At 35.4% G+C, this 144,179-nt stretch overlaps 9 protein-coding genes and 1 long non-coding RNA gene across 15 annotated transcripts in view; 7 read left to right on the top strand and 3 right to left on the bottom strand.

Moving 5' to 3' along the window:
- The window catches only part of LOC111405497 (UDP-glucuronic acid decarboxylase 6-like), a 5,638-nt gene extending 1,009 nt beyond the window's left edge, over window positions 1-4,629 (top strand). For all 4 annotated transcript variants that reach the window (XM_023034406.1, XM_023034408.1, XM_023034409.1 and 1 more), the window contains exons 2-13: window positions 1-50; window positions 1,210-1,296; window positions 1,405-1,492; window positions 1,726-1,817; window positions 1,995-2,059; window positions 2,147-2,235; window positions 3,165-3,242; window positions 3,373-3,466; window positions 3,641-3,707; window positions 3,778-3,841; window positions 3,967-4,007; window positions 4,103-4,629. The exon at window positions 1-50 is cut by the window's left edge and continues 63 nt beyond it. In XM_023034406.1, the coding sequence (XP_022890174.1) occupies window positions 1-50; window positions 1,210-1,296; window positions 1,405-1,492; window positions 1,726-1,817; window positions 1,995-2,059; window positions 2,147-2,235; window positions 3,165-3,242; window positions 3,373-3,466; window positions 3,641-3,707; window positions 3,778-3,841; window positions 3,967-4,007; window positions 4,103-4,285 (998 nt within the window). In that variant the 3' untranslated portion in view covers window positions 4,286-4,629. The remainder of the gene's footprint in view (window positions 51-1,209; window positions 1,297-1,404; window positions 1,493-1,725; window positions 1,818-1,994; window positions 2,060-2,146; window positions 2,236-3,164; window positions 3,243-3,372; window positions 3,467-3,640; window positions 3,708-3,777; window positions 3,842-3,966; window positions 4,008-4,102) is intronic.
- Window positions 4,630-6,663: 2,034 nt separating this feature from the next.
- LOC111405498 lies at window positions 6,664-7,120 on the top strand. The gene is made up of 2 exons (XM_023034410.1): window positions 6,664-6,784; window positions 7,074-7,120. Exons 1-2 carry the CDS (start codon window positions 6,664-6,666, stop codon window positions 7,118-7,120), a joined length of 168 nt encoding a protein of 55 aa, XP_022890178.1.
- A 23,244-nt stretch (window positions 7,121-30,364) lies between these two features.
- On the top strand, window positions 30,365-41,242 carry LOC111405496 (ABC transporter B family member 20-like). Its single transcript, XM_023034405.1, is given in 12 exon segments — window positions 30,365-31,111; window positions 34,358-34,412; window positions 34,545-34,720; window positions 34,822-35,022; window positions 36,702-36,961; window positions 37,041-37,351; window positions 37,446-37,666; window positions 37,759-38,099; window positions 38,295-39,088; window positions 39,258-39,499; window positions 39,693-40,215; window positions 40,218-41,242. Coding segments are annotated over 12 exon segments (3,900 nt in total). The 5' UTR covers window positions 30,365-30,733; the 3' UTR covers window positions 40,616-41,242.
- Window positions 41,243-41,945: 703 nt separating this feature from the next.
- On the top strand, window positions 41,946-44,480 carry LOC111406526 (phospholipase A1-IIgamma-like). Its single transcript, XM_023035937.1, has 4 exons — window positions 41,946-42,008; window positions 42,891-42,961; window positions 43,438-43,552; window positions 44,001-44,480. The coding sequence occupies exons 1-4, from the start codon at window positions 41,946-41,948 to the stop codon at window positions 44,478-44,480; spliced, it is 729 nt and encodes a 242-aa protein (XP_022891705.1).
- Window positions 44,481-46,739: 2,259 nt separating this feature from the next.
- Window positions 46,740-47,851, top strand: LOC111406949 (mavicyanin-like). The gene is made up of 2 exons (XM_023036302.1): window positions 46,740-46,974; window positions 47,349-47,851. The coding sequence occupies exons 1-2, from the start codon at window positions 46,797-46,799 to the stop codon at window positions 47,669-47,671; spliced, it is 501 nt and encodes a 166-aa protein (XP_022892070.1). The 5' UTR covers window positions 46,740-46,796; the 3' UTR covers window positions 47,672-47,851.
- A 28,975-nt stretch (window positions 47,852-76,826) lies between these two features.
- On the top strand, window positions 76,827-89,743 carry LOC111405495 (clathrin heavy chain 1). Its single transcript, XM_023034404.1, has 30 exons — window positions 76,827-77,141; window positions 77,467-77,671; window positions 78,460-78,548; window positions 78,679-78,757; window positions 78,859-78,986; window positions 80,302-80,400; window positions 80,532-80,640; window positions 80,791-80,870; window positions 80,979-81,206; window positions 81,290-81,355; window positions 81,987-82,103; window positions 82,301-82,498; window positions 82,613-82,729; window positions 82,886-82,945; window positions 83,093-83,179; window positions 83,357-83,440; window positions 83,528-83,662; window positions 83,774-83,836; window positions 83,920-84,024; window positions 84,223-84,335; window positions 84,438-84,690; window positions 84,771-84,907; window positions 84,990-85,268; window positions 85,350-86,352; window positions 86,554-87,039; window positions 87,143-87,313; window positions 87,398-87,583; window positions 88,305-88,427; window positions 88,687-88,797; window positions 89,189-89,743. Exons 1-30 carry the CDS (start codon window positions 77,097-77,099, stop codon window positions 89,351-89,353), a joined length of 5,121 nt encoding a protein of 1,706 aa, XP_022890172.1. The 5' UTR covers window positions 76,827-77,096; the 3' UTR covers window positions 89,354-89,743.
- Window positions 89,744-90,957: 1,214 nt separating this feature from the next.
- On the top strand, window positions 90,958-95,952 carry LOC111405493 (ABC transporter G family member 11-like). 3 transcript variants are annotated; one of them, XM_023034401.1, is made up of 10 exons: window positions 90,958-91,795; window positions 92,054-92,343; window positions 92,638-92,809; window positions 92,901-93,023; window positions 93,928-94,056; window positions 94,139-94,333; window positions 94,566-94,652; window positions 94,740-95,012; window positions 95,092-95,199; window positions 95,290-95,952. In XM_023034401.1, exons 1-10 carry the CDS (start codon window positions 91,469-91,471, stop codon window positions 95,380-95,382), a joined length of 1,797 nt encoding a protein of 598 aa, XP_022890169.1. In that variant the 5' UTR covers window positions 90,958-91,468; the 3' UTR covers window positions 95,383-95,952. The 3 variants fall into 3 exon arrangements, with proteins under 3 accessions (XP_022890169.1, XP_022890168.1, XP_022890167.1); XM_023034400.1 differs by having other exon boundaries at window positions 90,967-91,795; window positions 92,913-93,023; window positions 95,298-95,952; XM_023034399.1 differs by having other exon boundaries at window positions 90,967-91,795; window positions 95,298-95,952.
- A 506-nt stretch (window positions 95,953-96,458) lies between these two features.
- On the bottom strand, window positions 96,459-97,090 carry LOC111405494 (LOB domain-containing protein 21-like). Its single transcript, XM_023034402.1, has one exon. It carries the CDS (start codon window positions 97,073-97,075, stop codon window positions 96,605-96,607), a length of 471 nt encoding a protein of 156 aa, XP_022890170.1. The 5' UTR covers window positions 97,076-97,090; the 3' UTR covers window positions 96,459-96,604.
- Window positions 97,091-122,230: 25,140 nt separating this feature from the next.
- LOC111406948 lies at window positions 122,231-122,705 on the bottom strand. Its single transcript, XR_002705006.1, has 2 exons — window positions 122,402-122,705; window positions 122,231-122,294 (listed from the first exon to the last, which is right to left on the bottom strand). It is a non-coding gene; the product is annotated as an uncharacterized LOC111406948 (long non-coding RNA).
- Window positions 122,706-139,977: 17,272 nt separating this feature from the next.
- LOC111405491 (sorting and assembly machinery component 50 homolog) lies at window positions 139,978-143,681 on the bottom strand. Its single transcript, XM_023034398.1, has 4 exons — window positions 143,029-143,681; window positions 141,902-142,387; window positions 140,966-141,481; window positions 139,978-140,340 (listed from the first exon to the last, which is right to left on the bottom strand). Exons 1-4 carry the CDS (start codon window positions 143,551-143,553, stop codon window positions 140,260-140,262), a joined length of 1,608 nt encoding a protein of 535 aa, XP_022890166.1. The 5' UTR covers window positions 143,554-143,681; the 3' UTR covers window positions 139,978-140,259.
- Between the last annotated feature and the right edge of the window lie 498 nt (window positions 143,682-144,179).

The following is a 144,179-nucleotide window of genomic DNA, read 5'->3' as shown; positions in this document are numbered from 1 at the left end:
CAAAACCACCTCCAGAGCCATCGCCATTGCGAAAAGCAAAATTTTTTCAGGTATTTATTGATGGTGCTAAATAACATAAAAGAATCCCTTTTTTCCAATCTATCTTATTAACTTTGCATTGTAAACTTTTACGTTTCTATGCAATTCAACTTTTTCGTTTTGGCATGGGTACTTCAACTTGCGCTAAGTGGATCTCAAAAAAAAAAAAATTAAAAATTAAAAAGATGGCTGCACTTATAAATCTTGTGGGTGGGAGTATACATAGAAGCTGAAATTGTTTTGTGTAATTCCAACTGTGTTGCTGATGTTTTGGATGCTCATAATGTTTGCAAATCAATAGATGATTAGTTTTCGAGAATTCTTTGAAGGGTTTGGTTTCATTTTGTCATTTGAGATTCATTTCCTGTGGTTAAGTGAGGATGGAGTTGGTTTGAAGCTTGTAATTCATGAATGATTGTGTGCTGGGAGATGGAGAGAGATTCTCCTGTGGTACTCTGAGATTTATTTGAAGATCGGTACTTTTCAGGTTTATGGAAGGGATATTTTTTTTCTGTTCTTTTCTTAATTGCACTCTTTATCTTTAGGTATCTTAAATACATTTTCCTTTCCATTTTCATTTATACTTTAGGAGGCTTCAATTTATTACCAGGACTGGGGAAGTTGAACTTTCTTCATCTCTGGGCATATAATAATTTCACAAAATGGTTTTATTTGATTCGTTATTCTCTGCAAATCAATAGATGATTAGTTTTCGAGAATTCTTTGAAGGGTTTGGTTTCATTTTGTCATTTGAGATTCATTTCCTGTGGTTAAGTGAGGATGGAGTTGGTTTGAAGCTTGTAATTCATGAATGATTGTGTGCTGGGAGATGGAGAGAGATTCTCCTGTGGTACTCTGAGATTTATTTGAAGATCGGTACTTTTCAGGTTTATGGAAGGGATATTTTTTTTCTGTTCTTTTCTTAATTGCACTCTTTATCTTTAGGTATCTTAAATACATTTTCCTTTCCATTTTCATTTATACTTTAGGAGGCTTCAATTTATTACCAGGACTGGGGAAGTTGAACTTTCTTCATCTCTGGGCATATAATAATTTCACAAAATGGTTCCATTTGATTCGTTATTCTCTTCTTATCCAGGCTTATGAATGTTTTCCCGTTATATTTGTTTTTGTCACTACAATACATTAAATGGTACACCTTAACGACAGGCTAACATGAGAATCCTGGTTACTGGTGGCGCTGGATTCATTGGCTCTCACTTAGTGGATAAACTGATGCAAAATGAGAAGAATGAGGTGAGTACTACTTGTTCTTCTATTCAGTTTTTACATGCAACGGTGAACATTTAGTGTAGGACACACTTCAATATGCATATGTTCACGAGTTTGTTCTATATCACTCAGGTGATTGTTGTTGATAACTATTTTACCGGCTCAAAGGACAATTTGTCTCAGTGGATTGGTCATCCGAGATTTGAGCTTAGACGTCATGGTAATTACTCTTTGAAGTTTGTCTAATTACCTATATGTAGGTTGATATTTCAAAGTTGAGACAAAATAAAGTGTCCATGATAAGGATGTTTACTGACTTCTCTTGATGCAACACACTTCCATTGCAGTGTCCAAGTAGATATTGTCTTGACTTTCCTCAATACCATTCTCTCCCTCTGTTGCTTGAATCACTTTCTTTTCCACTTTGTATATTTCCAATTTTTTCTTGTGCAGATATCACAGAGCCATTGTTGATTGAAGTTGATAAGATATACCATCTTGCATGTCCTGCTTCCCCCATCTTTTACAAATACAACCCTGTGAAGGTCAGACATGTGAAAGATATCTATGCATACATCTCTTTCATCCTCATTCACTAGTTTAGTTGCTTGCTCGTTTCCGTTGTTATGCTGTAAATACTCTTAGAATATTACAATTTCTAGTGAATTATAACAATGGAAGTTATGAATTTATTTTTTATTATTTTTTCTTTCTATCAACAGACAATAAAGACAAATGTGATTGGTACTCTCAACATGTTGGGCCTTGCCAAGCGAGTGGGAGCGAGGTTTGGATCAACTTGCTCTTACTTCTTATTATTATTTATTATATTTCTTAAAAATATGGCGTTTGACTTTCTGTACTTTCTTAACAGGATTTTGCTGACATCGACATCTGAGGTTTATGGAGATCCTCTTGTGCATCCTCAGGACGAAACCTATTGGGGCAATGTCAACCCTATAGGTAGCTGAATATTCTATGTGATAAAAGGAAAACCCAACCAATTAGGAAATAGGTCTAACTGAGCTCAGTAATAAATTGGTTGGGTGCACCCTTTTCCAAGTTATCTCACAAATTCACCTTGATCTTTTTTGTGTTTCACTGAAATCTATTTTTCATGTATAACTCTTGCTAAATTTTAAAACTCCATAAAACTTTGTTTTGAGTTTTTTAATATTAAAAAAAGAAAAGGAAAAATTCATCTGCATCAATCCCTCAACCACAACTCATCTCGACTGAAAATCCTCTAACTAAAAGAATAAAATGGAAATCTAGAGTTGCTTAAATAGTTGGAAAATGTGTACTCTACCTCCCTTCAAAGTCAAACATTTATCAGTGGTTCAAAATTATGAGCCATATTATTTTATCAAAATTTTGCAGTTTTTGTTTCTTTGTTTTCAATTTTCAACTTTGGGATGGCTTGAGCATGGAATGATGATAAGTTGGGGATTAATGGGTTTGGATAATATTTCCACTTCGATCTCGTATCATGTGGAGAAAGTAATAAACTGGCATTCTATCAATACTTGTCAATTGTCTTTTTTATATATACTCTGATTACAAGTTGAGTTAAGTAATGTTTTTGACTCCCTTAGCTCCCTGTATGTGGATTCCTAATACTCCACATTGGTTACATCTCAATTGAAACTCTTTAAAGCCAGCATTACTACTATTATTACCACCAGAATTGATACCCTTGAATTTTATGTTCATTTCCTTGGTTTAAATGTTGGCAATGGTTTGTTAACCTTGTTAACTTCACCATACTTAAAATTATCTGTTTTATGCAAATCAAATGCATCATTTTGTTACTAAATGTGTGATGTGTTGTTTGAAGCAACAGATCAGAAGCATACTAATGAAGTAATGATAGCATTTTCTTTGCATTGCAGGAGTACGGAGTTGTTATGATGAGGGAAAAAGAGTCGCTGAAACTTTGATGTTTGATTATCATAGGCAGCATGGAATTGGTAACATTCCCTTTCTTTTGCTACAAATCATATGTTTGTTATTGGTTTTTGACATCCAATTCTGCAATTCTGTCAAGAATAGTGAAATCATATGATGCACTTCTTACAATTTGAAATGACACCACAACAGAAATACGTATTGCAAGGATCTTCAACACTTACGGACCCCGCATGAATATTGACGATGGTCGAGTTGTCAGCAATTTTATAGCCCAAGCAATTCGGTAATATTTTATTGTCATGCTATTATTTTCTGCATACCTTTGATCTCAATTGCTAGCCCTTTATTATCTCCAGCGTCAAAGCCCACTTCTGAGTACATTGCAATTTGTGACCAAGTAAAACGAGATTTCACCTGCTCAATTCTCACGCTATAGCCTTTTTCCAAATGTATGCAGTGACGAGCCTTTGACTGTCCAGTTGCCTGGAACACAAACAAGAAGCTTTTGTTACGTCTCTGACATGGTACAATAGATCATCATATTATTTTGGTCTGTCTTTGGTGGCCTTGCTCTAATTTCTTTTGCATGTGAAGGTTGATGGTCTAATTCGACTAATGGAAGGAGATCATACTGGGCCAATTAACATTGGGAATCCAGGTTATTATTAATAAATATGGTTCTAAAAGGCTAAAATCAAATTCATTCTCTCTCCCTAAGAATAAAGCTTAGGTTTGGAAACAAATAATGTTGTTAGGATAACTGGCTCATGGTTTTACTAACAGGTGAATTTACAATGCTTGAGCTTGCTGAGACTGTGAAGGAGGTAATTTCCAAACATGTGCACAGTTAGAAAAATTTATTTTCCTATCTCTGGTTCTTTGTTAAGTATCATATGGAACAAAATGGTTGTCCATGCAGATGATCAACCCAAAAGTGAAAATCATTACTGTGGAGAATACTCCAGACGATCCTCGCCAGAGAAAACCTGATATAACCAAGGCAAAGGAGTTACTTGGCTGGGAACCAAAGGTCAAGTTGCGCGATGGCCTTCCCCTCATGGAGGATGATTTCCGCAAGAGGATTGGAGTCCCGAGGAAGTGAAGTATACTGGTTTAGCATGGAAATTTTCATTCATCCTGGACTTCTAAGAGATGCTTTTATTTGGCACTATACCTTCCTTTTTGCCCTTTCGTTTACTAAAAATATATTTTTTTGGTGTTTCCATCATTTGTGGTTATTATTTTCGTGTATAGACGGGCAAACATGTCCTCTTTTTGAAACTTGAATTTTTGATGTTTATGATACATCTGAGTTCTTTTTTGGTTAATATTTTGCAATCTGGAATTGCCACCAATAAGGTTTCATATGGGTAAATTCAATTTCAGTTACAGAGGAATAGGAACTGAGTTATAGAGGGAATAAACTTATCCTCTGGTTTGTTCTCATTTTCTACCAAATATTTTATGGAATTCATTACTTTTTATCAATTTGTATTTTTCATCAAAATCTGATTTTAATGTAAACCGAACAGGGCTTAACTTCAACGGAACATGAGGTATGGGGTTGATTATTGCATTACTTGGTATAAATTGGCAAATATATCGTTTATTATATTTCTGACTTCATCGCCTTAAATCAACTATGATTGAATAGCTTTCTCGCATACAACTACTTGAATATAGTAGTCATTCAAAACTTTATCAGGTCCAGTTTCGATCTCAAACTAACTTATAACATAGGCCGGAAGAGAGATATTTGGAGAAGAAAAATCTCTTTTATCTTTTTTAACTGGTTATCCTTGATCTTGAATGACATTCTTACGAAATCGAATAATTTGAATGAATGTTGGAGTTGTGAATATTTACCAAACAATGAATTAATTAATCAATATTTTGCCTTTATAAAATATCAGTCTCTACCTCTCGTTCTCAAGTTTATGCAAAGCTTTAGTGGCATTATTTTTTCTCCATACTTGGACACAAAGATTTGATAAATGAGGATAATTAAATGACTGGTTTAAATATTGCTAACAAAGGCTTGTTTGACACGATTTTTGAACTTCTGAAATTAAGAAACTATTTTTAAACTTGTTTGAATAATTTTTGAAACATGTTTTGCCAAATGAGGAGCTTTTTAAAGAAGTTGATTTAAGGTAGTTTCCTCAAAAAGATCTTTCTACAAAAAGTTGTAGAAAAGCTTTCTAAAGAAGGTGTTTAAAAATTAATTTTCAAAATAATTCTAACTTTTAGAGAAAACCGCCTTATTCAGTAGAGTTGGGCAAATCTCCCAAATTCAAACCGAACCCGACGGTTCTTCTCAATTTAAATACCCGAACGAGTATTTGAATTAAAAATCGACGGGGACGGATCAGTTCTCGATTCTAGACCAAGAATCGAATAATCGAATAAGAATCGAATATTCCTAATTTTTATTTTTTTCTATTAAATAAATCAAATTATTTTAATTTTTTCTAAACAAATTAACAAATTAGGTAATTAATTGGTACTTTATCTGCTAGGCATAACCCAACCAATTTCTAAATCCAATTTTTTGGCCCAATTATTTGTTTCATTTCTAATTTTTAGCCCAAGTGCCATTTTTAGTTTTTATTCTTCCATTTTTTAGCCCATCATCGAAGTGATCCAACCCGCTAATGACTAACCCTAAATAAATTACACACATTATCACCTACACATAACATATCTGATATTCCAAAACTCAAATAGATGTATAGAACCTCCGACTCCGAGTCCGAAGCTATGACCTCCGGGCTCCGATGGCGACCTTCGACCGTTGATCATTTGAATAAAGTAGTATGTAAGCGTTTCTACATGTGATTGGTAAATTAATCTTGTTGGACAACTTGTTATATACATGTTAAATTGGATTACGTTAATTTATAAAATTACGATTGAATGTTTTATTAGTTGTATCTATGTAGTGTTGTTACAAATATTAAAAAATTTAATTATAGTATAGAACCGAACGGAATCGAACCGATCTGAACCAAACGGAACCGAATGGAACCGAACCCGAACGATTTCATAATTACATTTGGACCCGATAGTTTTATTTACTAAATACCCAAAATTTTTGGTTCGGTTCGGTTCGATTCTCTTTAAAATTGAATCGAATCGACTCACGCCCACGCCTATTATTCAGCTTAATTTAAAAGATCTTCTAACTAAAAAGTTACTTTTATAAAATTAATCAAATAAATTCAAAAATTAACTTTTGAATCTCAAAAGTCTGTTTTGATTTCTCAAAGTCGTGTTAAAATGATTTGAAAATTAGGACGAATTATGTTACGGACACGAAGAAGTAGGGGCCTGTAAGTGTAAGCCCACTTTTTTGGGCCATGAGCGCATTTAAATTGGCTCCGACATATTTGAAGAAGAAGAATTCACTCTTGCCCGTTTCTACTATTTCCCTGCATTGATTCACTGGAGTGGGGGCAGATCGGAAAACGAACGCCGAAAATGAGAAAATTCGATCCATGGCCAGTGTTCTTCAGGAGAGAGTACAACCGCAACTGGCCATTCCTTGTTGGCTTCGCTATTACTGGAACCATCATAACCAAGTTCTCCCGCAGCCTCACTGGCCCGTACCCTAATTTTTCTTTTTTATTTGGAGCTCATTTGGTAGTCATTTTCTTCAAAATACATTTTTCACAATCTTCTTTTTAATCACACATTCTTTATTAAAATAATATTACATGTAAATTAAAAACTTTTTCTTATTTTTCAACCGTACATTTCACATCAATTTACTATTCTAAAATGCATTTTTACATAAAAATGTTAATCAAACACCCCCTTAATGAATTTTTGTAATTATTTTCTTCTATTTTTCTATTTTGATTCATTTTTGTGATGAATTTTGTTCTCAGAGGAGGATGCAAAGAACTCGCCCTTTGTGCAAAGGCACGGGAAGTAAGTCTTGCTCGAATTACAAACCTAGATGTAAAATAATAATCTACTTCCCTAAAAATAAAATAAATAAAATAAATAAATAAATGAAATTCTTTATTTTCAAGAAAAATATAGTGACGTGACCAACAACATTAAAAAAAATTTCATGGGAAAATATCAATTAAACAATACAAAAACAAGAATTTGGGTGAAAATGATATTTTTCATGAAAATATTGACAATTAAACTCACTCGTAGAACTTGTTTAAGCCCCTTTTGATTCAAAATATATTTTGGAATAATATTTTGGTCGAAATTATGTAATTAAAAAATAAGAAAAATTTTTAAATTTGTATGTAATTTTTTTTATTAAAAAATGTATGATTAAAAATAAAAGAGTAGAATATGTTTTGGAAATAATAAAAACAAGAGAAAATGCTTATTTTCTTTCCATACAAAGTCAATGCTTACAACCGAATAGATCCTTGCTTTTTTTAACCATTTGTTGGGGAAACTGGAATGAACACTTAAATATGACGTCATTTCTAAAATTACTCGACAAATCTTGTATCCCCGTTCTTTCTTCCAACTCCACCAAACCACCTCCTCATATTTGCTGCCAACTCTAATCAGGGAACAGGAATCACATACTACACACTCTACAATACCCAAAATAAATGGGAAATATATGGAAATAACCTTTTCAAAAAGGTTACTTTTCAAAATAACCCTTAGGCAATTTACATACCAAAAATGCCCTCCATTTAGATATTGCATAACAAGGCATCATAATATAGAAATTTTTTATTTTAGTCCTCAAAAATAAATGTTGGTTGAAATTTGATAATATTTATTTGGTTTTTTTTTATTAATATTTTTATTTGATTTAATTGATTTTTGTTTGCTCTAAGTAGCCGCCTAATTGGTATCAGAGTCAGAGAGATCATGGAAATTAAAATAAGAAAAATAATTATTGGTGTTTAGAAAAAGAAAAATGTAGTTATATATTTTTAAAATCTATTCATAATAAATTACAAACAATGACTTTGATAATAATTAAAGAACTTCCTAAAGAAATAAAGGAACAAATATTAAAAAAATTAATAATAGAAAAAATAAAAAATATTTATACATATGAAAAAATTATTAATATATATAAAGATAAAAAAAAATAATTTATATTATAAAGAAAAATATGAGTATAATTGATAATACACATCAAAAATAGAATAAATTACTTTTAAAAATGGATAAAATACAAGAAGAAATAAGAAATATAATGTTAGTACCAGAAGGAATGAGAATATCAAAAAATAGAAAACTAACAAAATTAAAATGTGAAAGACTGAGACTTGAGAGCCAATATTTCACTATAGTAACAGAAGAATTAATAGATCCAAAAACAGCTGAGTGAAGATTTAGAAAAATAATAGATAAAAAAGAAAATAAATTATGCAAATTAACTTATGAGTTAGAAATAAGAAAATATTAAGATATCAATAAGTGAATATATGGAAGAATTAAAATCATTAATAAAAATATTAATAAATGATGTACAAGATTTGAGAAATGAAGTAAAAGAAACAAGAATTATATAAATATATTAAAAATTGAGATTAGAGAATTAAAAGAAAATAATAAGAATAAAGATAAGAAAATAGATTAAAAAAAAACTTGTAGAAAAAGAAATGACTCGAATAGGAAAGAAATATATAGAAAAAGAAAATATATTAGTAAAAACAGGAAGCATGGATGATGAATTTAGAAAAAATAAATTACCAAAAATATTAGAAGAAGAAGAATTTAGAGAAAAATCATTTGAAAAATAAAAAATAGAAGAAAAAGAAAATAAAAATGAATGAAGAATTAGATTTATTAATAGAAAATTTTGATCAATTAAGCTTAACTAATATAAGTAAATACCAAGTTTTAATGAATATTGGAGGAGTACATAATCCAGCAGGAACCTCTAAACAAGAATTACATGATACAGATGAAAGTTATGCACCTATATATAATAAATCATATAGACAATTCTATAGTAAAGTGAGAGCTAGACAACCACCTAAAGGAAATAAATATAAAGATAGGTTTGGATTAAATGATAATTATGATAAACCAATTAATCATGGAGGAACAAAATTAGATTTAAATTGTAAAAAAGATACTAAAAAAACCTTATTAACTTGGACAGAGTCGATGATATTATTCTTTTTATATAATAAAGATGACATATGGAAAAGTACTGAAAGAAGAATAGAATTCTTAATAGCATTCTTTGAAGGAGATGTTAGAAATTGGTGTGAATGAATAAGTAATGATACAAAAATATTAATAAAAAGAAATGTACAGATAGAAATAATAAAATCAGATAGACAATGTATAAAAAAATTAGTAGAATATATTTCTAATGAATTTTTAGGAAAAAATTGAATAAAAAATGCTGAAAGAGAGGAGATAAGAGAAAAAGATAGTGCTAGGATTAAATTAATAAATTTTAACAATATGTGATATGTGTAAAATTAAAGAATATACTTGTGAATTTAGAAACTATTATTATGTTCAATTCTACGGTAATGAAAATCAAAAAGTATACCAAGATATGTACTGTAATAAATTACCAGATTCTTGTGGAATATATTTTAAAATAGAATTTGAAAAAATATGTTGGAGATAATATTGGAATACCTAGAACTTTAGATTCAAGAATAAAATTTTTATTTGTAAAACTTGCATATATATGTCAACAAAGACAATTAATGAAAAAATAAGAAAAATTACCTAGAATATGTTGTGAAGATATGAAAATCCCTGTGCAATGGGGATGTAATTCTGAAAAAAGAATTAATAAAATAAAATATAAAAATAAAAAGTTTAAAAAATTTAGAAATTTTAATTAAAAAAATATATAAAACCTAGAAGAAGATATTATAAAAAAAAACCATATAACCAAAAGAAAAATAAGAATTATAAGAAAAATAAAAGTCAATGTAAATGTTGGAATTGTGGATAAATATGTTATATAAGTTCTGATTGTGATAAAAAGAAAGTTAGAATATTACAAAACGAATATTTAGAAATAAAAATGAATTAAGTGAAATATCGGATATTGAATAATATTATAATCAAGAAGTATATATAAGTGAAACAGAAGATGATGGATCAGGATCTGAATAGAGAAATTGAAGAAATAGAAAGTAATAACATAAATATACAAGAATATGAAGGAATAAAAGGATATGGATTAAAAGTTACTTTTGATAATAACAAGTTTAGAAAATTGCAAAAATTATCATTAGATTTAAAAATAGGAAAATGGGAAGTCTTTGATAGAATTTGGAAAAGAGAAAGAATAGCAATAAATGAATATCACAAAATAAAAAAAATCATAGATGTAAGAACAGCTTATGGACAACATAAATTAAATCTTTTAATAAAAAATACAGTTGATGAACCATTGAAGAAGATTAGTAAAAAAACAAAGTGAAAAAATCCAATATGTTTATTTAGCAGGAATATAAATAATGTTTAAATCACTATTTAGAGAAGGGATAAATTCACCATTAACTATAACTTTACATGATGGAAGAATAATAGACTTAAAAGATAGTCATTTAGGAACAAGAGAAGGAAATTTAGTATATCAAAAATCATGTTTACATGTTATCCAAAATATTGTGTATCATTGAAAGATAGAAACTTTAATGAAGTTTTAGTACTTCATTTCAAACTTTATGGAGATGATATTATGCAACCAAGTGATCAAATTATGATTATAGAATATAGAGTTTTATACACATTTACCAATTCTAATTATGGAAATATTTATTCCAATAAACCATACATTGAAGTTCATAAAGAATGTAAAGATATTAGTAAAATAATAGAACCAAACAAACAGATAAGTTTAATCTCAGAAGAGTATGAATTTAGTATAGCAAAAAATAAACCTGAAATAACAAAATTAAATGAAGGAGAATGTTCTAATAACATAACATTTAAAGATGAAAAATTAATTAAAAGATCAAAAAGTTTTAAAATACATAATAAAAACCAATTAGAAGAAATCAACAAAATAAAAGAAGTAAAATTATATAGGAATGCGGGAAACATGAAAATAGAAGGAGAATATTATAATGGAAAAGAAAATATAAATTGGCCAAATATATTAATAGATACAGAAGTTGATGAATGTCATATAATTTTGATTAGAAATAAAGGCCTAATAACTCATAAAACAGAGCCATATAAGTATGTATATTTTGATGGACAAGTAAATATAACAAATTTAGAAGTTAAAGTACCAATAAAAATAGGAGAAATAGACCTTTTATTATCATGTTACATAGACAAAAGTATGAATATAAATCCCTATATACTTTTAGGAATGAGTTTTCTAAATGAATTAGAAGATTATAGTATAAAAAGAGAAGGATTATATATTGTTCATAATGGACAAACTAAATTATGTAAAAAGAATTAGATAAATATCAGATAAGTTTTTCATTAGCTGTGTATATACAAATTAATATTGTAAAAACAAATAAAACAATTTGTGCTTTAATAGATACGGTAAGTGATATAACAATATTTAAAAGTTTTTTAATAAAATCATGAAATAATGATAGTAATATAAAAATAACTGGTGTTACAGGAGAAAGTACTCAAATAATTAATTGTGCTGATAAAGTTAATATAATTCTTGGAAGTAAACAAATAACAATAAATAAAATTTATAAATATGATAAATTAGAATGTGATATATTATTAGGAAATAATTTCATACAACAATTTCAATATTATAAACAAAATAATTATATGATAATGTTACAAACACTTTGTGGACATTTATTAAAAATTTCTAGAGAATTTAAACCTTATAGAGTTCAACCAGCCCAGCGTAGTGATAAATGGGAGAAAAAACTAATTCTTAATAATGAAATAAAAAATAAAAGAATATTATATAAAAAGGTTCTAAAAATAGGAATAGAAATGAATATAGAGAAAATCATTGAACAGTCAAAAAAAGTTTATGGAGAAAATCTATTATTATCTTGGAAATCACATCGCCCAAAAGCCAAAATAGAATTAACAGAAAATATTTTAATAAGAGTAAGACCAATGATGTATACAATAGAAAATACACAAGAATTTAAAAATTAGATAAAAAAAATTGTTAGAACAAAAACTTATTAGACCTAGTAATGGACCTCATAGTAGTCCAGTCTTTATGGTTATGAAACACTCAGAAAAAGTTAGAATGGTTATAAATTATAAAGAATTAAATAAATACACTAAATTTGATGATTACTTTCTACCAAATAAAGAAGTACTTATAAATCTTGCAAGAGGAAAACAATATTATTCTAAATTTGATTATAAATCAGGATTTTGGCAAGTAAAAATGAAAGAAGATAGTATACAATTTAGTGTATTTAGTACACCTCAAGGAAAATATGAGTAGTTAGTTATGTCATTTGATTTGAAAAATGCACCACAAATATATCAAAAAAAGATTGATAATATATTTAAAAAGTTTAATGAATTTTTAATAGTTTATATTGATAATATATTAATATGTTCTAATAGTAAAGAAAAGTATAGAAATCATTTAATCCAATTTATTAATGAATGTAAAAAAGAAGGAATTGTATTATCTAAAAAGAAATCTATAATAGAAAAATAAGAGATAGACTTTCTTGAATTATCAATAGATAAAAGATGGATAAAATTACAGACTCATATATCCAAAAAAATAGAAAGTTTTCCAGATAAATTAGAATCCAAGGAACAAATTCAAAAAAATTTAGGATGTTTAAATTATTCAGAAGGATTTATCGAAAATCTTTCTAAGAAAAGACATAAAATCCAAGTTTTACTTAGAAAAACAAATACTAAGGGATGTAATGAAAAACATACAGAAATAGTTAAATCATTAAAAGAAGAATGCAAAAATTTACCAAAATTAAGACTACCAGATGAAAAAGATAATTTGATTATTAATACTATGCCTTAGATAAATATTGGGCAGCAATATTAAAAACAGATCTTAATGAAATTTGTAGATACTTTAACCAAATAGAAATAAATTATACTACTCATGAAAAAGAATTACTAGCAATTATTAGAGAAATAAAAAAGTTCTCATTGTTTTCATTATCCAAGAAATTTATTGTTGAAACTGATAATTCTCAAATTACAGAATTAGTCAGGAATAAGTTACCTCAGAACCACAATACAGAAGGTTTCATAGGTGGCAAGCTTATTTAGTATTTTATAGTTTTGATATTGTCCATATTAAAGGAGTTAATAATTTTCTTGCAGATTTTCTCAGCAGAAACATAGAATTTGCTGATGGATAAAGCCAAGGTCATGGAATTATACCAATTTATTCTACATATATAAGAAAGGACAATTTTTCTTAAAAAAGAATCTGAAGATATAAATTCTGCAGCAACCCAGATCTCAGAGATGTTCAACTCAAATATGAAAATATTGTTGAATATTACTACTGAGCATAATAAATATGCCATAAAACTCAAAAATCAAGTTGATGCTATTGCAGCACAACTAAAAAATATACTGTTTAAAACAGATATGCCAAAGAGCTCAGAAATGAGTTTTCCAAATCAATACCAAACAGGAACAGTTGGAAGCAGCAGTGGACTCAGACGTGATAACATACCAACTGATAATAAAGGAGATTCCATTTCTATATCATCAACAAATAACGTTATGATACATGGAGATAAAAGAGAAACCAAAACAATCAGCATCATAGACCAAGAAGATAAAATTCCTTTAGATCCAAACGAAGAAAAATATGCTGAAATAGTCAAAATCGCTTATGAAATAAAAATAAGTGATTTATATTTTATTTCTCCAGGAAATAATGTTTACCTCAAAATAACAGCCATGGAAGGAGGTGACCCTTCATTTATAAAAATCATGACAGACTATGGATTCATGGATCTGATTTATCCAGGAAAAGATTTTATTGAAATTTCAAAGTTTGATGACATATTCATTAAGGAAGTATTCAGATTTGCAAAGGGAATGAAGATATTTTTAAAATTCTATTCAATTAGTCCAGAATATGATGAAGTTGTGACGCGAACCTCGTAGCAATGGAAACTACGAAACCCACAACGAGATTGATGCGAAACCCAAGAACGCCAATACTAACCCGATTTTGAATCTTGAACCCCAAGAATTGAATTAAGAAATCCTAAATTAGCGAAGAACCTAAAACCCCTTGATTACAATTAAAAGAACCCACAATCCGATTGATAGAACGCCACAAGAAGTTGAATCTTGATAAGTTCCAAGATTGTTCAAGAAGAACAATAAATTGAAAGAAGAAATTTCTCTCTCTATAATATTAATTCCAAAGTCAAAAGTTCAAAAGTTGTTACAATGAAAAGTAATCTCCTATTTATACTAATGAATAAAAAAAGTCCAACACCATCAAATTATGGTAAATAATTTGATTTCATAAGAATTCAATCGACAGTAGGAAATTCGGCCAAAAATAGAAAATTCGCCAATTTTTTTGGCTTGTGCGGCCGCATGGTGTAAATCCATGCGGTCGCATGGTTCATCAAGAAAGTCAATTTTTATTTTCGGTATGCATGTGTGCGGCCGTATGGAGTTTTGCCTGTGCGGCCGCATGGTGTTATTTTCTGCCTCCGCTTTCGTCGCTTGATAACAAATTAATCCAAATCAATTCGGCCTTCGACCCGAATATGAAGGTTGCTCCATTTTGAGTCCCGAACATGGTTCCATCAATGGTTTCTTGAACAAGCAATCCCATCGCTTGTTTCACTTGCTTTGCCCTTGATCGCGTCATTGGTCCGCGATCGACTATCAACGGGTCTCGTCTCGCACTTGCCTTCGTCGGGCTCGACTCCTGGATCATATCATCCCCTCCCTCTTCAAAAGGATTCGTCCTCGAATCTGAATCTGCATCAAACAGAGAGAGATCAGATACATTAAAAGTAGCTAAAACATCATACTCACCAGGTAAATCCACTTTGTATGCATTGTCATTGATCCTCTCAATGATTTGAAATGGTCCATTGCCTCGTGATTGCAATTTTGATTACCTCTGTTCTGGAAAACGCTCTTTTCTGAAATGCACCCAGACCCAATCTCCAGGCTCAAATGTAACGCGTCTTCTTCCTTTATTTGCTTTTGATGCAATCAGCTTTCCTTTCTCTTCGATCTGCATCCTGACCTTTTTGTGGAGTGTTTTCACCATCTTGGCTTTTCGTTTCCCATCCAAGCTACCTCATTCATGCACAGGCAAAGGCATTAAATCCATAGGTGTTAATGGATTAAAACCATAAACAATTTCAAAAGGAGAAAATGAAGTAGTAGAATGTGTAGCTCGATTATATGTAAATTCTATAAACGGTAAACACTCTTCCCATGATTTTAGATTTTTATTGATCACTGTTCTAAGTAGTTAAGTCATAGTTCGATTAACTACCTCAGTTTGTCCATCTATTTGTGGGTGACAAGTTGTAGAAAATAATAACTTAGTTCCTAACTTACTCCATAGAACACGCCAAAAATGACTCAAAAACTTCACATCCCTATCAGACACTATACTTTTAGGTACTCCATGTAGACGTACTATTTCCCTAAAGAATAAGTCTGCAATATTAGTAGTATCGTCAGTTTTATGACATGGTATGAAGTGCTCCATCTTACTAAGCCTATCGACCACTACAAATATTGAATCCCGACCCCTTTTTGTCCTAAGCAAACCTAACACAAAGTTCATAGATATGTCTACCCAAGGTTCACTAGGTACAGGCAAAAGAGTATACAAACCATGGGGTTGAACCTTAGACTTAGCATTTTTACAAGTTATGCACTTTTCACATATTTGTTCTATGGCATGTCGCATTTTAGGCCAATAAAAATGTTCCCGTAACATGTCTAAAGTCTTTTGAACCCCCGAAGTGTCCCATTAAACCACCTCCATGTGCTTCCCTTACCAATAATTCATGCAAAGAACAATTAAGAATGCACAACTTATCTTTCCTAAACAAATATCCTTCATGCCTATAGAATTTATCAAATGCACCTTTGTCACATGAAGCATAAATACTAGAAAATCACAATCAGATTCATACATGCCCTTAATATGCTCGAAACCAAGTAATTTAGTACTTAATGAATTTAAAAGCACGTACCTTCGAGACAATGCATCAGCAACTATATTTTCGTTACCTTGTTTGTACTTGATGACGTAGGAAAATGTCTCGATAAACTCCACCCATCTCGTATGTCTTTTGTTCAACTTAACTTGATCTCGCAAATGCTTTAAAGATTCATGATCGTTGTGTATCACGAATTTCTTTGGCAATAAGTAGTGCTGCCAAGTCTCCAATGCTCGAACAAGTGAATACATCTCCTTGTCATATGTCGGATAATTCAATGCTGTCCCACTCAACTTTTCACTAAAGTAAGCAATAGGTCTCCTTTCCTGCATTAACACTGCTTCTATACCTATTTCTGATGTATCACACTCAATCTCGAATGTTTTATCAAAATTTGGTAATGCCAAAACAGGTGCTTTACATAGCTTATCCTTAATGTTGTTAAATGCAATTTCTTGAGATTCTCCCCAATGAAAACCTACACTCTTCTCTACTATTTCAGCCAACGGTGTGGTGATAGTGCTAAAATCTCTTACAAATCGCCTATAAAAACTAGCCAATCCATGAAAACTCCTAACTTCAGTTATAGTCTTAGGTGTTGGCCATTCCTTTATAGCTTTTATCTTTTCTTTATCAACTTCCACCCCGTTAGCACTAACCACAAATCCTAGGAAAACTACTCTATCCATGCAAAATGTGCACTTTTTGAAATTAGCATATAGTTGTTCATTTCGCAACACAATAAGCACACAATTTAAATGTTCTAAATGGTCATCTAGGTTTTTGCTATAGATTAAGATGTCATCAAAATAAATTACAACAAATTTCCCAATAAAAGCACGCAAAACATGGTTCATTAAACGCATAAAAGTGCTCGATGCATTAGTGAGTCCAAACGGCATAACTAACCATTCATACAATCCATACTTAGTCTTAAACGCCGTTTTCCATTCATCACTCTCCCGCATGCGAATTTGATGATACCCACTTTTAAGATCAATCTTACTAAAAATGCAAGCACCATGCAACTCATCAAGCATATCAGCTAGCCTAGGTATTGGGTGACGATACTTTACCGTGCTATTGTTGATAGCTCGGTAATCCACGCACATTCTCCAAGTCCCGTCCTTCTTAGGCACCAGCAAGACAGGTACAGCACATGGACTCATGCTCTTCCTGACATAACCTTTACTCATCAACTCCTCCACTTACTTTTGAAGCTCATTCGTCTCCTCGGGATTGCTTCGGTAAGCTGGTCGATTCGGTATGACAGCTCCAGGTACGTCAATCTGGTGCTCGATGCCTCTGATTGGTTTGGCAATCCACTTGGCATCTCTCCAGGAAACACATCATCGAACTCCTGCAATAAAGACTTAACCAAACTAGGGAGGGATGTGTTAGAATCCTCAAAATTGAGGAGGGACTCCTTGTACACTAACAATATCATTTGCCTATTATCACTCATAGCCTTTTTCAACTCACTCTTTTTTGCATAGGAGTTGACCTTTGGCTTTTCTCTTCGCTCAGCTGACTCTTTTTCTCTCCTCTCAACTGACTCTTTTTCTTTCCGCTCATGTGGCTTCTCTCTCTTTTCTCCACTCTCAGCCACCTCACTATTTTCTCTCTTATTGATGGTTTCACTATTGCCTCTCCTTTTTCCCGACTCTTTTATTCTCTCGTCTTCTTCACTTTTCAGCTTGATTTGATCTCCATACACTTGTGCCGGTGTTAATGGCGCAAGAGTAATAGTCTTCCCATCCTTGACAAAGCTATAACGATTCCTATAACCATCATGTGTGACCCTTCTATCATATTGTCATGGTCTTCCTAACAAGATATGACCCACATGCATAGGCACCACATCACATACTACTTTGTCACTATAACTCCCAATTGAGAAATTAATTAAAACTCTTTTATTCACCCTAACTTCCCCACTTTCATTCAATTATTGCAACTTATAAGGCCTAGGGTGTCTTAACAATGCTAATCCTAATTTCTCAACTAAAGTTGTGCTAACTACATTTGTGCAACTCCCACCATCAATAATCATACTACATACCTTATCGTTGACGTAACAACGTGTGTGGAATATATTTTCTCGCTGCTGCTACGAATCATCCACTTTGACTTGAGTGTTAAGAGCTCTCCTTGACACCAACGATTCCCCAACAGCAAACTCCAATTTTTCTTCTTCTTCAACGTCCTCCAATGTAGGCATGTCCTCAAACTCTCCTTCACTTTCACTCACCACTTCTCCATTATCCAACAAAACCATTACCCGTTTATTTGGGCATTGAGAAGCAATGTGCCCTGACCCCAAGCATCTGAAACACTTGATGTCTCGATTCCTTGATGGTTGTGAATCCATTTTAGGTGTTGTTTTGCTAGCACTTTCTTCTTTCCCTTTCTGCCACTCATTCCTACCTTTAGGTACAGCTTTATCACCTTTGTTGTTGTTATTCCACCCTGACTTCCAAGATGGATTAACACTCGAAGTTCCTAACGGCTGCCTAGCTGCCCCTTTCCTCTTCAATTGTCTCTCTACCTTCATAGCCACATGCAACATGTCTTCCAACTCCACATAATGCTGCAACTCCACTATATTGGCAATTTCCCTATTCAACCCATTCAAGAATCGTGCCATGGTAGCCTCCCGATCCTCCACCACATTGGCCCTAATCATGAGTATTTCCACCTCCTTATGATAGTCCTCTACACTTTTCGACCCTTGATATAGACCTTGCAGTTTTTGATGGATCTTTCGGTAATAGTGGCTAGGAACAAACCTCTTTCTCATCAATGACTTCAATTCCTCCCAAGTGCTAATTGGTCTTCACCCACTCCTACGTTGTGAAGTAATCACTTGATCCCACCATGAAATTGCATAGTCACTGAACTCCAACACTGCTAACTTCACCTTTTTCTCCTCCGAGTAGTTATAATACTCGAAGATCATTTCAACCTTCCTTTCCCACTCCAGGTATGCCTCGGGATCACTCCTTCCTTTGAATAAAGGAACTGTCATTTTTATATTTCCCAAGTTTCTATCCAACTCCTCCCCGCGATCATTTCGACGTCGTCTATCGAACCTATCGCCTCTATTCCTCATCCTTCCCATCTCAACACCGTGAAATTCATCTTCGTCCATGTCACTCCCATATCCATACTCCTCTCACCTTTCCCTCTTAGGCTCCCATCTATCCGGTCCTCTGGTATTGGATACATCCCCTCGATGCCCCCGACTAAGATTAGTCACCGATGTATCTAATCTATTCATCCAAGCCTCCTGCTTCTCCAACATATCTCTCACATCTCCAAACGCCCTCTCAAACCTTTGCACTAAATCTTCCATTGCATTGCTATTATTGTCTTGTCAGCTTGAGTTTGATTCTACCCTTTCTGACATCCTAACACTAAAATTTTATTTTACTGCCTCACCAAAAGTCACTCGGAAATACACAAGGATTTTACCCTCTATTAAGCTCACCTCTCTGTCTTTTACCACTCAATTCTTTCAACAATTGCTTCTAGGAACAATTAATGAACTCAATCAATCAATCAAATCGTGTAGAATTTCCCAAACCGGATGTGACTCAATAATTGTAACAAAAGACTCAAAGAAAACTTTTAAAGTTTGACTTGAATTGAAGGAATGGAATGATTTAATGTGTCCAAGTAATTTAGAACGCTAATGAATAATAAAAGTTGGTATTTGACGGATCAATAATATTTAACAAGTTTTTTTTACTGTACGGATGAACAGTACAGTACAGATGAACAGTAATTTTTTAAAACCCGAAAATCAATAACAAAATCAACAAAGAAAACGAAAACTGATTTGGGCGAAAATTGAGCCCAAAAACGAAATTTGAAGATTTTTTTATGAAATTTTTGGATCAAAGGATCAAAAAAACCTTCTGGACACAAGAGCACAAGAAATTAAAAAAAAAATAGAAAACAAGGATATAACCTGATTAAATTGGAGCCAAAGCTCTGATACCAACTGATGCGAACCCCGTAGCAACGGAAATTACGAAACCTACAACGAAATTAATGCAGAACCTAAGAACGCCAATACTAACCCCGTTTTGGATCTTGAACCCCAAGAATTGAACCAAGAAACTCTAGATTAGCGAAGAACCTAAAACCTCTTGATTACAATTAAAAGAACCCACAATCCGATTGATAGAACGCCACAAGAAGTTGAATCTTGATAAGTTTCAAGATTGTTCAAGAAGAACAATAAATTGAAGGAAGAAATTTCTCTCTCTATAATATTAATTCCAAAGTCAAAAGTTCAAAAGTTGTTACAATGAAAAATAATCTCCTATTTATACTAATGAATAAAAAAACGTCCAACACCATCAAATTATGGTAATAATTTGATTTCATAAGAATTCAATCGAAAGTAGGAAATTCGGCCAAAAATAGAAAATTCGTCAATTTTTTTGGCTTGTGCGGCCGCATGGTGTAAATTCATGCAGTCGCATGGTTCATCAAGAAAGTCAATTTTTATTTTCGGTATGCATGTGTGCAGCCGCATGGAGTTTTGGTGTTGTTTTCTGCCTCCACTTTCGTCGCTTGATAACAAATTGATCCAAGTTAATTCGGCCTTCGACCCGAACATGAAAGTTGCTCCATTTTGAGTCCCGAACATGGTTCCATCAATGGTTTCTTGAATGAGCAATCCCATCGCTTGTTTCACTTGCTTTTCCCTTGATCGCGTCATTGGTCCGCCATCGACTATCAACGGGTCTCCTCTCGTACTTGCCTTCGTCGGGCTCGACTCCTGGATCATATCAAGTTGTTTACTATCCAGTTGAACACATAATCTCAATTGGATATGTTGCAGCTAATTTCTAAATTGATGTTACAGAAAATAATAGAAAAGTCCCAAAATCATGGATCAGACATAGAAGAGCACTTGGAATTAAAGCCATCTACAACATTGCCCAACATTTATTTGATAAAAAATTCTCGTGCCTGTGCCAATATGAAAATTGGATGTTCGTATCCAATGGAGGATATGAAAAATCAAAAATTTTAAAAGGTTATATTACAAGATTTGATATACATCAATTTTCAGGATGTCGTACCACTATAAAAGAATCCTGCCAGCTAAGGGAATGCCCCAACTACGTGTGAAGAAATAAAAGAAGAAGACTTTACCTTTTGACAAATGTGTATGAAGGACAATAATACTACATGTAAAGACATTGAAAATAAAGGGTAATAATAGAAAAAGATGCTCTTTGAATAGATAAACGTGTGAAGATGTAGGCCCAATGAAGAAAATAGAAAGGCAAGTGTGCCTTGCTGATGTATTTAATGATATAATAGAGTTTCAAAAACTTGTATAAATAGAGACATTACCATAGAAGAATATCAAATCATCCTATCTTGGATTCTCGAGTTGTAAGCAATAGCCTATTCTCAGTTTAAAAAATCAGTTTTTTCTGGAAATCCCTTTGTATCAAATATAAGTCTTGTATCAATCCTAATAGAAATAAAATCCCAATATTTTGATATCAATATGAGTTTCTAAATCTTTTTCCCATAAATTCTTGAAAGATCTGATAGAAAATTTCTTTCTTATTTTAGCAAAAAGAGAATTTTCTTTAACAGAAGTCTAGAATTTTATTCTTTAGAAGTTGATACAATGAGAGCAAGTAGCTGAAATAGTAACAACTTCGTGAAGGCAAGAGGTCGTTGAAGGAAGCAGTTTACAAATTCAGAGCTCGAAGGTCACTCGATTCTAAGAATACAAGTCTAGATCAAACCTAAGGTAAAACTATTAAACTTTTTCTAAAATTAGAAAGAATCTTTTTAAGATCTTAAAAGAATTGTAGGGACAATTGCATGATAATTATTTTGATAAATGTCAGGATATACAGTTAAAGGATTAAATAATTTATTAGAAAGAATGTTAGAAGAAATAAAGAATATTATATCTCAATTAAAAAATACAAATTTACCATTTAAAGAATATGGTATTTTATTAAGAAAATATGATATATATGTTATGGATTATTCTTATTTATTAGATCATAAAATGATTTTATATTCAAATATCCAAAATAGAGTAAACAGAAGATAAAATGTTTAAAAGATTAAGACATATGTTGCAATGTAGAAAGAATCATTTCATTAAGGGTAATATAGACATTTCCATAAAAAGGAATAGTGACAGACCAAATAGAAAAATCTCCCAAAATAAATGCCGATTCATCAAATCTGTCCCCAAATCCACTCTCGCGAATCATCTTTTTCATCTATTTATCACTCTACCCACTAGTAATTGCTTACTGTAATCTTAAGTACTGTTCACATAGATTTGACCATTGCCTTCTGAGTTCAGTTTCGAGAATCAAACGCTGGCAGTTGACCCTAATTTGTCAATTTCTGTTAGTGGCAATGGTATTGTTAAAGAAGCTTTTGAGAGATATAAATTGATTATATTTCAGCACCATTCTGTGTTATTGAAGTTTGGAGGGAGCTATTATATTGAAAATCTTAATGTTATTGTACATTCCGCTAATGAAGAGGGAATTTGGATTATAGAAGTTTTGATTTTTTTTGTATTTTTATTTTTGCTTAAAATTTCATTTGGTTGTTGTAGCTTTAAATTGGAATGGAAGAGAGTTATTTATTGTTGGTGGCTGATGCTACCAAAAATCTGCACCTGCTGTTTTCCCGTACTTGTGGATTGCGATTGAGCAACGAGTGAGAGCTTCTAGTACTTGAAACAAAGGCATCGAGGTATGTCCTCGTCGCCTCTCTCCAATACTTAAGTCAAAGGGAATTTGTGCGTGAGGCTATAAACTGAAAATATTGAAATACATACCTGAATAATGGGTTGGAGTCTCATAATTATAGAGATAGGTAATACACTCCTAGAAGGATATAGCTTTCTGGATATCCTTATCTGAAGGAGTCTTGCTTGATGAGGGTGTTGGACTTATGTTATGACTAGTCCCAATTATAGTAAATACTGCTGCGGTGGAGTCCCTCTAGGCATAGGAATCTAAGGTGTGAGATGTTTGGGTCAGGTTAGAGTCCTCTAAGAGTTGGGGCTTCTCTAAGGTTTAAGCTTGAAGGCGTGTGAGGCTTAGCGAATTGCTCGAGGGCATCAGTGCCATGGTGCAGTTCACATACCAAAGGATATAACCCGAGGATGATGCCACCGAATGTTGTCAACACATAATATTAGAGCTCGGGCATATCATAACTTGAGGACTCCTAGGTGCTCGAGCACTATGGCAATAGAATAGTGGGAGAAGTCCATTCGAAATCCTCAAGGTGCATATGGTTGGGAGTGAATTTTGGCAGTATCAGTGGCCAAAAGAGACGGGCATTCCATTATAAGGGAAGTTACAATTGAGGTACAATAGAAAAATCAAATTAATGTTTTTTAGGAACTAAAAAAGTGTTAGAGTATTGGATAGACTCTGATATTGAGCGTTATTTCTTACTTTGTTCAGAGAATCTTTAAATAATTTCTACTTTCTTTGTGTTGTCGAGTCTTTCTCATTTTCTTGCAAGCTTTTTATTTGCATGGGTCAATAAACTTTAACAGTGTATGATTTGGTAGGGAGCTCTCACAGTTTGATAAACACTACGTTAAAATACAGTTGGGAAGAGGTAAAAATGGATAAAATGCCCAAAGGACTAAAAAAATTGCACTTAGTGCATGAGCATAGGAACGAGAAATGTAGTTGTTTCTCATGAAGATGTAATGGCATTTTCCTTGGCTATTCCATTCTTTTATCCATTTCTGGAGATTACATATGCAGTCTCGAGACATTTACTATTATGTGTACAAAATTGGCCGAAGCTTGAATCTTTACATAATTTTTACTTTTAATCGTCTCTGTTTGGGGCACTAAACCTGATTTTACAAATTTATTTACAATCTCTTCAAATAATGCATCCATAAAAACGTAAACCATTTTTCCTATATGATTTTCCTGAGTCTTGGTTGTACTTTGTAGGCAAGTTCTGTGTATGGTGCACTCCGTGGCCTAGAGGTATGGTGGATCATAGTAGATATATGGATGTAAAGTACTTTGTGAACAACTTGCAAGATGCTATGTTTGTGCAGTTGCTTGGCTTCTTAAGTCCCACAAACCAGTTAGTAGTGGTGTCTGCCTATGTATGCATGGTTTCTTTGAGAGAAGAAGGGAAAGAGAAGAAGAAGTAAAATGGAACGCAAGGAAAGAAAATGTCATGCACATTTGTTTAGACAATTTATTAGTTTCAAATATTATCTTTGTCTTTCAACTTATTGAGAAGCAAGTCAGAGATGAAAATATTTTTGTCAATCATATCCAATTAGTAATTATTTGAAGTACCTTTCTACTCGTGCAATAATGTGCTGGCCACTAAAAGTAGCTACACTGAGGAACTACAAGGTTTTTGTCTCGTTTTCTCTGATTTATGTTGTTCTGCTGACATTGAGCCAACTATGTACTTTTCATTATGGAACCAAAACTGTTCAAGTGCACAAAATGCCATGGTACATCCAGGACAAACCAAGATTTGAATATCGTGGGCTTTCACTTGGTAAAAAGTGATTCTTTTTTTCAGTTGCAACCTTTTATGTTGCTTAAAAAACCGACACTGTATTGGAAATTGACATATCTTATATTAATGTTATTTGTAGATATGTCAAGGCATTATTTGCCAATTGATATAATCAAGCAAGTTATAGAATCTATGTCATATGCTAAACTTGTAAGATATGACGTTAACTATTTTACTACTCTTAATCAAGCAATAAGTTTGTTTCCTTCTTGCCTGGTTATAAATTTATTGATGCTTTGTGTTCAGTAGAATGTCCTTCACTGGGACATCATAGACGAGGAGTCATTTCCTCTTGAAGTGCCTACATATCCAAATTCGTGGAAAGGTGCACACACACGAAGTGGGAGAACTATACCACGGAGGATGCTAATGAAATTGTTTAGTAAGACTGTTTTTCATGTGTCTTCAACTAGATATGAATGTTGGACAATTAAAAAATAAATAACATCGGAGGAAGATTAATATGTCCACTTGGCCTGTGTAAGTCTTATCCTTTTCAGTTCTCAGTTATTTGTTATAAGATTTTTGGTTATAATTTTGTCTGCACCTTCCATTTGACTTAAAAAGAGGATAAATGTAACTAATGCTTAGAGCAAATAGTGTTCTCTTTTGATACTTGCACAAAGCTGAAAAGGTTATACGATCCTGGGCTTTCATTATAGTTTTTACTTGTCATAGCCATCTCCTTCTAACTTTCAAAGCGTCAAGAAAATGATAGGCCAGATTCCGAGTAGATAAAAAGTTGAATGTTCCTTGCATAATGTATATCTGTGGAGAGGCCAGCAACAGTGACCACACCTTGATCTGTCGGTCAATTTAGTGCTATAATTAAACATATGAGTTCCAAGTCTCTTGAGCTTGTTGTTTTCCAAGTTGTTGGTCACTTTTTTGACATTGTAACATTTTTCACAAGCAGAATATATATTTTTTAAATTTTTTCCCCTTATTTTTGTGCTTAATTCACATTGCTTTCTTGTTCATTCTTCTATGTTTTTTCTTCTTTTGTCAAATAAACTAAATAATACTCAACAAGATTTGATGCCCCTCGATGTGATAATTCTCTCATTATATAGAATCAAATAAAAACTAAATATGGTAAATATCAATTACAATATTAACTAATGCTAACCTATAATTTAAATATGGTAAAAACAATCTATCTATATATAATACAATTATAATGATAATATAAACGTCAACTATAATCTCTGATGATTTTCGTAATTTTCGACAATCTCATTGACATCTCCTTCAAATTGATAATGCAATCTTGAACTGCGACAGTAACAATACTTGTGTCCATGAAGAAGAAATCCAAATCAAAGCGACCAACTATGAAAACTAGTGATGACGAGAGATCAAGGACAACAAAATAGTGCAGAAACAACCAATAGCAACTCCAAGAACACTCAAGAGAGCTTACTCCCTAAGAAGAATTTTCAAAAGAAATTCACCAAGTGTGTCGACACACACAGTGGGCTCTATCTATCGGGAGAACTCAGTCGAACACATAATTCGTGTTTCGACAAAAGCTCTAACGCTAATGCAGTGGCAAAAAATCCAGCAATACATCACTAACCAAGATGCTGTAGTTGGAAGAAATCCCACAAAACAGTGTACACCAACAAACTAAGATGTTCATCTTCTGAGAATCCCAAAACCATCCGAAGATGATTCTCCTCCGAGAATTCGAAACTCTAGCTCATCACTCGACCAACCAAAAACACAAAAAAATCTGCACTCCCATGTCTCTCTCATCTATATGACCCATCAACAAGATCCCCAAGTTCGTTATTGGAAACAAATCAAGTCATATTCCAAAATTAGCCCACAAAGAAAAACCACAATTTATAATCCAATTGCTCTGATACCATGTCAAATAAACTGAATAATACTCAATAAGACTCAATGTCCCTCGATGTGAGAGTTCTCTCACTATATAGAACCAAATAAAAACTAAATATGGTAAATATCAATTGCAATATTAACTAATGTTAACATATAATTTAAATATGGTAAAAACAATCTATTTATATATAATACAATTATAACGATAATATAAATGTCAACTATAATCTCTGATGATCTTCGTAATTTTCAACAATCTCATTGACACTTAATTAAGATGTTAATAATACATTTTCTTTTTCATGTTCACTTCACGCTGTCTACAAACAAAGTTTTGCAAAAATGAAAGGTACTTGCATGATCAAAATCTTTTGCAAAAATTTCTCTACTTCATTCAGCACCATCGTTAGTTACGTCGGTAGTCTTTATAAAACCCCCTCTTTTTTTTTTTTTTAATCCAGGTATAAATGTTATGGCAGAAGTTGACGTCCCTGATCATGCAGAATCATGGCAAAAGCACTTCTAACGTTGAGTTTATATGTTTTATCTCTAACAAGTTCCTATGTCTACTTCGTCGACTCTTAATTTTATGATTGAACATTGCCCCACTGTGAGTGTCATCCACTTTGTCCCACTTGTGGTCTACCTGTAAAAGCACCACATGTTGTAGGCTCACCAATCATATTAGATCCCAATATCCTCCTACTTGCTTTAGATGTAGTAGGACTTAGCAGTCTCAATCTTTTACATCAGAGCCTTGGCGGCACTGCGCCCAGTATGTGTGTTTTGTACATCATCTGCACAATGCAGCCGTTAGCATCTTTGGTGCCCAATTTCCTTTCCCAACTCCAGTTAACTCTCTTTGACAAATAAAATGACCGATCGGCAGTAACTTTGCCAAAATGTTGCCAAGCTGCTCCTTTGCACTACATGAGGCTCGTATGAGCTGTTCTCAACAGACCGAAGTGAATGATGTAGCTTATTTATTATCACAATAAAATGAACGTTCACTCTGAGAAGATACTGTGCCAAATATTTTAGTTCGTCTTAAGACAGGACTATTTCAAGAAGCATTAGCTTAAAGTCCTTAATTAGAAACTTATTAAGTTTTTGAATTGAACTCCTTTTTTCATGCTATTTAGAACGCTTGCACTACAAGGAGTCTGCATCTTCTGGAAATACTACATTAACTGCATTGGAGAGATTAGAGTACATTTGTTGTCTTCAGACAAGACGCGGAGTTCAAGCTGTACCTGCTACGACTTTTTAAGCTTGATGTCCCCCAAATGGTCCAGGATCATGCCATGAGCAATGAGTCAAATGTGGCTCTGGTAAAATGAATTTTAAGTTCTGATAATTATTTCGTTTTTCTGGAGATCAATGCATATATTGCAGTCTGGTTGTGGTCTCTTATGATGGTAAGATCTGTACCGCAGGATGTGGAGATTGCTTTGGCTTTGGCTTTGGCTTTGGCTTTAGCAAATTGTGTAATATGAACATCTGAACGTGTGATTGCAAGAAATTTCCTGTCAATTATTGTTTGTTCGATGATAGACTGATCATTTTCTTCGTTGCTTCATCTTGCTTCCTTGTGTTGAAATGTCAATGTCTTCTGACTCTGGCGCGTTAAAACTAATATGGATAGTGTGTGTGGAAAAGAGCCAGCTTGTTTTATATCTCAATAATGTGATATTGCATTTAGTGGAAAAGTGGCGAGAAATATTTGCTATCAAGTATTAGATTGGGAATACTTTTTCAATAAAGTGTTAGTTTGTGCAACATGGAAAAGTCATTTTCGAGACTTTAATCATATGATATATTGGACATTGTTCGCTTTTCAAAAGTTTCGTTTAGGCCTGCCCTACACGAGCTTGCTCCAATTAGATGACGACGACAGATATGAAGAGTTAACTATGATGACACGAAGCATGACAAAATCATATGAGACATAGTATAGACTATTCGATTTTTAGCTACTTGTGTGTTTTGGTTTGAACTCTTTAAAGTTTGTATTTCAGTATTAATAAATACAATGCAGGGGGTGGTGATATGCAGAATCTAGTACAATGCATTCAAACAAATAGAGGAACATGCACATAGCCTATAACTGTGTTTGGATTGACCTGTTATTTTCACCATTTTCAGCTCTTAGATTTGTCGAGACTGTCAAATTGACAAACAACATCAAGAGGGTGATAGAAAAGGAGAGGGACGAGGAGGAGGATGGTTTTAAATTCTATCTGATCTTTAAGCTAAATCGTATTCGATTATTAACAGTTAATAAAATCCATATAAATTGAAATGGTCAAAATTTTAGCAAATCGAGCCCAAAATACAAGACAGTCGACCACTCGAGACCAACAGAATTTACTTGATGGCCAATATAAGGTTTTCACCCGCTAATGTTTAGCCAAGAGGATTCCGAAGAAAATGAGAATCGAAGAAGAGAGGTAAGTACTTATTCGATCCACATAAGTTTGAAGAGTTACGATACATATTTATATTTTCCTATAAATTTGCCCCCTTCCCAACTTCGAAAATATTTTCAGTTGCGATTGTAAAATTATTGAGGCCCTCCATCATTGTCTAATGAAAATCAATTGCAAATCAATGTCTATCTCCTTTCACATCATATTTAGTTGTTGAAGTTTTTAGCATAAATTATAGCCAATATCCACATCATTTAGATCTCTTTCCAATCTTGCCCTTAACCATTTTTTTTAAAATGGATCCTCAAACTTCGACTAATTGTCAATTACCGCATCTTAAAATTCTATTAGTAGCCTTAAAAAAATGAATTTCTCCTTTCACTAATAAAATTTTCGAATCTGACTTCCATCTAAACTAATCATAAGCCTACAGTGTTGAAATTTTTTTCCAACAGGTAGGATTTTTTATCAAATAATTGATGGAATTTGGTTCAACTTGACATTTAAAGTCTGTTTGGGAGTGATTTTGAGAATTGATTTTTTGATCTTTAGGAAAAAAGTAGGGTCCACCTGTGAGAAAATAAATCAAATATAACAGTTGAAAAAGTGAAATAACGGTCAAAAAATCAAGTTTTTAGGGGAAAAAATCACAATGACCAATGTTTGAAGTGTTACATATTTTAGTGATTAAATGGATGAAAAATAATCATTGATGGCCAACTTAAAATTTTACACAAACTTCATTGACCATTAGTGAAATTAACAATACAGATATTGACGCCCCCGGGGCATATCTTAGTGGTGCAAAAGACAAGAGTGTGGTATACTCAATCTTGCTGGTAGCCGTAGTGTGAAGGTTCGATTTCTTAAATATGGATTGAGATTCTTTGTGGGTATCAGCATTCAGGCAATTCTTATTTTTTGACCTGTTGTAGCACATTTCGAGATTAACTTCTCTCCCGATACTCCAGAAATAAAGCGATGGAAATCCTTAAGATTGGGGCTCAACCATTAACAATACAGACACTAAGAAAAGGCAAAGGCCTTGATAAAATGGTGGCAGATAATTTGGCCTGGCACAGACGCAAAAAGCATAAGACGCGCGAAGCGTCGTCGTTTGACTTCCCATAGTTCCATGCTCTTGTTCCATTGACAATGAACCAAGAATCAACCAATGATTGAATAACACCTGTCATCTACTCCTGCGTAAATATACGGTAAACTCCCTGAGATATTCACAACTGTACCACCATCGCCTTTCCTTGAATAATAATAACAATGCCAACCAAACGCTTCCTTCAACCCTGGACGACTATTCTCTCCGAGACGTCGTCGTTTTACTGGCCTTCCGAGTTCTGGCATGTTTCCGTTATTGAGTCAACCCAATTCTTAATCCGCCTTCTTTGACTGAGTCAAGCCTCCGAGTCACCCAACTTGACCCCTCAATTCATTTCTTCTCTCTTCACAATTGCAATCTTGAGTATTGCTCTAATTGAAAAGTTCCAACCCCACTAATCAATCTAGAATTCATCTGATCTAAGTTGAGCATCTTTCTGTTTTCTAGGGTTTTCTACAGTGGTTTTGGGACTGAGGTTTTAAGTACAGATGATGATATCAAGGGGGCTATTTGGGTGGTCGCCGCCGCACATACAGCCTTTGACGCCGGTGTCGGAGGTGTCTGAGCCACCGGAATCTCCGTCACCGTACCTGGACGCGAGCGCTGTGGATGCCATGCCGGTCGAGGTGGAGGACGAGATCGATGCCGAGGCAGATGAGATCGAGCCGCCACCAGGCGCTGTACCCTTCTCCCAACTGTTTGTCTGTGCTGACCGGCTCGACTGGGGTCTGATGGTAGTTGGATCTCTTGCTGCCGCCGCCCATGGCACTGCCCTCGTTGTTTACTTGCATTATTTCGCCAAAATCATTCAGCTTCTTCGCCATGACTCCGACCCACCTGACAAGCTCTTTGACGAGTTCACTGAGGTATTCATAATACTTTTAGCATATTTCTATTTTCATAAAACCCAAGCTTTAGCTTTCAGTTTGTAGTTACATTGATGGTGTTTGTGGTAATTGAGTAGAATTGCCGAGTTTAGAGTAAACTGTTTCATTCAATAGAGCAGAATGCTTGTATCTTGCTCTATATGGAAACATATTCGTATGTATGCCGGGGTGAATTCGTCGATATAAATAAATTCACTTCTTAACTGCGACTATCTAACTAGCTTACTTTGATTATCAGTATGTCTAGGCAAGATTTTAAAACTTGCTACTGCTGGAAGCTGGGTGGCAATTGGACTTCTTTATTTACCAAATCAAGATTGTTTCATTACTTTTTAAATAAATATAACTTCTGAAATTCTGATAACGTGTTCATTTCATTTTATTTAACTAAAAAGGGAAGTTTAAGTTGTTACTGAGGAGACTTCTCTAAGGAAACATGAACTTTCATCAGTAAAGGTTATTATTATTATTTTTCTCTCTCCACATGGAGCTGGAGGCATTTAGGTTATTATAAAGGTTATTTAACAAGTTTATTTGTCTTATTTATTATAGTTCTTCTTCCTTTGGGTTTATCTGGGTTCAAAGGTATTGGATAACAGTTGCTTTTGTAGTGACTGCAAGTTTGGATTGTGCAAATAGTCAAAATGCTTCTGGAATAGTGTTTGAGGTTTATTAGGGGGTCGAAAGTTTATTGCACGTGTTGCTTATTAAGTTATCGATATGACTAGTTGTTCAGTATTACTTGGTACAAATGTTAGCTGGCCAGTGATGAGATTTTACCTTTTCTGTATATATGGAAAAGATGTAATGGATGATTTGGAGATTCTATGTGTCATTTAGCTGTAAGCCAATTAATATCGTAATACGTGGCTATGTGATACTGTGATAGTAGAACTACAATAAATATTATAATTTTTTATTGCAAGTCAATGTGTTTGTGCACTTTTAGGTCCTGGCCTTTTTAACTAATTGGGTGTGAAACAAGCTTTCCAGAGGATAGTTATTAGGCAGGATTGTCATTCAACATGCCAATTAGGTAAGAAGGGATATATATGATGGTGCTGCTATGTACTACTAAAAGGTGACAAATTGATGTGTATGACCGAAAATTTGTAGCTGTAGACCCCCAAGTTTTTCCAATGTGTCCTCAAATAATTTTTTTAGGCCTTAATTTCGCCAACTTTCAATTTTGGTTCAAGTTGGTCCATCCTAAATGAAAACTATCACTTTTTTTTATTATTAATCAACCTCTCATGGAATCTTTTTTAGAAGATTATTTTCATCAACTTATCTCCATCTCACTAAAAGCTAATTTAAAAAGTAAAGAAAACAAAAAAACAAAACCAAAAAAAAGGAAGAAGAAAAGAAAATAGAAAAACCTGTCCCCCATCTCCATATTCATCCTGCCATCCACAACATCCCCATTGCCTCCACCATAACCGTCTGTGCCGCCCCCAAGCCATTCCCAAACCCACTCTGTGTTTGCTGTTTCTGGATATATTTGATTTGCCATAAATCTTGGGCGTGTAGCCTGGAAAACAGCATAACAGCATGAAAGAAAATGATTTCTTAAAGGCTTTTTGACAATAATTTCTTTTCAGAAGCAATCTATATAGTGCCAATGATAAGCCCTCTACAGCTAAAATCCTCTGGTTCCTTTTTTCTTTTTATATGGTTATGGTTCATGGTTCAAAATTTGAAAACCAAATCAGTTCTTGCTAACTCTTCACTGTGAGTAATGTAATTAGGAGACTTGGCAGATTGTGCAATCAAAATGGATTCTCCATTTAGACCTTTGGTCAGTGGCTTATTGCTTGTTTGGGGTGGGGCAGGGGGGTTTCGGAGAGGAAAGCTGCTGACAAAGGCAGGGGAGGGGGAATTGGAATGGTGGGCTTGTGTTCGATATTTTTCTTTTTTAGTTTCTTTTGTTTTCTTCCTTATCTTTCTCTCTTTTATTTATTGGTTTCGAACATGGTTGATTTAAATAACCCCATGAGAAAGATGACATGCAAGTCATGTGATTAGGTGATGGTTTCCATCTGTTGGGGATTGGCTTGCACTGAAATTGAATGTTTGGGGTCAAAAACAAAATTGATTGAGGGTCCATGTGCATTATTTGGCATAGTCTGGGGACTCTGGCTGCAAATTTCTCTGAATTAATATCATGTTATACTTTAACGTTCTTGTCTTAGGTTGTAATCAATTTTTATTATATATATCGATGTATTAGATTTTTACCAGTGGTGGGGTGGTGTTCTGTTGCTACCTTCAGTAATATATTGGCAAATACACTGTACTGGAAATAAGAACCCACCTGATAAATTAAAGGGAGCTTCAAGTAGCATTTCCTTTATTATTTGCTCAAAATATTCATGATTGGTGTAAGATCAAGTTAGACTTTGTGATGTATCGCTCAATTTCAGTCCTGTTGCACTTCAGTTATGATCGAGCTTTCCTACATTGACTGTCATTTAGAGAAGGGCAAGGGAACTTCAATTGGCTAATTTGTTATCAAACTAGAGTTTTCCAAAATTTGGTTGAATAGATCGTGTGATTAGTTGTTTCACTTACCAAGAAAAAGTAAGGCAAGGTGATTGTTTATTACTTAGAAGTCAGCACCACATATAAATTATAGAAGTTTGTGATTAGATATGGAAGCAAGAGGATGATAAGTAGGTAATATCTTGCCTCACCCTCTAAATTAGTAATGCAATTTTTAAATAATCTCTTGGTGCTATCATGACACTATCATTTCTTCTCTTTTATGTACACTGTATTATTAAAAAGGAATCTCTTAGGCGTTAAAGTGTGCTTTCATATGACCATTAACATTGTTTACAACTGGTTTGCCCAGATTAATAGTCACATTTTTTCTTCTCTTCGTGCCCCTTCTGGTATCCTTAAACTGTGTAATTGATTTACGAAGAACTGTGCAAACCAATAGTTCTTTCATACCCCCCTTTCGGTAGCTTTAAACTGCACGATTGAGATAGAAGAACCTTACAAACCAATTATTTACAAAGAGAAAAGAAACTGTTGATATTAGTTTGCAAACCATTTGTTTACATAGATATGCCATAAACATTGTTTACGAAGAACAGTACAGGATAAATCTGCTCTTAGCGAAAAACTGATGAATTTTTCATTTACATAGATATGAAATTTTGTAAGGATGTTCCAGTCCCATATGTGTTGCCAGCTAATGCTACTTTGGGAATTTTGCAGCTTGCTTTAACAATTGTTTACATTGCCGTGGGAGTTTTTGTTGCTGGTTGGATTGGTAAGCCTGGTGTTTAATTGTTAAAGGCTGCTATGCCATTATTATTCCTGATATGCTTCTGTCTTCCTGTGCTGCCATTGACTACGTCAACGTTTTGATATTTCATTTCTCATATTATCTTTTACATAATAGAGGTATCATGCTGGATTCTTACTGGAGAAAGGCAGACTGCAGTGATCAGGTCAAGATATGTACAAGTACTACTTAATCAAGACATGAGCTTTTTTGATACTTATGGCAACAATGGAGACATTGTGAGCCAAGTGCTGAGTGATGTGCTGCTCATTCAATCCGCTCTTAGTGAAAAAGTATGTTCAGTTTCGTTATTTCTGCTCATGAACTTCTTTTTAGCTTGCTTTTTATTTTACTATATTAGTATGATATCAATAAATGTATTCTGATGTGACAGGTTGGTAACTATATTCATAATATGGCTACTTTCATCAGTGGTCTGGTGATTGGATTTGTCAACTGTTGGCAGATTGCCCTTATAACTTTAGCTACAGGTCCATTCATTGTTGCTGCAGGAGGAATATCAAATATATTTCTGCATAGACTTGCGGAGAATATCCAAGATGCATATGCTGAAGCAGCAAGTATTGCAGAGCAGGTCGAATCATCTGCCTTTCCTCTATCTCTAAAAATTTCCCTGCAAAATTGACATCTGCTGGAACATTTAGTTATATCTTTGAAGTCTTGTGAGATCATACTAAGAACGTGTTTGGCTGTGTTTAGAAGCAAGGGAAACTTAGTTCTGAGTTACTTATTTTGCCAAACATGTCTTTCAAAGTGACTCATTTCACTTACCTTTGAGGAAAATAATCTTTAAGCACAGCCAGACATGTTCTGCAGATAAACTTCGAATTTAAAATATCGCAACAAAAACAAGCCTGTTCCTTCTATGCTCTGTGTGTATCTCTGTTATTTAAGACCCTTATTACTTTAGTTAGTTATTTGTTGTTATAAATGGAAGTAGTGACCACCTAATTTGCACTAGTAATCTGATACGTACCTGCCTAATTTGCTCCTGTTTGCCCCCCTTTCTCTTTCAAAATTTTTCTCTCCTATTTTCAATCACACAATCTCCCATAAAATAATATTACATGTAAATCAAAAAAAAAAAAAAAAATCTTCTTTTTCAACCACACATTCTCCAAAAAAAAAAAAATTGCCAAATGGGGGTGGGCTTTATAAGGAAGTTCTAGTGAGAGGTCATTTTACTTTATTTATTTATATTCTGCAAATGTATTTGCTGTTGTCTAAACAGTACTGTGAATTATTGCGTACAAGATATTCATTTAATAGTTCCTTTCTGGAGTATAAATCATTTAGATTTTAACCTATTTGCTTTTCCCTCCCCAGAAAAGAGTTTTACGCAATTATACATCCTCCAGCCATAGCCATCCAACAGAAGGGTGGTTTAAAAGGGTAGGAAAGAGACGAAACATTGTGCTAATAAGAGAGATCTTTAATGAATTTATATATGAGTTTCACTATAAATTTATAAACGTCGATGAAAGTGGTAAAAAGCTGCAGATTTTGAACAATCTTAAGACCCACGGGGAACTGAAGCGCCTGGAACTGCTTGTCATGGTCTATGCATATTCTTCTGAAGAAAGTAGAGGATGGAAAGAGAAGAAATAACACTTTACAAGTACAGGAGATCTTTAATGAATTTATAGTAGTCCATTGCTACTTTTTCAAACTCAGATTTGGCATCTGGCATCCTTGTTTTTCATCTCCAAACACCACCTATGCCTAGGTGGGGGTTTGGTATACCCCTACTTGTGGATTGCACTTGAAATTCAGTAACACTGGGAATGGGACATGACTTATCTCCAAAATTACGTGATGAGTGACTGAGAATAAAAAGCATAAATATGGAACGCACATAATCTCTTTAGCATCCTTAACCCCACTTCTGCAGGGGCTTCATTTTTTAGAACTCTGCTCTTATTTTGGACACAGAGACCAATTACATTTACATCATTACGGGTTTATGCTGTACACATAGGACAATCAACATCCACTTGTATTGCATGCAAAAATACCAAGGTACACAGAAGAAAGATGCAATAATTCTATCAAATATCTATTTAGTTTTGTGTTAAGCTCATAAAATTTGAACTTTCTACAAAATTTGGAGAAGGTTTCCTATGCTTTGCTAGCATAGTGACCTGGAAAACAACCATCTTTGACTTTATTGTTCTTAGCCACGGTTTCTTGGTTTCTTGAGATGTTCATATGCAACCATTTCTTTCTTATTTTTTACTTTTTCTCATTCTGCAGGCAGTGTCTTATATTAGAACGTTATATGCATTTACGAACGAGACATTGGCAAAATATTCTTATGCAACTTCACTTCAAGCTACTCTGAGATATGGTATATTAATAAGTCTCGTGCAAGGACTTGGACTCGGTTTCACTTATGGGCTTGCAATCTGTTCTTGTGCCTTACAACTTTGGGTTGGAAGGTTCCTAGTTATACATGGAAAAGCTCATGGGGGAGAAATTGTAACAGCACTATTCGCTGTTATTTTGAGTGGCCTGTAAGTAACTCATCCTCTCTTCTAATTATTGCATCTCTACTCTGCAATTTTACTTATTTATTGCATTTGTGTTTGATAGTGGGCTGAATCAAGCAGCAACAAATTTCTATTCTTTTGAGCAAGGGAGAATTGCTGCTTATAGACTGTTTGAGATGATAAGTCGTTCATCCTCCACTGCCAATCATGATGGTGTCACCCTTGGTTTCGTACAAGGAAACATAGAGTTTCGAAATGTTTATTTCAGCTATCTCTCCCGTCCTGAGATTCCTATATTGAGTGGGTTTTACCTCACTGTACCAGCTAAAAAGGCTGTCGCACTTGTTGGCAGAAATGGCTCTGGTAAAAGTAGTATTATACCGCTTATGGAACGGTTTTATGATCCGACATTAGGTATTATTAGCACAAAAGTTTCAAATCACATTTTGGGGATCAATTTATTCAAGTATCTCCCTAAATGTCTCGAATCCTTCTCTCTTTCTTGCAGGTGAAGTTCTTTTGGATGGTGAAAATATAAAAAATCTGAAGCTGGAGTGGCTAAGAAGCCAAATTGGTTTAGTCACCCAGGAACCTGCTTTATTAAGTTTGAGTGTCAAAGAAAACATTGCTTATGGACGAAATGCTTCTTTAGACCAAATTGAAGAAGCTGCAAAAATTGCACATGCACATACATTTATCAGTTCGCTGGATAATGGATATAATACTCAGGTTTATTTGCATAAATTACTATATCTGTTCTTGGGTTCTGGTTTATCTGTTCAAGTTTCGTTGCATTATATCAACTAAGCCTTGATTTTCAGATTGGTAGGGCCGGTTTAGCAATGACGGAGGAGCAGAAAATTAAACTTTCTGTTGCTAGAGCTGTGCTTTCTAATCCATCTATCCTACTGCTAGATGAGGTTACTGGTGGACTTGATTTTGAAGCTGAACGAGCTGTTCAGGAGACGCTGGATCTTCTCATGTTAGGCAGATCAACAATAATAATTGCTAGACGGCTTAGTCTGATTAAGAATGCTGATTACATTGCTGTAATGGAAGAAGGCCAACTCGTTGAAATGGGGACACATGATGAACTAATAAACTTGGATGGCCTTTATGCTGAGCTTCTCAAAAATGAAGAAGCTGCAAAACTTCCACGGAGGTACTGTAGAGGAGCTATATAATTCCTGTTTTGGAACATCATGATATATTGTTTGTGAATGATTCTTTGTTCAGAAATGAGTTGATATCTTGTCAGATCATATTTTTGTTTTGAACCCTTCCATGTGATAATCATTTTTGTGCTAATGCTGATAATTAACTTATCATACTGACATGGCTTCATTATCTTCATCAGGATGCCAGTGAGGAACTACAAGGATACTGCTACTTTCCAGATTGAAAAAGATTCTTCCGCAAGTCACAGCTTCCAAGAGCCATCATCTCCTAAAATGGCCAAGTCACCATCTCTTCAGAGGGTATCCGGCTTCCATGTGTTTAGGCCAGCTGATGTTACATTTGACTCACAAACATCTCCAAGGGTTCAGAGCCCTCCGTCAGAACAAATAATTGAAAATGGTGTTTCCTTGGATTCAACAGATAAAGAACCATCTATCAAAAGGCAGGATAGTTTTGAAATGAGACTTCCAGAGCTACCCAAGATTGATGTTCACCCTTCACATCAACAAATGAACAATGCGTCAGATCCTGAATCTCCTGTCTCACCACTTTTGACATCTGATCCAAAAAATGAACGTTCTCATTCTCAAACATTCAGTCGACCCCTTGGTCAATTTGATGATGTGCCAATGAGAGCAAAAGAAACCAAGGACAAACATCCTCGAGGAGAGCCATCCTTTTGGAGGCTTGTAGAGCTTAGCCTTGCAGAGTGGCTTTATGCTGTTTTGGGAAGCACTGGTGCAGCAATTTTTGGCTCTTTTAATCCCGTGCTCGCTTATGTTATCTCACTCATAGTAACAGCATATTATAGAACTGATGAAAAACATCACTTACGCCAAGAAGTAGACAGGTGGTGCTTAATCATTGCTGGCATGGGAATTGTAACAGTCATTGCCAACTTTTTGCAGCACTTCTATTTTGGCATAATGGGGGAAAAAATGACCGAACGTGTTCGGAGAATGATGTTTTCAGGTACCTGATTACATACCTATAGTAATTTTATTCTTTGCTGGTTTGACTCATAATTGTAACTATTATTTTTATCTTGAATAAGCTGTCCTTTTGACATTGTAAGCATGTTATGTGAATAATGAATTTAATCTGATGAATGCTCTGATTTTCTGACTGCTTTCTTCGACAGCAATGCTTCGCAATGAAGTTGGATGGTTTGACGATGAAGAGAATAGTGCTGATAACTTGTCCATGCGCTTGGCAAATGATGCTACTTTTGTTAGAGCTGCTTTTAGCAACCGGCTATCCATATTTATACAAGACACTGCAGCTGTTATGGTGGCTGTTCTCATTGGGATGTTACTGCAGTGGCGGTTGGCACTTGTGGCCTTGGCTACTCTGCCTGTTCTTACTGTTTCTGCAATAGCCCAGGTATGTAGTTTGCTATGTGTATTTTTTTATCACCTCAGGAACAATCGTAACGGAACTGATATGTGATGATGTGTTACTAGCTCTCCCCTTCTCAAATATTGTTTTCCTCCTACATTAACTGATAACAATTTAAGAATAACGCTAAATCATTTTAACCCCCAAACTTCACAGTATGTTGAACTAAATTGTGCAGAAATTGTGGCTTGCTGGATTTTCAAAGGGCATTCAGGAGATGCATAGGAAGGCCTCTTTGGTCCTTGAGGATGCAGTTAGAAATATTTATACTGTTGTAGCATTTTGTGCCGGTAACAAGGTAATGGAGCTCTACAGGTTGCAGCTTCGACAAATATTCAAGAAAAGCTTTCTCCATGGACTTGCAATTGGCTTTGCATTTGGCTTTTCCCAGTTTCTTCTTTTTGCTTGCAATGCTCTTCTGCTTTGGTATACTGCCCTTTCTGTCAAAAATGGGTATATGAATTTGGCTACAGCTCTGAAGGAATACATGGTTTTCTCTTTTGCTACATTCGCACTGGTTGAGCCTTTTGGTTTAGCACCATATATTCTCAAGAGAAGAAAATCTTTGACGTCAGTTTTTGAAATAATTGATCGAGTGCCTAAGATTGACCCAGATGATAATTCAGCCTTGAAACCTCCCAATGTTTATGGAAGCATTGAGTTAAAAAATGTTGATTTTTCTTATCCAACTCGGCCAGAAATCATCATTTTATTAGCAGTTTGCCTCATGGTTACGACACACATGTCGGAATGAGGGGCGTAGATCTGACTCCAGGACAGAAGCAAAGAATTGCAATTGCCAGAGTGGTTTTGAAAAATGCACCAATTTTATTATTGGATGAAGCCAGCTCGTCCATCGAATCCGAGTCAAGCCGGGTGGTGCAGGAAGCCCTTGACACTCTAGTAATGGGGAACAAAACAACGATTCTAATTGCACACCGTGCTGCTATGATGAGGCATGTAGACAATATTGTTGTACTTAATGGTGGGCGAATTGTGGAGGAAGGTACTCATGATACATTAATGGGCAAGAGTAGTTTGTATGCCCGACTGATGCAACCGCAATTTGGGAAGGGCTTACGTCAGCATAGACTTGTTTAGGTGGTGTCTAGTGGATCTCTAGTGGTTGCAACGTGGCTCTCGTCTGGCCCTTGAGAATGTGCCCATCATTTTTGGGATGAAATTCCGAATTTGTGGGTACTGACTGAATAAGATGAACAAACATGGACAAGGGGTAGGTATCTGTACTTACCTTGCTGTGCTGGTGGCAGCAATGCTCGTTGACTGATAACTCTGGGTTGGTGCATTTTATCGTCAATTGAAGTGTAGGGTTTGTAGAGTTTGATTAACCATTATCGGGGTAGGCCTTTGGGAGGATTGGATGCATATTCTTTTGGAGGCAGGCAGAATTAGTTTAGAACTTTGCCCTGTTTCTCCATTATATATTGATTTGTTAATTGTAGAGTTGGATGAACCAGTGATAGTGTTCAATTAGGTGGAGGTTCAAACTATATTCCTTTTGTTTCATTTTTGGGTGGTGTGTTTGCGTGTGGTCAGTCGGCCTTTTTTTTCCTTTACGTACCTTCAGGCTTTATTCTTCCCTTTAGCTGCCGCCTTCACCAATGTTTCATCCTTGCGGGAAAATGTAAAAAAACCTGAAAATGAAGGCCGTCGATGTAACTTTTTGTATATAATGAGTTCAAAAGATGTTAGCTATTCTTTGCCTCATTTGATGCTGTCACCATGGATTCACTTTTAATCAGTGTGTAAGTAGTAGAGCTTCTAATTACTCTTGCAAGTTGTATTATGTAGCTTTTGCTGATCATGGTGTGTTTTTCCCCTGCAAAATATTGCAATAACAATAGTCATTCGAGTTTTCCATGTTGTACAGGGTGGGATTTGTAGTCGGTCTCCATTTGGTTGACCCCATAGTTGTCCTTTTGGCTGTTTCCCCATTAAATTTGACACGTGTACATTAGCTCTGTTAGCAAATGGGAAGAGGCTAACATGGTATAGTGAACAAGGGAGATGACATTTATAATCTAGTCCTCCCTGGTCTCTAACAAGAGATGGTATATCGCGGTTTTAAAATTTTAGCATGGTGACAGCTAAATGAGGATAGTAAATCTCAACCTCTCGATGTGGCTAAGCCCTAATATCAATATCAAATCACAAAATATTACTAGTTCAATAGGACCATGTTACTTGTACACCGGGGTTGACACCCTGGTGTACCGACCCCCTCACAATAGGAGGTTCACTATTTTTTAATTTATCGTGGGCTCCCTTTTGTTGTGAGGGATCTGTACATCGGGGTGTCAATCTCGATATGCAAGTATCAAAATCCAGCTTAGTATGATGTTGCATTCTCATTACAACTTTTGGACCCCTCGACATTGACGTGAGGCGATACATTATTCACTACGGAAAAATGGCTCAAGCAACTTACGACACTCAACTCTGCAGAACAATCAATATATGGAGGGAGCAGCAGGTATGCAAAGAGGAATCTATTATAGTATGACCTCCATTAAACAAAATAAGTCAATTTTCTTACACTACGGCAAAATTATAGTGAGTTATCAACCTGGTTGTGTTAAAAGGGTAATATATTTCGCACCCATTTGGTACAAATTTTGATCGAACCTATATTTGCTCAATAGATACAATCGGCTTATTCTTCTACAAATAAATCCATTTTCTTACACTCAAATCATATATAATAAAAACTTGACGAGTATATACATATGCACAACATAAATAACATACATTTAGTGTGTTAACAAACACAAAGATTCCTTGTAGCTGTCTTGTTATTCTTAATTTAGGACTCTTTAATTTTAATGAACTCAAAAGTCAAACCTGCAAGTATAAATACATTTCAAGGGATATATAGAAGATTCTTAATCAGACAGTTGTTTAATTTAATATTTTTAAAAGAAGATGCAAGGTATATCACGTCGATGGAGGTTCCCTAATGGCCAGGAAAACTGGAAGAACCTGTTGGACCCTCTCGACATTGATATGAGGCGATACATTATTCACCATGACGAAATGGCTCAAGCAACCTACGACACTTTCAAATCCAAAAAACTATCTAGGTATTGTGAAATCATTTAACCCATGTTTGGCCCCCATTTCTTTCCAAATTCATTTTCAACCATACATTTTATGGGATCCACAATTTTTACGATAATATACTAAAAATTTGTTTTTTAGCTAAACCAAATAGAGGTTTATTAAGGTTACGTCTCACGTAATGATACGAACACGGTGTATTCAAGAATATTTTCATTTTTTCGTTAAAGGTCTAACGGATGAATGACTTTCACAAGTGACTGGTAGTGTTGTTTGAATGTCCTCGTCTCTTCAACAGTTATGCAGGGAGCACCAAATATTCGAGGAGGAACCTATTAGCCAGGGTAGGATTAAGGGTAATCCTTTCGAGTACGAAATCGTTAAAAAACAATAAATAAATAAGATAATATATATACATACGAAAATAATCTTCTAAGCACCGATACTTAGCTTATGTTAAGCACCGGTGCTTGATGACATGACATACCGTTTAATTGGTGAATCATTAAATACATGGGACCTACCATTAATTTATTCATCAATTAAATATTGTGTCATGTCACCGGTGCTATATATATACACACACACACAACATCTAGCATCAGTGTACCAAATGCATTTATAAAGAAGCCCTTAGCAAGTGGACCTTGGTGCAAAGAATCAAATTGGATGGGGTATGTAGCAGGGACGGATTCAATCAGGATTGGATCCAAGACCGGGCTATAAAATTTCAAACCGGGATGCTACGTGGAAAAAAAAATTTTACACATAAAAAACTGGTTTTTTACGAAAAAAATAAAAAATACCTTTAAAAAATTTTTTATTGGGCCTTTGCCCGGAAGAAGGGATATTTTGATTGCATGGAGAGGAACAGTTCAAGCAATAGAATGGGTGAAAGATTTTGATTTCCCACTCGTACCAGCAACTAAGATTCTTGGAAAATTAACTGGCGATGCTAAAGTAAACAGCGGTATGCTTTCTATTTATACTTCGAATGATACACAATCGAGATACAACAAAACAAGTGCACAAGACATATATTATAGATTTGGAAAACACTAATATTTTAGGTATGCAGTCATTGAGTACTCTAAGCTGTTGACAGAGAAGAATTTGTATCAACTCGATCTTTACTAGGCATCTAGGTGAACCTGCGGGGAAAATGAAATAAAAAATTGAAAAACTATTTATTTGCGAGGTGACAAAAGTACCTGGGTCTGGCCAAAATGACTACAGGATCATCGGTCTACTCTACCTCAAAACGATCCACGGAGTTGACCTGACACACAAGTGGATTCGACCTCTATATTTTTTGGGAATTTTCTTGAAGTCAAAAAATTAGTTTATATGTAAGGTTACATAAGCAATCAAAGGTAAATTCCGTTGATAATTGAGTTTAAATGGCCAGGTTTTATCGGAGGTAAGGCGACAAGTTGAAAGATTCAAGAACAAAGAAATTAGCATAACCGTAACAGGCCTCAGTTTAGGTGCAGCAGACATTGTAGCCAATGGTTACAACAGGCCAAGTGAGAAACCAAAAAATCCTTGTCCTGTGACAGCATTCAAATTTGGCAGTCCACAAGTCGGGGACTTGAATTTTAAGGAAATTCTACTGTCTGTGAAAAAACTTCATATACTACTAAGTGTTCGTAACAAAGCCGATCTTGTTCCTCACTATCCACCAGTTGGGTACACTAGAATCGGAATCGAGCTACTAGTCGATAGCACAATCTCCCCTTTTCTAAAGTACCCTGGTGACATTACTTGGCATATTTTAGAGCCTGCTTATTTGCATTCAGTAGCAGGAACAAAAGGGAGTGAAGGAGGGTTTCACTTAGAAGTTAAAAGGAACGTTTGCTCTTATAAACAAGGGTTCGAATGCTCTTAAGGTTCATTATTCAGTACCCACTTTTTGGTGGTGTCAAACTGGGGGTGGAGCCAGAAAAACATATTAGTGTGGGCCGAAATTTAATTTTTTTTTTCAATAATTTCGTACCTTAAAAGATGTTCTATGTCACACGAGATTTAGTTGAAAAAGGTTAAACTCAAAACGCTCGTGACAAAGTGTGTCGGAATATATTTTTAGACACTCATTACAAAGTTTTAACAAATATATTTTTAACTAATAAAATTAAATACATAGCATATTACTTATTTTGATAATAACATCCATTTCATGTTCGAAATAAATAAAATTTTAACTCACAAGTATAAATAAGTAATATATGAAGAAATACATTAGAAAAAATTTAATTACTTTTAAGTTTAATCAAACATGTGGCATCTCATATTGTTGAAATAAGTCATTTATATTTACTTTAATCAATAAAAGTTATTTGTTATATAATAAACTAATTTGATATAAGTGAACTATTTAAACTTAGTTAAATATGAATGAAATAAAATACCTAATTTGATAACAAGTTATTTGTGTATCATGAATGTGAATAAAATAAATATGCAATTGTTGTAGAGTCTTAAATTAAATTTGAATAATCAAAGCTAAACTTAATTTTTGAGTTGCCTAATTTCTTATTCTTTTCTATTCCATCATGAATTTAGGCTAAAATTTCCAATTTTTAGAAGTCAATATTTGCTTTTGGCTGGTGCCCAACCCTCCTCTCCATCCGCCTCTGGTGTCAAAGGAATAAGGGTATGGTTCGAGAGAACAACGGCCATTAGAAATTACATGACCATGAAAACGACGATAGTTCTGGTGTTTGTCCTTGCATGTAAACGTTAAACGCGATTATCGAGTTGTTTCTCTTATAATTATTGGAGCCGACATATGACTCGAAGAATTGAAAGAGAAAATTGCTACATTACCGACTATTGGTCTAACATTCATGATCGGCTAAAGCCACAACTCATGTTCACTATTATTATCAAGGCGAATCGTGTCATTATGATAATTAATAAACTTTAAAGTACAATAAAAAATGTAATAGTTATACAAGCATATTCTTAACATTTGTAACCTTAAATAAATTTTGTACTGCGTTTAGGTAATTAATAATTTTATTTGGAAAATATTAACAATAATTTGTATTATCATAAGCATTAATTAATCTTTTCAACATTTTTATGAAAATATTTGCTTTACATACATGACATCTTGAGTGTTTAATATGTGGCTTATGTGGCAAGCAAGTTCACGGTGATTTCTACGTCTGCTCATTAAATTTAACAGTTAATTAAGAGTATTGTGTTGTAATGACCGCTTGAGCCTCATTAAATTTATAATACATTTTTCTTTTTTTTCTTTTTAACCTCACATTTTTCAACAAAATAATATTACATATAAACAGAAAAAAATACGTTCTTTTCCAATTACACATTCTCCACACAAAAATTAAAAAAAAAATTAAAAAATTAAAAAAAATTGTTATTCCAAAAATTATAACATCCAATAATGGGGGCCAAACGGGGCATATGTGTTGTCTTTGATTTTATTAAATTGAAATCAAGTGATACGATTTCTGCAAATATATATAAGTTTAATAACCTAATTACTGTTAGGGTTAAAGTCGGGTGACTTTGGGGACAATTAACTCCATTAAAAACACTTTTTCATAACATTTTATACGTTGAAAAAAATTCGTCGTTATTATTATTATTATTATTATTATTATTATTATTATTATTATTATTATTATTATTATTATTATTACTGCTGCTGCTTTTTTTGGGTTGAATGTGCAAAACTTGTTTCAAGAAACTGCATTTGAAGCCATGCGTGATAATATAAGATTTGAGATTGCTTAAAAAAAAAAAATAATAATAATATAGGTATATAAAATTTACCGCTGGCTTTTTTTTTTTTTTTTTTTTATTTCAAAGTACTATTTTTATTTATTTATTTATTTTGTTGAATATGATTAAAAAGTAAGAAAAAAAATTATGAAAACGTAAAAAAACATTTTTCTTATTGAACAAGTGGGAGAGACGTGATTCTCAAAAAATAAAAATCAAACAAAGCGTAAGATAATTGTTTCTGTATAAAAATAATCAGTAGAGTAACAGTTAATACCAAGTCAAAGATAGCCGATATTCCTAAACTGTTGCCGCTAACAAAGCCACATTCTCCACATCTTTCTCCTCGAATCTCTCTCTACACTGTATATTACAGTTTATGCGTATTGCTCTTGGCACACAAAGGTTCAGCAGATAAACGAAGCAAGAACACTCTCTTGAAGCCCCGAAAATGTCTTCCAAAATTTATATACTGTTCAACTTGTTCTTTGCCTTACACTTGGTTGCAGTGCATAGTGTCAAGTTTCACGTCGGCGGCGACGCAGGCTGGGCAGTCCCCTCGTCGAAGAATGATCAGCTATACAATGATTGGGCTTCCAAGAACAGGTTCAAGATTAATGACACCCTGTGTAAGTAGTATTTATTTCTTTGTTCCTACATGCATTTTTATAGTTCATGCTTAATTAATAATAAACTTTAAATGTATTTGATAACAAAACCTTATAAATTCAAAATCTCGACAATGGCTCTTCATAAAATACTTCTTGGGTATTAATTACGACAAATTAAGGGCATGTTTGATGTTATTTTTTTTTTTTAATTTTTTTTTTAAATAGATTTGGTAAAAGTGAGTTTTTTTTGGAGAAAATGAGTTTGAGGAAAAATAAGTTATTAAAAATCTCTCTAGCAAGAGGATAAATGTTATGTGGAAAATTTTCAAGTATATACATCTACATAAAATTCAGAATTTGCTTTCTTAATGTACTAATGAATAGAAATGCAGACTTCGAGTATACCAAGGATTCAGTGTTAGGGGTGACAGAAGAAGAATACGAGAAATGTCGATCGACTCATCCTATGTTCTTCTCCAACAATGGAAACAGTACCTATACATTGGATCATCCGGGCTTGTACTATTTTATGAGTGGTGTTGCAGGGCACTGTGAGAGGGGACTCAAGATGATTATCAAAGTTTTGGAGCCAGAAAGCCCTCCTCAGGTAGCAAACTCAACAACTGCCAGTGCTGCATATGAGTTTGCTGCTGCTACTTCTACTCCAACTATTCTTATGCTTTTTATGTCATTTTCTTGGGCCGTCTTCATGTAATACAGTACAATTGTTCTTCAGTTTTAAGGTTATTAGTGTCTCTGAAACACAATCGATTCTTCGTTTTTGGATAATTTAAACTATTAGGTTTTGATTGGTTTCTAGTTTTAATGAGATCAGTTTAGGGTTCTGTATAATTTGATTCTGTTAGGATAATGCTACCTATCACCAGTTTAGATGGTAACACTTATGCATAATTATAAATCATGTGATATTGAATTTAAACGAATCTATTATTTAATGTCATATAATTGCCATCTAGATGCTTAACACCATTGGGGTTGAATAGCATTACTCTTTATATGGAGCGACTTGTTATACATGTTTTATTGGCATGATTAAAGTCTCTCTTTAAGAATGTTCCTATGCCATAATTTTTAAAATTATGCAAGATACATGTCTTGGTATTGAATTGGTTAATTTTACAAGAAAATTTATAGTACTCTCAAGTATAGAATTAAGTATGCTTTGACGCTATTGAGTTTATATTTGAATTATCTATTCATGTTTGAGACTCAATTAAATAGTGGGTCCCCCTCTTGAATGAGTATTGAGTACATTATGTTTTATAGTACTAGAATTTTTTTTCTTTAAAATAGAGACAATAGGTGAACTATGTAATTTTCATCAGTTTTAGAGACAATAGGTGGAAATGACGGAGGTAAAATTTTGAAATAAAATTGAAGTTCAATAACCTAGGCCCCGTTTATTTTCTATTCTTTGGCCACAAAAATGAAAAATATAACTATTATTCATCACATTAAGTCCCTATATTTGACTTTCGCTCTTTTGTGTGGATCTTGTGACGGCTATATTTTTTATTCTCATTCTTATAAGAATGGGAATCAAACGGGGGCCTAATTTAAACACACTAGTTTTTAGTGAATCAAGAAGGATTTTGCTGAAAGTTCAATGGCTGCTGATGAAATTTACTGTCTTTTTGCATATATGACCGGTTACTGGAGCAACCTTAGATAGAACTCCAAATTATCGTGTCTTTTTTGTGTCCAATGGAAGTTTGTTTTAAAATTCAAATGAATGATCGTATCGGATTTTGGACGCTGCTATTCAATTCTTAGTTCTAATTCTCAATCAGTGATATTTATCTCAACTCTTGCAATTGCGACGATCGATAATTTCACTTTTATTTATTATTTTTTCCAAGACATAATAAACCTATGATTATTATGAGACGATCCTACTCCTAATCTGAATTCATGTGGCAAACACGCATTGATATGTAGAATTATCACACATGATCGCACATGCCACAAATATTATTTCTAACATTTATTGTCTGTATATTTCAATAACAGTTTTCTATTTACCGTGAGTTTTTCAACACTACAAATAAACAACTTATTGCCCTAATGGTGTGCAAACATTAAAATAATATAAATATGCATAGTAATGGAATCACAATGCAAAAATTAAGATAAAAACAAAAAGTCTTGAATTAAAAATTAAAAATTAACCAGTTTTGTCATCCATTCAACATAAAGAAATTTAACCTTGCATATTGATGTAAGAAATACATATAAAATTTTTTTTTAAAAAATCATCAACTGAATAATTAAAGTATGAAGAGAATCAAGAATCTTTCAATTTATGCCTTCAAATCCTGATCTAAGAGATGAATTCCTCGTTCTTCAATGTATTTCTCTCTATTTCTCCTCAAAGTTGGCTTGCAATCTGATGAAAATTAGGTTTGGACGAGTTCTCCTATTTTTATAATCCCCAAAAGACTCCTTACCAAAATAAAGCAAGAAAGCCCGAATTTTTTCGTGTTTAACCTTCGTGGGTGTGCCTTAGTGATTTGAAGAACCCTGTTTTTGTCTCGAGGCGCGCGCCTTAGGTTGTTTTTTGGGCCAAGTTTTCAACTTGATCCCCGAACTTTCTCCAGTGTCTTTTTTTCATCTTTCTTCTCTCTTTTCTTGTAACATTTGCCTATTCTTCATTCTAATAGAGTTCTTTCATCTCAAATTTTTATTTTTTCATTCGTGCCCAATATTTGAATTGTTGCATTTTAGTCCTCCAACTTTGTATTTGATGCAAATTAGCTCTCTTTTCTCCCTTATTCTCCTTTTTCCCGCATCTTTCATTGATTGTTACCTACAAACAATATATACATAGGACTAAGCTTTGTTTCATCCAATTTATCAACAGATACTCAATTTTAACGATCTAACTAAGTGTATAAAATACACTTATCAAACACCTCCAAACTTGAACATTTGCTTGCCCTCAAACAAACTATAGCCTAGTCCAATTTAAACTTTGGTTAGAGGGTATGCCGTTAGTCTCAAGATTAGATATTTGTATCATTACTACGGACAGTGTTCAAATTACACAATTGGAATTAACTTCTACCTATTCAATGAGAAACTTAAAGTGTAATGTGTGAATATTCATATAGCCATCACAATTTCATGACTGGTTTGGTTCCCGACCTGTCGTAGTCAAATATGTCTTTTTTCCACTCGTGAGATACACATCCCCAAACTTATGCTTTTCACTCACTTTTCCCGAGGTATGCACTTACGTTGACTTCAGTTGATTCTAATCCTCACCCTCTCTAGTTCAGATAGATTTTAGTTAGCATAGGTTAACATCTCAACGAATAAGAATTCTCCTATATTTTTTATCACTTCGGCCTTCAATACTCAATCAAGTTCATAACCCGTTGTCAAAGGTCTAAATATCTAAAACAAGAATTTGGGACTTAATCTTGGCATTAGGTGCGTCTTTTATTTCATGCACCTACTTTTTCTCCTTTTTCTGCACTCCCTCTTAAGCTTTTGAGATGATCCCAATCAAATGACTTTAAGGCACCAGGTTTTCAATTACTCTTACAGATTTAATAACCCAAGTCAAAAAAGCTTCGAAGAAAACAAAGATTTTTTTTTTTTATTTATTTTGTCAAGATTAGTCAATATCCCTAATTAAACACTTATTCTCGAAGTTGACCTCTAACTTAAAATTTTCGCCTCTTTTTTTATCCTATTGGCTCCAGATGATCCACACAGTAATTTCACACACGAAATCCTTATTAATTTCAATGTTCCCTTACACCAGTTCAATCATCTCCAAACTCTCCTAAAGGAAAATTTTTGGGTGCATGTATTTCATGATTTTCTAGGTTTACATCAGCTATGTTCACTTTCTCCTGAACCAAGTCATCAACCTATAATGCCAAACATGAATATAGAGATTAAGTTTCACATAGAATAAGTGTCAATCAACTCCAAGTATAGTTTTTCCACTATCCTTAGTTTAATACATGATTTTAGTTTACACATCATTGCCAGCAATACCATCCAGCCCGCATAAGCACACAAAAGTTTTTTAAAAAATGATTTTTTTTTAACGATAGAAACACACAACAATCATGCAAAAAACAGTAAATTACATGCAAACGATAAAGATAAAATCGCCCCCAAACTTAAATTGTGCATTGCCTTCAATGTACCAAAAAGAATAATGGAATGCAAAAGTAAAGGCAAAGAAGGAAATCGAAAACTCCCTTGATCAGTTGGATGGTGGCGACGAAGGATAAGGTACATAATCTCCGAAACCAGTAAGGGCCAAAGATGAAGGAGAGGGTGGCGGGGACATGCGTGCGAGAATCTCTCGTAATAAAGTGGACTACTGACCCATCTGGGTCTGGATGTTGTTTATCATATCAAAGTTCTAATCAATTTGTCCCTGCATGTCCCTCATCTTATCATAGGATCGATCACTTGTATGTTAAGCTCATCAATCCGTCCGGCAAATCGATCCATCCGGTCTATGACCATTCGATCCCTCTGCTTGCACTGGAAACATCCCCCGCATCAACATCATCTGATCATGTGCAACAGCGGTGCGGAAATCCATGTGACTAACTCTCAAATCCAAGGAACCAATCATCTGCTCAATCCATAACATGCCTTGGATGGTCTGAGTCGATCCAGCAAGTAGCTGTCATAGGAGCATATTGTTAACATGAGGATCTGGCTGTGGCGGCTGTTAACCTACCCCCTTTTGCTGCTGTTGTTGGCACTGCCGTCCTACAAGGGTATTTTGCCATGAATTTTCTGTCGTTTTTTGACTAATAGCAACACTACGTGGGACCAGTTGTTCCGTGGGAAGGAGTTGCACCCCAGATGATAAGCAAATGTCACAAATAAGGCTGGGAAAAATCATTTTTTGACATAGCGATGATGCAGAACCAAACTCAACAATATGATCGTGGATGAACGTTCTTAAATCTATTTTCAAATCTCGTACCAAGTGAAGAAGAAGTCCCGATTTGGCAAAGTTGAAAGTAGACATGTGAGGTAGGTTCAATATTATGGCATATAAATTTCATCAGCACCTGCACAGAACGAGTAGTTGAAAATGAAGATGCCTTTTATATACTTTACAGTGTTCAGCTACATATTTATATATACACTTTGAGGTGGGAATTAAAAAGATACAAGGAGCCTATTCTAGAATGTTCAGCTGGAGCCATTCACGTGAAATATGGTTGAGTATCTGAATCCACTACAACTAAATCTGGTGTAACAAAAAATGTACTGCAAGACTGATTAGTTTCAGTGTATTAGAGTTAATGAGATAATTAACTCTTAACACCCCCTCTCAAGCCGGATGGTACTGCTGTAACACCTAGCTTGTCTTTCAAAAAGATGAATCTGGAATGAGAAAGGCCCTTTGTTAACACATCTGCAATCTGATCTGAAGATGGCACATATCTCACTTCTAACTCCTTTCCCAGAACTTTATCTCTGACAAAATGAATGTCTAATTCTATGTGTTTTGTTCTGGCGTGGTAGACAGGATTCGTTGCAAGTGCACCAGCACTCATATTGTCACAACACAGGATTGGAACTGAGACTTGTGGCATTTCCAGTTCTTTGAACTAGGACTGGATCCAGGCAATTTCTGAGGCTACAGAAGCAAGAGCTCTATATTCTGACTCCGTACTTGATCTAGCAACAACATGTTGTTTTTGGATAACCAGGCTATCAAATTTTCTCCCAAATATGTACAGTATCCGGCTGTTGATCTCCTGTCATCATGATTGGAAGCCCAATCTGCATCTGAATATCCACTTAATGTCAGACTATCACATCTTTGAATCCACAATCCTTGGTTTATTGTTCTTTTTAGATACCTTAATACTCTTTTTACTGCTTGCCAATGTGTTGATGTTGGTGAATGTAGAAATTGACTTAGTTTGTTAACAGCAAAGGTGATGTCAGGTTTGGTATGTGTGAGATATTGCAGTGCTCCTACAACACTTTTGTAAATTGAAGGATATTTCATAGCTTTTCCTTCAATTTTTTATATAGTCCTACCGGTTGTGATGGGAAACAAGGCTTTAAGTTGTGAACTTCAAACTTCTTAAGCAACTCAGTAATATATCTTGTTTGTGTAAGATGAATTCTTGTGTCATGCCAACCAACTTCAATTCCTAATAAATGATGCAACTAGCCCATAACTTTCAATGCAAACTTCCTGTTCAATTCATCTACAAAATTTTGTAGTAACTTTGTATCATTCCATGTTATGACTATGTCATCTACATAGATGAGTGCAAATATACCTTGACTTTCATTCTTAAAATAGAACAATGATGTGTCAGCTCTTGATTGCTTGAATTCCTAGCTTATTAATGTATCTTTCAGCTTGTCATACCATGCTCTTGGTGCCAGCTTTAGGCCATAGAGTGCCTTTTCTAGTTTGCACACATGCAATGGTTTTAAACTGTCTATGAATCCTTCAGGTTGATTCATGTACACAACTTCCTCAAGTTCACCATTTAGGAAGGCATTGTTGATATCAACCTGCCTGATTTTCCATCCTCTTGAAACTGCAAGGGTAAGTATTACTCTTAAGGTTGATGCCTTGATAACGGGGCTGAAGGTTTCATAAAAATCAACTCCAAGGGTTTGATGAAAACCTTTAGCCACCAGTCTTGCCTTGAACCTTTGAATTGATCCATCTAAACTGCTTTTCAGTTTAAACACCTATTTGTTTCCCACTATGTTGTATGATGGTGAGGAAGGTACTAGTTTTCAGGTTTTGTTTTTCATCAGTGCATCAAATTCCTCCTTCATTGCTTGCCTCCAATCATTACTCATTAGTGCCTCACTTACATTTTTGGATTCCCTGTGTTCCTGATTATATTCAACTGATTGTCCAGTGTAGACCTTTGTTTGAACACTCCTGCTTTTGCTCTAGTAACCATAGGATGCTGTATCTGATTGCTTGGTTTGTGACTTTGGCTTAGCTCACTACTACTTGATTGCTGATTGTCATTGTTAACTGGTTGCAGATGACTATTGTGACCAGCAATACTATCTGATTCAGATTGTTCAATGTCCTGTGATAACTCTGCATCTGTCTCTACACACTATTTATTTGCCTCATTGAGTAACTCTTGTGCATTATCATCATCTCTATCAATGCTATCATTATGAGGCTGATTTGTATCACCTAAGCTACGAGGTAGAGAATGCATATCTTGGGTTGCATCTGGATGAGTTATATTGGCAGGATCAGGGCTTGAATTATTTAGCTGGGAAGGAAATTGAAACCATGACACTATTGTTTCAGACTCAACAGGATTTGACTCACCTTTGATAAGGAAACCAGACTCAAAAGGAAACTCAAACTCATTGAAAACAGCATGTCTTGAAATATACACTTTCCCAGTTGAACTAAGGTACTTATAGCCTTTGTGAGACTCACTATTCCCAAGGAAAACACATTTTGTTGAATGAAAATTGAACTTATGCTTTTGATAGGGTCTCAACTAGGGATAACAGGCACACCCGAAGGTTTTAAGTGCCTTATAAATCAATTTCCTTTTTGTGTAAAACTTAGAATGGGAATGCATTTTGAGAGTTGGAGTAGGCAACCTATTTATGAGGTGTGTAGCTGTTTGAAAGGATTCCCACCAGTATTTCAATGGCATTTTGGCTTGGGCCAATAGAGTCAAAGCTGTTTCTGTTATATGTCTATGCTTTCGTTCCATTCTACCATTTTGGGCTGAAGTGTGAGGACAGGAATGTCTAAACTCAATTGCAGATTGTGTCACAAGGTTTGTTAAGCTTCTATACTCACTTCCCCAATCTGACTGTAGGGTCTTTATCTTCCTTTCAAACTTCTTTTCAACTAGTTTTTTGAATGCAGCAAAGATGTTTAGTGTTTCAGATTTATGTCTCATAGGATATATCCAGGTAAATCTACTATAGTCATCCAAGAAGGTTATGTAGTATTTGAAGCCTGATGTTGATTGAATGGGAGCTTGTCCCCATACATCTGTATGTATAAGATCTAAAGGGGCAGTTGCATAAGAAGTAGATAGTGGGAAGGGTAAAAGATGAGCTTTTCCATACTGGCAGGCATCACAAAAAGACATGATTTCATTAATTTTTGCCTTCTGATTACATGTTTTGAGTACTTGTGACACCACCTGACTGGATGGATGTCCAAGTCTCCTATGCCATACATCAACTGGGGAATTGAAAGACTCTTGATTTGGACTACTAGAGAAGACGACGCTACATGATTTATTTGGAAGAGCTGACTCTTGACCAGAAAACTCGGTGTTTAGGTGAGGAAGATCTAGCTGATACAACCTATCTTTAAGCTTCCCTTGCAACAAGTTGAAAATGAAGATGCCTTTTATATACTTTACAGTGTTCAGCCACATATCTATATATACACTTTGCAGGTGGGAATTAAAAAGATACAGGGAGCCTATTCTAGAAAATTCAGCTGGAGACATTCACATGAAATATGGGTGAGTATCTGAATCCACTACAACTAAATCTGGTATAACAGAAAATGTACAACAAGACTGATTAGTTTTAGTGTATTAAAGTTAATGAGATAATTAACTCTTAACACGAGTCAACTTATAATACTCAAACTCCTCACCTATCTCCTGCTGACCCCCGTAAAGCATCTGAACCTTTAACGCCATATCTTGTTCCATAGGCACTGGGACGATGTGATCTCAAGTTAAACCAGAGTATGCATCAATGACCTCCAGGGTGAACATCACCCATTTGTCTTTGACCCATGTATAATGCTCATGATCTGCAACCTGGTCGTTGATCTCCTAGTTGAAGTGGGGTAAATTCGATGTGGCTCTCTATCACCCTTGCCCAATGTGCTTTGCCAATAAGAGTAGTTATTTCATATCCCTCAAAATCTCCCAGAACAGCATGTCTTTCGGGACACATTTTTCTTTTCTATAAAACGCGATCAAAGAGTCTCTGGTGGTCCACAATAATGAAGCTTTTAATTCCGACGTCGTCAACACGTGTGCGTGCTGTGGTGTCGGATGTGCCCACATTTTCTTTACCTTTGGATGTAGGGACCGTGCATTGTACAGGGTTGAGGTTTTGAGCCCACGCCTAGGGGTGGCCCATAATACTGTTTAATTGTGTTTTATTTGCAAAAAATCGAGAAATAAAAACATAATGGATCCATAGTCCATACTAATATGCAACATGTTGTAAATACTCCTTAAACATGGCTTCATGTTATTTATTATTTAATAATTAGGAGTTTTTAAAATTATCTCTTAGTTATTATCTTCTATTAGTTCTTTTTATTATTAATTAGGAGTTGAAGGATCCAAATGCAATTTTATATGACTTTAGCGAATTAGGTTCGATGTTTTTATTTAGATCACAATTTTAATTCAAATCATTAATTAAAAAGATCACGACAATTTTGTCATCAATTTGCATAATTTGCTACCTTATTCGTCCATGGAAACTAATTTAGAAGATATTTATGACAAAACTTGTCCAATCATAATTGCTATATCATCCCTTCTTTCCATTCGTATTTTGGAATTTCTTGTATATTTATACGAATACATATCAATGAAACGTTCATCAACCATTCTTCTCAAATTCTCTGTTCTTCAGAATTTCATCTATTTTTCTGTATAGCAGTTCTTATCTCACAGCTCCCAAAGGAAGCTGGAAAATTGGGTTATTGTTTTGGTAGAAATGACGATTGGGATCCTAATGTTAGTCCTAGACAGCGTCGAATGTGCATTTGGAGTCTAAATGAATCCATGCACACTACCTAAATGCATTGATGCATGCAAGAAAATCCTGCACGATAAGTATAAGAGTGCAACACGTGCAGTAATACCTAAAGGAGGTTTTGTATCTGAATAGGTTAAATTTGTCAACCGTATATGGACTACTTGTCAACTACATTGTCGTATTGAGTCGCACGAAGTAAACAAGTTCCATTTAGTATTTATTATTTAGTATGTCAAGAAGAGCCTTTTTGGTTATTGTTTTTTGCTTAGTTCATACCATATGGCGAGTTCCCAGGCCAGCTCAATTTTCATTTGTAAATTTCTCGTTTTATATGCGATAAAAAATTTATGTGGAATATTTCTTTTTACATATTAGCCCAGTAAAAAAAAGTCTGATTTTGAATCAATTCCTATATACGACCAATCTATTGACCATATTACAACCCAAGAAGTCTATTGTCGTAGACTTAAATAATAATTGTGTGATGCACAGTGGCGGATCAATGATTTTGAGTCAGCACGGGTGACCGTTAACCGTCGGTCCAATAAAATATTACAAGCTCGTTTGATGTAATTTTTTTTGGCAAAAATTGTATTTTGAAAAATAGTGATTTGATGGAAAATATGTTGTTAAAAATAAGAATTTTTTTTTTAATTTCGTGTAATATTATTTTATTAAAGAATATTAAAAGAGAGAAAAATATATTCTGAAATAAATGGGAATCAAATAAGACCTAAAATTTAAACATAACAATTATTTTGTTGAAATTGAACATATATAATTTTGTTAAAAGAATAAATCATACTCATCAAATGACATTGTTGCTAAGTTTTATATAATTCAAAATAAGAGCTCGAGTTCAAATGTTTATTGTAGCAGTAAAACAAGCTAAGATATAATATATACAATTTGTTAAATCAATCATAACAATTAAACAAGTAGCATAATGGTTGAACCACTAATAATTTTAACAATGGCTCCAGGTTCGAATCCCCTCCTCCTCATTCCATTAATTTTAAATTGTAAAACTAAAAAAAGGAACGATAAAAGTTGATTGATGGAGGATCGAACCTGAGACTTGCAAGGTGAAAAAACCAACGCTAACCAACTGGGCCAAAAGCAAGGTTTGAATGGAAAATGATTATTAGAAATTTAACCTAAAAAATTCATCTATTGTCAACTGAAAAAAATGGCCACCGACGGATCCAGCACACGCGGCTACGAATGCTTGCTAGGTGCTGGATCCGCCACTGATAATGCAGCGGAAGAATAAGAGAATATATATAACACATTCAAAGATATAATGATTTTTACAAATACTCAAAACTTTAAAAAAGTGTGACCAATAATATTGATATAATGAATAATTGACGAAATCAAAGAAATCTCTCAATTTCATTAGTTCATGCAAAAACTTAGGCGCCAAACAATATAGCCTATATATTTTTCAAATGAAAAAATAAATAAAAAATAAACTACATCCTAAATGTAGTTTTAAATAAATTTCAAACCAATTCTCTAACTCCAATTAATAACAAAATGCAACAGGGTCTTAATTAAAAATAAGAATATAATGGTCTTTTCTATAAAATTTGGCTTTATGAACAGAATCATTACTAATGAGCAACGTTACAAGAAAAATGATAGATTAAGGACGGATCTGCAAAATAATGAGGTTGAGATCAAAGTTGCCATTGGTTAATAGGTTAAGGACCATGGTAAAATTTTCTCATAAATTATATTGAAGCAGTTTGGAATTGATTTTAGAGTCCAACTTGGTATTGTCAAACAATTTTGAAGTTTCTTCAATATCTACAGTTAAAATATCAATATTAACCCCATAAGTTAATCTATTTTCTACCATGTAAACTATGCTTCTATTTCAAATTTTGTAATTTTTTTAAAAAAAAATCTAAAATTATCATTTTTAGATTTAATAGATATTATTATTTTTTCCTTTTGAAATAATATATAGTATTAGACTAATACTAATTATAAACGTATTTCATAAATATAAAAATACATTTATAATACTATCAGTGATAATAATAATAATAGGGCAAACCGCCTCCCGGGGCATAACCCAATGATACAAAAGAAAGGAGTGAAGTAGTCTCAACGTTGCTGGCAACCGTAGTGTAAGGATTCGATTTTTGAGATATGAAATTGGACTCTTTGTAGACGCCAGTGTACGAGCAAGTTCTTGTTCCCTAACTTGCTGTGACATATCCTGCGATTTATCTCCCTTACAATGTTCCAGTGGAAAGAGATGGGCGGAACAGTGGGAGCCCTCAAGATTAGGGCTCAACCTTTTCAATAATAAGGAAAACCTGTTTGACCAGCCTGGCCTTCCAGTAGCCCTCAAATAATATGCAAGGACATTTTAATATGATCAATGTCCATTTTAGTAATTTTATACACACACTCAGAGTAATAAAGTACTTGTGTTTACTAAATAATTAACTGATATTCACCTCAACTTATTTTTTCTTCAATGTAAATACAATTAATTCTCTTAAAAGCACATTAATACCAGATCAAACATGAAATGGAGGTTACAATAACTTTTCAACTTTCACACACCATGAATTAAATGTATGCAATTTGATTTATGTAACTTTGACCTTTTTATAAGGAATTGTATGCATCCTTATGTATTCTTATAATCCATGCCATAGAGAATTCTATAAGTAAAATCGTTGGACCACTTAGTTTAAGCATCTATCATCTCTCTCGGTCTCTCTCAAAGTAATTCTATCTTTCTATCAAGATACATGATTAAATGAATATTTGATATACGCAACGTTTGCAAGAGCGATAATTAATCCATATGACCATTGCAATCACCACTCGATTGTAGTGCTTATTGAAATATATGTTGATGATCGTACCATCAAGGTTCTTCGTGGACCATTATGTGGACTGAGCAATTTTTACACTTGGGACACGGAAAAGGTCGTTTTATTTTCATTTCTTGTGCTTATGCTTGCTATGCCCAGTGGCCAGCCCTAGTGAAATCTTAAAGATAGGGAATTCGTTAAATCTACATACTAAGATTATAACGGTCAAATGACTCTTAATTTATTTTCTTAAACACTACATGGACATGTTTAGTTCGCATGACTCAGCATCATAGCCAATATGCGAACTTATTTTATATATAAAAATAGAATTTTTTTTATATATATTAATTTGACTATTTTTTATTTTTTATTTTTTTTTTAGTCCAATCTTGAATTCATCCTTGACTCTACCATGAAAAGTAAATAAGTCTTAAGAGTTTCTCTTCCGATGTATTGCGGAGTTACCATCAAAACTCCTCTCAATGGAAGCAAAGGCATTGAAGAATTGGGTTATTGTTGTGGTAGCAATGGTAACTGGGTTCCTAATTTCGGCACCGGACAATGTGGAAGGTGCACTTGGAATTGAACTGTATCCAAGTAATGCTGCATTTATTATTGCAAAATTTTCTATAATTTTTTTAATTTCTATATAAAATTTAATTTAGGCAGTGTGCATGCTTGGATATAGTTCAATTCCAAATGCGCCTTCCAAATTAGGAACCCAATTGCCATTGCTACCACAACAATAACCTAATTCTTCAATGTCTTTGCTTCCATCGAAAGGAGATTTGATAGTAACTGCGCTATACATCGAAAGAGAAAGTGAAAAGTATTGAATATTGATGTCATCCTTTTTCACCATCTTGAGTACCCAAATTGGCTTTGGCTATTCAATTGAGACTACCGTCACTTCTTGTTTAACACCATTATAATATCTTTGTAACATATCCAACGGTGATCTTTAATTTAAAGAGCATCTTTAGAAAATTTTAAAAACTAGTCCTTGTCACATGCGTTGCACGAATGTTGTATTTATTGTGTTTTTATTAGTGTAGAAATTGTAGATGTTAAAAAAAATGTTGAAGATTTATTACATTATTCAAGAGTCTTGGAGCATATTATTGCTTCGCTAATACTCTATCTATAAAATCCTCATGCATAGACTTATGTTGCAGTTAGTTAAATAAACATAAAGTGAAGAATGCTCATAGTATCTAAAAAATCACTATCTTCTAAACCAAAAATTAAAAACTATCTAGTGTATGTGTTTGATTAGTTTAAGCAAGTGTGTGAAAAAAGCTGAATGTATTAGTAATGTCATTATGTCTGAACTGAGTAGTATGGAATTTTTAAGATATTGACAAAAAAAAACACTTGCATCAAGTCAAGGAAAATATTGGTATCTTGCATACATTGTTCTATTCGATTCTATAATCTATCCTTTGCGATTCATCAACTTTCTAAACAATGGGACCCATTTTCTCTATTAAACTTTCATCGGATGCATCACAAAAGAAATTCTAAACAATGACGCATCAACTGTACACAGATTATAGGAATATAATTCCTGTTAAGCACTGATTAGTCCAATGATTTTTAGCAAAATTGACGAAAAGGTCAAACTCAATTGATAAAAAACTACAGCTTGCAAGAAATCATCACAACTAACAAACTTGAAAATGAAACAAGTGGTCTAATATAATTTTTGCTCAATTGCAAGTTAGTTGCGTGGAGATGAATCCAAGGATATATGAAGAAACATTTTGATAAATTAGTTTTCAGTTACAAGTTAGTTGCATTGGAGTATGAGATATGTTTGTAAAAGAGTTGAACAAATGCGGATGTTGGAACTTTTTACTCAGTTATTGCAAAAACATATTCAACACTGACATGATATTCGACAATGAAAAGGTAATTTTAGGAGGCAATTATGTTATATGTCACTTATCCATAGTAAAACATTGTAAAGACATACATTAATTTATCGAATCTCCATGAGAAAGGAATTCTTATAATAATTGAATTAAATGAGAAGCATAATACACATGGAGAAGAAATGAAATAGAAGCATTCATTTTGTGCATCATTAAATATCAAGTTTACTTCATTTAGTACACCATTTACTCACTTTGTTGTTCACTTCTTTGTACTTTTAATTGAAAAAATTGCTATAGATATCAATAGCCATTCAATGAAATAATAAGGTACCTTGAAACAAAAAATCAAACAACTTTCATCTTCTATTTACTAACTGTAATAATTCATTCTTGCTAATACATGATATCCGAATAACAATGTAAATTTAACTAAACGATAATTGTTCAGCATGCTTACCTTAGGAAGCAAAAATTTTTAACCGTATTGATGCAACTCTTCCATATTCCTCATAAAGCATATAGTCAGTCCAGAAAATAAACGAGTACTTTATATGGATGAAAAACTTGATATTCACCCATAACAAAGAAACTTAAAGGCATTGCAGATGATTGATAAAATGCAATTTAAAAAATATACTTTTACAACTCCAAAATCTAAGGCATGTGATGTGAAAACTATTCCAGTAGAAGTTTTCATCCATTTATCCGTAAAAATAAATTCTCAAGAGTCAAAATATCTCGTCTCTCAAATGAAGGACTACATTTAACCTTGGATAAACAAAAGTAGAAAATATTGTAGGTGAAAGTACTAAAAAAAAAAGGAAATGAAAGATTAAAAGAAGAGATGTGGAGATAGGATAAGAAAGATTAGAAAAAATTAAAAAATAGCAGAAAAATGAAATAAAAAGCCAAAGTATATAAGAAATCTATCATTAAAAATAAAAAAATTACATTAGTAAAGGAATATACATCTGGCAACCACCAAGCTGTAAGATGCCAAAAACTTAAGCTTAAAATTCAAGAAATTTATTAAATTTATTACGACAACTGTAAAAAGAAAATGATAAAATTTCCAAAATTTTAATTACCTAATCATCAATGAAACCAAACATCCAGCAAAAAGCTTTTCTACTATGAAAACATAAAAGTTTCAAAAAAAAAAAAAAATTAGGTCAAAACCTCTTCTTGGATCTAAGAAATCTAAGATCCACTACTTCATCTGCCATAGATACCTAAGTATAGTAAAACTATCAATACATGGCATGTTGAGACATAAAATATGAATTGAGCAAAAATTTTATAATTTGGGTGAGAAAGAGGAGTTTGAGAGAAAAAGAAATGGGTTGAAAATTGAAGAGAAGAAAGATAAATGGATGTTATGTAAACAAGTAAGGAAAATAGATGTTGCGTGAAGAAGTGAAGAAAAGTAGGGAAAGAGAGAGAGAGAGAGAAAGTGGAACAAAAAAAAGAAAAAAAAAAGAAGAAAAAAATTACCAATAAAAAAAAAATCTCTCCGCACAGTGCAAAGAGTTTTTTTTTTCCACTCATGGCAGTTTATATTAATAGATATTGGTTAAAGAAATTGAGAAAAGTAGGGAAAGCGAGAGAGAGAGAGAGAGTGAAAAAACAAATTATCAAAAAAAATAAAATATCCCCGCACTATGTGGAAAGTGCGCTTCAACTCTCTATACTGTGCGGAGGGATGGAAAAATGGCTATGTACTCTCCGCACTGTGCGGAGAGGTGGAAAGATGGTGCATTGAGTATTTTTTTTCTCATGGCAGTTTATATATATTAATATTTTCTTTAATCGTGATGGCACGATGCTTGTGGAAGAACGTTCATAAACAAAATTCTTTGCCTCATTTTTGTTCATAGCAGTTTATATATACTATGTTGAAGGAGTATACTATGTTGAAAAAGTAGGAAAAAATAAGTATTGCCCAAAAAATGGAGAAAAGTAGGGAGAGCGACAGAGGGTAAAAAAAGGGGAAAAAAGAAGAAAAAAATTACCGAAAAAAAGAAAGAAAATCTCTTCGCACCGTATGGAGAGTTAGAGACCAACTCTCCGCACAATGCGGAGAGTTTTTTTTCTGCTCATGGCAATTTATATATACTATGTTGAAGAAGTAGGAAAAAATAGATATTGCCTAAAAAATAGAGAAAAGTAGGGAGAGCGAGAGAGAGTAGAGAAAAAAAAAAAAAGAAGAAAAAAATTATCAAAAAAAGAAAGAAAATCTCTCCACACAGTGCAGAGAGTTGGAGAGACCTCTCCGCATAGTGCAAAGAGTTCAGAGAGTTCTCTCCAACTCTCCACACGATGCGAAGAGTGCACTCAGAACTGTGCGAAGAGTGCAGAGAGTTGGAGAACTATCCAACTGTCCGCACAATGCGGAGAGTTCAACTCTCCACACTGAGTGGAGAGTTCTCTCCAACCCTCCGCACAATGCGGAGAGATAATCTCCAAGTCTCCGCACTGTGCGGAGTTGTTTTTCCTCATGGCAGTTTATATATATTAAAAAAATAATGGATAAAACAACCAATTGTAATAAATTTTAAGTTCAACAATCCAATTGGAAAAAAAAGCTTTCCCATTAACCAAACTAATAAAAATGGATGAAATGGACCAATTGTAATAATTTTTGCAATTACTTTTGAAAATTTCGTCACCTATTTTTCCCAAAAGTAATCATATTAATTGTTTCAAGACCATTAAATTGAATTTCAGAAACATACACAATAGAGTCTCGATTAAAAAAAATGAAATTTGACAGCACACAAATCACCTCTTGACACCAATAATAAGCAAAAAATGTTATAAGAAAACATTCAAACCTTGATCAACGATAAACAAGTTAATGAGTTTTATAATTGAAAATAGAAATTAAACTAACCTTAGTTTGAAAATCAACAAGATTAGAAGCTGCCTTATAAACATTATCCACAATTTCTTTAAAATTGGGCTTCAAGCTGAGACTCTGATGTATCCAAACCCCATTAGCGAATGACAAGCCAGGCCCACCAAGGGGGCCAACATCAGCGAAAATTAGAGTTACAAGCTGAGAGCCAATCACCAATTTCTGGACAAAATTTCCACTTTTCTGAGGAGATTTCATTAAACTTGGAACAAAGATAAAGAAAAAAGATCAAATACAAAAAATACAGGTTGACCGAAATGAAACAATCATAAACAAAAAGAGAAAAATGAAGATTTCAGGATAGCTTCAAAATATCACCCTTTTGAAGCACATTTTGATTATAATATGTAATGAAACCAAGCTCAATCTAAAACCCAATTTATAACCAAATTACACAAAATCTGAAATTCAAACATATATAGGGAAACACATTTTTGCTTTGATTTGGGTTGGATCTCTTAAAAGATCCAAAAAAATGGGGAAAATCGATCATTCAACTACACAGCTTAAAAACCAGAAGAAACATACATAAGAGTAAGAAATTGAAGACGTGAGAAGTATACTTATCGGTATATGTCTCAATTCTTGCAAATTATTTGTATTTTTTCCTACCAGAGAGAGAGAGAGAATAGGGTTAAAGCAAGAGAAATTTGTAAAAAGAAAAGAAAAAGCAAAACTGTAGGAAGAGCACCTCAAAAAAGTAATAAAAATGAAATCTTGCTTTGTGCCTTCGATGTTCCCGCGCCTCCAGTGTGCGACTGTTTCTTTGGCCATTGTCGCTCCAATAACCATAAGCAAAGGCGCAAGAATATTGATTGCTGTGTAGGCTCTGATTTTAGTGTGAAAAAGGGATTGCTTGTAGTCTCTGATTTTTGTGTGAAAAATGGAGAAACAGAAGATTGTAGGTATAAGAAAGAGAAATGGAAACGATGATTGCATGTTGAAATTGAAATAATTTTGAAGCTATTAAAACCGGAATGGGATGAAAGAATGGGATTCAACACTATTGCATCTCCAGAGATTAGAAAAGGCATGGCCATAACGTATGAAAATGAAGAATGGAAAAAAAAATGACGTCATTTTTTCTCTTGTACACTAATTTGGGATTGGTTTACTATTCCTTCTACAGTATGAACTACTTTCCCTTTTTAAGAGAAGTTAGATAACGAGTCAAACTTCAATATCCCTCTATACTTCTTCACTTTTTTGTTTTTCCAAAAGCAAGTATTATTTATCACTTTCTCTACCTTTTTATTTTATATAGAAATTAAAAAAATAATTGAAAATTTTGGAATAATAAATGCAGCATTATTTGGAAAGTCAAATCCACTCATTATTTTAATTTTTGAAGATAAAGAGTGTATTGAATATTTCAAAAAGAGGTTTGACCCTCTCAAACAAAGAAAAATGAAGCTAATAAAGAGTTCATCTAAATTTAAAAGTTAAAGTCAAACTTTAATTTTATTCATACGTTTTATAGGACCCACAATTATCATATACTTAAATAATCATTCATTTCCATCACATTTAAGCCTTGTTTTAAAAAATAAAGGTACGTTTGCTTTGTGTTTCAATTTTCAGCTTTGAGTTTTAAGTTCGTTTTCTATTTTCTGTGTTAAGGGTCTGTTTTAAAATTTCTAGAAATGCGTTTGATTTATAATTTTGAAAAATTATATTCCAAAACTAAAAACTAAAATACACATTCTATTTGAAATTTTGAAAAAATATTTCTTGACATTTTATTCCATTAAATTTAATTATCTAGTAAAAATAGAACAATTTTATGTTAATATATTATCAAGTATTATATATATTTTAAAGTTGGCAAATCTTATAATATTTTTTCTCTAAAAAATTTATAGAAAATTAAATTAATTAATTTCAAAACATACAAAATAAAAACAAAAACTAATGATTTTGTGTTCATTTAAATACTTCTTTGAAAAATTTATATAAATAATCATTAAAAGCTAAAATTATTTTTATTTTTCTAAATTATTTTATAATTTTTTTTCAGAATTTAATTTTAATTTTGAATTTTGAATTTTTATAATTTATCAATTTAATTTTTTGAATTTTAGTTTTTTATAGTTTTTATATTTTTATTTGTCAGAATTTTAATTTTAATTTTAATTTTTCAAAATTTATTTAAACATTTGTTTTCCAAATTTGGAGTGTCTTCAGAATTTTCCCCGAATACTCAAAACGCTTTTTTTTATTGTTTTGAGTTTTAATTTATAAATTTATCTTTGTTTTCGAAATTACATTTTCAATGAGGATGGGCTAAATGTTTATGGAATTGAACCAATGTCAAATGACCCAAAATATTCAAGAGTACCAATAGCACCCAACAACGAGCATGACTATAGTTTTAAGGACTAACAAATTATTCAACACAATTTTAAACACTCGTAAAATCCACAATTGACAGTACTTGATGTTCTTGTTTATGTCATCATTCTAAACGATGTAAACAACATCAACAACAAAAGTATTATATTAATTATCCCAGTTTAGACGGTTAAATACGTTGTTAGATCTCTTGTATCGTCTTCAACGGTGTACTTCCTATTTTCCCAACTACGATACATTAATTGCCACCTTACAAAGAAGAGAAAAACATAGTCAAATATTTTGATCAATGTTGGACCATAGCATCTAGTGATGCAAATTAATACTCCAAGATCAACAATACATGAAATCATACCGTCCAAGTCATGACTTAGCTCAAAGACGAAAATGTATAACACTTAATATTATTATTTTTTTCCTATTTTGAGGGGACGAAATATTAATTTATTCGTGTGTACATGTTAGAGAAATTTATATGGAGTGACTTGTTATACATGTTTTTATTGGCATGATTAATGTCTTTCTTGTACTTTAAGAGTGTTCCTACGCCATAATTTTTAAAATTACGCAAGATACTATGCTTTGTATTGAATTGGTTAATTTTACGAGAAATTTTCTAGTACTCTCAATTATAGAACTCAGTATACTTTGACACTATTGAGTTATATGTGAATTATCTATTCATATTTGAGATTCAATTAAGCAGTGGATCTTATCTCTTGAATAAGTATTGAGTATATTATTTTTTATAGTACTATAATTTTTTTCTTTAAGATAGAGTCAATAGGTGAACTAAGAGTGCGTTTGATTGATATGGAAAATATCACCTAGAAATGAAAATGTTTTCCTTCTTTTGTGGAAAATAAAAACCACCTCTACTCAAAAAAAATGTTTTCCTTAAAAAAAGAAAAATTAGGCATATTTTCAAAAGTTGAAAAATGTTTTCTCTGGAAAAAATAGCAATCAAACACCTCAAGTAGGAATTTGAGTGGAAAACTGATATATTTCCGTGGAAAACTGATATTTTCCATGGAAAATAAATATAATCAAATACACTCTAAGTGATTTCCATCAATTTTAGAGACAATAGATGTAAATGATAGTGGTAAAATTTTGAAATAAAATCGAAGTTCAATAACCTAATTTAAACACACTAATTTTTAGGGACTCAAGTAGGATTTTGTTGAAAGTTCAATGGCTGCTGATGAAATTTACCCTCTTTTTACATATATGACCTTGCCAGGGTCACCTTAAATAGGACTCCAAATTATGGTGTCTTTTTTGGTTTCCAATGCACCAAAATAAAAAATAAGCAATCTATTAGTGTCTTTGCAATGTTGAACAAATTAAAAAATAAATGAGTAATGTTATTTAACAACACTAGTATTTAACATCAATTTAAATAATAACATTAATGGTATTAGATTATAGGTTCAATTAAATACAATTAATTATTGTCTATTTATAAGATATATGACATGCTGATACCTAGATTAATGTTCAATGTCAGTGAAATGACAGCATTATTCTATATTTATTAGTGTGTTTGCAATGTTGACCAATCACTATTGGACTATTGTCCAAAATTGTAGGCATTGTGAACTAACTCTTAAAATTAACCTACAATAGAAGAAGACATCTCTGAGGACGTCAATGGTCCCACCGTTCAAGCTAAGTTCATCTTAGCAAGATTCAACACCTTTATCCGAAATTTAGCGCTCGTTCGAGTCTTATTTTTTATTAAAATATATTCTTCAACAGTTATTTGTGTCAAAATATTATAAATTGCATATATTAAACTCTTGTGTATTACAAAGTAGAAGACCTTATTTATAATGTTACAAATAACTGTAAAAGAAAATAACGTGAAAGGAAAGATTGTGTAATAATTACACAATCAATTAACAAAGAAAATAATCCTACACTAAAAGGAAAAATATAATAGATATTATTCTCAACAATATTTTCCATATCTTTAACACCCTCCCTCAAACTCAATATGGTCTAATGACAATCATATTGAGTTTGAAAAATAAATCGATCAAGTCGAATCTTCCAAATTGATGTAGATGAAGGGAAAGCCTTCAATAGAAGAACCACAACAAGAAGAGCAGCATAGATGCAGTAGAAGAAGATAGCCAGATGCAAGAAGAAGACAACGCCAGAAAAGAAACCGGGAGAGGAGAAATGCCAATTGAACTGAATGCAAATTTCAAATTCCAATTGACATGACATACCAATTCCAAAATCCAAACATTCGAAATTCCAAATTCCAGATACACTGGACCAAATAACAAATCAAATTTCAGATAACTGGACCAATACCAAACCAAATGTCCAATCCCATGAACTAAGGATATATCAAACCAAATGCAGAGAAGAAGATGAAGCAGAAGAGAGAGAGAGAGAGAGAGAGAGACCAAATCATCAAATTTCACATGATCACCAAATTCCAAATAAACTGGATATACCAAACAAATTCGGTAAAGAATATCAGAGAGGAGAAGAATCAATTTTTGATAAACCAATCAAGGAAGAAGAATCAGAAGAAGAATTAAAAGAGAATAAGAAAAGAACAGGCGACAGAGAAGAAGATGAAGGAAGAAAAAGTTGCCAATTGCTACAAGCTAAGTTAAATTCCAAATCCTTTTGTTGACACGTAACTTTTTTGCCCAAATAAAACAATTGGCCCAATCTTTATTTTCTAGCCACCCAAATTTCAAAATCCAATTGCATTCTTCACCAATTGGCCCAAGATACAAAATTTGCCTAGATCCATCAAATCGCCAAGCCCACATAAGCTAATATCCCACAATAAAATTAAATGTATAGCCCAATAATTTGTCCAATATACTAATAAAGAGGCCCAATCGAATAATAAGTTTTCTCATGACATAATAGCTCTTGGATAACATTGATAAACACAATTAAATGCCCAACAATGAAGCCCACACTAAACTAAAAGGAAACAATCCAAATTATTTGCTACAACCCAAATTAATCACCCCACAAAAAGGAACCAGATTGCTGTCGAAAAAAAATAGCCCAAAAGAATAAATTATCAATAACCCCAAATCTTAGCCTAAACTAAAACAACCAATTAACCTACCAAGAAACTATTGACACACCCAAGGTGTTTACAGAAGATACTAACTGTTCCAAATAGGAATTGCTGACAAACCACAGCAAGCCTCCATCATATCATTCTGAGCCATCACTACCTCTTCCACCTCGACAACCGCTACCAGCCGTTGTTGCAGCCTTAGAATTCGCCATGTACCAAGCTGTTGCTAAGTTCTTTGAATCCAAGCTCATCTCAGACTCGTTGCAAGATACCCAAATCAGACAAACTGAAGTCTTATAAATCAAAACTGCATTGTCAGATTAAATAGGACCAGTAATAATCCATATTCTAGTGGTGATGTCAAGTAAGGAAGGCTATGGATATTCTTTGGTTGCTGGGGTTCGTTCATCAATGTGATTTCAATTTTGAAAACAAGATATCTCAGAGAGAGAGAGCCGGGTGCATGTGTTGAAGGGGCATACCAAGAAAAGAGAACCGAAATTTCATTGTAAAACCTAATACCAAAAAAAAAAGGCCGAAAGGAATGAACAAAATTGCAAGCAGGACGAGCAGCCCAAGGCCGCTCGTCGGAAGCGAAATTAAAAGGTTGATTTCTTTAGGATCTAAACTGCTCTGGTACCATATCAAAATATTATAAATTGCATATATTAAACTCTTGTGTATTACAAAGTAGAAGACCCTATTTATATGGTTACAAATAACTGTGAAAGGAAATAATGTGAAAGGAAAGATTGTGTAATAATTACACAATTAATTACCAAAGAAAATAATCCTACACTAAAAGGAAAAATATAATAGATATTATTCTCAACAATATTTTCCATATCTTTAATAATTTGATTTAATTTCAATCACATATTTTTCAATAAAATAATATTATATATAAATCTAAAATTTTTTCCTTATTTTTTTAATCACATGTTCTCCATTATAGCGCCACTGCAAAATGCATGTTTTTAAGGGAAGGGGGGGGGGGACGGGGGGAGGATAGGCGTCAAACAAGCCCTTAGAGATATTTTACTGCATGTAGTCAACAATATTAATCCTACAATCATTGCAAATACTATGACTATTTTTTTGAGAGAAAAAAATATGAAAATTTTTGGTAGAAGGTGCGTCATTTAAGATTTTAAGATATATCAAATTTAACTTTTTATTTATTTTGATTGAGCATAATATTTAAATGAGTTGATTTGATATATTTTAAACACCATCACTTTTTTGAAGAAAATTGTCATAAGAACCATACTAATTAACAAAAGGTTAAAAATAAAAATGTGATTGAAGAAAGTAAGAGACATCAATATAACTACAAGTAAAGATTAGAGAAATTCGATATAATTAAAATATGGTACTCTTATAAGAAAATATAGTATCAATATATCGATAAAATATAAACAAGATGTGAAAATAGCACCACCGGTCTCGAGCCTTTAGCGGTTTTATCAATTTCGTCCATTAAGTCTAAAAAGAGCATGTTAGTACTCAACAATTTGATTCCATTGAGGCGACATCATCATTGGACAATTTTCATCTAAAATCCTTTTAAAGTTGCAAGGCCAAACCGTAACACCCCAAAATTTCATAAACCTTGAATTGTTACCAAATATTTTCTTTTCTTTGTATTAAAGGCATAACAACAAAAATAATTTTTTTTAAAATAAAATAATTGAAATATCCATAAATTTCAACAAAATATGAAAGCATTGTATTTTAGAAAAACACAATCACCTAACAAATTAAATAATGTATCTTAGAATGAATAAAACTAACTAATAAATTAAAAAACAGAAAAACTTAATGTTTATTTCTCTTCGTTCCACTTGGCGACCCGCATCACTATTTTGCTACAAATCCAATCAATCTAATCCCAACCTCTAAAATTATTGTAAGAGTGAGTATTTAAAAATACTCTATAAGATACCTACAGTTTTCATACATAATTATATAATAATAAATAAACACTTCATATCAGTCTTCTCTTATGAAATATATTGGTGATTAAGGGAAACACCCATTTTAGGTTCTCTTAAATTCTTGAAGGATTTCATATCTCTTTATAAAAAATTCGAAGATCCACTGACAATTCATGCATATTTAATTGAATATATAAAAGCATACGAAAATAAATTACTTGCCCAAAAGTATACTACCTCGTTTTAAAAGGTTGAAAAGAAGATAAAATTTTGAGCTTAAAAATTATTTTATTATTTTTCAATACTTTTTCTTCTCTTTCTCTCTCTACCATGGCTTTCTTTATTTTTTGTGGTAAAAATAATCAAAAATTTTGTATATTTATAGTGAAAATTCTCAATTGAGTTTGTATGTAATTAGAATTGAAAAATTATGTATTACAAGGAATTTGAATAAGAATCGACTTTAAATAATAGAATTTGAATTGTATTTAAATAATGTTTCCACATTAAATAAAAATGGATAATTAGTACAAAATGTCCTTACTTTTCAATGTTATTGTGCAAAACGTTCACACATTTCATTTTTTGGCACTTTTACCCTTACATTCACATTTTATTGCGAAAACATCCATTTCACCAATTTTTTCATGTAAAATGACAAATATACCCTATATTTAACTAAAACAATAAAAAAGAAAAGAAATGCTAAATAATAAATTGCAATCATATTCCCAAACTTTTTAAAAAATGCAGTTGAGTCCAAATAAATTATTAAGAGAGTAATTAGTACAAAACGTTCACACCTTCAATATTATTGTGCAAAATGTCAATACCTTTCATTTTTTGACATTTTCATTTTTATTTCATATTTCACTGCGAAAATTGTTATTTTCATCATTTTTCTCAATTAAAAGCTGTAAAACGACAAATATACACTCCTCTTTAAATAAACAAAAAGAAAAAAGAAAAATAAAGAACAAATTGCAACTGTTTTTTCAAAATTTTCAAAAAATACAATAAATTTCAAATAGATAATTAAAAAGAAATTTATTTTTTAATTATTTATTTGAAAATTTTCTTTTTTAATTATTTATTTAAAATTCATCTATACTCTTTGTTGAAAATTTTGGGAGTATAGTTGCAATTTATTTTTTATTTTTCTTTTCTTTATTTTTGTTTATTTAAAGAAAAGGGTATATTTGTCATTTTATAGCTTTTAATTAAGAAAATGGATGAAAATAACGATTTTTGCAAAGGAATATGAAATAAGGATGGAAATGTCAAAAAATGAAAGGTATGGACGTTTTGCACAATAATAATAAAAGGTATGGATGTTTTGTACTAATTACCCTTTTAATAATTTATTTGGATTTAATTGTACTTTTTAAAAAAGTTTGAAAGTATGATTGTAATTTATTTTTTAACTTTTTTTTATTGTTTTATTTAAATATGGGGTATATTTGTCATTTTACACGAGAAATTTGATGAAAATAATGATTTTTCGCAATAAAATGTGAATATAAGGATAAAAGTACAAAAAAATGAAAGGTATGGACGTTATGCATAATAATATTAAAAAGTAAGGACGTTTTGTGCTAATTACCCAATGAAAATCATGTGGGATAAGAATTGAAGAGGAAAACAATTATACTTAATTAATATTGCAAGCCCTCCCTCACCAACTCTATTAACATATTATTCTTTCAATTGAACCTAACGATGTAATCTAATACAAAATAATTTTTCCCGTGTTGAAGTCTTCTAATTAATTATAAGTTACTAAAAGAGTCAAATATCGATACATTGCTTTTCCCTCTATCAAAATCTAATTATTTGGTCAAAATCAAATTAAAATTAAACTATTTCACTTTAGTACTTCAATTTCAAAATAGAAATATATAGCACACAGAATAAATAAAAATTATTCTATAAAAATTTTGAGGCGTTACAACGCGCACGTGGGCAATATTGTGAGGGTTGAATTGGTAAAACACACAATTTGAGTAAGAGATGGAAACGAAAAACGCTAAATATAATTACACAACAATTTTTAATAACTAGATTATATTTTAATTTTATGAAAGATTCAAAATATATACATATTTATGTCTCAAACTCTTTCTTTAATAGATTCATATTCTCAAAATAACATAATCATATCTGATTATGATTTCTTTTCAAAATTTTCTTTAAGATTAAAAAAAAATGTTGTTATAAAAAACATAAAATGTGGCGAAGCGTGGATGCCTAGCTACGACAAAGGTATAAAAAAATGTAAAAAAGTGCTCTCTTATTTTAATATTATTTTAAAATTTCAAATCAATCTAAAAATTATTTAATAAGTAAAAGGCGTTTGAAAGAATTAAAAAAGGTGCCTAGGCTCGACTAGGTGTTAAAAAAAAATAAAAAATCAAGACGAGACATTTTGTTCCTGCTTGGCGCTTAAGCGTCATTTTTTTAAAATATTGAATAAAAAGACTCATTCGTCCATTATACTTTAAATAGTTAAATAAATAATAAAATGAGATTAAATATTTGAACTTCATTTTAAAGTATGTTAATGATATTTTTTAAACAAAAACTATGATTAAAGACAAGACTTTCTGATCAATGAAATTTTAAAAATATGAATATGACAAAGAAAAAAAATAAAGATATAACTTACAAGTATGATAATGAATAAATATTAATACATTTTAATTATATATTTATAAAAAATTGGTGTGAATATAACCGCTCAATGGAAAAATATAAGAATAATCTTATTTACATCAAATTTTTTTATTTATCACACCATTAAATTAAATTTAAAGTCCCCAACATTTACTCATTGTCGCACTACATCTTCATTTTTTTATTGTCGCATTTTATTATCGACCTTCCATTAATTAGCATATCATGTTCCTGATAACAATTTTCATATGAAAATTCAGTTAGGAGTGTGAAAAAAAAACTTATTTGCACCTTCATATTTCTTAGAAAAAAAAAACCAACAAATATTAAAATATGACAAAATATTTGTCCTTAAATTCAAAGAACACTTACAAACTATTTGGATAGAAATCGTCATCGAAGATAATATGTACTAATTAATTGAATGTTAAAAATACGAAAAAAATGTTGAAGCTATAAGCACGACAATAAACAAATATTGAGAACATTCTATGTAATTAAAATGCAATGTAGTAAATAGAAATTATATTGTATAATTAATGGGAAAAGACAAGTGAGATTTTTCTCTACGATGATTTGGAAGCGATAATGGAGCCATCTTCTCCTTATAAACTTTCGACCTCCCTTTGCATCATGTCAGAGCAGTTTGGGAAGATGGATTTTTGCCTTTTTAGGAAAATGGGTGCAATGGATGTACCATTGCACCAAAATTTGGTGCAAACTTCCTCCAACCATTGCACCAAATTTTGGTGCAAAATGGTGTAACATGAATAGTGTTGCACTATTACACCATTTTTTGCATTAAATGGTGCAATGTCCATTTTACTATTATTTTTCATTTTTCAAAGATAATGGTTAAGGATATTTGTGTCATTTTCATTCTATAATAATGATGATGATGATGATGATGATAATAATAATAATTACTTAATTAATTAAACTATTAATATAGTATTAAAGTTTATTATTTTTAATAATATAATCAATAATAATTAATTAATTTAATGTAAGGTTATATTATTAAAGTTTATTATTTTTGTAAATTTAACGTAATTGCTTATCATAAATTAATAATATAATCAATTATTTTTGTCAATTTAACATAATATATAAGACACGTGAATAATTTAGCAATCAATATATTTGTTAATTTAACGAAATTATGATTTAGTAATTTATATAGTTATAAAATAAATAAATAATTTTTTAAAATAAATACATTATCAAAAATCGAAAGAATGAATAAAATAATGAAACACTGTTCATTTGGTGTAATTTTTGGCTTAATGATTGGAGGAGAATTTTGGTTTGGTTTAAAATTTAGTGCAAAAATTTGATATAAAATGGTGCAAAATTTGGTGCAGTGTTGGAGATGGTCTGACGGAGTAGATAAGGGGTAAGGAAAAGTAAGAATTTTAAAAATTCAAATAAAACAAATGTAAGGTAAAAAAAAAAAAAAAAAAAAAGGCCACCATTGATCTGGCATCGCCATGTCAGCGTGGAAAGACTAACTCTTGTCCACCATGGATAGGAGATTAGGTCTGTTAAATAATCAGTATAAATAATTACATGTAGGTATCCATTGATGCTTTCGAAGCCCATTAGAATAAATATTTTTTTTTCTCAAACTTACTTTTAGCTACACATTCTCACATTAAAATATTTTGCACGTAAATATAAATTTTTTTCTACTTTTTATTCACACATTCTTAAAAAAAATAAATTACTATTTTAAAATTTATTTTTTCCAAAAAAACTCATTATGGGCCTGTTTCGAAGCAATTCTTTCTCCCAAAAAATTATTTTTTTGGCCGTTATTTTACTATTCTAGCCGTTATATTTGACTTCTTCTCTTACAGGTGGACCCCATTTTTCTCCTAATACTCAAAAAATTAATTTTCAAAATCACTCCAAATAGGCTCTATAATGATTGTCAAACAAGACTAGCCATGATCATAACTTTTCTCATTTTACTTTTCGTTATAACCCTATCAAAAGTGGAAGGGAAAGGAGAAGGTGTAGGTACGTATGACATCAAGGTGCACGAGGAGGGTGGCACTAGAATAGTTGGTGTTTGTTTATTTTCATTTGTTTTTTCCTCTTTTTTTTTTTCCTTTTTCTTTTATTTTCTATTTTGTTTGCTTCCGTTCCAATTTTTTTATTATTGAAAACAATTGTAGAACTATATTTTCCAAAAAAAAAAAAAAAAAAAAAAAAAAAAAAAAAATTTAAAAAAAACCAAAAAAAAAAAAAAAAAAAGAAGAAGAAGCAATTTTAATAGAAATTTGGATAGAAAATTTCGGGTGAAATGAATTCAAAATACTAGCACCAAGTTGCTCTTTTCCAAAGTTATGGTCCAAATTGCTATGGTCACGAAAGATTGAGGTGCATGGGATAATCTCTCTCGCCCCTGTTGTTTATGAGATCTCACTCGTAATTTTCGACTGAAGAAGATTCCATATAGCCTTTCACATACATACACCACCCTCTTGCTGTGCTTCTCTCTTCAGAAGAGTCCCTCTCTCCCTTGCTCTCTCTAGATCTCTTTCACTTTCTATTTGGTTACGGAGGGTTCCGAGGGTTTCTTCGTTACTCCAGATCTCTTGCAGCGTCTGGAATAAACGCCGTCGTTTTATCAATTTCTGATCCATTTCCGGATCCGGAGCGTTGATCTCGAAAACTTGATCTCTCACCACCACCATGGCTGCCGCCAACGCTCCGATCACTATGAAAGAAGTGCTCACGGTACCCCCAATTTTCGTTTTAACTATCAATTTCTGTATGCTTATTGACTATTCAATTCAATTCCCACGATTCAGTACATTTTCAACTCCTTGACAGCTCTTTTAAATTATTCCAATGGTCAAATCTTTTTAGATCTTTATGTCGCTTCATAATTGCTTGATTTTACATGTCGAACGTAATTTCACTTGCTTGAATTGTTGAAATTACAGTTCGCATTTCTATTATACGGTTCAATTTCAGATCTGTTATTTAATCTGAATGTTGGAATTTTATTTCCCGTTGAACTGGAATCTGAATTTTGAATGGTTTTGATGTGGTGATGCAGTTGCCCAGCATAGGGATCAATTCGCAGTTCATTACTTTCACCAATGTGACTATGGAATCTGATAAGTATATATGTGTACGTGAGACAGCACCTCAGAATAGTGTGGTGATTATCGATATGAACATGCCATCGCAGCCATTGAGGCGACCTATTACTGCAGATTCTGCGCTTATGAATCCCAATACCAGAATTTTGGCTCTGAAAGGTATGCAATTTTACTGATCACCATTTGTGATTCAGCAATCATAGAGGGGCAAAAACAAAAAATAAAAAGAAAAAAGGGGGAAAAAAAAAGCACTATCTTGTCATTCCTTATACAAATCGATTATTTGAACAAAAGCTATATATTATGCCGGGTCATTCCGGTTAATTGAGGACGAGTGAAATGTAAATGCAGGTCTGTATATAGTTGGTCTAAACTTGTAATCTAGGAAATAAAGAGATGGTAAGAGATGTTGGGTTAGAAGGATAATATTGCAATTAAACCTGTTATTAGGTTGGGAATAACCCGGATTTAGCGATTACCACTGTGAGAGGGATATTGTCCTTTTTATGGGAGCAATCTCAGTCACTGTAAAAGAGATGAAGATGCTAATTCCATTTCACTTTTGTCGAAGCATGCTGCAGTATCATTATTCAGAGGACATATTGCTTTTACCCTTCAATGGTGTTAAAACAATGTTATCAGCTAAGGAACTATAAGTTTTTGTTGGAGTAATGTTTGAAAACTTCTTTTGATCATGCTCAATTGATGTCATACTTTGTAAGTCAGGATGCTGTAACAATCTGCTGGTACACTTTCACGTTTTCACATTATATTTGTTTCAAGTATTTAAATTATGAAAATAAATATAGTGCATTGAAATATAAAATAATTGTTTCAGTTTTGGCTCCTGTGATCTGATTTATTGACAATATTTGTCGAAGTTAGGCTATTATTGTTGAAATTATAGCATAATGTTTTTGTTTTTCATCTCTTTTGGTTGTTTGAAGCTCAAGTTCCCGGAACAACTCAAGATCACTTGCAAATATTCAACATTGAGGCAAAAGCAAAAATGAAGTCTCATCAGATGCCTGAGCAAGTATATTTTTTTATTGCCCATTGTTTATTGCTTTCTCTGAATTGTAAGAAGCATTTATTATTTGCCATATTCTGCATTGAAGTTGCTGTTTTTTGATGTTCGCATATCTGGCCGTCTTGCTGCTTAATAGGTTGTTTTTTGGAAGTGGATTACTCCAAAGATGTTGGGTTTGGTTACACAATCATCTGTATATCACTGGTCAATTGAAGGTATATCACTTGGTTTCAGTTTTTCCGCAATGATCCTTGTCTTCTTGTTTCCTTTAATGAGATTTCTATATGTTTCCTCTTCTCTATTCATGTCTGTATAGGTGATTCTGAACCTGTGAAGATATTTGATAGAACAGCCAATTTGGCCAGCAATCAAATCATCAATTATAAATGTGACCCTTCTGAGAAGTGGCTGGTTTTGATTGGGATCGCTCCTGGTTCACCCGAAGTGTGTAATCGCTTTTTGTTTTTGGTTCTTCATTTGGATAGTATTAAGATTGATACATTTGGAAATATGATTTGAATCTTCGTATAGAACAATTTATTTTGTATTTCTTAACTGCATTTGTTGTATTTTGTCTTCCCTCTTCCTGTACTTGTTACTTATTTTGTTGCTCCACTATTCTACTTTTCAAACTTCATTTTATATCACTTTCTATCCTGTTTACTCTGCTTCACAATGGTATTGATCACATATAAGTATAATCTTTTGCACATTTCCTGTCCATTTTGAATGCTTATCTGCATCCTTTCGCTATAATCTTAAATTAATTAATATTTCTGCATATGAATTTTTTGATATGTAGGAACATAAATAATTTCATACTGCAATGAGTTTGTGCTAAAATATCAAATTTTCCATGTAGAAATTGGAATTGTAGCTAGTGTTTTCTCATTACACAGAACAGTTTAGCACAAATTTCTTATAACTTATTGCACTCCAAGATTTTACATATTTTATGTAATTCGATAGGTCTACATGTACTTAAATGGAATTTCAATGGAGCCGAGTGCTTTTCTTGATCATAATTGTTTCACTGTTTCACATTGAGTGCTGTGTCATGGTGAGATGGACATGTGCCTGTCAGTAGATAACATTAGGCTGCGTTGGAAAATGCTACCATTCTAGCTATTAGATACCCAATAGTTCAGATTCAAAGAAACTGGAATTCAAGTAGTCTCGTGGGGATGCTTCTTCCTCAAGACCATACGGTATCTTTTACCAATGGATTTAAAAATGCAATCTACTTTTTCACTCAAATGATATATTTCTGGAAGAAAGAATATCCATGTTTGGTTATGTTTTTGAATGGACATTATTGAGACATTACACCCGGCAAATGTTATGTTACAATACCATTCTTATTGTGAAATGATGATTTCACAATAGTGTGGATACCTACTTGAAAAAGAACAACGATGTTATGGCAAAGTCACACAAGTCTTCTCCTGTGGTAATGTTTCCACTATTCTCAGACTCTACACTTACACACCTGATTTACATAGGTAAATTTTATAATTTTTGAAACTTAGTCGAAGCTGACAAATAATCTCATTTATCTGGAGAATATAATATGAACTTTTGGAGTGTGTTTTGAATTAGTTATTTATTTTTTATCTGGCTTTAGTGTGGCTTTAGAACTGTTTTTGAGGAATTCATTCTACTGCATTAGGCACAACTTTTATTTGGAACTTGTCATTCTGTTTTTTCTCTATACAACACTTTCAGTGAACTGATATTGTTCTTCTATTCGTGTTACTAGAGGCCTCAATTAGTGAAAGGAAATATGCAACTGTTTTCTGTGGATCAGCAACGAAGTCAAGCTCTTGAAGCGCATGCTGCATCATTTGCTTCTTTTAGAGTACGAAAAGTTTTGTTGTATTGTTATTGCGTTTAGGTTTCCCTAAGCTAACCTTTCAAAAAAAAAATAATAATAAAGTTTAGAGTTTCTATAAGCTAATTTCTATTTTATGGATTTGTTTGCCTTTTCAGGTTCCAGGAAATGATAAGGATTCCATTCTTATTTCTTTTGCGAGCAAAACCTCCAATGCTGGACAGATTACATCGAAGTTGCACATTATTGAGCTTGGAGCCCAGCCAGGTTAAATCATTTTTGCCTGTTTTGATCCTCTTTTAGTTTATTCTAGGAACAGTTTGTGGTTGGCGTGGTATCATTACATGATTGTTTCATATACGTGCAGAAATTTATGAATTGCTTACCTGGGTGCTTAATGCTGGATAACTTTTGCAGGGAAGCCATCTTTTACAAAGAAACAAGCAGATCTATTCTTTCCTCCAGATTTTGCAGATGATTTTCCTGTGGCCATGCAGGTATTCTTGTTTTTCCTCTTTCTTTGTTGTATCTATCTTCATGTAATTTGCAGGTAGCTATATTGCATTTTGGTATCCCATAACATGCTTCTTTTGCATTATATGCAGATATCGCATAAGTATGGTATGATATATGTAATTACAAAACTGGGGCTTCTCTTCGTATATGATTTGGAAACTGCCACTGCAGTCTACCGAAATAGGATAAGTCCAGATCCAATTTTTCTGACATCAGAAGCTTCCTCAGTAGGAGGTTTCTATGCAATTAATAGACGCGGCCAGGTTTTACTTGCTACTGTGAATGAAACAACACTTGTGCCTTTTGTCAGCGGCCAAGTAAGATTATAAGTTTTACAATTTGTGTTTTATATATCCATTTCCGTCTTTGCAAAAATTTGTATCTTTTGGTTATCTGTCAGTTAAACAATCTGGAGCTTGCTGTAAATCTTGCCAAGAGAGGAAATTTGCCTGGTGCAGAGAATTTGGTATGTTGAATCTTGGATTTAATGCACCCTCTTTCTGTTTTTGTTCTTGGTTAGAAGGAGTCTGACAATATATTCATATTGTATAGCTGCTTGTTTGACCATGATTTTATGTGGTTGTTCATTAAGAATGATTGGGCTAGGGTTACTTTTTGGTAGAGGTTAATTGCTGAAGTTATTATTAGAACATACCCACTGAGCATCTATATTAGAAATTTCTTGGAATAATACCTTGGTTTGGCTGTGATCGATCTTAGAATCAACCCTACTACTACTACTACTAGCAAAGTAGTCTTATTCCTTTGGAGCTCTTCTGACCAATTTGCTAATAGTTGCATTGCTGTACAACACAATAATTAGGCCGGGTTTTAATTTTACTAAGTTATCCATCATTCACTCGTATATCATGATGAGGCAGTGAAATGAATTGTTTCTTTAATTGTATTGCCCACTATTTTTTGTGTTTCACCTACTTAATATTATGGAAAACTGCCTGATCAAACTTCCATTTTTGTTGCTTGCTTAACATTTAAGCTACCATCGCATATTCTTCTGTTAGACATATTTTTTATTGCTTTATGTACCATACTTTGATACTAAGAACTCACTATTTTGTCATCTTGAACCATCTCAGGTTGTACAACGCTTCCAAGAATTGTTTGCTCAAACAAAGTATAAAGAGGCTGCTGAGCTTGCTGCAGAATCTCCACAAGGCATCCTTCGGACACCTGATACAGTAGCCAAATTTCAGGTATGCTTTGTCCTTAGGATGTCTCATCCTTGACCCTCTGCACATGCATGGTTGAAACAAACAGTTGCATACGTCTTCTCGATGAAAAGCTAACCATGCATTCTGTAATATACGTGCAGGAATTAATATGATTTAGACCATTTTATTTTTGTAAGAAGGAGATGAGGGTTTTTCTAAAAATAGTGTTATATTTGCAGAGTGTTCCTGTTCAATCTGGACAAACCCCACCGTTGCTGCAGTACTTTGGAACACTACTGACACGAGGAAAGCTCAATGCTTTTGAGTCTTTGGAGTTATCTCGCCTTGTTGTGAATCAGAACAAAAAGAATCTTTTGGAAAACTGGTTGGCTGAGGATAAGCTGGAATGTAGTGAAGAACTTGGAGACCTTGTGAAGGTTATTTATTTCTAAGTTAATTTGAAGCATTTATTATTTTAAATCCTGTCAATGTTAAATTTTCATTGTGTTGTTTTCCAACTTTTGACGTGGTAATAATTCCTATTTATATAGACTGTGGACAATGACCTTGCGCTGAAAATATATATCAAAGCAAGAGCTACTCCGAAAGTTGTTGCAGCCTTTGCTGAGCGTAGGGAGTTTGATAAGATCTTGATATACTCCAAGCAGGTCAGTAACAATTTCATTGCAGAAAGTTTACCTTTTTACTCAGGATAATTACAATGTTTTCCAATCAGTGAACATTCATAGGAGAATACTAATGTAATAGATCTTTCACACTCGTATAATGGGTTTTTATGAGCAATTGAATTCATGTCATTTCAGGTTGGGTATACACCTGATTATCTGTTCCTTCTGCAAACTATCCTCCGATCAGATCCTCAGGTATGCTTGGAAGTGCATAAAATAATATCTGTCGATATAATATCCTGCATTACATTGCGCGAATAACTCTCCCTTTTTAAGTATGACCATTGTTGTAGATGTGACTTTATATTTGGAAATATTAAATAATTAGGCTGATCTGTGTAGGGAGCTGTCAATTTTGCTCTCATGATGTCCCAGATGGAAGGAGGCTGTCCTGTTGATTATAATACCATTACTGATCTCTTTCTTCAGGTCTGATTTTTTATTTCTTGTGGTTTGTTTGAATTCTCTATGGCTAGAGTGCTAACCTGTAATTGGCCTTATTTGTTGTTCTCTTGTACATGGCAGTATGCTCTAATTATGTGTAAAAAGTTAGTGGGTAAACACCAATATGTAATATCTTTCTTTTCCAATCATTTGTTTCAACAGAGGAACATGATCCGTGAAGCAACAGCATTTTTGTTGGATGTTCTGAAACCCAATTTGCCAGAGCACGCATTTCTCCAAACTAAGGTTAACTTTGTATGGTTGTTAGTCTTTCTAATCAAACCTCGTTTATCTGATTGACAGTCACTATCATGACCTGCATTTTCTATTCAGGTCCTGGAAATCAATCTTGTGACCTTTCCCAATGTGGCTGATGCTATTTTAGCAAATGGAATGTTCAGTCATTATGATCGGCCACGTATTGCCCAGCTTTGTGAAAAAGCTGGTCTTTACATGCGAGCTCTTCAGGTTAAATTTCAACCCCATGTATATTATTATTGTATATTCAAATTGGACAAATATATGTATGTTAGATATGCTTACTTATCTATGTGATTAAACAATGTACCATACTTGCAGCACTACTCTGAACTGTCAGATATCAAGCGTATCATTGTTAATACCCATGCAATTGAGCCACAGGTTAATATACTCTACTTACCTTGTATTGTTGTCTCTTCATAATCATTTGTTGCATCAGTGCTGAGTAATGTAGCCAATTTTAGGCTCTTGTGGAATTCTTTGGGACACTTTCACGGGAATGGGCATTAGAGTGCATGAAGGATCTTTTACTGGTCAACTTAAGAGGCAACCTTCAGATAATTGTCCAGGTAAGGATTATTTTGTTATGTATGTTATGTGATATGTTACCTGTCTAAGCTTGATGACTGTGTTGTGTCATTGTAGAAGTGTACAAAATTCTTCTCTGTTATATACCAGGAAATATAGAGTTTCAGACATGTCATTACACTCCTTGGGGGTGATTTTTGCCTTTCTACATCGGCAATATTGACTAGCTACTTTTGTAGGTTGCAAAAGAATATTGTGAACAGTTGGGTGTTGACGCATGTATAAAGATCTTCGAGCAGTTCAAGTCATATGAGGGGTTATATTTCTTTTTGGGATCATATTTGAGCTCCAGGTAATCTAATAAGAATGAAAATTACTTCCTATAGCTGTAGAATGACCAGTTTTGCTTGTTAGATACTTGTTAATCTGACTATTGAATATTGGTTTATTGCAGTGAGGACCCTGACATCCACTTCAAGTACATTGAAGCAGCTGCGAAGACTGGACAAATAAAGGAGGTAGAACGTGTGACCAGAGAATCAAATTTCTATGACCCTGAAAAGACAAAGAACTTTTTAATGGAAGCCAAACTACCAGATGCACGACCACTGATAAATGTATGCGATCGCTATGGCTTTGTTCCAGACCTCACGCACTACTTGTATTCAAGCAATATGCTCCGTTATATTGAAGGTTATGTGCAAAAGGTATGATTTTTGTGAAGATCTTTTATCATATGGAGAAAATTGTAATTCGTGCAACTGAACATGCCTGATTTGCTGGATAGGTGAATCCTGGAAATGCTCCGTTAGTTGTTGGGCAACTCTTAGATGACGAGTGTCCTGAAGATTTCATTAAAGGCCTGATTTTATCTGTCCGTTCTCTGCTTCCAGTTGAGCCTTTAGTAGAGGAGTGTGAGAAAAGGTACCTTCTCCAGAGTCTCGCAGTATACTTGCAGAAGCTTTTTATTTTTATATCTAAATGCTTACACTTGTATGGTATACAGGAACCGGCTTCGCCTGCTAACTCAATTTTTGGAGCATCTTGTGAGTGAGGGAAGTCAAGATGTGCATGTCCACAATGCTTTGGGTAAAATCATAATAGATAGCAACAACAACCCGGAGCACTTCCTCACCACCAATCCATATTATGATTCACGTGTTGTGGGTAAATACTGTGAGAAACGTGATCCTACCCTTGCTGTTGTCGCCTACCGGAGAGGTCAATGTGATGACGAACTTATTAATGTTACAAATAAGAATTCTTTATTCAAACTGCAAGCAAGGTTTGTGATTTGTGTAGTTATACTGCCATGTTTTCTTAGTTTGATATTCTCTTGAAGTTTATCTGCATGATGTTATTTCAGGTATGTAGTTGAAAGGATGGATGGTGATCTGTGGGCAAAAGTTCTTGACCCTGAAAATGAATTCAGAAGACAGCTCATTGATCAAGTTGTATCTACTGCTTTGCCTGAAAGCAAGAGCCCAGAACAAGTATCTGCAGCTGTTAAAGCCTTCATGACTGCTGACCTTCCTCATGAACTAATTGAGTTGCTCGAAAAGATTGTGCTCCAAAACTCTGCATTCAGTGGAAACTTTAACCTGCAAAACTTACTTATCTTGACAGCCATTAAGGCGGATCCATCCAGAGTTATGGATTATATAAATAGACTTGATAACTTTGATGGCCCAGCTGTTGGGGAAGTAGCTGTGGAAGCTCAATTGTATGAAGAGGCTTTTGCTATTTTTAAGAAGTTCAATTTGAATGTCCAGGCCGTCAATGTGTTACTGGATAATATTCGAGATATTAACCGGGCTGTTGAGTTTGCATTCCGTGTTGAAGAAGATGCAGTTTGGAGTCAGGTAGCTAAAGCTCAACTCAGGGAAGGATTAGTGAGCGATGCGATTGAATCATTTATTCGTGCTGATGATGCCACCCAATTCTTGGAAGTTATCCGTGCTGCAGAGGAGGCAGATGTTTATCACGACTTGGTGAAGTATCTTCTGATGGTTAGGCAGAAAGCAAAGGAGCCCAAGGTGGACAGTGAGCTCATTTATGCATATGCTAAGATTGATAGGCTGGGTGACATTGAGGAGTTTATTCTCATGCCAAATGTTGCCAATCTCCCTAATGTTGGTGATCGCTTGTATGATGAAGCTCTATATGAGGCAGCTAAGATTATTTTTGCTTTTATCTCTAACTGGGCCAAATTGGCTTGCACACTTGTCAAGTTGAAGCAATTTCAAGGGGCTGTCGATGCAGCACGTAAAGCTAATAGCTCAAAGACATGGAAAGAAGTCTGTTTTGCTTGTGTTGATGCTGAAGAGTTCCGCTTGGCTCAGATATGTGGGCTCAATATCATTGTACAGGTATATTTTCAGACTCTACGTTAGTTGGTATTTTAGGACTGTTTCTTATAGAATCAATATCTTGGTCAATTTGTTTCTTAGCTTTAGCTGCATAAGGAGCGGATTGCTGGTCCGTATTTGCTCATTTTTGCATGAGTACTGTTGATGTTAGATAGTCTAGAATTCACTGAACATACTAACCATGTGAATGTAATCCTTTAGGTTGATGATCTGGAAGAAGTCAGTGAATACTACCAGAACAGAGGATGCTTTAATGAGCTTATATCTCTTATGGAGAGTGGTTTAGGATTGGAACGCGCACATATGGGCATCTTTACAGAGCTTGGTGTCTTGTATGCTAGGTACCGTTATGAGAAGCTTATGGAGCATATCAAATTATTCTCTACCCGTCTAAACATTCCCAAGCTGATCCGAGCATGTGATGAGCAGCAGCACTGGAAGGAACTAACTTATTTGTATATTCAGTATGATGAGTTTGATAACGCTGCCACCACTGTCATGAATCATTCTCCAGAAGCTTGGGATCACATGCAATTTAAAGATATTATTGTCAAAGTTGCTAATGTAGAGCTATATTACAAGGCAGTACATTTCTATTTGCAAGAGCACCCTGATCTCATTAATGATGTTTTGAATGTGCTTGCCCTTCGTGTTGACCACACTCGTGTGGTGGACATAATGAGAAAGGTTTGTGTTACTGTTTGAATGGTTTCTTTCCCTTCTCAATTAAAAAATGCTTGATTTGAGTTACTAGTTTTCTGCTGAGATTTTTTACATTTGCTTCGTTCAGGCTGGCCACCTGCGTCTTGTTAAGCCATACATGGTTGCGGTTCAGAGCAACAATGTGTCTGCTGTGAATGAAGCTCTTAATGAGATCTATGTGGAGGAGGAGGATTATGACAGATTACGTGAATCAATTGACTTTCATGATAACTTTGATCAAATTGGCCTTGCACAAAAGGTGAACTGTATTGCATTTCTTCACTTTGTTTTTTAGTTCTTGTATCTTGGGGCTAATTTATGCCATTTATATGGGCTTGAGCAGATTGAGAAACATGAGCTTCTTGAAATGAGGCGTGTTGCTGCTTACATTTATAAAAAGGCTGGTAGGTGGAAGCAATCCATTGCATTGTCAAAGAAAGATAACCTTTACAAAGATGCAATGGAGACTGCTTCACAGTCTGGCGATCGTGAACTTGCAGAAGAGTTGCTTGTTTACTTCATTGATCAGGTATCATTTTGTTGTAATGGCCGGATATTTTTCTTTTTTAACATATGAATTTTCACGAGAGAAATGTGCACGATAAAGGAAACTAAAATATCTCTGGCACTGCTCATCTTGAATTCAACTTTGACATGTTAAGTTCAAACTACATTTTTATTTATGATGAATTTAATTCCACGGATGTTTTTACTTGTTTTGAATGCTGAAACCTTTCTTTTTTTCTCAGTTTCTCCTATGCACTTAAATCTGTTTCTCTGTTGTAACATAACTTTATGTACGAGCTTCTTTACAAGCTTTATTTTGCATCACAAGTCTAGATACTGATTGGGACTTGGCATGGAAGAACTTTTTTTTCCCTTGATGATAATCTTTCCTTTGGTTGGTGAAATTTCAGTCACATTGATAATTGGGAATTGTGTAAGAGTATCAGAAAAGGGTTATACTAAAGTTGAATCTAAACCTAGGGCCCTTGGATGCTCTTTGAAAATATTTTGCCTCTTATCTATGGTAAAATGTTGGCAATGTTATCCATATTGATCAAGCTGGCCTTATGTTACCTATTTTGAATGTTGTAATGCAATAAATCAACATCTTTATGTGTTTCTGAGTTAATAGTTGATGCATGGTTTTTGCAAATCATAGTTGTTTGACATGAGTACTTCAATATAAGCAACATCGTAAACTGCAGAAATTTGATATCTAAATTGTTGTTCATGTGCTACTTCAGGGAAAGAAGGAATGCTTTGCATCATGCCTCTTTGTTTGTTACGATTTAATTCGTGCTGACGTTGCTCTGGAACTAGCATGGATGAATAATATGATCGATTTTGCCTTCCCATATCTGTTGCAGGTGATTCCTTCTACCTCTCCCCTCTCCCTCTACCTCTACCTCTACCTCGTGTGCATTTGTGGTTTTGTGGATCACTTTTTTCTGTTCTGTTCTCTCTTCTCTCTCTGGATTGGTCATGCACTTTACTAGTAGTATAATGTCTGAGTTCCGTGTGCATTGACTTTGCTCTGCCACTGCCGCTCCCTGACCTTGAGCTGCCTTAAGAGCATGCACTTATTTTCCAAGTGCGAGTTGGTTTCACATCTTTCCTTTCTTGCAGTTTATCCGCGAATACACAGGGAAAGTCGATGAATTAATCAAGGACAAAATTGATGCTCTTAAAGAAGAAAAGGCTAAAGAGAACGAGGAGAAGGATATTATTAAGCAGCAGGTATACATTCCAAGAACCTTTTTTTTTTTTTTTATCATGGATTTCCCTTGTAAAACGACTGATCTGGCATGCATCTTTGTATATGATTTGATATATGGTAGTATTATTCACTCCCCAAACTCATATGGGCACTACAACATTTTTCTTGTATGACAAAAATGACAAGAATAACTGTTAATCCTATCAATCATCACATCTTCTGTCGAACTCTAGCAATCTTTGGAAGATCAATTATATTGTCCTTTGTTATGTTACTTGCACCTATGGACATTCAGTTAAACACCTTGGAAGTGGATCTTGTTTGATGCTTAAGTTCTCAAATTTGAAATATTATCCAATTAATTGATTAGAAATTTCAAAAAAACTAATTTTGGTTTGTAATTTCTTGCAGAATATGTATGCCCAGTTGCTGCCTCTTGCTTTGCCTGCACCACCTATGCCAGGTATGGGAGGTGCTGGGATGGGAGGCGGGTTTGCTGCACCACCCCCACCGATGGGTGGAATGGGCATGCCTCCAATGCCACCGTTTGGCATGCCACCAATGGGATCCTACTGACACGTTGACGATCTCATTAGTGGAAATTAACTTTACACTTGTTATAAATTAGTTTGAAAAGGAGCATAGCATCGGTTTGGGGTTTCGCTTGTGTTTTCCGGCCCCTTTCGCTTTAATCAGAAGTTGTTGGCGGACCATACGTGATATATATATATATTATAAAAATAGTCATTTGGTGGTCTATCATAGAGGGTGGATGTATTTCTTTGTAATATTCTTTGGTAGCAGGCATTTTTGCAGCTGTAGGCGATAAACTGAGGATAATCTGTATTTTGTAAAAGCAAATGGATTTCAGAAGTCATTTTGTACCTCTCCTGTTGGTTTTGCCTGTTTGATTTCCCATTGATATTTATTTAATTCAGATGCTTTTGTTTGTGGCTACGCGCACTATTTCTTATGTAATAACTTTCATCTACATTTATATTTTTTTTCTTGCTTTCCCGATAAAAAACGCCACTGCTTCTCATTACCGAGTTCTGGGCTTTTGATGTTAACATATTGAGTAATGATATTTAGCCACTGTTCGATGGTCATTATCTAAATTTTTTTTTTTAATATTTTGAATAGTGATTTTTAGGGGAATGTGTGGTTAAAAAGTATAAAAAGTTTTGGATTTACATACAGATTATTTTATTACGTGAATATATGGTTTAAAATGAGTATGTAGAAAAAAGAATTTTCAAATAATGATTGTCTAATAGGGGATGGTGTTTTAACACTAGTCTAGGTGGTGTTAATGTGGTATTAAATGATAAGTACAATTAAATGAGTTATTTAATTTTATTTTTATTAAGCATATTAAATTACGGATCTTGCCACATATACATCAAGGTTTACATAAAGGATTTCATAATGCTTACATGACATTTTACAATTTGTCGATTTAAAGCATAGTAAATTTTTTCATTTAATCTTTTCTTTCCACATTATTTTCAGTAATCGTTTATATATCATTTTCATATACAAGTAGCAAAATCCATTACCTAATATCATCAAGATTGGTGTTAAATAGGATTATTCTAACATATCTCTTGAATCTCTGAGCAACTAAGAAGCAAAAATCAAGTCTACATGGATAAAACCTTTATTTATTCATTTTTTTACTTGGGGATAGCATTGAGTAATTGATTTGTTTCAATATAATTGCTAAAATTCAATTTAATTCAGTTTGAACTGGATCATTGAAATTGTGCATTTAACTACTTTGTCACCAAAGGTGACAACGAGCTTCAGAACGATCATTTCTGTCTTGTCTTGTCAAGAATTTTGGAGATTGATGGGGATTGTCTAGTTTATTTTTTTGATACAATTTAAATTGAAAAATATAAACGTAAAATAAAAAGATCCAAATTCAAAGAATATAGGACAAGTACCATTTCCTTAGGACGGGGGTGAAAAATTGTCATCCCAACTATCATTCTCAAAATTGATGAACATTACTTAATTAGCTGTTGTGCACCAACAAATCTTCCAAACAATCATTGCATCACATGTCAGTATACGACCACAATTTTTTAATCTTTTGCTTTAATTTTTTCAATTATTTTAAAGATTATGATTTGGTTGTCATTTAAGCAATTTCAACATTTGGGGACGATGGGTGACTGAATTCGATCGTGTAGGTAAAATTTGAATTTAAACTGAAGTTTAGCTATACAGTTGACATATATTAAAGTTTAGTGACCTAATCAAGATTTCGCGGAGTATACAATGACGGAATGTCAAATTTACCCAAAATCAAAACCAGTCATCTTCCAGTGTTACGTGCGCAGTGTGTAATTGTAACTCTTCTGGTTCTGGATGCCGCTATATTCGGCAGTAAATGCTTCGCACTACCACCTACCCGCACACAAAGCAATGGAAGAGACTGGGAAAAATGTAGATGATGACGTTCTTTTCTTATCTTCTTTACATCACGAAATTAATGAATTTGAGGATGGTGGTGGTTGATTGTTTACTAGCATTGTATCTTGGCTTGAGATGGAGTTGAGGATGAGGACAAGGATTTGTAATTTTCCTTCATGGCCAGTCAAAATCACAATATCCGTACTCTTGATAAAATCCAATTTGCATAGTCCGACTGAGTGATAGAAAGAAGACAGGAATTGATCAGAGATGAGGAGCTTAGAAAATGACGTAACAACGGAGATTAAGGCTGAAAAAGGAGATTTGAGTCCTGAATTGGAGGAAGATGTTCCGGCGAGGCTCGCTTGGAAGGATTTAAGTGTGATTATTAGTTGTAGAAATGGAGAATTGCAGAATGTTTTGGTGGGAGCGAATGGATATGCTGAGGAAGGAACGTTTACTTGTGTAATGGGTCCTTCTGGATCGGGCAAATCTACACTGTTAGACGACCTCTTCGGCCGCCTTCCTGCCAACGCATTCCTTTCCGGTACCATTCTGCTCAATGGCCGTAAAGCCAAGCTCTCTTTTGGGACTGCTGTGAGTATTTGTTTAAGTTTCTTGTCTTTCCCGGTCCCCATTTTTGTTAACCTGATTTTCCCTTACTCGACATATTTTAACTTATTCTGGTTCAATTCTAACAAATTTGCTGGAGACTATCATGTAAATCCACTGGGATGTCTTCGTTTCTATTTGGCAATTGGTGAATTTCAAGTTTAGTTAAGATTAAATCTCTGTGCTGACTATCCGGATTAACTTAAATGGACATTTGAGTTTTAGTTGTTGCTTGAAATGCAGGCATATGTCACTCAAGATGACAACTTGATTGGTACTCTAACAGTTCGTGAGACAATTTCATATTCAGCCGGATTACGCCTTCCTGATGAAAAGCCTGTATCAGAGAAACATGCATTGGTTGAGAGCACCATCGTAGAAATGGGTCTTCAAGATTGTGCGAACACTGTCATTGGGAATTGGCACTTGCGTGGCATCAGTGGAGGAGAAAAGAAGAGGCTCAGCATTGCACTTGAGATCCTTATGAGGCCGAAGTTGCTTTTTCTTGATGAGCCAACCACTGGACTTGACAGGTTAAGCACCTATATTCTCTGGTCATCATTCATCACTCTTGTGGTCGAGACAGGGAATGAGACGCTTAGTATTTGTTGTGAAGGCCAAAAAATAGCTCTTGATTTTTGATTAGTAATACTCATATGAATTTAATCTTACCCTATGCAAATAGTTGAGCATTGTAAATTTTGGGCATACATCGTCTCCCTAGAAACTAATTTTGAATTGTGTTTTATCCTGTGATGCTGTTTTTCGTGCACTCTTTCTGTAAAGATATCTTATTTGAGCACTTGGGTGGTTTATTCTTTGGGCAGTGCGTCTGCTTTCTTTGTAACTCAGACACTACGTGCCCTGTCTAGAGGTGGACGGACTGTCATAGCCTCCATTCACCAGCCTAGCAGTGAAGTTTTTGAGCTATTTGATCAATTGTACTTGCTTTCTGGAGGGAAAACAGTTTACTTTGGTCAGGCTTCAGAGGCGTGTGAGGCAAGAACGTATTATTCTTTCTTTTCCACTACTTTAGTGCGGCACATTTTCTTACGGAGAATGAATATCTTATGTTAATTGGTGTGTTCAGTTCTTTGCGCAGGCTGGCTTTTCTTGTCCTGCTCTCAGAAACCCATCTGATCATTTTCTCCGATGTGTAAATTCTGATTTTGATAAAGTTAAAACATCTTTCAAAGGATCAATGAAACTCCTGGTACAAATTCTTTCTACATGCTTTCTGATCATGTTGAAATAAACTCCTGATTGGAAGAGGATAATTGATGCTTGGGGTTTATGTTCTTCATGCAAAATACTGTTCTGTCTATCATATCCTGCACTCTGAAAAACACTAATTTTATTTAAAACAGTTAATCCATAATATCGTATTCATATATTTAAAGTGTCGATTAACATAATTGATTGTTAGTACAATGTGGTAGTGCTTCTGATGGAATACCTGTTAACGAATTCCATAAACTAGGATTAGATTTTTCGTTAGTTATACGGACACAGTTGATGGATTCTCTCATGGCCTTTATGCATAACACTGTGCAGTACAAGCATGCATTTGAGCTTCCATCATTGGCAGTTCAGCCAATCTACCCCAAGAAATCAAGTTCATATCAATGGTCTTTGGTCTGCTTTTTGTAGGCTATCTTAGTTATCCTATGTGGTTTTTCATCATTCAAAAATGCGAGAATGTTGTAATTGTATGATATTTCTATTATGGATAAGACATTTATTAACATCATCACAGCTAAAGCCCGTTATCCCAGAATTAAGCAGACGAGGGGCTGAGAATTATATTGGTTCATGTAGATACTTGAAACATTCTCGGATGAAATTTTGTAAGACCATCTTGCTAGCTTCATACGAGAATGTCATGTTTACGAGGACAAAATTGTAAACTAGTTACACTAAATGCCAAAGATCTAGGAAGATAGCTATTAGAACAGAAGGAAAATGCTTTGGTCGCTATGGCTAACTAATGAGTGAAAATGAACCCACTTTGAAATCTGCTCTTTTTAGCACAAATTGTTCGTCGATAATTTTATGCTCATTAATTTTTCCTCCGAATTCATGTTTTAACAACTCTATTTTTTTTTTTTTGCTGTCAGATTGAGAGAAACGATGATCCTCTAGACAAAGTAACTACAGCTGAGGCTATGCACACACTTATTGACTGTTATCATACCTCTCATTATTATTATTCAGCAAAAGAAAAGATCGAGGAGAAGTCCAAAATTGTAAGCACCCTTTTAGCCTTAATTTGAATCTATCGTCTGCTTTTCAATCTTCCCTTGTAATTTGTATTGAATTGCTCTGCAGAAAGGAATGGTGCTCGATTCAAGAGGGAGTCAGGCTAGTTTTTTCACGCAGGCCTTCATCTTAACCAAACGTTCTTTTGTTAATATGTCTAGGGACTTTGGTTATTACTGGTTGAGGCTTGGAATCTACATTATGGTGACCCTTTCCATTGGGACCATCTATATGAACGTTGGAACCGGATACAGTTCCATCCTGGTAATATTAATGACAGCATTTCAGCTGTTTTCCACTTCACTTCTCATATACTACAGACGTTTGGCTAAGCTTAAAAATAGTAGAAGTTACATTTTTAACTTCTAGTTTCCAAGTATGTTTATATCGGATATAAAAAAATAAAACTTATTCTAATAGAAACTCACATTACTGTCAAACTGAGCAACTTAGTTTTACGACGAAGGGGAAAAATGTCTTACTACTTGTGTCACAGGCAAGGGGCGGATGCATTGCTTTTGTCTTTGGTTTTGTAACGTTTATGGCTATTGGCAGTTTTCCTTCATTTGTGGAAGATATGAAGGTATGTATTACAATTTATCTACTGGCTTGGCTGTTTAAAGAAGATAACAAAAACCAAGTATTCTGTTCTCGACTGCTCATGTTGTAGGTTTTCCAACGGGAAAGGCTCAATGGCCACTATGGGGTGGCTGCTTTTGTCGTCAGCAACACACTATCTGCAATGCCATTTCTGATTTTAATTACCTTGATTTCCGGTACTATTTGCTACTTCATGGTGCGCCTCCATCCTGGTTTTTCACATTATCTGTACTTCTTGTTATGCTTATATGCGAGTGTAGCGGTGGTTGAGAGCCTGATGATGGCTATAGCAACTGTTGTCCCTAACTTCCTCATGGGAATCATCACAGGCGCAGGGATTCAGGTTCATATTTCACCCAATTCACTCTAGTCTATTCTTGATGAGTAAGAACTGATATGAAGGTTTCTTCGACATGCTATAGGGGATATTCATGCTGGTTTCTGGGTACCTCCGACTCCCAAACGACATCCCAAAGCCCTTCTGGCGTTACCCAATGACTTACATTAGTTTCCACTATTGGGCTGTACAGGTAGAAATCTCTTTACTGATACTAAATGAATCTCCAGGGCTGCACTCTGTGGAAATATATATGTGCTGTTCTGTTAATGAATCATATTAGTGCCTCAGGGGGAATGTCAAAATGACATCGAAGGCTTGGTCTTTGACAACCAGACGCCGGATCTTCCCAAAATTCCTGGAGAATTCATATTAGAAAACATCTTTCAGATTAATTTGCGACGATCAAAATGGGTGAATCTCAGTGTCATTTTCAGCATGATTATCATCTACAGGATCATCTTCTTCATGATGATCAAAATAAACGAGGATGTGGCCCCTTCAGTTCATGGTTGCATAACAAGGAGAAGAATACAGCGTAGAAAGGGAAATCAGAATACTTCTGTTGGTGTCACTCAATCCCCTTCCCCAGGACCCTGTGACAGATCATGCTAGTAATTCGTAGTGATCAAAGATGGAGGGGAAATCAACGATTGTGATTAAAGAGACTTGTTTGGCGACGATAATGCAGGGTATGATAGCACATGAAGTTCGTAGGTACATTGACAATGGTTTTGGTTTGGACCTGAGTTTGAAACCCAGAAAGAGCTGTAAATTAGTTTTTATTTTACGAAATAAGGTTGTTGATTAAGATTAAGAATGCTTTCTTTTCCTTTATATTCTTCGATCGTGAAAAGGGTTTTAAACATGAATATAGACTGCTTTAGTAGCAGTCTAGTAACAAAATAATGTGCTGAAATGTTAAAAATATGTTAGTGTCTTCTTATTTGTTACAAAGAAATGATGTGCTGATGTATGAAAAAAGTATGACACGCAGCAAGTTCTTGAAAATAAATTTTTATTGAATATTGATGGAATTATTCATAATCTCTCAATATTTATAGTAAACATATCAAAGTGGTCCTTCAATAAACCCTGACAACCTTAAAACATACTCTTAAGAAATCAAAAAATAAATTCCTAAGCTCTTATTAATTGTGATTGTTAGTAAGAAGAAGTTTTCAATTATGGGAGAATTCAATAACTTCCAATCAACAAATCAGTTGAACATATAGTGGGAATCTTTATTTTTATTTCGAGTATGCTTCGATTTAATCCATCTCAGTGGATTGTTTAATAGCTGGGATGGCCCGTGGAGGCTATTGCCAAGCATGTCAGCAATTTTTTGTAATATTATTATGATTTTTTGGCATAATTAGTGATTAAACGGAAAATTCTAAATTTCCGTAGTGAAAAACTGAATTGAGTCTCTCTTCCGTCTTAAAATGTCAATTTTGTTAAAAGAGTGCCCAAATCTTTATTAGATAACACACTACAAAATTTGTGCACAATGAGCGTAGTAAGTGAACAGAGATACCTCAACATTTCTGCCACTAATTCAAGATTTCAAGAAATTATAAACAGACGAGAGAGAGAGATTATGGAAATGGGAATTGGCTAAAATGATCAAAAGACAAGCAATCCTGGCCGTTGGAGGCCTCTACCATGTCAATCACAGGGCACATATTGACTCCATCACCAGAAAACAAAACAGTCTGATCAACATAATAGGCAAGTCGAGCTCTAGCAAGAATCAGATCATGTTGAAGCTCTACCATCTTCTTCTGCAATGAAGCTATAGCCCCAATGCAACCGTAAACCGGGTCCCTAAGCCGCACGTCCGCCTCGTAAACGAGCGAACTCACGGCATCTTCACGTTGCTGTTCCGGCACCTCGTTTAGGATCTTGCTCACGTTGCTTGCTCCGAACACCTTGTGTACCTTTGCGAATTTATTCGGCTCGTCGGACCGGAAATAGGGTGCAAATTGACATGTAGGAGTGCACCTTCGCTTCAACAACTTGCAGGCTGCACAGGAAGAGCCTGAACGAGGCTCTTGATGACTCTTCATGCCTCTTCTTGATTTTCATCCACTTCAATTCACGCCATTTGACACATATATATAGGACTTATGCTTCATAGTTGATTAGAGTTTGAAATAAACCTGATTGGCCACGTATTTTATTTTGTTGACTTTTATGCTCTTTTGTTTGATGTAGCTAAAATAAGATTTGTAATAGATTCTGATAAAACGTGATGTATCGTACAATTAAAAAAGTTCATAAACATTTTGGATTCTATGAAATGTGTTATTAAAATTAATTGTTAATTTTAATTTAAATTTTTATCAATAGTTTAAGCTATTCCAAATGGATCTATATTCTTTGCAACTAATGTTACAAATAGGGGAGTGCTACAAACATATATGGCTACACATAATAAAAGTTACTTTTAAGTCAACTTACTTTCATCGCGATATTAACCAAACATCCTCGATGGTAAATATTTTGGGGAGCCAAGTTGGTAGACGAGCCCACAGTATTATCTTAGGGTTTTGCTAGAGTCACTCCAATAGGTGACACATGCGTCCGTCGTTGTTATGGGTTCATGTGGCCCTGGACGAATAGCAAAACCCATTATCTTAAACACAGTTTTTAAAATTCGGACCAAGTTGACCAATCCAATCAAGAAATTGATGAAACATACCATGGTTTGGTCCAGCTATCATCATATTAAGGTTTAGGTAAAACTTTAAGTTTTAAAATTTAGATAACTTTCTACTTTCAAATATGTTTAGATTATTTATTTGAATAAGGGCAATGGTTTCTTCTTTTAGAAAGAAAAAAAGGAACTTACTTTTTTTTTTCATTACCAATGGAAAAATTATTTATTTTAATTACTTGTTTATTTATAAGTAATTTTTTTATAACCAAACATGCACTTGTTGAAAAATGGGATGGTGAAAAATGTATGAGTTAATTTGGCATGATGAAATATGATAGTTCAACAAAAAGGTAGAAAAAACAATTGTTCCTTCATGAGAATGTATGGGACCTATTCACTCATAAAAAAGAAAAGTAGATTAGATGTTTCGATTGATTAAAAGAAAAAAGTGATTCGGCAAAAGAAAGAAACCCTAGGGAAATTTGGATTCGTGTAGAATAAGGAAACCTATAATGCCATCAACTCTAATATTTTAATATGAATTTCAAGATAGACAAGTGGGAAATTGAATAGAAACAAACAAACTAATAGAAATATCTTTCAAAAGTTCATTAAAAATTTAAGAATTGATGGTCTCTTCGTACTTCTTGTCCAGAAGAAGATGACTGAATGCATTTTATTAGATAAAATCCCACAAAACTTCGAGGAATAGCTAAAAAAAATCCTGATACTACTGCTTCAATCAAGAACCTATATGATGATGATTCCCAAAGTTGAAAATGTTGTCATAGTATTATGATTTGCAATGTATAATAACAATGTAGACATGTTTTTTGATGAAATTCACACGTACACTTTCTTGTATTTAAGGTGTTTGAATTTCTAAATCTATATGATAGGAAATTAGCAAACATGGATGATCTATTGCAAGGGATCTTCTTAGACCAAAGGTGCATTCGGTGCATGCACTACAACAAAAATTGCCTTTTGCAACATTCAAAAGGCAACATTTTTTAATTGAGTGTTGTTAAAGGGGTTTATCACAACATTCTAATAAGTAAATATTGTCATTGGTTAACATAATTGAACTTTGACAACATTTTCTTAAATGCATTTGCTAAGGTCACATTTTGTAACGTTCTTTGAGTGTTGTAAAAATGTTATTAGTAACAATCAATGAACGTTGCAAAAAATAAAAGATAACATTCCCTAAAGACCTTTCGCAAGTGTCATTGATTGTTGCCATATTCTTCTACTCTATTGTAACGTCGAAGTCTGCAACATAAGTCTAAACCTTATAAAATGTCTTTGGTAACTTCTATTTTTACAATTGCTAAACACAATTTTTGAAATAGTAAAGCTAGACTAGGCCCAAAGCCAACACAGTTGGAACATGTCTTGTCGACCAATCCACCTATAAAGGCAAGTTCATATGAGCCTGAGTGTCCAGTCCCATGGCCTATACAAGTCATTGGATGCAAGTCACAATTTGGGAAAATAAAGATGCTACATGTACAAAAAATATTTATAGATAGGTCCATTGGATTTCGCACAAAAAACACAATAATGGCATCCAATGAGGTGCTACCAACACTACACCTGTAATGCACCCTGGCATTTTCATCTGTACAAGTAGTGTAACTGTCAGGAAAAATGAATTATATAAAGTAAGTAGGTCCGTGTAAATTACTCATTCCAAAATGCTCAAAGCTCAAAATCATCACTGTCTTTTCAAAAAAGTTTAAAATCTAAAAGCATAAATTAAGTGCTTGGCCTATGGCTCTTCAAGGGCGAATTGGACCATGGATCCAGAAATGACTTGTGCATAGCCACTCTTAGTATGATATAAATTTTTCGCTTTTTAACTTTAGACATGAAATAGTGTTTTGATTTATCTCTGGTGTGTGTCCTCTCTTTCCCTTTCATTTGATGGTTTTTCACAACAAGTGTGAATCTAACAAGTGTCAACAAGGATTCAAGAAATTGTGATCTGATTTCAACCACCAAAATTGCTTCACCAAAGTCAATACACCCATTAATCAAAATGTCAACGAAGTTGTAGAGTTTCCCTTCTTTCAATTATTCAAAGTGGCTCACTAATAATCTCTTGCTTAAGCACAGTGAGTCAAATATAGAACCAAACAATGATTGGGGGATTCAAAAAGGGAGTATATTTAGAAGATTGTGCCATTAATTAACTGTACGAAGAGAGAGATCAATTTTAAGAAAGTTCTCCGCCAATTAAGCTTCATCAAGTAAAGGATTTCCTAAAAGAGAAAATATACTATGAATCTAATGTCCATAATCATAATATTGTTTCCTCTCTTCTCTTTCTACTAAAGTTCTAATTAAGCATCTTTAGAAAGAAAAGCAAATGTGGTTCGGAAAGATAACATATTTGGCTAAAGTGAAAAAAAGCAGCTTCTAAGTAATTTTACTTTTGTTTTAGGTAGAGCTTCTAAGTAATTTTACTCGATTTGGGTCTGATGAGGACCTATAATTATAAGGACCTTGACAAATGTAGAACTAGACTAGACTGACTCACGGGCTAGCTATTGTTGCCAACCAGGCTAATATAACCCGCTAAGTTTTATTTTTTTTCGATTTTCAGAAATTTTATATGAAATAATCATGATTAAGAAGATGAATATTCATATTGATGTGTTTACGGGTTACATCATTATATTGTTTGTGATATATATTAAAACAATTCACAACTAGACTTTACTGCTAGTAATGTAATTATATTATGAAAAATGATGCACGTATAGGGCCCCTACCAGGTGAGAAAGAGGTGGGGGCGAGCTCCCCATTTTTTATTTTTTTTAATAATACGTGTGGGGCCCAACCCCAAACAGCTGTGAATCGAGCTCCTATACGTGGAGCTCGGTTCTTATATTATAGCGTAAAAATTTTATAGCCGGTAAGATTATGTTTTAATTTTTCAATAAGCTGGGCAAGTCGAATTGGTCTTAGTGGGTCATTGGACCAGATAAACAAGTCCGACAGGCCGGTTCATTATGACGAACTTGTAGGAATTGGTTCAAATAATTAACCAAAAATTGGAAATTGAAAAGGTGTGTAAAAGTAAAAAGTGTGACAATGTGTCAACTTCGACCAAATATTCGGACTTCATCCGAAAGTCAAATTATAAAAGTAAATAGACCAACTTATTCTACTCGTCGAGTAAATCGTTGTGATATATTTGGAATTTTGAAACTAATTCCGGATGCATGAGAAATTGCGGACCAAAGTTGGAAGAAATGAAGTGTTGCAACTTTTCGAAAGGATGCAGATTTTGACCAAGAGTTGCAACTTTTCGAAAGGAAGCATGTTTTGGTCCACATTATTTCATTTGCACCATTTCTACATTTATAAATAGAACCCTATGGACATGATTTTGGTTACACCAATTGCATTGAGCATTCATTCTTCTCTTGCAATTCTTTCATTTCTAATTTCATAGTATTTTCATGCATTTCCTTGGTAGAGAAGGAATTTCGTTCGAGTTTGCTGGTCGAAGTCATTTGGAGTGCTCCTATGGCTTGACGTGATCGTTGTATCTTGGGAGATGATTGTCGGTGCTCCTATGGCTTGACGTGATCGTTGTATCTTGGGAGATGATTGTCGAAAAACCGTTAGCACCGATACGGGGCAAATTCATCTTAAGAATCAAGTGTCAAACACTTGCTTCGACCAAAAATTCATCGCTTGCATCAATCTTCCTACATTTTTCTAATTTCTTTTGATTTTGGGAAATGATTAACATTATTTACATGTTTATGTTGCAAGGTTCGATCAAAAGAATAATTTGCTTTCGTTCAAGAATCGAAAGGGATGAATCCATATCCATGAATTCAGATTCGATAACTTTTATATTTTGTTTCTCAAATCCTATTTTGGTAAGTCGAAATTATGTTTCGATTTCACGCAAATAACCGGTATGCTTTTGTGAATATAATATGCACGTAATCGGTGTAAATTTCCCAACAATCTTAAGATGAATTTTGTTTTTGTGCATTTATATTTTTCATTATTCTGTTTGCATGAACAAAGTATTAAATGGATTGGATGATAAAAATTTGATTGCATAAACTCGACACCGATTTATATTTTATGCTCGGTGGGTGATAAGTGTGTTTTTACACACTTATTTAGTTCACAAACATAACTTAAATATGGACAAAGTAGTTGAATTGTGACTTAATCTCATTAAATTCATGTAATGTAGGTGTTTCAATGGAAAAGATGGAATTCAGAAGAAAAGAGCCGAAAAAGGACCAAAACGGAACAAAGCGATAGTTCGAGGACCAAAGGTGCAAATATTGGAAAGTTGAGCTAAAGTGCAGAACGAGAATGAAAATATGCCAAGTATGAGATTGATGATGATACAAGACAATCGGAGGAAGAAAGAAGTAATATTGGAATGAATTGAAGAAAAGTGAAAGATGAAGGACTAAATTGCAATTAATCAAAAGATGAGCCGAGCAAGTGATCAAGGAATTGATTGAGCCAAACGTCAATTAGGAGTCAATATTTGATGATGGAACAAAGGAAAGAAAGAAAAGAGATCAAGAAAAGAGAAAATGAAGTTCAGGGACCAAAACAGCAAGGTTGAAAGTTACAACCATGCGGCCGCATAGAAGGTTGCAGGGATTTCATAGAGCCATTTCACTTGAACCATGCGGCCGCATGGCTATAAAAACCAAAAAAAATTCTGAACTTGCGTTTTTAATTGAAACTCTTTCGGGGCTCCGTGAGGATATGATATAAAAACCAAAATTCATTAGAAATAGGGTAGAACGTTCAGGGAGAAGAAAATTACAACTTTTGGAGGCAAGAAACACGATCTTGAAGCCGATTCCACAATAATTCAAGTGGGTTTTCAAGGCTTAATTCAAGATTTCGTGAAAAATTTTCATACGGGTGCTATTCTTTCAATTTATTAATTTCGTTTGTTATTCTGTAATTAGGAATATTCTACGCTAGGTTTTCAATTCACTAGGTGATCGATGAACCATTTTTTGTTATTTTAATTCCATATTTCATGAATTTAATATAAAGACTCGTTCGGACAATTTGATTGGTTTATATGCATTGATTTTTTTTCGCAATTAGTGGCCAATGATTGTGTGAGTGTTGATGACTTATTTCTTACATTCGAGAGAACTGGAATAGGTTCGATAAGGTGTAAATCAACATAGGGTCCGATAGGAGATAGAGATATACCCCTATGCTTTATGCAATTCTCTAATTGTTCACAAAACCATATGCATTCTTGTATATTTGTATCATCCATAGAGATATAGGCTGGTGGTGTGCAAGAATATGTCTAATAAATATCGAGAGAATAAGTTGGATAGATTTAGGAACATTGAATTGACAAATTTCCATCGGGTCATTGATTTTATGAAATTAGGGTTTTTATAGCTTCAATTGGGGATTCGTGATCCTAGTGACTTTATTTTGATTCATTTCCATAAATTAGCTTTTGAATTTGCATAATTTCATTTACTTGAGTGTTTGAGTCGTTTAATTAGAGAAATTTCGAGATTAGGATTTCTAATTGAGAAATTAGGGTTTTTAATTAAAATTAGGGCTTTTTGCATTTGGAACATATTTTCACTCAATTAGATTCAGTTAAAGCTAGATTATATAGAATTGAACTACTCAATCTCTGTGGGATGATATTCGAACTTTTAAAAATCCACTTTATTACTTGTTACGATCCGTACACTTGCGGTAGTTTTAAATCGAAAGAATTATTTCGTGAATAAGTTTTTGGCGCTGTTGCTGGGGATTGAGTTTTTGTTTAATTTTATTCAATTTAGCACTAATTCGAACTTTTTATTGTTAAATTTATTTTAGTTCATTTTATTTTATTACTTATTTAGTTTTATTACTTAAGTGCTTATTTTAGTTAGTTAAGTGTTTAAATTGAATTCTCTTGCAGAAGTGCATGCCAAGATCTGCTGAAGGAGATCTACTCCCAGCCGATCCAGAGATTGAACGAAGCTTAAGAAGAAGGCAGAGAGAAAACAGAGCAGCGAGAAATCAGATGGAGAATGTACAACACAATCCTATTGTACAAGCCAATGAAAGAGGGGAAGAAGATGAAGGAAACATGCTCGTTGGAGAGTTCATGACCCCTCAAATCATTCAAAGCCAGTCCACCATTGTATATCCACCGTTCGGGCAGCCAAATTTCCAGTTGAAGACAAATGTGATACAACTTTTCCAGAACGGACATCAGTTTTATGGGAGAATTAAAGAGAATCCGCACACGCATGTCTCGCGTTTCTTAGAGATGTGCCACACTTCAGATATCAAGGAATCTTTGACGACGCCATAAGATTAAGACTGTTTCCACATACCTTGCGGGACAAGGCGATTGAATGGCTTGATTCTCAGCCGATAGCCAGCATTACTACCTGGAATGACCTAGCTCAGAAGTTCTGTACTAAGTTCTTCCCACCAGCCAAGTTAGCAAAGCTAAAGCAGGACATATCTGTCTTCAAGCAAGGTAAATCTGAGAATTTCGATGAGGCTTGGAACATATTCAAAAATCTACTAAGGAAGTGTCCACACCACGGGATTAGCAAGGGACTTCAGGTCCAATATTTCTATGCGAGGCTACTTCCAGCTTTCAAGAGCATGGTCGACTCTTCAGCTAATGGGTCATTGTCCACGAAAATAATTGACGAAGCATTGAAGTTATATGAGACAATGGCTATGACCTCAGCAATGTGGACCATGGAACGAGCAGTACCAAATAAGACACCAGGAGTTTATGAAGTGGATGTATATTTAGCGTTATCCGCTAAGATTGATTCCTTATTTCACAAGGTGGAAAACATTACCGAGTCAGCTAACGCAGTGCAGACAAAGAAAGCAAATTGTGAGGAATGTGGAGCTGAGCATGTGACAGTAGAATGTCCAATTTTGGTACAAGGAAAAGAGCAAGCAGATTTTGCTCAATGGAGACAATGCCAGTAGAATAACACGTATGGAGAGACCTTCAACCCAAGCTGAAATAAGCACCCCAACTTTTCTTGGAGTAACCAAAATCAGAATAGGCTACAGGGGCAATATCAACAGCAAGAGGAGAAGCCTCAATTAGAATAAATGTTCGGCAAATTTATGGAACAGACCAACCAATATATGGAGGCGAACAACCAATTCATGAAGAAGACAGAAGCCACTCTTCAGGACCAAAATGCAGCCATCAAGAATTTGGAAACTCAAATGGGACAGATTGCAGTTGCATTAACAGGTAGAGCACCAGGCAGCTTGCCAAGTAACATAGAAGTGAATCCGAAAGAGCATGCAAAGGCTATAACAACAAGAAGTGGAGTGGAATTACCTGAGAGACAAGTGAATAACCCCGAGGCAAACAGAGAAGAGATGTCTCCTAAAGTAGAAGTGATTTTGGAGCAAGAAGAGCAGACAAAAGAGCCAACACCGAGTGCAAATAAAGGAAACTCAAGGGATAAAGAGACTGTAACTGTGAACCCATATGAGCCACCCATACCGTTTCCACAGAGACTGAAGTAGCAAAAGATGGAACAGCAATACAAGAAGTTTCTCGAAGTCTTCAAGAAGCTCCATATCAACATCCATTTGCTGAAGCACTGGTTCAGATGCCTAGCTATGCAAAATTCCTGAAAGACATCCTATCAAACAAAAGGAAGCTAGGAGATCACGAGACAGTTATGCTAATAGAGGAGTGCAGTGCCAGGATTCAAAGAAAGCTCCCGCCAAAATTGAAAGATCCAGGGAGTTTCACTGTCCCTTGTACCATTGGTGAAGTTTATTTTGATAAACCTTTATGTGATCTTGGTGCAAGTATTAACTTAATGCCATTATCTATTTTCAGGAAATTAGGATTGGGAGAAGCTAAAGCTACCATGGTGACCTTATAGCTGGCTGACAGATCATTGACACATCCACGAGGAATAATTGAAGTCGTATTGGTTAAAGTGGAGAAGTTCATATTCCCAGCAGATTTTCTGATCCTGGATATGGAAGAAGATAAAGATGTTCCTTTAATACTGGGCAGACCATTCTTGGCCACAGATAGAGCTTTGATCGACGTTCAGAATGGGCAGTTGATACTGAGATTGGGAGAAGAACATGTTTCATTCAATGTCTTCAAGGCTATGAAACTGCCAATACAGACTGACAGCTGTTTCAGGGTTGACCTGATCGATAAAATGATTGAAGAGTCGTTTACACTGCAAAATCCATCAGATGCATTGGAGGCCTGCATTGCACATTCTCAATCCACGAAATCTGATTCTGTGGACATAGAAATGTGTGCAAGATTTTTGGAGTCCAACCCACCTTACATGCGGAAATGATACTATAAGGAGCTTGGGACAGGGCCTGAGAAATCACAGCCATCTATTCTAAAGCCACCAAAGTTGGAACTTAAGCAGCTGCCCCACACCTAAGATATGCATATTTGGGAGAGTCTAATACACTTCCAGTGATAATCTCAAACATGGTTAGTAAAGTGGAGGAGGAAAAACTGCTTAGGGTGCTTAGAGATAACAAGGAAGCAATTGGGTAGACCATAGTAGATATCAAAGGGTTTAGCCCTTCCTTATGTATGCATAAAATTCTCATGGAGGAGAATTTTCTACCAACAGTTGAAAGTCAAAGGATGCTAAACCCAAACATGAAAGAGGTGGTAAGAGCTGAGGTGATCAAACTTCTGGATGCTGGAATAATCTACCCGATATCATATAGTAAATGGACGAGTCCAGTGCAAGTTGTGCCCAAGAAAGGAAGAATTACAGTGGTTCAAAATGAAAAGAATTAGTTGATTTCGACAAGGACGGTAACAGGGTGGAGAGTTTGCATTGATTACCGCAAACTAAATACCGCTACAAGGAAAGATCACTTCCCTCTTCTGTTTATAGATCAGATGTTGGAGAGATTGGTAGGCCATTCCCACTACTGTTTTCTGGACGGGTATTCGGGTTATAATCAGATACCAGTGGCACCGGATGATCAGGAGAAGACCACCTTCACATGCCCCTATGGCACCTTTGCATACCGAAGAATGCCATTTGGACTTTGCAACGCTCCTGCCACATTTCAGCGATGCATGATGGCATCAGATATGGTGGAGAAATTCATTGAAATCTTTATGGATGACTTCTCGGTCTTTGGGACCTCATTTGATGAGTGTTTGGAGCACTTAAACTTGGTTTTGCAAAGATTCAGAGAAACAAACTTAGTATTGAACTGGGAAAATGTCATTTCATGGTTCAAGAGGGAATAGTCTTAGGACATAGAGTATCGGCAAAGGGGATAGAGGTGGATAAGGCGAAAATTAAGGTTATTGAGAAACTACCACCACCTACATCAGTAAAAGGAGTTCGAAGCTTCCTTGGGCATGCAGGGTTTTAGAGGAGGTTTATAAATGACTTCTCGAAAATCATCAAGCCTCTGTGAAACTTGCTAATGAAAGAGGTATCTTTTGAGTTTAATGATGAATGTTTGATAGCGTTCAATACTTTGAAGCAAAAACTAACAACAACATTTGTGATTGTGTCACCTGATTGGGATTTGCCCTTTGAGCTAATGTACGATGTGAGAGATCATGTAGTTGGTGCGGTATTGGGACAAAGAAAGAATAAATTCTTTCATGTGATATACTATGCAAGTAGAACTTTGAACGACGCCCAAATCAACTATGCCACAACCAAGAAGGAATTGCTAGCTGTGGTTTATGCATTCGACAAGTTCAGATCGTATCTTGTCGGGTCTAAGGTCATAGTCTACACAGATCATGTCGCTCTGAAGTACCTTATGACAAAGAAGGATGCTAAGCCGAGATTGATCCGCTGGATATTGTTGTTGCAAGAGTTCGATATTGAGATCAAGGATAAGAAGGGCAGTGAAAATGTGGTAGCCGATCACCTATCAAGATTGGAACGGGATGAACCTGAGATGTTAGTTGATATCAATGAAATCTTTCCAGATGAGCAAATTTTAGGAGTAGAAAAAGTCACATGGTATGCTGATATTGTTAACTACCTTGCTAAGTCCATTCCTCCACCCGAGTATTCTAGCCATCAAAGAAAGAAGTTCTTCGCAGAGCTGAAGTATTATTTTTGGGAGGATCCCATTCTCTACAGAAGAGGTGCAGATCAGATAGTTAGAAGATGCATTCCTGAAGATGAAGTACCAGAAATTCTAGAGCATTGTCACTCTTCTGCATATGCTGGACATTTTGGAGTTTCAAAGACTGCTGCAAAAATCCTACAGTCGGGTTTTTATTGGCCTACTTTATTCAGAGACACATTCGAGTTTATGAAGAGATGTGATAGATGCCAACAAACCAGAAATATCTCAAGAAGAAATGAGATGCCACTAAACTACATCTTGGAGGTTGAAATATTTGATGTATGGGGAATAGACTTCATGGGACCTTTTCCCCCATCGTACTCAAATCAATACATCTTGGTGGCCGTTGACTACGTCTCTAAGTGGTTGGAAGCTGTTGCATTGCCTATCAATGACGCAAAAGTGGTAATAGAGTTCTTGAAGAAGTACATATTTACAAGATATGGTACACCGAGGGCGATAATAAGTGATGGAGGCAAACACTTCATAAATCGTCAATTAGAGCAACTGTTGAACAAATATGGGATGAAACATAAAGTAGCAACTCCATATCATCCACAAACCAATGGGCAAGTTGAAGTTTCGAACAGGCAGTTAAAGAGAATACTGGAAGTTACAGTGAACTCATCCCGAAAAGATTGGTCTAAGAAGTTGGACGATGCACCGTGGGCTTACAGAACAGCGTTTAAGACACCAATAGGAATGTCTCCATATCGCCTGATTTTTGGGAACGCGTGTCATCTACCGTTGGAGTTGGAGCACCGACCATATTGGGCTATGAAACAGTTGAATATGGATCTCAAGACTGCTGGTGAAAAACGACTGCTGCAACTTAATGAATTTGATGAGATGAGAATGGAAGCTTACGAGAACTCAAAGTTGATCAAGGAGCGCACCAAGAGATGGCATGATTTACACATGCAGAGGCGAGAGTTTGAAGTTGGCCAAAAAGTGTTATTGTACTATTCTAGACTCAAACTTTTCCCAGAAAGCTAAGAACGAGGTGGTCGGGTCCCTATACCATAACTAAGGTAATGCAATATGGGGCTATTGAAGTGAGTCACGAGACCAAAGGCACATTCATCGTTAATGGGCAAAGACTAAAACATTATTGGGGCTGTAACTTCCCTAAGTAGAAGTCCACTGTGCAACTCAGCAACCCAAAGTGAAGAAGACACAGGAAAGTCGAGCTATCGACTATAAACTAGCGTTGGGTGGGAGGCAACCCACTGTATCCTTCAATTTATTTTATTGTATTAGTTTAGGAATTTGTTTAAATTTCGTATGTTTTACTAGGTCATCGATCATTCACGCATAATAATCTAGGCACTACACGCTTATAGTTGCATGAGTCGGGGCTAAATAAAGTGTTTTGGGTGTTTGAGTGTGAAGTAATGCATTTCGTGGTTTAAAGTCGTTCGTTTTATTTTATTTTTCGAGATGCTTTTCAAAAACTTTTATAAAGAATTGATTTTGGTGCCAAGTTTTCGATAAGCATATTCCCTTTCAAGTCAAAATAATAATAATAATTTTGCTTTGTCCATGCGGCTACATGGACAAGGAGTCCATGTGACCGCATGGACCCCTACCGAAACAAAAAAGGGGGGCATCAATTACACCATGCGGCCGCATGGTGTATAAATGACGGGTTATTAACCCGTCACTTGCAAAACCCACCCCATTTCCCCCCCATTCCACTTGCACACGAACACTCTCATCCCCCCTCCCCAATCTACCTTCACATGAGCACAATCAATCACCCACACATCCACTCTTCATCCAAGCATCACATTATTCTCTTCATTGGCATTAACATCAAGAACATTGAAGCAAAATTCTCTATCTTCATCTCACACAAAGCTCTCAAGGTAAGAAATTTAACTTTCTACGCAAAGATTGAAGTACTTCTTTGATTTTATGAATTTTTTGAATTGGTTGAGTGTTGAAATGAGATTGAATTGTGATTTGTGGATTAGCTCTAAGTGTAGATCAATAACAAATTGTAAGGAATTCCCAATGTACACAACGTGTTTGATTAAATGTCAATGAGAAATATGATTTGAAATTTTGGACTTTTCATTTGTGTGATGATTTACATTGTTATTGTGAGGCGTAATAGACGAAAAATCTCATGGAATTTCACTAGAACACATTTGCCTCACATATTTGTGCACATAAACACATAATTGCTAAGCCATGTCAACTCACGTCACTAACTTCGTCTATGTATTTTTCTAACCAAATGACCTCCAATTATAGTGAATTTGGGATATATGCTAGACCACAATGAGTACTTTCATATGTTCGGACCTTGTCTGGGGAAATTTCAATATTTCTCGGTGATGCTTAGGGCTAAAGATGGTCACTTAGTCATGGGTCGAATTTTCAAAAAGTGCATGTTAGAGCCATAGTTTTAAGTTTTTCTCATTAATGCAATATTGATGTTACATTGACTTCCATACGTTGAATATTGCACACATTTTGATGAAAGTTTGGGGGATTCTTGCATGTCAATGATATTCTTTATCATTTTCTTATTTCAAGAACTTGATACACTTTATTCCTTACTTTTGTAGGATGCCGCCGAAGAGAACATCAAAGGGAAAAGAAATAGTTGGTTCCTCCTCTGGTACAGCCCACACCAGAGAGCTAATAGGAGGTGTACGAAGATTCTGAGATGCAGAAACATTAGCTCGATACGAGAACATAATACGCTATTGGGGCATGATACCAGAGAGACAGGTCCGGTTAGAGGACTTCCGTGGTTTTGAGTTGACAAATGTGATACAAATCTGTGGATGGGATAAGATTGTAGAAAAGCCACACCCAGTTTATGAAATTATAGTCCTCAAATTTTATGCAAACGTCAATAGTGAAATTGAGACTCCGAATTCTGAACACTTACACCAGACGTGGGTACGAGGTAAGTGGATAATGTTCTCCCCAGCCGTCATTCATGACTTCTACAATCTTAATTTGGACAACGTGGTCCCGATTCCCACTCAATTCAATTAGAATGAACTGGCGGAGGTTCTCTTGGGAAGAGAAAATGCTTGGCCCCTACCCACTGCAGAGTGACATCAAATTGAGCTTACTCCCTCCATAGCCATCCTCTGGGTCTTCATGTGCCATAATATCGAACCCACATTGTATCGGACAACTTTCACAGATCAAACTGCTGGGTTCATATATCATTTAGTCCGAGGATGCAAAGTTGATTTAGCTACTCTTATCTATGACCAGATACAAAATTTGGGGACCTGGGGAGATAGGCGGTCTTCGATGATCTTCCCTAGTCTGATTAGTGGGATATGTCTCGCCGTCGGTGTTACAATTGAGGCAGGAGAGATGCCTGAGAAATTAAGCCCACTGATAAAGCTCACAACATTTGAAGCACAGGAACGAGCTAGGGTGAGGAAGACAGAACAAGATCGACTTGAGCAGCAAAGACATAATGCGCAGGAAAAAGGACAAGCGGCTGAAGATATACACCTGCCACAAGCCCCACCACAACCAGCTGAAATGGATTCGCAGCTACTTCGACAGATATTTGCCACCACCACTGGAACTAGCAGGGATATACAAAATCTCTAATAGAGGTTCGAGACGATGACCACCACTGTTGAAAAAGTGCAAATAGACCTCTACTCCTCCCGAGACTACACAAAAGGCGCTATGAATGAAGCCACAGCTGCAAGAAGGGAAGTAGAGACTGTGAATGGTAGGTTCAACATGTACGCTGGGAGAATGGATGGCATACAGTAGCGTGTGAATGAAACTTGGGATCGTTTGGGAAGTATAGAAAGTAGGCTTCAAGCCATTCAGACCGAGCAAGCACAGTAGTCTGAGTTACTGAGACAACTCCTAGCTCGCCTCCCATCTCCTCCTGAAGATGATGCTGCGGGTCCCAACTTCACACCACAACCACCGAATTGATCAAGAGAATATTGTTAATCTCTTATTGCCAAGTTGTGTCCATGTTTAAAATTCTGCCATTTTAACTTTACATTTTACATTGAGGACAATGTATTGTATAAGTTTGGGGGATGGTAGCATAATTTCAAACAAATATTCGACATGTAATTATTTTGCATATTCACAATCCATCGTTAATTTTGACAAATTTTTGCATGATGCAATGAACTTTTGCATGCTTGTGTGGGTTTGGTAGCCTTGCCGACTATGATGTGATTATTGGACATGTATAAACTAGAAACTGTGGATTTAGTGCAGGATTTAATTTGCTAATACTTGTTGATTGCATTGCTTGATATTCTTTTGCACGCCACTCATGCTTCACGTGTTAAGTTATTGATTGGAATTCTAGAATAAATTAGGAGAAACCTAGAATAACCCTCTATAACATTAACCCGCAATACCACTTTGAGATAGTTTGGAGATGGTTGAGCCATTATAGGGAAACATGAAGATAAGTGGGGGCTGCGTGCATGAAATTATACTGTGTGGATTGTTTAGACCCGGAAGGTAAGAAATAAGTGAAAGCTTTAAGTTGAGGATGGTTTTTGAAGTCAAATGTCTAGAAAAACAAAGAAGGGGCATAAAATAAAAATTGGAAAATCATCACTTCTCTCAAAAGCCTTTATGACTTGAACAAGTAAGTATGTAAGGGTTTAAAACCTGATGTCCTAATACCAACTGGTTTGGGAGTCATCGGCCTAAAGCTCATTACAAAGGTCATATAAAAAGCAAGAAAATGGAGAAATTGATAAAAAGTCATCTTATCGAGCCTTTATAACTCGAGTGAATAAGACTGCAAGGGTTTAAAACCTGGTGCCCTAAAGCCAGCTGGTTTGGGAGTCATCGCCTAAAGCTCGTTACATGGGTTATATAGAAAGCAAATGAGAAGATGACACAAAAAAAGCCCTTGTTGGACATTTGGTTGATAGAACTATAACCTTGATGCGAGGCAAGTAGCTTAGTTTAATCCTAAAGGTTGAAGCAATCAAAATAAGGAGAGTCTCTACTTGTTGATATGTGAACTTGTAATGGTAAAATCTATCCAAACTAAGAGAGGGTAAGGATTAAAATTGTTTAAACTCCTAACCTTAGAATACACCCCGGAGTAATTGAGTGAAAAGAATACATTTGGGGGTTGTGTATCTCTCGAGTAACGTAAGGATAAATTTGACCACTATGGGTCTGGAATAAACTAATCATAAGCTTGATATGTTGGCATGAGTTCACACATACACGTTGAGTATTGCATTTGATGAGTAAAGGTTGATTAAATTCTCGCACCTTTGATATTGTTTCTATTATTATTACTAAGTTCCAATCCTGAGACACGGCAAGCTATTAAGCCATGTTTGTTTAGCATTAAGTCACTATATTGTTTGAGGACAAACAATAGTTTAAGTTTGGGGGATTTGATAAGTGTGTTTTTACACACTTATTTAGCTCACAAACATGACTTAAACATGGACAAAGTAGTTGAATTGTGACTTAATCTCGTTAAATTCATGCAATGTAGGTGTTTCTATGGAAAAGATGGAATTCAGAAGAAAAGAGCCAAAAAAGGACCAAAACGAAACAAAGCGATAGTTCGGGGACCAAAGGTGCAAATATTGGAAAGTTGAGCTAAAGTGCAGAACGAGAATGAAAATATGCCAAGTATGAGATCGAGGACGATACAAGACGATTGGAGGAAGAAAGAAGTAATATTGGATTGAATTGAAGAAAAGTGAAAGATGAAGGACTAAATTGCAATTAATCAAAAGATGAGCGGAGCAAGTGATCAAGGAATTGATTGACCCAAACGTCAATTAGGAGTCAATATTTGATGATGGAACAATGGAAAGAAAGAAAAGAGATCAAGAAAAGAGAAAACGAAGTTCAGGGACCAAAACAGCAAGGTTGAAAGTTACAACCATGCGGCCGCATAGAAGGTTGCAGGGATTTCATAGAGCCATTTCACTTGAACCATGCGGCCGCATGGCTATAAAAACAAAAAAAAATTCTGAACTTGCGTTTTTAATTGAAATTCTTTCGGGGCTCCGTGAAGATATGATATAAAAGCCAAAATTCATCAGAAATAGGGTAGAACGTCCAGAGAGAAGAAAATTATAACTTTTGGAGGCAAGAAACACGATCTTGAAGCCGATTCCACAATAATTCAAGCGGGTTTTCAAGGCTTAATTCAAGATTTCGTGGAAAATTTTCATATGGGTGCTATTCTTTCAATTTATTAATTTCGTTTGTTATTCTATAATTAGGAATATTCTAGGCTAGGTATTCAATTCACTAGGTGATCGATGAACCATTGTTTGTTATTTTAATTTATATTTCATGAATTTAATATAAAGACTCGTTTGGACAATTTGATTAGTTTATATGCATTGATTTTCTTTCGCAATTAGTGGCCAATGATTGTGTGAGTGTTGATGACTTATTTCTTACATTCGAAAGAAGTGGAATAGGTTCGATAAGGTGTAAATCAACATAGGGTCCGATAGGGGATAGAGATATACCCCTATGCTTTATGCAATTCTCTAATTGTTTACAAAACCACATGCATTCTTGTATATTTGCATCATCCATAGAGATATAGGCTGGTGGTGTGCAAGAATAGGTCTAATATATACCGAGAGAATATGTTGGATAGATTTAGGAACATTGAATTGACAAATTCCATCGGGTCATTGATTTTATAAAATTAGGGTTTTTATAGCTTCAATTGGGGATTCGTGATCATAGTGACATTATTTTGATTCATTTCCATAAATTAGCTTTTGAATTTGCATAATTTCATTTACCTGAGTGTTTGAGTCGTTTAATTAGAGAAATTTTGAGATTAGGGTTTCTAATTGAGAAATTAGGGGTTTTAATTGAAATTAGGGCTTTTTGCATTTGGACCATATTTTCACTCAATTAGATTCGGTTAAGGCTAGATTATATAGAATTGAACTACTCAATCCCTGCGGGACGATATTCGGACTTTTAAAAATTCACTTTATTACTTGTTACGATCCGTACACTTGCGATAGTTTTAAATCGAAAGAATTATTTCGTGAATAGTGGGGTTCTGTGCAACTCTTAAGAACTGATGCATACATGAGAAACTATTATGTTATTATATGAATTGTGTCTTAAGTGTCCATGCCATCCATTTGTTTAGTATATGATGAAAGCGAAGTATTATATATTGCACATGGTTGCAATTGTTAATCAATATATATGATTGTCAATACGTCTTCCCATAAATTAGTCAAAGACCATGAAGTTGGTTTATTTTGAAAAAGTGCATGTGATTTTTAAGGCAATTTATTAAATGATGACTCTTCATTCTCTAAATGCATTTTCAAATCCAATTTTGTAATCTATCATCAACTTGATTATCCTATCAAATAATATGACATGTATATTTATTTAAATAGGATCTAAATATGTTGGTCATTGGTACAACTCCAATGTTATTGGAATAGATGCCAACTAACTGTGAAAGTATATGAACTTTCATGACTATTCTTTTATTAGAATATGAAATATGGTATGGTAAATTAGTTGGTTAAATTTTCATATCTTGTTGAAATCATACTAACTTTGATTAATGTTGATAGCCTCATTTAATCCTATGGAATTAAGTGAGATGACTTTTATGCCAGTTATATTTGCATAAAGTATGACAATTTGTGATTTTTTCTAGTGGAAATTGTTACGAAATTATTAAGACATGAAAATACTTTGCAGAGCACAAACCGTGTCTAAAGTTGGCAATGGTGCTGAACTACCTTTAAATCTAGAAAAGTTTGAATGTGATGATTTAAATAAATTTCTGACTTTAATAAAATTAAATGAGATGATTTGTGCAAAATTATATTTGCATAAGAATATGACAAAATGTAATTTGTCCTAATTTGATTACTTGGAATTGGTGGAAAATTATGTAGAATATTATGAAATATTCTAGGATCAATTTACATGAAAAAAGGTGCGTCATTTCATATGGAAAAATCATGACTTTTGATATAATTATTTCCAATGGGTATGTCTCTTCATAGAGATTATTTCAAGAGGTGTGTCCTTTTGTAAGGTTGTGTCTCTTGAGAACACAACTTTTCAACCTATGGTTGATTCGTTCGTTTAAGTTTGAATATGGTGAATATGTACCTTATTATTTGACATGAAATGAAACTATCATGTGACATGTCACAATGTGATAAGAGAAGTTGCAATTCTTGTGAATCAAGATGTTTAACCCTCTTCACTGTTGAAATTGACTTCAATCGTAAGACCAGTTAAATTGGTTTATACTTGGAAAGCTTTGCTGGTCTATATGATGGCCTTGATTTAATTTGGATGATCAAATTAAATTAATTAGATTGAAGTACGTTATAAGCAAGTTGACGACCACTACTTTGAAAGTACATAGATATGTACTTTCACGAAGCACTCGATACGGATATTATCTAAGAGATAAATGAATAGAACTATAAAAGAGTTGTTGAATTCTAAGTTCAAGTATAACTCAAGAATGTGGGGGGTTAAATTTAATGCTTGTGAACTTAAAATGGAAAATTCAAAACTTATTGATGCAACATTACTAGATTACATATGTATTCCTAATTAAGGAATTGTGGGGGTAACTCAGTTTAATAGTTACATTTGCTTCTATTTTATAATCACATAACGATATCTATGAAGGTAGAAAGATAGAAAACCCTTATACTAATTATAAGGATGATATATAATAAATCTAAAGTGGATGAAATGGGTTGTAAAGCCAATTATGGTGTTTGTTTAGACATACAAGAACGATTGGAATATATAAAGAATATTCATAAAGTTCGAATGCATTGTAATGTTTCAAAGATGATATTGAATACCTATGACTTTGAAATCCAATAGTAAACATGGTTGATTAGTGTAATAATTAGATAGAAATCTTCTAACAGTGTTGTTTGAAAATTGATAAAGCTTTAGATAAAACTAATAAGAAGCATGTAACTTCATGAAATGATTTCTTGGTGGTGACAATTTGTATCTATTAAATGAAATCGATCGTTTGCTAGCAATAATTGATAAGATACTAAGTCACATGTAATGGTAGGTCTAGACGTATAAGTCATAGATATAATACTGTTAAGCAGTTAATCCCAATGGTGTAAACTCATGGTACCTTTAAAAGAGATTTACTAAAAGAGATCAAGAAGACTGCATATCGAAGGGAATGGGATTGAAGCCTACTACGTTAGAGTCCTTGTAATGGTAACCCTACCTTATTGACTGGAGATCCCAAGATCTTGGTTCAAAGGGACAACTAAGTTATGAGGATTCCATGAAGCACTAAGGAAAATAGCTTCCTAACTCATTCATATGATATTAAAGTGTTTTCTGTAGAGTTGTAAGAGGTTCAGATAATTTTTTAATGATTCCTATATCTTGATATAAGTCAAGTGGAGTAGGGTAGAATACTATTAATATGAGGTTACCTATGTGAGTGTGAAGTGTGGCCGCTTCAATGAGAATTATTCAAGACTTAAATTCTCTAAACACTTGCAGAACCAAGAAGGGTTCAGGGCCAAAATGAACCAAGTTATGAGAACCATGAACGGTTTAGGAAAGACATTGTGTGAGTATCGTTGTCTTGGCTTACACTAAAGGCTGAATGGTTCAAGACATTACGTTCACCAATTAGCCGAGTAAGTCCGATGGTATTTCACTAAGGGAGGTTCAAGGCCAGAAGTTATCTTCCCTGATGCAGTGTTTTTTTGCACCCTCTCTACATTGCATCATATCATCGCATTTGCATATGCGTACCCAATTTTTATTCATGTGGGAGATTTTAGGAATTGGTTCAAATAATTAACCAAAAATTGGAAAATGAAAAGGTGTGTAAAAGTGGAAAATGAAAAGGTGTGACAATGTGTCAATTTCGACCAAATACTTGGACTTGATCCGATGGTCAAATTATAAAAGTAAATAGACTAACTTATTTTACTCGTATATTTGGAATCTTGAAACCAATTCCGGATGAATGAGAAATTGTGGACCAAAGTTAGAAAAAATGAAGTGTTGCAACTTTTCGAAAGGATGCAGGTTTTGACCAAGTGTTGCAACTTTTTGAAATGATGCATGTTTTGGCCCACATTATTTCATTTGCACCATTTTTACATCTATAAATAGAACCATATGAACATGATTTTGGGTACACCAATTGCATTGAGTATTCATTCTCCTCTTGTAATTCTCTCATTTCTAAGTCCATAGCATTTTCATGCATTTACTTCTGGTCGGAGTCATTTGGAGTGCTCCTATGGCTTAACGTGGTCGTTGTATCTTGGGAGATGATTGTCGAAAAATCGTTAGCACCGATGCGGGACAAATTCATCTTAAGGACCAAGTGTCAAACACTTGCTTTGACCAAGAATTCATCGCTTACATCTTTCTTCCTACAGTTTTCTGATTTCTTTTGATTATATTTTGATTTCAGGAAATAATTAACATTATTTACATGTTTATGTTGCAAGGTTCATTCAAGAATTGAAAGAGATGAATCCATATCCATGCATTCAAATTCATTAACTTTTACATTTTGCTTCTCAAATCCTATTTCGGTAAGTCGAAATTACGTTTCGATTTCACGCAAATAACCGGTATGCTTTTGTGAATATAATATGCACGTAATCGGTGTAAATTTCTCCAACAGAACTAACTTCTGAATGTAATTGGACCAAATCAAATTGAGTTCAATCCAATTTTTCCTGATCCATTTTAAAATATTTTTTCCTGATAAATAGGGGAAATTCTTCACTTTCGCATTCAGGCGATACATCATGCATGAGTTAGTGAAATGAAATGGATGTGAACCCATACAAAATCAATATTTAAATGACCAATTAAATAAATTACTGCACATGCAAATTGCGATAGTGCTCCAAACAAAATTTCAACTTTCTCGCGCTTTTAAAAGCAAAGTGTGACCCTCTGTCTATCAAATGGCATGCGCTGATAGAACACAACCAAGTCACTGTAGATGAAAATTTGTTTCAAAAGCTCTATAAATTATATACACACATTGATCCAGAATGTCATTTGACTTATTACTCTTCCCAGTTCAAATATAAAAAAATCAAAATCAAAACAATCTTTTGAATAAATTATGATTTATTTCTCTAAAAGGAAACAAGCAACCAAAGGCAGTATATTTTACCTGGTTAACATCATGGATTCACTGAGTTGGAATTCTAATGTTAGCCCAATTCAATCTTATAAAAGTGAAAAAGAAAGAAGTGCGATAATTTCATAGGTAGAAAAGAAAATGAAGGAAAATGGAAAATTTTGAAAATTGTCAATTCAACAAGTCAAGATGGAACCAAAACGCTACTCCAAGAACCACCCAACCACACCCACTTGGATGAAAAGTGTATATATAATTATTTATTGTTGTCGTTTTTCCAACCCATCAAAGAGCCAATATGTCATATCACACACCATTATTAAACAAGAGAAGAGTGTGACCCGACCCGGCCCACATTAGATATGAGATCAGATGAGTGTCTAATTTCAATACGGGTTCATATTTTTGGGTTTTGGAATGTTGTGTTGTGTGCTGTAGATGGACTTAGTCCATGCCACCATCTTCGATGCTCTTTGCACGTTTCGACCTTTAACTTGACATGCTACTTGGAAATTAAGAATTCACAAAAAGTGAGACAATACAAAAAGTCCGAATAGAAAAACAGGGATGATAGTTATATGTTGAATTTAAACGTTATAACACTATTTTATTATCAATTCTTAAATTGAAATAATTTTAAATTATTAAGTCGTGCACATTTCAACAAGAATGTTGACACCGCACTAGTGTCAACGACAATGCGAATCTAGAATGTCGTCAACAATAAACAAAGACACTGAACTTTGAGCTTCTCCATTTATTCAGAAGATTTGTCATCTAACTCGGAAGTTTTAAAAGGTGGAAAGGGGATTTTGATACTTACATAGTAAACTTGAACCAAAAATAGCAGTGGAAAACTATAATCATTATTAATCAGACTGTATACATACATAATTTACATATAAAATTCAAGAGCTGTAGCCGAGACCATCACTCATCATTCAACATTATATCTATTATATTATTCCAGAAAAGGACGTGAGGTTCAACTTCGGTTCAACCTAAGTGAGGTAAGGTTAGTTTTCGTTGAATGTGTTGGCCCCTTTTCTTGTAGTTCCAAAACCATTGAAGGGTCCTAAAATGAGAATGTGTGTTTGAGAGAGGGAAAGGGGCAAGAGACTGTAATTCCAGTATCGATATTATGGTCCACTTAAAAAGATTCAAATATAGTAGAAGATGTAAGAGAACAAATTATGAACTGTGTACAGGTTTCAGAAGCTCAAATGAATCACAAGAATGATTGACAAAAGTCAGCAGATATAGAAACCATATGCACCAGATGTATCAAATTATATAACTACAGAAACCTGTATTTCCTGCCATAATCTTCAATTTATAACCATCTGGGACTTCAAACACACGATTGCCCTGCATAGTAGAATAAACAGAAAGAAGGAAATCAGAATTTTATGATAGTAGATGACCACTTGGCAACTTCTTTTGTGATTGGGGAAAAAAAAGGATGTTCTTAGATTTCCTTGCAGATCAAACAAACTTTTTAAATACTTGTTAACGATCAAAAATTGCAGTTATTTGTTCTGCATCTGTTCTGATTCAGTTTCGAGCCAATGACACTTAGTAATTTATAAACTTCGGAGTACAGTAACGTTTATGACGACTTCATATATCTGTCACACAGTTTGAATTTTAGAAGAATGTAGAATGTATCTTAGTTCTTTACCCAATTCTTCATGAGTAAAACAGCCCTATTGCTCGGATGGAAAACTAATTTATAGGAGAGAGTTGTACAAATTAGTCATGCACATGCACTAGATTCAGAGACAATGTTGTCCCAATCCTGTTCTCTATTGTTCATATATGATGCAACACCGGAGACAAAAGGAACGAAAGAAACAGAAACAAATAGAAACCTCAATAAAACAGAACATTTAAAGGCAAACAGCTTACAATCTAACTTAGTTTACGTGGAACTTCATATGACCTAAACCGGGAGACAAAATTTGACATAGCCTACGTGCTAGTTTGATAAAATTGGATACAAATGACATGGACGATCCCTAAAAACCATAGTTAATCCCTCACACGGCATATCCACGTCTACAATATTTGGCATGTAGGTCTAAAAATAAGGAATTATGCTGTATGTACAAACTGGGGATCATCCCATGTGATGTGGTAGGTAATGTGGGGTGAATGATAAGGCCAATTAAATGTGTGGATATGAAATCCACTTTATTGGCCTTATCATTTAATACCACTTCGCATAGGGATCATTCCCAGTTTTTATAAATAGCATTAGTCAAAAATAACATCCAACATATCTATCTAACGCCTTTTACGATCTCACTTTGTCACCAAATATTAAAAGGGAACAATTGTGCACCTTTTTACTGTGTATCCCATCATTTTGTTCCAAGTGATGGAATTGATTTTGCACTTTTCACAATATGTATTATCTCTCAAGCAAGAAGCTTAACCTATCCACAGTAGTTAGTAATATAGCTTCCACACTAAAACCAGTATTACAACATTGGTAGCCTCAAATTCAGCATTTCTGTGCGGTATCACCTTTGATGCCTCGAACCACTGTCATCGTGCTTCCAAGTTTAGGGTTTAGAAATGAATATTTTAGGCACAAAAGTAGCAGCCTCAAACTGAGATCAAATCATGTAATTATGAGAAAACATTTCATTATTGCATTAGGCAACACCTCCTACATATTTCTCACAAATAAATAATTATTATCTACTTAAACATGTATGCAACATTTCTATGCTTTTCGGTACCACAATCACATACGGCACACTTACATAGTAAACTCCCTAGCCCAAAAGGGAAATAAATATGTGACAAAAAAAAATTTTTTTTTTTTTTTTTTGGTTCTATCGCTAAAACTACAAAACAAGATTAAATGAAATCAACTAATCTCATCTTGTATATGGTCTTAAGTTCATCAATGGCTTAAGCAAAAGGATCAGGACCTGGGGCGGAAGACCTGTTTACATGTTGATGGTAAAAAGATTCTCTAATAATTTCTTCTCTCTTGCACCCACTTTAACGCTTAGTGCACCCAAATATAGAATCCCGACGAGCTTAATATGTCTAAATTCGATCATTTCAGATATCTCCTTTGTTCATAAGTAGGCACTATAACACACTTTTTAATTCTCATCTGAATAAAAAATTAAATAAGTATAATAACAATATGACAGTGAGATTGCTAACGCATTATTCAAAATAGTAATGCCAAGTCATAGCTTGTACCTCTGTTTAATTCCAAATTCGTCAAGAAATGTAATTGGCTTTTTTTTTTCTTTTTTTTTTTTTACGTTAAGCACCATGCCCGGCAAACTACTCTGTCTACTCGCATCTTTCCTCTATCCAATAAGCTCTGCCAAAGGCAAATCCACGCAAAGGATAACATGTTTCAAGTAAGAAATTCCAACAATAATATGCTTTTAAGGGAACAATTAAAAGAGATTATGCTTAAAACCATACCAAGCATAGAGAGATGTAGTGACAAATGAGACTGAATGGTATTTTCTGTTGACTTTGCTTTCGATACTTAAAAATGTTAGCGAATGAATTTCGTAAGCTACAGCTTCTTATTACTGCAAAATGCTGGATAACAAAGATGTAAATGTAGAAAGGGATTTTTTATGGCCGAAAAATAGAGAGTTTGAGGGTTTAAAATTTAAGGTGAATAGAGTATTGTTATGGTGTCGCACCGGAGTAGAGTTGCCTCGCGCAATTGGAAGCACAGAATTGCACCTTCAGTGTTGGCAAATAGTTAAAATTTGGGCTGCTGCACCATTTCTTTAGGGGGAACAATACACAAGACTAGTATGTGGCATTTCAAATTTAAGAAACATGCCATTATATTTCAAATTTCAGGTCATAAATGATTATATATTATGTTACGCCCCTATCTGAACCGCTTCGGAATGTCAACCACTACACATTCCGACCTGATAGACACTCATTCGAAGTGTTTCTGAAGTGATCTCACCAATGTTAACGACCTGGTAGCACACTGCGAGATATAGGCGATCCGGCTGAACTGACCGAAGCTTCCTCGCCCCTGAGGCCGAGGCCAAGTGGACCTCTGTCACAAGATCCGCCGCCAATTTCAAAAAGAGATTTTTGTCAAGATCCTCTCTGCACCTAAGGTTTAAATTGATTTGACGTCTCTATGAAGCTAGTTGATGTGACTTATGTCAACTCAACTCAGGAGAAACAAACTGTCCGTCCACTCTACAAACGCTGCTGATTGACACTTATGAGCAGATGTCTCATACCGTCAGATGTATACATGTGTCCCACATCCAACGGTTCATCCCACCTATAAATACTCAAGGTTTGGCAAGAGGTAAAGGTAATGAAACTCTTACTATATAGCACTCCATAACAAATTTATATATTTTCTCCTCCCCCTTAGTGTTTTTGGACACAACCTCTGGGTACTGTTCCAACCATCCGAATCTGACTTGATCGTCGGAGTGTATACGGCCGTCGCCACCCCCACTGGTCCCGGTCGTGTGCGTCTGACCGTGCGTTGATTGTGTGCAGGAAGAATACGTGGAGTAGCTATCGGTTGGCCACGTGGAAGGTCCAATTTTCGAGGTCAACAGATTGGCGCTGTCTGTAGGAAACACTTCCCGTTCAAAGTTCTGCATTCTCCACCGAAGAAGTTACCGAAAAACTAACGACTAACCCTGAAAAGGGCACGTTCTTGAAAAAGAGCAAAGTCGAGTTACAATTCAAGTTCTCACCACCCTTGAAAAAGGAGATAGGATGAGCTATAGCCATAAAAACGACAACCCCATGAGAGAGGCCTCTGAAGAAGAGGTGCTCCATAACAATGTTATTCATCAGAGACCCCATCATCGGCGTCGCCGAGGTGGAAGAACAAACATGCTCACTGAAGGAATGACTCAAATAGCTGCAGGTATGAGAGACATCGCAGCTCAGAATATGGCAATGAATGAACTCCTCATGCAAGCCCAGGGTCATCAGGGCTATCAAATGCCCCAAGGATCTTATCTGGTGCAGGAAGCCCTTGTATCTCACTCCCGAGGCCATATGAGCCGGCACACAGAATGCCCCCTCAAAAGAGAGATGAATGCCGAAGCCACATTTTATGTACAAGGGAGCCAGCCATCAAAACCACACTTGGAGGACAATTTCCCTCAAGAATACGGGGAACAAAGGTCAGCAAGCGTCTTCGACCGGATAGGGGAGGATCCTAGCAATAGAGTCCGTCCGGTGAGAAGATCAGTTCGGCCAGATCAGGAACAAGAGCAGGCTCCTTCTCCTCCTAGAAATAGGAGGGACAGGAGGAACCGAGTCGATTGGGGAAGTCGAAGAGAAGCACCTCCACCTCCCCAGAGCATTCAAAATGATGAAGGGTCAGATGGACCCTGTCGATCTTATAAGATTGACGATGATGATGATAACCTCCCTTTCTCAAGGGAGATCCGAAGCTTCCCAATGCCAGCAAATTTCATGCCCCCTAAGATCCCCAAGTATGAAGGAAAGGGGGACCCGGAGAAGCACCTTACCAAGTACATGACATAGATGAGCCTAAGGGGAGCCTCACCCGCTTTGAAATGTAGAGCCTTCCATTTAACACTAGGTGGAGCTGCCGAAGTGTGGTATAGCAGGCTTCCTCCCTTAAGCATTAGAAGTTGGCCAAATTTGAAGAAAGCATTCTTGAACCAATACCTCTCACGCAGAGAAGGAGAGGCACCAGTGCAACGCCTTCAAGATATGAGGCAGGCCCCTGGGGAGACGCTGAAAAGCTATCTCGCCAGGTTTACAGACGAAATCACCTACTGTGAACAGGTCACTGACAGAGAAGCCCTTTCAGCCTTGAAAGGTGGGCTTGACATGAACACTTTGTTCTGGAGGGACGTGTGCAGTAAGAATCCCTCCACCTATGACGCACTGGTGGAAATGATGAGAGTGGAAATTGTGAGTGAAGAAATGATTGATCATCGCAACCGTGCCGCGCAAGGACTCCCTCCGCCTCGGAGGCAGGTGGGTCGAGGACCCGCAGCACACCTTGTTACTCAGCAATGGACTCAAGCAGGTCATACAATAGCTCCCACCTCTGGACAGGCCCTGGCTTCCGCCACATTGAATGCAGTGCCAGTGTTAGCATATGAGAATGCTCCTGCCGAAGTGGGACCATCCGGAAGAGCTGATAACAAGAAGAAGAAAAGGTCAAACAGACCCTTGGAAGGGGCAAGGTTTTGTACGTTCCATCAACTCTATGGGCATGACACTAGTGAGTGTCGAGACGCCAATCGATGCACTGATCGAAGCAACCCACACCCTTCCAGTAGGAATGAATATCCTCGCAGATCCGCCTCCCCGAGCAGGGGGAAGAGAGGGCACAGAGAGCAATCACCTTGGAGAAGAGAATCAAGGGACCGAGGTCAATCTAGACAGAGAAACTAGGCCCCATTTTTTGGGAGCCAGGTTATCAGGAAAATCGATACCATCATTGGGGGACCCCACATCGGTGGCTATACCAGGAATGCCCAAAGGAATTATACAAGGGAAGCAAAGGACCCGCCAATGATCACTTACATTGTCAACGAGTCGCAAGCAGCCGATAGGATGGCCCCCATCACCTTTTCCCAGGAAGACGCAAAGGGGGTTCACCACCCCCATTGTGATGTATTGGTTGTAAGAGCCGTAGTGGCTAGAAACGGACTAAAACGAATGCTCATCGATAATGACAGTTCCGTGAACATATTGTTCGGTTCCACTTTTGACAAAATGCAAATTCAACATGGGTTGATCCCCATGACCGACCCACTATTCGGATTCACTGGGGACAGCATCATCCCACGAGGGTGGATCACTCTGCTCGTCAAAATGGTTCAGCACCTCTATTGGCCCAACACTTCATGGAATTTTTGGTGGTAGATCACAGATCGGCTTATCATGGAGTATTGGGCAGACCCGCTTTGAAAGATCTTTGGGCTGTCACGTCCATCTACTACTTGTGTATGAAATTTCCAACTGAACATGGGATTGCTACGGTCCGAGGTGATCAGATGGGCTCCAGGGCATGCTACTTAAACTCGCTGCGAAAATCGGAGCCCCGAACTGTTAATGTAATCCTAACTGAGGTTCCCGCTGAAATCAGTACGGACGTGAAAATGCTCGACGCCCCTGAACAAGGGCATACCTCTGAACAAGAAAAAGACGTCGACATGGAAGAGGCCCCTGAACAAGGGCACCCTCTTGATGAGTTAGATCCCTGAATAATTGACTCTGAACCAAATGCGACCCCAATGGAAGAATTGGAGACTTTCCCCGCCAACCTAGAAGACCCCAGCCAGGTCTTGCGTATAGGGAAGTCATTGTCCCCTGAAGTAAAAGTAGAGATGATAAGCTTCCTGAAAAGGAACTTAGACGTCTTCGCATGGAAGCATGAAGATATGTTGGGAATAGATCCTAGGATCAGTTGCCATCACCTTAACATCAACCCCTCCTGTGCCCCCATAGACAGAAGAGGCGTGCCCTTAATTCGGAAAGGTACGAGGTACTGAGAGACGAAGTGAACAAACTTAGCCACAGTGATTTCATAAGGGAGGCCATCTACCCGAAGTGGATATCCAACCCGGTCCTGGTGAAAAAGTCCAGCGGAAAGTGGAGGGTGTGCGTAGACTTCACAAATTTAAATAAGGCGCCTATAGACAGCTTCCCACTTCCAAGAATAGATCAACTTGTGGATTCTACTGCTGGACATGAACTACTGAGTTTCATGGGTGCATACTCAGGGTATAACCAGATACCCATGTTCCGACCTGATGAGGAAATTACATCGTTCATTATGGACAGAGGTCTATATTGCTACAAAGTCATGCCCTTCGGATTGAAAAATGCCGGAACTACATATCAGAGATTGGTCAACATGATGTTTGCCGAACTCATTGGCAAAACCATGGAGGTCTACGTGGACGACATGTTAGTCAAAAGCCTCCAAGCAGCCGAACACGTAAGTCACCTCGACCAAACTTTTCAGATACTTAGAAAGTATAATATGAAATTGAATCCCCTCAAGTGCACCTTCGGAGTGGCATCGGGTCAGTTCTTGGGGTATATTGTCAATCAAAGAGGAATTGAAGCAAATCCAGTGAAAATAATGGCCTTGCTAGAGATGAGGTCATCTCAGAAATCAAAGGAGGTCCAAAGCCTCAATGGTCGGATAGCCGCACTCAGTTGCTTCATCTCCAGGGCCACAGATAAAAGCTTACCTTTTTTCAATGTGCTGAAACAAGGAAAAAAATTCCAATGGACTTCGAAATGTGAGGAAGACTTCCAGGCGCTGAAAAAGCACCTCCAAGAGGCGTCCCTCTTGTCGAAACCTCAATCGAATGAGTCACTACTGTTGTTCTTAGCGATTTCGGACGTGGCGGTCAGCACCGTCCTAGTCAGAGAAGAAAGTGAGCGCCAGTTGCCAGTGTACTACGTCAGCAAAGCACTTCTCCCAACTGAAACATGCTACCTAGACATGGAGAAACTGGCACTTGCCCTTATCACGGCCTCAAGAAAACTGAGGCCGTACTTCTAGGCCTACTCAATTCAAGTTCTCACCAACTTCCCACTGAAGCAGGTGATGCAAAAAACAGACGCATTAGGACGCCTGCTAAAATAGGCAATCGAGCTCAGTGAGTTCGATCTAACGTTTCGACCTCGACATGCCATCAAGGGTCAGGCCCTTGTTGATTTTATGGTTGAGTTTGCCAAAGTCCCAGAAGTGGAGGCGATAATGGAACCAGTCAAGCCCCCCACATGGAAACTATTCGTAGATGGGTCCTCAGGAGAGACTAGCTCAGGGGCAGGGATCGTATTGGAAAGCTCGAAAGGCCACAAGCTAAATTGTGCAGTAAGGTTAGGCTTCAAAGCCTCGAACAACGCTGCTGAATACGAGGCCCTTCTGGCAGGTCTTAGACTCGCTAATGAGATGCGGGTCAGAAGGCTCCTGGCGAATAGTGACTCTCAACTTATAGTGAACCAGGTCAATGGAAACTTTACAGCCAAAGATGGTAGCATGATTGCGTACTTGAAGTTGGTTCTGGACCTAGTTCCTCATTTTGAAAGGTTCGAACTGACTCAAGTCTCCCGTCTAGAGAATGTACATGCAAATGCCCTTTCAAAATTGGCCAGCAGCAAGGATTCAGAGCTGCTAAAGGTCGTCCCTATTGAGCACTTATCAAGGCCCTCCACCTCTGGAGGTGAAGAGATACTATGGATAGAAGGCACCCCATTGTGGATGCAGCCTATCATCGCCTACCTGAAGGATCAAACACTGCCTGCTTCTAGAAGCGAGGCGAGGAAGTTAAGAAGAAGGGCTACACACTTCGTCCTGCAAGAAGATACTCTTTACAAGAGAGGCTTCGCCTCACCACTTCTTCGATGTGTGGGAGGCGAAGAGGTCACATACATACTCAGGGAAATCCATGAGGGAATCTACGAAAATCACTCTGGAGGAACGGCTCTGGCACACAAGGTTCTCCGTCAAGGCTACTTCTGGTCGACCTTGAAAAGGGATGCTTACCAGTTTGTCTAGAAATGTGACAAGTGCCAGGGCTTCTCGAACATACAAAGACAGCCTGCTCAGAGCCTCTCCGTAGTAACCAGCCCTTGGCCATTCGTCAAGTGGGGCATTGACTTCATTGGTCCACTCCCAAAAGGAAGAGGAAGTGCAACTTTCGCTATTGTCGCCACTGACTACTTCACTAAGTGGGTCGAGGTTGAATCCCTTTCTAGGATCACCGAGGCGAATGCTACCAAATTCGTCTGGAAGAACATCATTTGTAGGTTCGGCATTCCTCACTCCCTAGTGTCTGACAATGGAAGGCAATTCGACAACAGGAAGATGCGAGACTTATGTGACGAACTAGGCATAAAGAAGGACTTCTCAATACCTCATCACCCCCAAGCAAATGGGCAAGTTGAAGCAGTGAACAAGACCATCAAGCACACCCTGAAAAGGAAGCTTAACACCTCAAAGGGGCCTGGGTTGATGAACTCCCCCACGTCCTCTGGGTTATCAGAACTTCTAGCTAAATTGCAACAGGTGAAACACCATTTTCCATGACCTCCGGAGCCGAGGTCATGAGCCCGGTTGAGGTTGGGGTTCCATCACACTGACGGATACACTTCAATGAGATCAGCAACGATGAGACTTGAATAAGCGAACTGCACCTCCTTGAGAAAAGGAGGGATGCCTCCCAAGTGAACTTGGCAAAATATCATCGAAAGATGACCCGCTATTATAACTCCAAAGTCAAAAATAGAACTCTTCACCTGGGCGACCTCGTCCTCAGAGGGGTCTTCCAATCTTCAAAATCGATCGGGTCAGGAGTGTTTGGACCAAACTGGGAGGGCCCTTACCGCATCTGCAGGGAATCTCAACCTGATACTTTCGAAATTGAAGACATGGCAGGAAAGGCACTGCCTCATCAGTGGAACATCGAACACTTGAGGAAGTACTATCAATGATGAGCCTTTGTTCCGATCCGATCTCAATATTGTCTAATGAATCGATTGTTCTGATATGATCTCAGTTGTAAATTCCCTAGCTTACTAAGTGCTGGAATTACCTTGGTAAAGTGTGGTGTAATTTATCTCAAGTAATGAAACTTCGGTTCTGTGCTACATCGGTTAGTAAATAGTTTTCTCAGTCCTTCAATATGTTTACTTAAGTGATCCGATCTTCAATTATTAACAGATTAATGTTAAGAGGCTCTTCATGTTTGCTTAAGTGGTCTGCTTCATATTAACTTAAGTGGTCCGATCTCAAATTGTTAACCGGTTAGCGTTAAGAGTCGCTTCATGTTCACTCAAGTGATTCAACTTGTATTAACTTGAGTGGTCCGATCCTCAATTATTAATTGGTTATTGTTATGAGGCGCTTAGTCTGATGTTTGTCATTCATACAAGTATAAACAAATCCAAAAGAAAAGAAAGCAGAAGTACAAATACTTAGCAAAAATTTCATTTCATTTAAATAAGAATTGAAGTACAACGAGGCCGAAGCCATTACAAAAGATAGCCCTATTCTAGTGGAGGGACCTCTGCATCAGCAGCCTTCGGGGCCTCCGGAGCTTCCTCAGCAAGCCTATCAGGCCGACCTCTAGTTGGTCCCCCGAACTCTGCCTCCAAAAATGAGATGTTAAGAGTGGGGTGGACCTCTTTCAGTCGACCCAATAAGTCTTGGGCACTCCAAGAGGCCCAAGAATTGGCAAAGTCGTCATACAGGGGATCGTCTTTGAAATGGTCGATGAAGTTCTGAACTGCCACCTCCCCTACACACTTCAACTCCTTCTTCAAAGAGGCAATTTCCTCAGACTGAGCCTCTACCTTCTGCCTCAGCTCCGCCTTCTCTTTGTTTGAGGCCTCCAGAGCCTCGGTGGTGAGCATGTGGTGCTCCTTGGCGTGATCAACTCGTCGAGTCATAGCAGCCACTTGGTACTCCACCTCGTATAACTCCTTCTTCAGTCGCTCCACTTCTGCTTTGGCGGTAGTTAGCTAGGCCTCGACCTCTTTCTTTCCCTCCTCCGTCTGCGTGGCCTTGGCCTGGGCCTCTCGTATGGCATCCCCATAGTACATCGCCTCCTCGAGGCGCTTGGCGAAGTCCTCCCTCCTGGAATTCAGATCCTTCACCAGGCCCTCGAGTTAGATGCTTGTACCCAGGGCCCGAGCCACGCAGGCGTTGTTGGCAGCCACCAAGTCTTCAGCTATGCAGGAGGCGATGTGGTCCCTCCACTCCTCAGTCCAGTATTTGTTGTGGACCACTGCTATTGCAGCTATTTCTGGAGGAAGGGACTCCATCCTTCCCTCACTAGCTCCTCCGGATTTGTGCCCAAAAAGTCAACCTCCTTAGAGGGACGGGGCCTCTTCCTCTTCTGCTACCCCAGCACTTGAGCGATTGGCATGGCGCAAGCCTCTTCTTCGGAATGGCCACCCCGGTTGGAATTGTGGTCTGCTTCAGAACGGAGGGTGGCCTCGCCACAGTTGGGCGTTTTGGAGGGATGGCGCTCTTCTTGCCCTTCCTCCGGAATCAGCCTCCGGTACCTCCTCCTCCGTCGGAGGCTGAAGCCTCTTACTGACGTCCACCAGATCCTCCATTTGCTTCTTGTAGGAGGAGGAGGCCTTAAGTGCCCGTGCCTCTGCCATCATCCTCTGGATTGTCTTAAAGTCGGGGCGTGCGGGCATCTTCTTATTAAAATTGTCTGCAAGGAACGAATAACGAATTAGTGCAAGTGTAAAGAGTTCAGAATAAAAGGTAAAGGCTTCGGTCCAGTTACCTTGGGATGCCATCAAGTCATGTGTAACGAAGCGAATGTTCTTTCGGATCAGCCTATGGTATGACCTCTTCTTTTGAGGCAGCTAATAGATGATGCAAATGGTTTCGAAGTCTTCGGATGAAAGCTCGCACCGAGGAAGAGCACCTACAAAAGAAATGCAAATATTAGGCACAGTTCGAACTGAAGAGAATATAAAGAAAAGCAACTACTATACTCACTAAGTGTTGAATACTTCATTGGGACTGTAAGAGGCGCCAAGGGTTCCCCCTCCATCGTGTCCCATCGCCCTGCGGCCCAGCACCACGAGCTCTTCCATTCTTTGATGGAGCTTGGTAGATCGAGCACGAATGGAGTATGGGAACCCTATGAAGTAAGGTAGTACCACCCCCCCTCGGCAGTTACCTTAGGTATGTAAAGGGTCTGGAAGACGGAGAAGGGCATCTCCAGCCCTAGTCACGCCTCTTTTCTAAACATCCAGGAGCCCACCATTTGGCTCCAGGAGTTCGGATTGAGTTGGGTCGGGGCTAGCCCATAGGATCTAAGCACCATTCTAAAGAATGGATGAATTGGCAGCCTAAGTCCGGCCCTAAAGATCGCCTTACTGATGGCCACACAACCCGGCCTAAGGAGCAGGCCCTCTCTTCGGGGCTTGGGGAGGATCAAATCTATGCTATCTAGGATCCTATACTCTACCCTAAGTCTCTCCAGGTCGGCCTCTCTTAATTTACATGGGTAGTCCGACGCCCCCCAGTGCACAGAAGTATCTACTGGGCTATCCGGTCGCTTCCATATTTTTTCCCCCCTATTATCGCCTCGACTATTTCTGAGGAGGTCGCCATAATGGCCTCGTCCATCCTCACTAGTTCTAACCCCCTCCCTAAACCAAAACTCCCCCTAGAAGCCATTTTTCAGTAGTTAAAAGGTACTGAAACTTACGAGTTTGAAGGTTTTCCTAGCCGAGAATGGGCATGGCTCCCAACTGTCACCTTGGAAATACGTAACAGTTGTCAAATCATTTAACGCCTAAATCACCTCGGTTTGAGCTCCTCACTCAAATTTACAAAGCTTAGATGCACCTGACGCGAAGTCTCCTGTGGGTCATCGCCTCGGCAGCTTCATTCCCTCCTAAGCTTTACAAAGTTTTAGCCATCTCCCAATGCGTCGTCCCCCTGTGGGTCAGCACACCGGTGGCAGCTGCGTTCCCTCCTAAGCTTTACAAAGTTTTAGCCATCTCCTAACGCGTCATCCCATGCGGGTCAGCGCACCGGTGGTAGATGAGCTCCTCACTCAACTTTACAAAGTTTAGACGCACTTGACGCGAAGTCCCCTGTAGGTCATTGCCTCGGCAGCTACGTTCTCCCCTAAACTTTACAAAGTTTTAGCCATCTCCCAACGCGTCGTCCCACGTGGGTCAGCACATCGGTGGTAGATGAGCTCCTCACTCAACTTTACAAAGTTTTAGCCATCTCCCAACGCGTCGTCCCACGTGGGTCAGCACATCGGTGGTAGATGAGCTCCTCACTCAACTTTACACAGCTCAGACACGCCTGATGCGAGTCCCCTGTGGGTCATCGCCTCGGTCATCGCATTGACCTTTTTTCCTACTAATCGTCCTATCTTGCAGCGCTTCGACCTCACATCGGTTATTGTTTCCCTTACGCAGTAACGAAACTTTGGCGCATCTGCCTAAGATCATGGCTTCGGTTACTGCAAAAGATCGACCTACAAGCTCCCACGAGTCACGGTCCCCAGTACCGAGGCATACACATCCGGTCAGGAAAGCAAGTCCACCTATGATATAAATATTCATACCTGGACTTGGGGGACCACTGTTACGCCCCTATCTGAACCGCTTCGGAATGCCAACCACTACGCATTCCGACCTAATAGACACCCATCCAAAGTGTTTTCAAAGTGATCTCACCAATATCAATGACCTGGTAGCACACTGTGAGATATAGGCGATCCTGTTGAACTGATCGAAGCTCCCTCGCCCCTAAGGCCGAGGCCAAGTGGACCTCTATTAGAAGATCCGTCGCCAATTTCAGAAAGAAATTTTTGCCAAGATCCTCTCTGCACCTAAGGTTTAAATTGATTTGACGTCTCCATGAGGCTAGTTGATGTGACTTATCAACTTTATGTCAACTCAACTCAGGAGAAACAAACTGTCCACCCACTCTACAAACGCGGCTGATTGACGCCTATGAGCGGACGCCTCATATCATCAGATGTATACACGTGTCCTATATCCAACGATTCATCCCACCTATAAATACCCAAAGTTCGGCAAGAGGCAAAGGTAATGAAACTCTTACTACATAGTACTCCATATCAAGTTTATATATTTTCTCCTCTCCCTTAGTGTTTTTGGACACAACCTCTGGATACTGTTCCGACCACTCGAATCTGACTTGACCGTCGGAGTGTATACGACCGCCACCACCCCCGCTGGTCTTGGCTGTGTGCGTCTAACCGTGCATTGATTGTGTGCAGGGAGGAATACTTAGAGTAGCTATCGGTTGACTATATGGAAGGTCCAATTTTCGAGGTCAACATATTATATATAATATATTCTATATATTATATATAGAATATATAAAAAATGGAATGAATGGATATGGATGCTACAATCACGGAAGCAGTTACCAATTTAAACCTCAATCTTCACGAAAACGGCCTCCTTGTTTGGGGGAAAAAGCTACAAATACGATATCACAACTGCAAAATTTTTCTCCATAACCGTCGACGGAATCTGCATTTGATAAACGCTGGTTCGATTCGGGTCACAAAAACAATCGGTAAGTACCTATACACGTCCCTGAAATATGCATTTTATGTTTGCATCTAAACAGGGTTTCACCACAGACGACATATGTGTGCATTTTCTACTCGCGAACGTTTGGTGTTCGTGGTATTTATGAATGCCGAACCAGTCAATCATGAAATATTGTGACTAACACGCGAAGTATGGGTCTGTCACCAGATATAATTTTGTTGTCATAGAACTGGTAGGAATGAGGTTTTATGACTGCAATTCTACATATTGGAATTACATCTATTGTGAATACACACGGCATGCTACAAAAGCAATTTAGAATGCATCTGTAATTGAAACGTATGATATTTGACCAGTTTTGTACTAAAATTTTCTATCATCTTCGAAATGCATCTTTATGGATTCCGAATGTCTCATTCCTGACATGTGGTCTAGCACATGCAAAGCATTATACTGTGACATGAAGAGGTGTGTTTGTGGATTTGAGACCATAGTTCTAGAGATTGAAAATATGGTTATGGTGAAACCGCATGCCCAAGTGTGAAAATCGTACATGAATGCGTCCATGCTTGAAACATGGCTTTGTGACCAGTTTGCTTTTCCTTTTTTTTTTTGTGTATGAGATCTGCTTCTTAATGAATTCAACTTATAGTGGTTTCTATGACCTAAAATTTTACGCATTAAATGTTGCAGAAATGGGAAGTGTTCACGTTTGCTTATTATACGCGGCCCGTTCATCATTAGTATTGGTTGATCGTAATCTCTGTTATGTGAAACTTGTGGACACAGTAATGACGGAATTCGATTTGGATCCTGCAAAAGTCGTTGTCACAAAGAGCTACTTGTTGAACGTAGATTTGCCTCCTGTCAGGATAAATAGTGAGAGCAACGTTTTGTTGTACATTACACCGAAGGTTATAGAGCGTGATCCATCCAAATATCCCATAAACATCGAGGTTACAGCTGCAAAATTCGAACAACAATCTATCATTTACCTAATTACTGGACCTATTGAAGATAATCTATCTTCCAAAGGATCGTTGTTTTCACTATAGGAACTATCATACGACATTTGCGAAGCAGTAGTCGAACCATCTGTACACGATGATGTATATGTGGTCACAATTGTCCTCGAACCTGAAGCAAGAAATGTAGAAGAGGGTAGGGTGTTTTGTAATAAGGAGGTCCTGAAGTTGAGCATGTCTTTTATGTCATTCAAAACATGTTTGAGTTTGTGGTCATTCGTTTAGATGGGAAGGAATATCTTGTCAAGTGTTCGCATGAGGGGTGCAACTGTATTTGCAGATCGTCAAGGTTGGGGAGAACAGGCTTTTTAAGATTAGAAGAATTAGTGACAGTCACATATCTGAATAATCTGTAACTATTTTGATAGATATATGAATATGAACACTGGAAAATGACTATGCATGTATAATCTGTGACCTACACAACGTGTTCTGTGACCAATGAAATTAAATAATGGAATGCTAACCTCAGTATTGGGATTTGCTGTTGATACCCAACATCGGAGACATACGAGTAATGTTATAAAATCACTTGTGACCTATGGAGTTTTTTGTCGTGGGATCTGTGACCTACTAAATCTGAGATTATGGTATTGAAATAAGGTATTTGTGACATACGGATCATATCATACGTAGATTGTGACCTGTAGATGTTGGTCGCAATAACATCTGTGACCAATGATTTATATCGTATGCTTTAAAGTTAGAGAACTGTGACCTTTGACAATATTATTAAATTATTTTGTGATCTTCAGATATTGATGCCCTATTAAAACTATGACATGTGACCCATGCACAAAGATCTGTGACCTGAGTGTGCAAATGTTAATTGTAACTTGTGCACACGGCCTATGAGCCCTGACTTTTGTACACAAATATGTGAATTGTGACATTTGATCATAAATTAAAAATTTTTAACCATGTCACCTTTGTACACAAAATCGTTTCTTGTGATCTAGGTAAATAAGTATGTGACTTGTGACCTGGGTAAACAATTCTGTGACCTGGGCAAACAAATCCGTGACCTTTGATTAAGAATTGAATTAGAACATAGACATGATCATATGTGACCTGTGACTTGGGCAAACAAATCTGTGACATTTTAACCAGTGATTAACAATTGCCTTATAACATCCATATGATAATAAAAGACATGTGACCTGATAGAGTGTAAGTCATATGGAACATTCAAATAATAGTAGAAACGCGAAACTATTACAAAATCGAAAGACACGTGAGCAACCACAATTCCAGTCTATTTCATGAACATAAATGATTCAAAATATTCATGCATCATGTTTCCAACATTCATAAACATCGCACATCTACTAGTCACTAAACTGGGATTCCACAATCAATATATTTGAATGCTCTCTCCCTTTGGCTTCATCGGCTTTGTCGGCTTCTTGATTTCCTTTTGTTTAAAGAGTAATTGGGCAATGTCCATCCTAGCTCAACTAGCATCAAACGTCATCGGCATGGATTTCATATATTTCCATTCCTGCATCACATTAAATAAAATATGAAGTAAAATCTGAAAAATTAACAGCACTCAATATAGTTGATTAGGACCCACCATGAAAGATTGCTTAATTTTTCATCTCTGTTGATTACTCATACAACCCAGATGAAAAAAATGAAAACACTATTTTCCATGAAACCGGGTAACAATCCATATTGGACACACCCACCATTATAGTCACAGAACATAATGGTCACAAGGAACATATTAATAGGTCACAAACGAAAATGAAACACACTACACATTCCATACATTCTATATTGTTCATATTGTTGGTCACAATACATATTCCATACATTTGAAATTAACAGCACTCAATGTAGTTGATTAGGACCCACCATGAAAGATTGTCTAATTTTTCATCTCTGTTGATTACTCACAAAACCCAAGTAAAAAAATGAAACATTATTTTCCATGTAATCGGGTAACAATCCAAATTGGACACACCCACCATTATAGTCACAAAACATATTGGTCACAAGGATCATATTAATAGGTCACAGACGAACATGAAACACTATTTTTCAGACGGTAATAGATATGCATAATATTTAGCAATATAAACCGTATTTCTTGAATTGAAAAATTTTCCAACCAAATTTATAGTTAGTTGTACGTACTCACCTAATAAATTTGAAAAGTGAATTACCCATAATCTCAAAGGAAACAAAATTAACTTACCTCCTTCAATTTGGGTTTTCGCGTTTCAATCGCAGTTTTGGGGGTTTCTTCACGAACTCCGTTTGTGACTTTCGGCCTTCTTCACTTTCAAATGCTTCGCCTGCTTTGGATCGTGATTTCCATTCACAACTCCTTGTAATAGCCATTTTACAAGGATCCCATTTACAAACCTTGACACTGCTTCGCTCCTCTCAAATAGCAAACTGATAGGGAGGATTTTGTAGATTTTAATTAGGCACTTTGAGATTAACTGAAGAGTGCATACGACTATAGAATGAAATAAAGGAAGAGATATAGTTTATTAAATTAAAAATTCTTTTCATCATTTTAACATAAATTGCGGTATTAATTAGGATGAATAACTCTTTTTTTAACTATAAAAAAATACTAATTAAAACCTGATTATTGAAATATGAAAGGTATTCTTTGATTTCTGAAATTGGGATACTAAAAGTCGATTAGGCTGTAATTTGGGCTATATCTTTTTTGGAAATAATTCAGGCCCAATCTATTTTGTAAAACCGTGTTTTTGGATAATAAAGTTTTTGCCTCTAAATGGGTTGGGGTGTGCCGTACACGTGGCACACCCCCAACCGTTGGATGGAGATGGTTCAGTGGTTTGATACTTCACTTGACTCTTGGTCTTTTCGACGAGATAGTCTTTCAGTTTTCTAGAATTCTCTTTTCTCTCTCTGTGTGAGGGTTCTTCGTGTTCTTTCTCTCTGTACATTGAAACCTAAATCTTTGAGATGTAATCTCTTCTTTTGTTAGAAAGGGAAGGTTGAGTGATCTGTGTGTGATCTCTAAGAGGAATTTTGTGTGAGAAAGAAGGCTAGATAAAATCGAAGAAATCCTTGATTTCTTCAAACATTTTGTACAATTTATTTCTGAAACTTAGTGGAATCTCAAGCATACTCTTGATTGAAGCTCAACGGGTGATTAGGTCCTTTAGACTGAACATCCGGACTCCTTTTGGAGTAAAACATATCTGATGTTCTTTTTGTTCGAGTTTTTACGTTTCTGCAGTTTTTATTGTATAACTATTCATTCTAAAATACATAATATTTTAACTCTGGGACCAACAGAAATGTTGAATCAACGCAGGAGTACAAGACGAGATGCTTGAAGCATATGCCAAGGTTGGGCTAAGAAAAATTACACTAGTTAATGGTCGAACCTTAAACTTTTAGCAACGAAATGTGACAAGATGGTTACATTTGTGAGTAAATTAGACCCTAGTGATTTAATTGAATTTTTGCTGAAAGCTCCATGACAGCTAATGAAGTTTACCTCGAAGAATTAAGATTCTCTGCAGTTTCTGTTTCCAATTTTTTCTTCAATTTGTCGTACATCAGGATAAAAATGTCGTTGTAAGGCGACTTTACTTGCTTTCATCGTAGCGTACAACATGTTTGAAGCAAGAATTGTCGCATAGCAGAGGAAGTGCTATAACGACTTTAAACCGCATGTTATATAAAAGCTGATGTCCTTTCATAAAGTTTTGACCTCTTGGGGAAAAAAGATGCGTACAAAATCACCCCTGTAAATATAATTCTTTCCATCTTCATGTGATTTCACAGCCACCAGACGAAACATCTTTAGTTTTTGCACTCAATGCACTTGACGTAATTCAACTCTATACTTTTCCTTTATTGCAATATCTTACTAATAATGAACACTCCAACACAAGATTTTTTTTTTAATTTTTTTTGGGGGGGTAAAAAAAGTAAGATGAACACGTTGGGAACGTGAAAATTTAAATTATTCAAAATTTTAAAGCTAAAAATGATAAGTTTATTTATACTTTTTATTATAGTACAACAGATGGGCATGTCTGAGGAGTATACTTATTCTACAAGTGTCAAAATGTAAAAAAATATGAAAATAGGAAATATCACATTGCTTGTCAAACACATATCTTGCGTTGCTCAAAGAATGTCAGTGTCCAACATGACACATCATATATCGAATACGAACACGCTACTCGCGCTTCATAGCATTCAGCTAACCTATGCTTCTCAAAGCCTTCACATTTTTATACTTTCAGTAATTCTACAATATGTCATTTAGTCTTAAACACCCATTTCAACCTTGTTCCATTATTATGCCACCTCGTTAAGTCAACACTTCTATCCTTGTAGGCACTTGATTTCACATTAAATTATAATTCATTTTCTTATCTCGTTTTATCAACTACACATTCTCTAATAAACTAATATTGCACAAAACCAAAACTGTTGCCGATATTATTACCCGTATTCAATACTAGGTCATTCATAGCATTATTATACCTTCCGAAATCTCATTTCTTATTTCACCTGGAAAGTTCCACCACATTTTTCTAAAAACTTGAACCTCTCTGGTAACTTTTCATTTCTTATTGATCATATCTAGCATCATCAACCAATCTTACACAATTAGAATCTCACTTAAACTAATGTTACAATCATTGCACAACTACCTATCTACCATTTGTGTAAAGATAAATCTATTTGCCTAAACTAGTGCCACTTTCAAAGCTCCAGTCTATCCTTATGAAGTACATATAAGCCAACATCAAAGCATAAATTATCCAAAGTTTATGTTACTTTCTTTACTTCAATCCCCGGAAGTTGTAATTTTCATGCACTCTTTTCCCAAGATAGTACAGAAAGCATGTCAAGAAAATAAGTGTTCATGAAAAGATTCCAAGGACGACATTCATTAAAAATTAAACTTTATCTCACAGAGAAATAGGATACAGTGGGCACCGCAGATAAATTTAAAATTAAAAATTAAATTATCTAACAATTTGAATTAAAGGTCAAAACCCACCTTTGCTAATAACTTGGAAATCTTATTTATTTGTAAAGGTGAATCACAAAATTGCCTAAATTTAAAATTACAAATCTTGAAATAGCCTAAATTGGCTGGTTGGTTATAATGGGAAAATTTCTGTCATTTACCTTTTGCACATAAATCCTTGAGTTCAATTCAATGTCATTGGATATCACGAAAGGGACAAAATTACCAAACAGGAATTATAGTGAAGAGAAGCTAAACTGCACACCAGTCTTCCCTTGGTCATGTTCGTGTTGTTTCAGTATGTAACAGTAGTTAACCTGATGATAATGGATCAAGCTGTCAGAGATATCACACAAGTACTTAAACATATAATAAAAGACACAATAAATCCTTCTTAGGACTACAAAAGTGCTTCAAGCGGATTATTATTGTCCTGGTTTTAATCCATATTTCTTCCAGAAAAATAAAATAAAATATGAATTTAAAGTTTTCCAAGTTCTTTTGCTGCTTTTCTTTCCCTGTTCGATCTCTAGTTATTTATGGATCTTAGTCAATTTATTAGCCATTTCTCTGAAGTACTTATTGACTATTTATGGTGAAAAAGATATAAACATTACCAGTTGAATATCATTCACAATCTTTATTATCTGATAGTAGAGCTTGTCTCGTGAATGTTCAAGGAATATCAATGCCAAAATAAAAAAATTGAAAATTTACTCTCTGCTGGACCTCAAGAACATGAAAACTGACACTCCCAGGAAAGAAATTTATTGATTATCTCCCTTTTCCGTTTTTATCTTTTAAACTGCAGATAAAGCATATTCTGACAGATAAAAGATGGCCTATTTAGAAACGAATTATCCTACCAACTGGTGGTTTGAGGCAACGTCTTTTACCAAAGTCAACAAAATTCAATGATTAATTTCATGGCAAAAGACTGACCTCCATACGGAATAGCTTGGTGGGTACAATGATGCCAAATCCTGCTGAGCATCGAAAGGATTCTCGCAATTTCTGTACTGACAATTCTCGATATGCATTTTCCGTTAATTTAGTCAGGCTTCCAGTGCAGGCAAAAGCATGGCCATGGATACCAGCTTCTCTAAGCACCCTCAAGGGAAGATCAAGGGACAAGTCTGCAAAAGCCGTGACAGCAAGGTCTCCTCCAATAAAATCCACTCCAGTAAACGCATAAGAGCTTTCATTATTAGAGTTTCTTCTTTCTTGCCTTCTAGGCTCAGCAGGGCCTAGTCCCCTTGCTTTGAAACCTAAAATTGATGTTGGGCCCCCCAAGGTGCAAACTGGAGAAGCATTACCACCCAAGAAGAACCTCTCCGGTAAATATGAAGGTGTATTCAAGAACCCTCTCCCCCATGGGAAAATAAAACCACCTGAGATTCCAAAGTTCAAAGCAGCATGGTAAAATCCCAAAGGAACAGCATAACGAAGATCAAATTCCTGTTCAGAAAATACCAAGCATCAAATTAAAAAAAAAAGAAAGTTAAATACAAGGTCATAGAAGGGCATGAATTTTATCAATCACACTAGGATGTCTTCCAACATCTCATGCATATTGGCTGGTAATTGCATCATATATTCTAGAGTGGAAGACATTCCGAAGCATGTGGAGTCAACAACAATACATGTGTGTTTGTGCTGTGAATTTCAGTTTCAAGTTTGACCTCAAGTTAGGGGGGATACCTGATAGGTCATGCCATATTAAATAAAACATAAAATCATGTCATGGATTATAGGATATCAAAATCAGAAGAGATAAATTGATTAAACTGTAATGAGGCTCAAGCAAAAATACAAAAGAAACTTTGAAGGCGTCTCTGATTGATAAATAAACAAAGGAAATATAAAGAATAGTCAAACCTGACGAATAAAACGCAAGCTTCGATTGTCTGGAACAAGACCACCGATGTGTGTCGTGGAAAGGAAAGCGTATCCTCGAGTTGGCCTTAGAGGTGAATTTCGCTGGTCAATTTTAAATGTGTACTTCAAGGCTGAAAGCAGACCATGTCCAAGATGCCTCCTAACTGAGTGAGAAGCCATTTGAGATGGATCGATTAAGGTACGCCATGAGAGATTATATGACACATCATGATTCCCAATGGATAATAGGCCAAGTGACATGCCCAGTGCTTGCTCTTTATAAGAAGAAAACTTCAACCAATCTTGGGAAAGAAGAGATATTCGAGCTGTTAAAGGTGTGGCCAATGCTTTGAATTTGGGAACAGAGACTCCGGCACTAACCTCTGATGCTTGACCCCAGCCATAAGCCACGGAACCATCCCATAAATCTCCATAACCAAACAAATTTTTCAGCTTAAGAGATCCTTCAAGAGACCATGACCTAGCCTACAAAAGTGCATCATAACATCAAATATCAAATAGAGAGTGAATTTCAAACCACTTCTACAAAATTAAACTTAAATAAATGAGAATCTTGAGCTAGCATTGGGTCAATTTCATGTTAGTATATCTGACTCTCTTAATGCTCACTGTATACAAATCAACCATTGCCCTTTTTAGCACAAATTAGTTGTTTTTAGCTTTCTACCAAGTGATTCAACATATTTACTTTTTATCGTATAGAAATAATTAATCAAATGTGACTTTGTCGAACAAAGTTTACAAACATTTTGCTCGAGTTAGATGTTGTTGAACTCCTGCAAGAATTTCCTTCTATCCCTTCTCAAAACTAGCCTATTTAACTTCGAGTTCACAAAAAATTCCACGACTTCCAATCACACTCTCGAATGCAGCTATGTGAAAATTCTAGTTTCACACACCATTAACCCCATACATCCCATTGCTATTGATACGCATAATTTACTATTCACATTGTCATATTCAACCGGAGAGCAATTGGCAAACTCAAAAACTAAATATCCCACGCATATGGCATAAACTAAATTTCCACTATAACATTTACATACAAAATGAAGAGTTTATCAATGTGAGCATAGTTCTTACATCAACAATCATACAATAGTTACCTCGGGTTTGGAAAAAATCCCTACATCACCGGTGAGCGGGTTTTTGGCCTCTGAAACCTCCACCACAACATTGGCAGTGCCAGGGAGCTCGGGCGGGCCAGCGTCAAGAGTAATGTTCACAGAATCAAAAATATCTAGGCGCTGCAGCCGCGCGTTGGCAACACCCGCAGCCTGGAGCAGCTGTTGTACCGTGGTTGCGTTCTTCAGCAGTTCCTCGATCTCAGCCTCGATGATTGAATCTTTGGTTTTCGTGTTGCCCTTTATCAAAACATCGTGCACTCTTACTGGGACTCGCTCCGTGGACAGGCGCTTGAAAAGGGACTCCATACTGACCCGATCCGTACGCATTTGGGCCTCCGGAGTTATGGGTTGGGTTTCTTCGTCGCCTTCGTCTGATTCATCGTTGTCTTCTTCTTCGATTTCTGCTTCGAAATCATCAAGGTCGTCGGGTTCGGGGGTGGGATCCCTGGGATTCGGGTTCTCAGGTTGGCCCGGGTGGGGGGCGGACTCACTTGAGACTGCCATGTGTCCCGTATCCAGGGAGAAAGATGGGGTGGCTGTGGGCGGTTGGCGGTGATAAAGGAAGGGAGTTTACTGCAAGCAGGACGCCGCCGCAACTGCGAGCATCCGTATATAACATGTTTGCCAAACCTTAAAACAAGTCTACTTCACTTTTAAGTAAAAAATTACCAAATGATAGTACCAATATTGCATACCCGAGGACTATTCCTCGAGGACTGCCCACATGTTCCGTCCCACTTTTCTACCAAGAGGTCCTCGAGATATGGTAGTCCTCGACGACTATTTTAATCCTCGAGGAATTGCTCACACGATCATGGAAACTCACCTCTTACTTCCTCGAGAATATGTTCTCGAATCAGTATTCATTGAGAGTTCCTCGAGATATATGTATATGGCCGACGAACAGACACCTAAACCTCCAAGGACTCTTTATCAACTCTAACACCACTAGTCATAAAATTCTATTATGAATAAGACATTCTTCCCAAACAGGACTCCATTGGATAAATATGTCCAATTGGCACAATCCTACTAGGAGTACACTACCCACCTCTATAAATACTAACCTTGGACATTATTCAAGTACGTTCTCATTATTCTCAATGTATAGCCTCACGCACATAATTCCC

Source organism: Olea europaea, chromosome 12 (genome assembly GCF_002742605.1).
Source record: "Olea europaea var. sylvestris chromosome 12, O_europaea_v1, whole genome shotgun sequence".
Lineage (NCBI taxonomy): Eukaryota > Viridiplantae > Streptophyta > Magnoliopsida > Lamiales > Oleaceae > Olea > Olea europaea.
This window is presented reverse-complemented; position numbering and strand designations above follow the sequence as displayed.

Bases quoted from the DNA above. Each gene is read 5' to 3' on its own strand.
- LOC111405494 (XM_023034402.1), bottom strand. From the start codon at position 97,075: ATGAAGAGTCATCAAGAGCCTCGTTCAGGCTCTTCCTGTGCAGCCTGC.
- LOC111405493 (XM_023034399.1), top strand. From the start codon at position 91,469: ATGAGGAGCTTAGAAAATGACGTAACAACGGAGATTAAGGCTGAAAAA. The intron at 92,344-92,637 runs GTTAAGCACCTA...TTCTTTGGGCAG, and splicing joins CCAACCACTGGACTTGACAG to TGCGTCTGCTTTCTTTGTAA. The intron at 95,200-95,297 runs GTAGAAATCTCT...TTAGTGCCTCAG, and splicing joins TCCACTATTGGGCTGTACAG to GGGGAATGTCAAAATGACAT.
- LOC111406949 (XM_023036302.1), top strand. From the start codon at position 46,797: ATGTCTTCCAAAATTTATATACTGTTCAACTTGTTCTTTGCCTTACAC. The intron at 46,975-47,348 runs GTAAGTAGTATT...ATAGAAATGCAG, and splicing joins CAAGATTAATGACACCCTGT to ACTTCGAGTATACCAAGGAT.
- LOC111406526 (XM_023035937.1), top strand. From the start codon at position 41,946: ATGGCTCAAGCAACTTACGACACTCAACTCTGCAGAACAATCAATATA. The intron at 42,009-42,890 runs GTATGCAAAGAG...TCTCTTCAACAG, and splicing joins ATATATGGAGGGAGCAGCAG to TTATGCAGGGAGCACCAAAT. The intron at 43,553-44,000 runs GTAAACAGCGGT...TTAAATGGCCAG, and splicing joins AATTAACTGGCGATGCTAAA to GTTTTATCGGAGGTAAGGCG.
- LOC111405498 (XM_023034410.1), top strand. From the start codon at position 6,664: ATGAGAAAATTCGATCCATGGCCAGTGTTCTTCAGGAGAGAGTACAAC. The intron at 6,785-7,073 runs GCCCGTACCCTA...TTTTGTTCTCAG, and splicing joins GTTCTCCCGCAGCCTCACTG to AGGAGGATGCAAAGAACTCG.
- LOC111405495 (XM_023034404.1), top strand. From the start codon at position 77,097: ATGGCTGCCGCCAACGCTCCGATCACTATGAAAGAAGTGCTCACG. The intron at 78,549-78,678 runs GTATATTTTTTT...GCTGCTTAATAG, and splicing joins CTCATCAGATGCCTGAGCAA to GTTGTTTTTTGGAAGTGGAT. The intron at 82,499-82,612 runs GTTATTTATTTC...CTATTTATATAG, and splicing joins AACTTGGAGACCTTGTGAAG to ACTGTGGACAATGACCTTGC.
- LOC111405491 (XM_023034398.1), bottom strand. From the start codon at position 143,553: ATGGCAGTCTCAAGTGAGTCCGCCCCCCACCCGGGCCAACCTGAGAAC. The intron at 142,388-143,028 runs GTAACTATTGTA...GCACTTTTGTAG, and splicing joins GGATTTTTTCCAAACCCGAG to GCTAGGTCATGGTCTCTTGA. The intron at 140,341-140,965 runs GTCAGTCTTTTG...CATTATCATCAG, and splicing joins CCAAGCTATTCCGTATGGAG to GTTAACTACTGTTACATACT.